The sequence below is a fragment of the Hermetia illucens genome, chromosome 2 (genome assembly GCF_905115235.1).
Source record: "Hermetia illucens chromosome 2, iHerIll2.2.curated.20191125, whole genome shotgun sequence".
In the NCBI taxonomy this organism is placed as follows: Eukaryota; Metazoa; Arthropoda; class Insecta; order Diptera; family Stratiomyidae; genus Hermetia; species Hermetia illucens.
Window position 1 is genome coordinate 96,850,277 of NC_051850.1, and position 144,179 is coordinate 96,994,455.

Sequence of the window (144,179 nt, forward strand, 5' to 3'; positions counted from 1 at the left end):
CAATGGAGAACTGCGTTATGAAATTGCTTCACACATTAACACAACCCGAATGAAATGGCGTTTCACAACTGGTGTTCTTTGTGATCGACGTTTTAACGAACGTCTCAAATCTAAAATTTACCGCCATGTCGGCCGTCCTTTTGTTCTCTACGGTTCTCAGTATTGGCCCACTTTAAAAGACAATGAACGGGTCTTGCGGTAATGGAGACGAAGATGTTGCGTTGGACTAGTCACGTGACATGTTTTGATCACATCCGAAATAAGGATATCCGCGGATCTGCGAGAGAGAAGTCTTCGATGGTATGATCACGTAATTCGCGTCAAGGAGAATTCACTTGCCAAGATTGGTCTGAACATCGAAGACCATGGTAAGCGGCCGGCAAACAACGGTGGCTTGATACACTGGCTGGAGATTTAAAAGCCTCGAGGTTGCATTCAGACCAAGCATTTGATAAAAAATCATAATGATACGTCTATACCAAATTTAACCCTTCAAATATATTGCCATATTTTACATGAAAACTACCCTTAAGTTCACTCTAGGAACACAAAATTTGGGATATAAGTGATAATAATACTCGTTAGCGCGGCAATCTAATTGGATTAGGACCTTGAAGTGTGTTAGAGTACTTCACTTAAGACCGTAACGGTACACTCCAGGTCTACAGTACACTGTAGGAGGCAATGTGATCAGCATTGAGTTCGCCCATGGTTATTACCCTTTGACTCATTTATCCAATTGCGATACTAATCTCTCTGCTACCGGTGAGATTTTAACCGGTACCATTCGCAACAACAGCCTAGCGCTCTAACCACTTAGCCATCCAGACACATGTAAGTGATAATATTAGGCATAATTCTGTAAAATTTGAAGAAAATCCAACTATTATTAACAAATGTACTGTTTTGTTTTTCTTGTTATTTAGTGACTTGTATAAAATTTCTGCGTGTTTCGACTGAAAATTTTGTGAAATCATTCTTGAGAGGCAGAATATATTCTATTGAGTTAGGAAATAAAGAAAAATGGTGACTGTGAAGAATCCCCTCAAAATGTATATAGGCATATCTTGGAGTTAGCAAATATATGAATGGATATTTTGAATTCTAAACTATGTACGAATTGAAAAACGAGCATAGAAAGTCCGTCACATAAAATTCATTGTGCCAACCTACAATTACTGATATAAATTACTATTATTTAAGTTTTGATAATTTTGTTAGCAGGACCAACCCATGGAGCAAGATCTTTCTGCTTCTGTTGTCTTTACCTAGTTCAGGAGTGAGTACAAGTATGTAAAATAATGGATGTACACCTAATATTTTTTCTGCATAATTTTTTCGTTTATATATATATATTTTTTTTTGTGCGTACACGGAGATGGAAAATCTTAGAAAGACACGTCCACCGCAGCTCCGCCGCCCGAACGCTGGCGCTACAGCGGGCGCGTGTGGGATTCACACCCACTAAAAACCACCCCCGGTCTCTCCAGCCCCAGCCCCGCGGGACCACCATTAAGGCATTACTTCGCGGGGTAGGTTTACTCTTAGGCACTCATCCTTCTCCTATTTGCGGCTTTCCTGCTTCTTTGTTCCTTCAGCAACTCCTCCTGCATTTGGATGATTGTGGAGCCAACCGCAAGCCACTTTTCCTCGGACTCCAGCATCTCAGCAACCAAGCTCTCCGGGGTCCCGCTCCTGCCCAGCTTAGGTTTAAGCTCCTTCTCTCCATTGCAAATCGTGGGCAGTGAAACATCACATGCTCTGGATCCTACGGTATGCCATCGCGTCTGAGACAGTTCGGAGAATCATCCAACCCAAAGCGGTGCAGATACTGCCTGTAGCAACTACTGTGTCCCGTGAGAAACTGGGACATGTGGTAGTTGGTCTCCCCATGTTTTCTCTCAAGCCAAACCCTAATGTTGGGAATGAGCCTGCGCGTCCACCGACCTTTCGCAGACTCGTCCCATCTGCGTTGCCAGAGATCATGCGACTCTGACCTTGTCGCATTTCTACGCTGTGCATGCCCTTCCATACGTCTTGCATGGTACAGGATACTCATGTCTTTGGCCAGAATGTCAACAGGGATCATGCCTGCCGCCACCAATACTGCCTCATCTGATGTGGTTCTAAAAGCACTGCAAACCCTCAAAGCCATCCGCCGGTAAACCGAGTTCACTTGCTTCCGTCTCTGAGAGTTTGCAAGCGCCTCTGCCCACACAGGCGACGAGTAGAGCAGGATGGAGCGCACCACTCCGGCTAGCACCAACCTCCGGCAATGTTTCGGTCCACCAATACTGGGCAACATTTTTTCAAGTACCGTGGTGGCACTGGCTGCCTTTTGGCTTGCATACTCTAGGTGTTCCCTAAAACTCAATTTGGTGTCAATTATTACCCCCAGGTATTTAATAGCCGGCTTTGATACAACCGTATGTCCACCGACCTCCACTTTCAGAGTGTTATTTTTCCTGCGGTTCGTTATTAAAACCGCTTCCGTTTTCGCGTCCGCCAAGGTCAGCCCGGCCTTTTCTAGCCAGGACTTTACCGCTCTCATTGTTTCCGTTGCATAAACCTCCACATCTTCTGGGGGTTTGCTGCAACAACCACAGCTAGGTCATCAGCAAAGCCGACAATCGTAGTCCCCGCTGGGACAGGAAGAGCAAGCACCCCATTATACATGATATTCCACAACAGGGGACCAAGTACCGATCCTTGTGGTATCCCGGCAGTGACAATGTACTCTTTGGGGCCCTCATCCGTCTCGTACCAGACAGTCCTCTCTGAGAGATAGTTTTCCACCAAATTCGCTCCGGGGACACCAATGTCAGCCAACACCCCTTTAATTCTATTCCAGTTGGCCGAGTTGAATGCGTTTTTCACATCCAACGCCACCACGGCACAGCAGCCGCCAGAAATGAGTGGACCTTTTGCCAGGTTTACCACCATGTTAATTGCGTCCACAGTAGAGTGGATGCGTCGGAAACCAAACTGGCGTTCCGACAGACCATTGCTGGCTTCGACGATGGGCAGGAGTCTGTTGTAGATGACTCTCTCCATCATCTTCCCCATTGTATCCAACAGGCAGATAGGACGATACGACGCTGGGTTTCCAGGTGGCTTGCCAGGCTTCGGAAGCAACACCAACTTTTGCTTTTTCCACTGGGCAGGGAATATTCCTTCTTTTAGGCGCGTCTCGAAGGTGTTGGCGAAAAGGTCGGGCCTAGTTTCACTGCCAGTTTCAAAGCTCGGTTGGGGATGCCATCCAAACCTGGGGCCTTGTTGTCACCGAACCTACCACATATTTCCGCAGCTCCTCCACAGTTACAGGCGGTATTATGCCGTCATTTAGCTGAACAAAAATTTGCCTTCCCCTATTTTCGTGGTGAGGGAACAGAGTGGTAACAATCTGATTTGGGAACCCGGACAGGTCACCTGGGGTAATTTCCGCAGCCTTTTCATCACCACTCCGTAAGCCTCACCCCAAGGGTTTATGTCGGCATGGTCACACAGCTGTTTGAAGCAGTTCTTTTTGCTCCTCCGAATGGCTTTCTTTAGGCGGCCACGCAATTCCTTGTGTGCCTCCTCTCGACCGTCGCCACCGGGTTCTCTCCTGAGCCTCTGGCAAAGCCTCCTTGCTCGAAAACATGCGGCTCGCAAACTTGCGATTTCGTTGTTCCACCAGTAGTTGGGTCGCCTACTGAGGAGCAATCGCCTTCTGGGCATAGTAGCATCGCGTGCTTCCGTCACCCATCGGGTGATTTGGGTGGCTGGTGGCCGTACCATTCAGGGATATGTAGGATTTGAGCACCGCGGAAAACGTGTCTCCCTCGAAAGCTTTCACTGTCCAGCCGAGCATATCACCCGGCATTCTGCGAAAACTCTTTTTCGAGCTCGATCCGCCCTTGATCTCTATGCAGATGGCCTGGTGGTCGCTGTGAGTATAGTCCTCACTGACATGCCAAGCGACTCTACTGGCTAAAGTGGCACTCACGTATGTAAGGTCCACTATAGACCCCAGGCCCCTTCCCTGGAAAGTGTACGAAGACCCAATATTCGCCAGTACCACGTCTAGCTCCGCGAATGCTTCGAGGAGAACACGTCCCCTCACATTAGTTATCCGGCTGCCCCATTCAAGATCCCACGCATTGAAATCGCCTGCTATTATGATCGGCCAACGTCCTCTTGCATCCAAAACTAGAGCGGCAAGGACTCTCTAGTGGAGCATAGCAGCTGTAGATGTGGAGCGTAGCAGCTGTAGATGTGGACGCCCTTCACCTTCGCTCTGATGAAGCCCTCCTCCGGGTGCTCCATTATTTCCTCGAAGGCTTGTTCTCCACAAGTCCATAGCGCTGCTTGGCCCTTTGGTCTTTGACCCAAACGCTACCACCGTGGTTTTGATACGGTTCACTTATTATGGCCACGTCGATGTTTTTCTCGCGGATGGTTGGCGAGAGTAGATCCCGCGCCGCCTCACAATGGTTGAGGTTGATTTGTATCAACCTCACCTGCGGTTTGTGTTAAGGGCTCTCCTGTATTCCGGGCACCTGCTGCTGCCCGCAATGTGCCGATGATCCACACCCTCCTTTCCTTTGCACAGTAGACAATTTGGGTCAGCTCCGCAGTCCTTGCTGAATGGCCTTCCACTCCGCACCTCCTGCATTGCTTTGACCTGCCATTTGGACTAATGCATGCCTTTGCAATGTGACCAAAGCCAAGGCATCTAAAGTACCGTTTTAACGCCACCTGTTCCCTAAAGCGACACATAACCCAGCCTATTCTCACTCTCCCTGCTGCTAACAGTTTGAGTGCGTTCTCTACTGGTAGGCTGATTATGGCGGTTTGTGTTCCCCCATAGGCTTTCCTTAGCGTTTTCACCGCTGACTCTTCTAGTCCGGCAAGATCGAACTGCTTCTCCAACGCTTCGCGAACCTCCTCCTTCGTCGTGATTTCATCTATATCTTTGCAGATTATAATGATTTCCGGCCAGCTAGCTCTTATGTCTGTCCTAAAATTTTTCCGATTTGGCTCAAGAATTTGCCCGCGGTTACATCCTTGGATTTCTTAAGCTCCACCATAAGATCTCCCTTCTGGGACTGTCTAATGCGGCCGACATTGTCTTCCAAATTGGTCACTTTACTGAGAATGTTGGCGTATGACCCTTCGCCTCGTTTGGAAATGATAATCACCTCCGGTCTTATCTTCCTCCGATCATTTCTTTTCCGCGGTTCTACCTTCCTCCAAGCTTCCGCATCCGCCTTTGAAGGTTCGATCCCTTTTCTCGAGGTAGCCGCTGAAATATTTTCACTGGCAGCTTCAGACGTAATTTTCATGAACTCCGCCTTTTTGGGAGTTGAGTCCTTTTTTCTTTTCGGGGTTTGCTGGCCTGTTGAGTCATTCAGCCTCTTCTCCGGTTTCTCCCTTTTGTGTTTTGAACCGGCGTTACTTGGGTTGCCTGGTTCACTTTTCCAATCGGCGACCTCCCTACTCATTCATCCTGGGCCATACCGTACGCAAAACGGATGCCTCTTATCATGGCCCTTATATTTTGGTGAATGTTCCTGCCCTCCTTTATAAACTCACACAGCTCCATGATGTTTTTACCGAGGGCATTAAAGGCAGCTCCAGACTGATCATTGCCCAAAACATCGCTCGGGTTATTCGACGTCAGCGTGCCACTGGGGGTAGCGATCGTGGGGGCTTGTGCCCATGTGGGAGGGGATCTGCAAAGAATCGAGTTCCTTCTGAACGGATTCGTCACTGGAGCTAGTTCAAGTCCCTCCCGTACGCTTGTAACATTAGATGCCACAGTAGCCAAGGTTCCCACTACTGAGGCACTGCGGTCCTTGGATATCGACGGCCGGGAGCCCGCTTGCTCACTCCCAAAAACCACCGGTACTGGGTTTCCGAAACACTGCACCGTAACTTCATTCTCCTTCTGCTCCTCCATGTTTGGTTTTATTTCTGGATATCCTTCCCATAGCCAATTTTTATCCACGGGTGGGCGTTTACTTCCTACCTACCCGGCCTGCGCATAAGCATGCCCATACACGCACATCTCCAGATGCGTGCATGTGCAAGGCCATGACACATTCGCCGAGCATTCCCTTATCAGCACGAAGGGACGCGCCTGATGCGAAATTTGGCAACTCCACACAGGTATATAGTTAAAAAAAACCCACGGACCCTCTTCCCGCCCAACCGGACCGAGGGGCGACCAACCTAAGGATGGGCTGAAGGCAACATCCAAAGGCCCGCATCACAGCGATGATGCGTTTTAACGCAAAGTGTTTGCGACCATGCGAAAATGTATTACTACACCCCGATTGTCGCAAACACTTCAGCCAATGACGCGGAGGTTCTACACTACAGAGCCATGGATCTTATATCGAAGACAGTGCGGATCAAGACTGAAGCCCATTAGGTCAGATTGTTACCGGACAGGACTCTTCGGACTATAGCACAGGTTGCAAGGATAACCGCTTTTTGCATCTCCATGTATAGTCCAGCCCTAAGATCGAGCGTTTTCAGCACTTTATGTAAGTTCTGCGGGACTAATCCCGTCGCTGAAATTACTACTGGGACTTTGTAATCTCCAAGTCTGCTTCATATCGTCTGCCAAGGAGCCGTAGTTCCGGATTTTTCGTGCTGTTTTTCAACAATGTTCCGGTCCAACGTTACGGCTACATCGATTATAAAGTACGCTCGTTCTTCCTTCAGAAGCAGAACTAGATCGGGTCTGTTATGATTAACACTGTGGTCAGTGGCAATAGTGTGATCCCACAGTAGTTTGACCCGATCATTTTCCAAGATTCTCTGCGGAGTATACTTATAGTAAGGATGGTAGGTTGCCTCTAAGTTATACTTCAACGCAAGGTGGAGAATCTTGCAGACGGAGTTACGACTATTGGTGTACTCGGTACTGCTCAACATCCTGCACGCAGATGTTATGTGCTGGATGGTCTCCTCTTCACAGTTGCACAACCTACAACTGGAGTTGGTGATTGACGAGTCGTGAAGAATGTACCGTTTATAATTTTTTTGTTGGGAGCGAAGCATCCTGAATTGAAGTTAGGAATGCTTCGGTCTCATAGAAAAGTAAACCATTTGTTGGAGGCTTCGATTTCAATGCCTGACAACAACAAATTTTTTATATGACCTCCGTGAATGGGTTTCGCTTTCCACATGTCGATCTTCTGTTGGACTGAAGTAACATTCGACATGGGATCCCATTATTATCTGCCATGACGGTAGCCTGATGTATTTGGCTAGAGGATTGTTTCTCATAGAAAAACTCACAAAGAGAATGCACTTGATTGTAGTGCAACGTTTTTAAATCAAGTACCCCCCTTCCTCCCTGATGACGTGGGATAGTGATCCTCAATTTTTCGGCAGCTCTATTGTGCATGTTGTTGTTTGCAAGAACTACCCTTACCCGTCTATTGACAGATTCTATGATAAATCAGTATTACTCCACTGTATCACACCGAAAGTGTATAGAAGGACGGGAATGGCAAAGGTGTTGATTGCCATGATTTTATTTTTCCCGTACAGCTCAGTTTTAAGTACAAGATCCAGACGCCGCTCAAATTCCCCCAGCAACTTAGATTTGATTATTGCCACAGCAGGTGTTGTTGCTTGCAATATACCGAGGTATTTGTAGACGTCGTCCGAATCCATACCCTCAATTGGGATGTTATTTTGGCTGTATCCTTCGTTGTCGGTGTGTTTTCCCCGAACTATTGTTTTTATGCGACATTTTTCCAAACCCAGCTGCATGCCGATATCCCTGCTAAACTGAATGGTGATGTCCAGCAAGGAGCGAAGTTGGTTCTCGTCTTTGGCATACAATTTGATGTCGTTAATGTACATTAAGTGGCTTAATGTACATTTCTATGCCATGCCATGTTTGACTTAGAACCCATATTTGCTTTCATGCAAAAGATGGAATAGTGGATTCAAAGCCAAACGAAACCACAATGGGCTTAGAGAGTCGCCTTGGAAAATGCCACGCCTGATTGGTATCTCTCCTGATGTTTGTGAGGATACCGATAGCTTCGTGCTTCAATTCTGTCCTTGTTCTCAGGAAAAGAACCATATTCGGGTTGATTTTGTACAAGCGTAATACTTGTAGTAACCACGAGTGCGATATGGAGTCAAAGGCTGATTTATAATCGATGTAGGATGTCGAGATATTTCGTTTTTTATGGACAGCCTGCTTTACACCGACCGTATCGATATTGAGAATTTCGCAAGAAGGAGCTTCATTTGTAATCACTACTACTGGTAGACGGTCAAAGCTTCAAAATGGTATATAGGTTGTGGGGTGTAGGTGCCAGAAAAATTTCTCATTTTGGAGGAATCTCAGCTTGCTCTGTGAATGCGACCTGGAATGCGGTCAAAGCCTCATTATAAAAATAGTTATCGTTCCGATGCTTGTAGTTCTTCTAAATAAAAATAAAACTAGGTAGCTTTCTCCTACTACAAAATATTTTAATAGTTAGTAAATACGTATTTCGAGAGCTACTTACTTTCTTCCTCAGTACTTAAGCTACTGAGTAGCTAACTATTAAAATATATTATAGTAGGAGAAAGCTACCTAGTTTTATCCTCATTATAAATTGGGTCGATATACCCAGTCACTAGGCTTCTCCTGATTACTGGGTTCATGGAGTGCCTTATAGGTGGAGTATTCGTGTTACTCCTTTGTTCAGTCTGGTAAGTTGGTGACTTCAGACCGAGCTCAAGGGAAACTTCGTGGAAAATTTGTTCCCTGGTTGGTAAGGCAACTTGATTAGTTTTCACTATCACCCTGTATTGATTGACAACGTTCTGCTCCGGAACATGACTTAGTTCCGGGAAGCGGGTTATGAACGCGTCATTGAGTCGGTGTCTGTACCCTGCTGGATTCCGTTCCAAATCCGTTGAATTGGTTCGTCCAAACAATACGACGCCTAGGTCTCCCGTCCCTGGTGGTTGACGGCATAACCGCCAAAACATCCAGGCGCGAAGAGCCGCTCTGGTATTGTTGAGCGGCCCTTAACCGTGTTGGGTACTGTCTTCGTGTCCCTGGGATCCCATTTATAGAATTTAAACAAAAGTCCCCAATATTGTTCCCTCGAGTAATGGGGAACCAGTCAGCCCTGCAACAGAGCCCCAATCTTGCAATGCCCCATGGTTACCTCCAAAGGTAGGGAAGGTATTTGCAGGGGAGCTGCTAAAAGACAGTGTAACGTCACTGCAATTCATCCGATAGGCGCGTCGATTCCTTCACTCCGGATTACGGATTTGTTAAGGAGGTTTACTCCCCCAGAAAAGGAAGAATAAGTTAGGGAAGACGAACACAAATGAAAACGTTCTGCTTCGTAGGTGACCTGGTGGGTCATGTCATTATCCGCAACCCATGACACGCATATATGTAGTTCAAAAAGCCCACGGACCCTCTTCCCGCCCAACCGGACCGAGGGGCGACCAACCTAAGGATGGGCTGAAGGCAACATCCAAAGGCCCGCATCACAGCGATGATGCATTTTAACGCAAAGTGTGTGCGACCATGCGAAAATGTATTACTACATCCCGATTGTCGCAAACACTTCAGTCAATGACGCGGAGGTTCTACACTACAGAGACATGGATCTTATATTGAAGACAGTGCGGATCAAGATATATATATATATATATATGATGGTAACGTCAGCACCAAATGTGGTATATTGCCAGGACCTAGTTGCGGTCAAGAGGAAAAACGTCATAGTTGTCTCCGCGTACTTACCCTATGATTCTTTGTGTCTTCCGTCGACGCTGGTAGCATATACAGAATCAAGTGGTCTTGAACTCTTAATAGGTTCTGATTTTCCCGATAACTGCAAAGACTCAGGAAATCAACCAGATGTCTCCGGAATGGTGCTTGTAAAAGCAATAAGAATGAAAACTGCAAGGTGAATTGGAACACGGTGTGACTGGTTGTTACCAATGAAAAGGCGAGAGCTACTATACTGTTCTTATAGTATCTATACGTCGATGCTAAAGGAGGGCATTAAGCACTTAGAGCTGCTTCAAAAAAAATATTTTTCGTCTTGTCTTGCTTTCGGTTACATGCCGTTAAGGCAGCCTTCATACCTAAGCTTGAGAAAGATTACAAATCAAATCCAAAGAATTTCAGACGAATCAACTTAACATCATTTTCGTTGAAATGTCTAGAAAGACTGGCTAAGCGTTACGTTTGTGAGAAGGCGCTAAGGTCGCACCCATTAAATGAAAACCAACACGCTCACCAGCGTGGAAAGTCCTGTAAGTCTGCTCCTCACTCTTTGATTTCAAAGATAGAGGTGTCCGTGAACATTTAAGCTCTGTGATGCCATCAGAGGGCATGGATGATGAAACTTTAATTAAATGGAGCTGTGTTGATCGCTACCCAACAAAGTAAGCAACGAAAGACTTCCCCGAAGTAGTGTGCTATTTGCGCTTCTGTGGAGTGTGTTGATTGACTTGCTACTATGCATATGCGGATGACGTGGCTGGGCTAGTTCGGAACGGAGTGTAGGAATACGTAATGCGCCGTTGATTTTATTGAAATTGGTGCCGCAAGCTTGGACTTCAATAAATCCAAATAAATCCACAATGGTATTATTTACAAAAAGTAGGAAACTGAATAGTTTTTACCTTCCAGAAATCAGGGATAAAACCCTTCAACTCTCCGAAAAAGTGCAATATCTGGGAGTTATCCTAGACAAGAAGCTTCTTTAGAACAAATATGTAGAGGTAAAGATGAAACGAGCTTTCATAACTTATGGGCTATGTAGGCGAACCTTGCCTCGATATGGGGGCTTACTCTCAGGTACTAACGTGGATGTACGTTGATATCATCAGGCCGATGTTCACTTATGCATCCATATTGTGGTGGGTTAAGGTGAAACAAGAGTTTTCTTTGTAAACTAGCCGCACTGCAAAGAACTATGTGTCTGTGTATAACCGGTACCATGAGCATGACATACGGTGCAGCTCTAAATATATTACTCAGCTCTGCAGCCCTTGGATTTATTTATTCAGAGCACTGCAATGGGAACAATTCATAGACTAATTCGATTAGATCTATACGGAAACTCCAGGCACGGGGGCACAAAGCATTGGAAAAGCCATCGGGGGAACTGAATCCAGTTTTCGCAATGCCTTCTGATTCTTGGTAGAAGATATGAAGTCTTCAAACCTAGAGAAAAGTGCGACGAATTAGAAGAAATCGTGTCAGGATATACTGAAGTCTTCTACACCTTGGGGACAATATGCAACGGTCTTTTAGGCTTAAGTGTATCCGATGCTGGCGGCGACAACCTGGGTGATTGACGAGCGGAGGTGGCCCGGAGTTGTAAGCGCTGTCACGCACCAGGGTGGCGCCAACTCTCTAGTGCTCTGGTTAATAGTGATGGCGAAATTTTACGCATATTGGTCAGGAACTGGTTAAGGGTGGTGGCCTATGTGGAGGCGACTTGGTGATATTAGTATTAGGGAAAAGCGTATCTGTAGGCCACAATATGCGCACTCGGCATAAGTCCTACCAAAATGGAACTAATGCTATTCACCACCAAGCCAGTGGAAAAAATTGGTTCTTTCCTCCACTGTAAAGTATCTGCGTGTAATTCTAGATCCGACGCTAAATTGGTGATTGGACATAAAAGAGGACCTCTACAAAGAAATGGTGTCTCCAGCGGAGGATGGGTGTCTGGACGTACTCAGCTATGGTCAATGTACTCCTACACATCCTCCCCCTAGATCTCCACATTAAAAACGTTATAGCGTGCAGTGCTGCCAAAGTACGTGAATGCGGATGCTGGACAGCAAAGCTTTACCGCTATAGTAACATCCTAGGCTAAGTCCCTCGGCAACTCTTGGCATCTCCCACAGACTACGTCACACGCACGCCGAACTTCACAAGAAATTTTGCTTTAGACTTCATAGTTTGTTTGAGAATGGAGAAGTAGCACAGGAACACGTGAATTTCAAGCCGCGCAGCTGAAGCGATCTTGAACGACACATCGCCCGCAAATTCTCCGAAATCAAGGAGAAGCTCGACCGCACGTCTGACGAGAGGAATCTTCAGCAAGAATCGACGGCGAAGTAGCCGAACCAAGAAAATCAGACGACCAACAATTCAAGTTTCCACACACCGTATGGATCCAATTCGCATTCAGAGCAAATAACTACAGCTCAATATTTTGCTCCAGTAAGTTCTTTTACTGGTGTCGCGCAAGCACCATCGATTGTTCCACAACCAACCAACAATCAAATGTCGTCATCATCCTCCCTTCAACCAAACCTTAGCGCATCGAGTACCTCCAGGAGTTCCCTCATTCAGTCATTTCGCTGTCGGCGTAAACAAGGCTGCTAATTACAAGATCGCCTGTGGTGGCAAGGTGACCAACGCTACCGACTATTCTGGAACCACAGCAACCTGCGCTACAAGCTTAGCAGCCTTAGGACTATCAATTCCGAAGCTGCCGCCATCTCCCCAATCGAGTATCACATTTCCCCCTCAACCGCAAACGTGTGAAGTCAATTATTTATCGGTTCCTGAACAAAGCAATTTCACGCAAACTGGACCTGTTTTTAACTTAAAGCATTATCTACGAATTTACAACCATCTCCACAACCTGCGCCCATTGAATGTTGAAACTTTTTTCAATAAATAAGGGTACCTTAAGATAGATTAATTAATTAGGTACTAGCACTAAAGAAGGAGGCACGTGGTCTCCGAAACGATCGTATGCGGGGAAAAAATAAAAATATTTACAGGATAAGGAAAAAAACCGAGTTCTCATTTTTCAACTTACAGTCAAAGATTCGCGAGTGGTTGTGTGGTATCCAGAAACTGACCAACCGGTTGAAACCACCAAGCAACAGCTAGTAGACGCTACTCTTTCGGCATTTCCTCAACAAGATGCCCCTCTGGCCGTATTCGTCGATGCCTCAGACATAGCAGTAGGCGCTGCTTTTCACCAAAGGGTGAATCAAAGCTCCTTCTCAAAACAGTTGAATCCCGCTCAACGGAATTACAACGCCTATGATCGTGAATTACTAGTCGCATATCTGAGTATACTTCCGATATTCCCTTGAAGGCAGGCCGTTCACCTTGTTCACAGACTATAAACCTCTGACTTTTGCCTTACGACAAAAGCCCGAAAAACCATCCCTTCGTCAACTTCACTTAACTTTCATCAGCCAGTTCGCATTGGATGTTCAACATGTGTCCCGTAAATACAACTTAGTCACTGAAGGTTTGTCCCGGATCTCCGAGATCAACATCATTTCGGCAATCGCTAAGCCACGTAAGGACGACGCAAATCTGCAGAGCCTGCAATCGGACTCCAAATACAAGTACAAAGAGTTTGCTATCTTCGACTCATATTCCTCTATCAACTACGAGATCTCTAAAAAGAGACCTAGGCCATATATTCCGGCCGTTTTTCGTAGGGAAGTGTTTTGCTCGGTGCACGATCTTACGCATCTTGGTATTCGGACAACAAATCGGCTCGTCTCTAGCAAGTATTTCCAACCGTCCATGAATAAAGACGTGAAATCTTGGATCAGAGAATGCATCGCATGCCAAAGGTGTAAAGTCACTAGACACGCTACAAAGGAAGTAGGTGTATTCCCTAGGCCCACAACCCGACAATGTAGGCCCTTTGTGAGGCTCGAACGGCTACAAGTATGACCTTACGATCATTGATCGGTTTATGCGGTAGCTTGATGCAATGCCTATGAAGGGCACAGCAGCACAGTCATGTGCTAAGACCCTCTGCGGAGAGGCGATTACGCGCTATGGTGTTCCCGCCGTCATCATGACAGACCAAGGAATGCGATTTGATTCTGCTCTTTTCTCGGAGCTCGAAAAGCTGCTGGGATTCAAACATCAGTGAACAACTGCATGCCAGCCGCAGTCCAAAGGGATGCTAGAACGATCGCATCAAACATTGAAGGCAGTCAGTATGACGCGCGACGAGCCGCCCTTTCATTTTGCTTGGCTTTCGTACAGTCGTCCGCGAAAATGAAGTCACTTCTGCCATCTTGTTATACGCAGCCGGCGGTCTACACCTTGGGGAACTTTAAGTTTGTACTCACGTTCTGGTGAGGACTAATGCTCTCCGGAAGCTACTACAACCAACATACGAGGCCCCCTATAAGATACTGGCGCGTGGGGAGCACTCGTTCAGTCTGGAAGTCAGTGGCAAACCCATAAGGATCTCCTTGGACAGGCTGAAGTCTATCTTCCAGAAAGCAGGCGGCACTCAAAGGAAGCGAGAGCGCCACGTTCGTTTTGACGTCCGCCAGTCGACGGGTTCTCTCGCTGAAACTCCTAGGTTTCAGTTGGGGCCGAAATTCTGTGGCGGAGCGATACTGGACGTACTGGAAGTGGACGCAACCTACCGCGAGACCGATTTGAAAAAGCGGAACTACTGCACACGGATTAATCGTTGCGGTTCAATTGATTTTCAAAAAGTTTTGAAAAATATAATTGAATAAGGGCGAGAAGTCAGAATTCGTGAAGAGCTCCTCTCTTACGATTCTTTAAATTTCGTTTATATATACAACTAATAGTTGAAATTAATTTAAAATAAAAAAAGTAAAATGTCTTAATTGAATTAAATGTATTCTTAATTAAAAACACAACTATATGCTCATGGCTGGGGCATGATCCGAGCCCCAAGCGTAACCTAGCCAGCAAAGCGACCATCAAGGCCCTGGACATAACAGCGACATCCTCCAGGGAGGTGGGGCAGGGTGGCTGCGGACACTAGGTAAACCATTATTTGAGGACCTCAGGGAGATCTCTAGCTGCAAGGTGGGAGAGCTGCTTTCCGTGAATACTACCGGGTGCTTCTGAAAATCTCAGCCATCTGGACTCTGCCTTGTTGCTCTCATGACAACGGTCACGGTCTTAGGAGTTTGTTGCATCAAAATTACCTATCACAGTGCTAAATGGGCTCCGCCGAACAGCAACATAGACCTACCCTACCTACCTACAAATGTCTCTGGGAAGAAATAATTCTGTTGAACTAATCACTATCTCGACTCCGTCAATTTATCGGACTTGAGATGCATATTTTATGCTCAACTGATCTTACTTTAATTGTTTTGTTTTTTCAATGAAACTCCCCAAAAATCGGTTGTTCGATGCCAGCTAATGAAAACTCTACCAATGTGACGTCACGTTGTCCGCGCCGATGAAACCGTTTTCGTGATTTTGAATTTAAACTAATTCCATATATATGTACATAGTTAAAAAAGCCCACGGACCCTCTTCCCGCCCAACCGGACCGAGGGGCGACCAACCTAAGGATGGGCTGATGGCAACATTCGACGGCCCGCATCACAACGATGATGCGTTTTAACGCAAAGTGTTTGCGACCATGCGAAAATATATTGCTACATCCCGATTGTCGCAAACACTTCAGCCAATGACGCGGAGGTTCTACACTACAGAGACATGGATCTTATATCGAAGACAGTGCGGATCAAGAGTGAAACCGTCGTAGTTCCGGATTTTTTCGTGCTGTTTTTCAACAGTGTTCCGGTCCAACGGTACGGCTACATCGATTATGAAGCACGCTCGCTCTTCCTTCAGAAGCAGAACTAGATCGGGTCTGTTATGATTAACACTGTGGTCAGTGGCGATAGTGTGATCCCACAGTAGTTTGACCCGATCACTTTCCAAGATTCTCTACGGAGTATACTTATAATAAGGATGGTAGGCTGCCACTAAGTTATACTTCAACGCAAGGTTTTGATGGAGAATCTCGGTACTGTTCAACATCCTACACGCAGATGTTATGTGCCGGATGGTCTTCTCCTACAACTGGAGCTGGTGATGGAGGGGTCGTGAAGCATGTACCGTTTATAATTTTTTGTTGGGAGCGAAGCCCTGAATTGAAGTGAGGAATGTTTCGGTCTCATAGAAAAGTACACCATTAGTCAACCATTTGCTAGAAGCTTCGAAGTCAATGCCTGACAACAACAAATTTTTGATATGACCTCCTCTCTATCCGCATGTCGATCTTCTGTTGGACTGGAGTAACATTCGCCATGGGATCCTATTCTCTGCTTCTCAAGTTCAAAGGAGATAGTTTATTATCTGCCATGACGATAGCCTGATGTATTTGGCTTGAGAATTGTTTTTCATAACAAAACTCACGAAGAGAATGCACTTGATTGTTGTGCAACGTTTTTAAATCAAGTACCCCCCTTCCTCCCTGATGACGTAGGATATTGATCCTCAATTTTTCGGCAGCTCAGTTTTAAGGACAAGATCCAGACGCCGTTCAAATTCCCCCAGCAACTAAGATTTGATTATTGCCACAGCGGGTGTTGTTGCCTGCAATATGCCGAGGTATTTGTAGACGTCGTCCGAATCCATACCCTCAATTCGGATGTTATTTTGGCTGTATCCTTCGTTGTCGGCGTGTTTTCCCCGAACTATTGTTTTTATGCGACATTTTTCCAAACCCAGCTGCATGCCGATATCCCTGCTAAACTGAATGGTGATGTCCAGCAAGGAGCGAAGTTGGTTCTCGTCTTTGCATACAATTTGATGTTATCATACATCAAATGACTTAATGTACATTTCGACAATATGCCATGCTTGACTTGGAACCCATATTTGCTTTCATGCGAAAGATGGGATAGTGGATTCAAAGCCAAACAAAACCACTGTGGGCTTAGAGAGTCGCCTTGGAAAATGCCATGCCTGATTGGTATCTCTCCTGACGTTTGTGAGGATACCGATAGCTTCGTGAACCAATTCTTCATTACTGTTCTCAGAAGAAGAATGACATTCGGGTTGATTTTATACAAGCGTAACACTTGTAGTAACCACAAATGTGATATGGAGTCAAAGGCTGATTTATAATCGATGTAGGCTGTCGAGATATTTCGTTTCTGATGGACAGCCTAATTTACAGCGACCGTATCGATTATAAGCTGTTCTTTGCAGCCTCGGAATCCTTTTGCGCATCCTTTTTGCTCCTCAGCTATCAAATTATGAACATCCAAATGTTCCCTGTTCCTTGGGGATGAGGAAAGTTATCCCCTTGGTGAAAAATTGTGGCAACTAAATCAGGATCGGCAATCATCTGATAAAATTGATTTGCCAATATCCTGTGAGTGCTCTTGAAACGCTTCAGCCAGAAGTTGTGAATCTTGTCAACTTCTGGCGCCTTCCAGTTACCTGCTTTCACTGTCAAGAGCTGTTTCTACGTCGACTTCAGTTACGTCAGGCATAGTCATTTCGGGGAAGGCCTCGCATAAACACATAAGGTGTGGGAGCCACGCTGCTTCTAAATTGCAACGGCTGGATTCGCTCCAAACACTTCTCCAGAAGTTTTCTGCCTGATACAGATCGGGAGTTACTTTCCCTACCTGAGTTGGTGAGATTTTTGTAGTATCGTCGTTTGTTCTGGAAGAACAAGGTGTTGCCTGTCCTTCGCTGAAAGCTTTTTTGATACCTACGGATGCGATTGGAGCATACCGCAAGTTTCTGCTTCAGCACCTCGAGGATTTCTTCGATTGGCATATCATTGGACAGATGGTAGTTTTCAATGATGTTCGCAACGCATCTGTGCACTCTTGGTGATGGATTTTCAAGGAGTGCTTGCGTGATACGACCAATCTCCTTTCTCAACTTTTCGACTCTGCGCATACCTCTGTTATTCGCTCTAAGATGTTGATTATGGAGACGAATAACCGTGGCAGCTGCAACGTAGATCAGGCTGTGAACCTCTGTAGCAGTAATCTCGCTAGCCAAACGATTAGCCAAAATTCTATCAGCGGCAGCAATGATTTTAGTAGTTGCTGAAGTAAACTTCAGTTTTGGGATCTTTGGTCTAGCGTCTGGGAGAATCTCAGCATATTCTGTGAATGCGACCTAAAATGCAGTCAAAGCCTCATTATAAATTGGGTCGACATCCCCAGTTACTAAGCTTCTCCTGACTACTGGATTCATGGAATGCCTTACGGGTGGAGTACTTTTGTTACTTCTTTGGCTAGTCCGGTAATTTGATGACTCCAGACCGAGCTCAAGTGAAATCTCTTGGAAGATTTGTTGCCTAGTTGGTAAGGCAACTCGGTTGTTATTCACTATCACCCGGTATTGATTGACAACGTTCTGTTCCGGAACATGACTTAGTTCCGGAAAGCAGGTTATGAACGCGTCATGGAGTCGATGTTTGTACCCTGATGGATTCCGTTTCAAATCTGTGAGACGGTAATAGGCGCGGACGATAAATTCGTTAAGTTGGTTCGTCCAAACCATACGTCCCTGGTGGTTGACGGCATAACCGTCAAAAAATCCAAGGGCGAAGAGCCGCTCTGATGTTGTTGAGCGACTCTTAACCGTGTTGGGTACTGTCTTCGTGTCTCTAGGGTCCCATCAAAAGAATTTGAAATATTTTCCCCAATTTTGTTCCCACGAGTGCTGGGGAGGCAGTCAACCCTGCAACAGAGCCCCAATGTTGTCCCATGGTTACCTCCAAAGGTAGGGAAGGTATTTGGAGGAGAACCGCTGAAATACAGTGTAACGTCACTGCAATTCATCAGATAGGCGCGTCGATTCCTTCACCCCGGATTACGGATTTGTTAAGGAGGTTTACTCCCCCTGAAAGGGAAGAATCGGTAAGGGGGAACGAACACAAAGGCAAACGTTCTGCTTGTCCGCGGCTACTTATTTACAAGATCAACTTGCGATATTCGTAGCTGAAAATGAAACAAGTCGGAATACCGGAAGCTCGCGCTTCGGGTATAAAGGTTTTGTGTTCATCTTATGTGAGAAACTTCAACGCACATTTTTCTGTCCGTATATACTTAGCTACAAATCCAACATAATCCTTCATATTTTTCCAAACTACGAGACATACGTACATATTACAGCCATAGATATCACGCTCACCCTAAACAAACAAACTGCCTATTACCTACTGTACACAGATATGCACGTATCTAAATTTATCGTACCCATATTTCCGATTTACGTCTTATATCTAACTTAATTAGGCACTACCCGCAAAGTTCATTAGCACGCATATATTATATACCTACACATGTCTGGTTGACAAATAACTAAAAAACTAAAACAAAATAATTGTCTGCGACCCAATCCGTAAGAACTCATTTCGTTGTGGTATTGACGAGTTGATATGTGATGATGACGTCATGCAGGTTGTAGAGTGCACGAAATTCACAAAAAATTGTAAAGTTTCACCCCCTATAACTTTGTTAATAATAATTGGATTTTCTTCAAACTTGACCAAACTGTGCATTATGTTCTTCATTATACGCATGCCAAATTTTGTACTCCTAGGATGAACATAAGGGGGGTGCCGGGTAAATTTCTAAAATGTGGAAATATACTATTATTAACTTTATTTGTGCAGATATCGGAACCGGATATATTTTGAGGCCTAGATTTCGTAGAGATGCACCACTGTGATTTTTTTCAGATTTTTCGGTTAGATAGGTTCTGAGAACGAGACCTGTTACACTTTTTGGGGGTCATATTTTGAACCCTCACTCCCCTACTTTTCATCTAATATCAAATATTGAACCAGATTCGAAAAGTACTAATTGAGACCTTTCATTTGATACCCTACATGGCTACATTCTGTGAAAAAAAAATTTGCACCCTCCATTCACATGTATGGGGAGCCCCCCTTAAACTTGACATAAGATGGCGCCACTTACTGCATGTAAAGGGATCACCAGATTACATACTCTCACCAATTTTCGTGACAATCGGTCCGGTCGTTTCCGAATAAATCGAGTGTGACAGACAGACAGACAGACAGACAGACGGACAGACGGACAGACAGACACCGTCTCGATTCTAATAAGGTTTTGTTTCACACAAAACCTTAAAAAGGCATGTTAGAAATTGTGCAAGCTTTGTATGCAGTGAAAAATGTTTGATGATGAGATCCACTTGGCTAATTTTTTCTTCAAACTGTTTTCCTCATAAATCGAATTTCTGTTCTAAAAGAGGAGTTGAAAAACTGCCTATAACCTCGAAGACTAAATAATTAAGAGAAATACATGATTGACTGAAGCTTAAGGATGAGATTACCTTGGACAAGTAAAAGATTTTTTACAATATCATTTTAACTTTATTGCATTAAGCTAATTCCTATATTCCACATTGCAAGTGGTTTTGGCTATGGCCACGACTGTTTAGCGACGTGACCCGGATATTTGTTTCGATATTTCAGACCAGTCACCAATGTCGAGCTCTTCGGGAACGCAGTTTTACCACCAAACATTGTATCTGTCTCGGGATGGAAGCGAACATAATCATGCTGAATGTGCAAGTTCTCCGGAAGCTGTGCTTCTCGCAATGCCTCCAACGGCGTGGTAATGGCAACAGGTGTTTCATAAAACTGGACAATGTTATCTAGAAAGAATTCATGAGATCAAGTTTAAGTGGATTTGGAAATCTTTACCAAAAGTTTTCATTTCATGGATCTGCGAGTTTGGTACGCTATGGTTGAAATTGCAAGAACATGCCTTTAAAATCGCGTATTTCTTTTCTAGCGAACTTAGCTCGACTTTCCCGTCAGCCGGAACTTGATGTTGGTTGAAAATTTCCTTTACTTGCGATGCGACATTTTCTGGTGGCTCGTAAGGGTTCTGTGATCGCAGGAATCTAAAAATACGACATTAAGAAGTTGCACTTGCTGCGCATTGTGTACTTTGCATAAACAAAATCTAAAAATAACGGCTAAATAAAGTATACTGACATGCAGAATCATCGGAACGAGTAGCGAAGTAAACACGGCCTTCCTGGTGTACCTAAAATCTGAATGGAATATCCTTATTTTCGCCAGACTGAAATGCTGTCGACGAACATTGCATGCGGAATATGAAAAAAATCGGGAAACTTAAAATCGATAAATTTCCTTTTTATCGCGCGCCGCATATTTGCAATTGGCAACAGAAACCCAATGCTCAATTGCTCACAGCAGACTGCCGTTGTGGTGGTGCTCGAAGGGGAAATTTAGTCGCAAATCAAATTGTGGACTGACAGTTCGCGCGTTTCAGTTGTGTGCGGGCGACATTTTTAGGGCTTTCTTATTTACATGGACTTGCTGTCATTCAAGTGGAGAAATTCAGTGAACACCGGAGAGAAACCCAGAGTCTCTTACTCAATATGGTTGCAGTCATTCGGTTAACATATACTGTAGCCGAGTATAAACACAGATGCTCCAGTGTGGCCATATCCGACTCAACTTTCTTCGAGAAATGATAAAGCACGATTTGCTCCCCCGCATGTAAGCAAGTTCCTGGTTTTGGATTGTTAGAAGATGAAGACGCTCGATAAGTTGAGTTTATGAGAAGTGCAAGGGACATTTCTGTTAATCGGTTGCGCAGCAATTCGAATTGCTCAACGGTGGAGCAAATACAATAACAAGGTTGGATCAAGGCCGAATCAGGTAAAATTGTCGACAGAGAAATCAAGGAGCAACCGAATTGTGGGATAGCAGGAAACCCAACTAAAAACTCCAACTGCAAGAATGGAGCTGTACAGGAACAATCCCGAAAATTTAAGGAGGACATCCCATTTTTGTGGATTTATCTCGAACCCGGTTGCATTCCATTTTGAAATTGTGGTAAAAACAGGTCGAGTTGTGTGGCAATGTGGCACCACTTTCATGATGACTTAAAGTAGGTTCAGAACTAAAAAGCGGAAAAATATACCCAGTCGCCATCCAGCTAGGGCCTCCATATGCTCTCCTCACGCGCGTTCATTAACACAAACGCACTCTCGGCAAGGTGGAAGGCGCAAAGCGAGGCGGCGAAACTATGCCCGTCGCCAGCAGGTCAGAATGTGAGTATTTGATCAGGCGAACTGTGTGCCTTCCCGATTCAACCGCAGATTAGATCAGTGTCGACGGCCGTCGCACACACCCACACAACGCCAGCGCCCGTGCCATGGTATTGGTGAAGGGTACACCAGGCGCTTATGTACAACGCCAGTTCGTTCCGACTCCTCTAGCTGTACACACCCTTTCGAGGCCAGTGAAGCTGCCACAGAGTCAATTCTCCTCCCTGCTGTCGTCGCAGCCGATGCGACCGCCGTTGCCTTCTTGAATCTGTTCGGCGGAGTCTTGTACTGATGTTTGTTGCTATTGTGCACTGGACTGGTGCTCACGGGTCTCGTCACGCCTTTCGTAACCTATTTTCAACGAGTGCGAAAGTAACGAAACGCTGTTAGTACCTTGCTTACGCTAAAAGTGAGTTAAATTCACGCGACGTGCACTAGTCCTACGTTCCCGTCGAATTCGATCGAATTGTGCGTTCGAGATGTTTTGTTGAGCGGTGGTGGTCGCCCTAGTGTGAGTGCCACATTTTTACAATCACCCACACGCATGCAGCTGCCGTCAATTTTTGACACACGGAACACGCGAAGTTCAGTGAAAATTTTCCATCTTTTGTTAGGGAACCGCGTTGTAGGTGTGCGGAATGTGAAGAGTCGTGAAAACGCGGAATTCGCGGAAATTACTAAATAAAATTTCGCTTAAACTACTTACGTTTTTCGTGGAAATTCTGTGGATGACAGAGCGAAAAGTAACTTGCGCTAAGGCCGCCATGACGAGGAAAGACAGAATGTAGTGTGGGTTTTGGAATCGCGACCGAGTGTATGTGTTGGTCGGTGGACTTTTTCGTGCGTGCGCTAGTGTAGAGAGAAAGCAATAGGAGGCACAGAGCGAAGGAAAAAGCGTAAATGGGAATGGGAAAACGTTAAGAAGTTAATATAGGAAATTAGGGGGCAGAAGAGCGAGTGCCGGAACCTTGTTGCCGCCGTATTCCATCGACGGACGGATATCAATTTCGCGTCTGTGTGGGTCTGGTAGACTCAAAGTAAAAGGTGTTCTTCGATCGGTTCGGTTTTGTGAACAGTTTCTTCGCTGGGTCGAGTATTCGTCTGCAGAATAAAATTAAGTGTTTCCTTACTAATGTGAGCGATGGGTAATTTTCCTTGGGTAGCAAAATCGTGTTAGAAATGCCCAGAAACATTGTTGAAACGTTCAAGGTAAATCACGGCTTCGAGGAAATTCTCATCTGGTAATACGTGGGTTCACGGCGGCGGGTTACGAACGCTAGGAAGAGACGGAAAATTTCCTATGTCGAAGATCCACCGGTCGCGAGAATGAGTACAAGGGCAAGTTATATGCAGCGGGCTTGTGCGTAAATCGACTAGAATCCAGATTCCGGTGACTTTTGTGGCAAATTATGAATAATCTTAGCTAACATAATTCGAGAACAACCAATTTGTCGCACAAAATATCTGTAGAATCGGGGATTTCTCGTGAGTGTTGCTGTCTAGCTCTGTTTGCCGTCGAGTGAAGGAGAGAGTCGAGTGTGATAGGAGACGGTTGAGAGTGTGGGTACGTGGACAGGCAGAAAAGTTGGCAGTAGTGGTGTATTTTAGCATTTTACTTTGGGCTTCTCCTGTGAGTGACTTCAATTCTACGCCGCCATTTTGCTCATAGTCGCCAACATAACACCGTTGAGACCTGTCGTCGCTGTAACTTTCCAATATTTGCTCGGTTTCCGCGATAGTGCTTTCTAAAAAATTTGAAAAGTGAAGGATTTGTTCCAACAAGATGTAGAGACACTTCGCAGGACCCGATCTGTGAAGAAAACGCGTTCAGACCGGACAAACTCGGAATATACGATTTCCTCTGCATTCGTTCGGGTTCTAGTTAATCGTTTTTGCAGCCACCTTCGTGGCACTTCGTCAGCTCTCGTTATTCGGCAGTCGTTCCTGCCTTGTCCGCAGGAGAGGAAAATATTGGCCCAAGTGCAAGGAAATGAGGGAATATTCCGAAAAATTGGCATCATGAAAAAAGAATGAAAGGGACATTGACTGCGACTGCGGGGCCAGATTTTCGGTTTTTGGTTCGATCCTGGTTTTGGTCGTGTCGCAAAGTTCGGATCGAGTCTGTCGCGCAGAACTCGTCGGAAGCGTTCACGGTTGCTGTTCGATTCCGTGGAAAGTAATTAGCAATCGAGAAAGGCCGGCACGTCGAACGCCGTGAGGAACGGAGGACAGTTTTCGGAATTGCGGGAGATTCGCAGAAGAAAGTATTTTCATCGCAATTCACATATCAAAGATCATTGTTGGTCAGAAGCAAAAACACAAGAAATCGAAGGAGATAGGAGTTAAGGAGGAAGAGAGAGGCGAGTGGAAGGAAGACGTGATCCGCTGGGGAGTGTGTGTAACTGGTCGGCACGCGTAAATTGACAGTGTGCGTTTTGTGATTTCTCTTCGCCCATGGCTTTTCGTGTGCAGTGAGCATGTGTTGGTGTACCTTGTCGCGCTCCATTCGGTTCGGTTTCTCTGCGTGAAAAAGAGTTTAACAAAAGTGATTCAATTTAAATAGTTTTCAGTGTTTTCGGGGGAAATTGGGTTATACGTTACACTAGCAAAATTATCTGCCGAAATAATTGCTGGCTCTCGTCTTTCCTCCGGTGGCAAGTAGAATGAAGTAACGTCATACGGTAAAAGGCTGCGAACAGCACAGCAAGGAATTAAAAAGTCGAATCGCAAATAGTAAATTGAATGGAGAAATGAAAATGTGGTGTTTATTGTTTACTAAATGTAGGAAAATTCAACTATGACGCACCAGAATCATCAAACAAACGGCGCAAGTTTGGAGGATTGCCATACAAACTTTTTCGCCTTGGTAGGTATACGTTGGCTAAGTAGATGAAAGCTATCAATAAGCTGAGCTATGTACAGTTTATTTACTAGGTACGAGCGTGCTCCGCATTCAATACTTGCCCGTTGCGGCTGTGTGTGGGTTTATTTTTACCAGATGTGTGTGCGAAGTGATTGTGCAAGAGTGTGAGGGCGACCGTGATTTCTTCAACGGGTAAATTTGCATCAGTCAAGTGAAGGGAAACGGGAACAAATAAGGCTAAGACACAGTTTGTTATCATTCGTGAGGGGGTATATACAGTTTTATCTGGCATGAGCTGTGATTCGATTTCGGAGATACTACATTCGCGTGACTACGGCACTAAGATCGGAACTTGGTTACCAATTCAAATGTTTTTTACCTGCAAATGTGATATTTTGTTTTGATAAAAGACGTGGCAAGAAGTGCTCTAGATGGGCATATTGGCTTGGCAATTTGTTGAGATTCTGTAAGATTCGCGAGCTAGTAAGATACCAGAAGTGATCGCAGTCAAACGTCAGTAATCTATTCAAGATTTAGGAATGTTCCTAGAAATAAACAGAGTTATTTGCTTCCTTTTCGAATGAACGTACGAAATATTTCACCATCTACCCTTTCATAGGAGGTTCGGTGGTGATTGTGGGCACTGATTGCACTTTACGGCTATCATAAAGGTGTACCCCTAATTAAAATCTACGTTTCAGAACTTCGGACTTTTGTGAGTTCTAAGCTATAACCTAGCCTTAGCCCAATATGGAACGTTTCTAGTATTTAAGAAACTTGGGATCAACTTTTAGCCATAAAATCCTTATTTGCTTCTTCGAAATATCCTAATTCTAGCAAGATTCAACTAAAAGACTTTATCATATTTTTTCGAACCTTAGTAAAATATCGACTAAACTTTTCAACACTGTTGTGTCGCCATCGATATTTTGTTTTCAGAATGCAATAACTTTAATTACCCAAGGCCAAGCACCTTGGGTAAATTTTTAATGAGAACATGTTTTATTTTAGGTGAGTGAATGTGCCAATTGGAGAGGAAGTGCCTCCCACATATTATCGGCGGCGTTCTTCATGTGCGTTGGTTAGAAGATCTTCCTTATTTTCCGTAAAACATGTTGACAACGAAAGCAAGTGTGACCCTTCCTATGAGTAGAACAACGAAGGCATCGATTAATTTCTATATAAGAATAGCGTTGTTATTGGGGGTGCCACATTTCTCCTTATCAATCGAATCATTTCATTTTCCAAAATTTTGAAATTTGGCCTTCCATCCTAGTGTTCTTTCTATGCTATTATATGTAGCAACACGTGGAACGTAATGGGCACCATGTGTCATAAGTACTCTGGCCCGATACCATTTCAACAGGAAAATTTCGTGGTCATCGTCAAAGACGCTTTTGCATATATCTGTTTTGATTGTTTGTCCAATCGTCGGTGGTAAAATTTTCTAATCTAGAGTCATTGCAAGGAACAACTTCAGTCAGTGCAATTCGCTCAAAAATCTGCCTATTGTGGGTTCATGGGCAAAAATATGGAGGGGAATAAGCGGTTGGTTGATCTGGGCAGGCGAGCTTCTAAACTTAGCAGATCTCGCTGGGTGCAGACCGTGCCATACTGGGCAATTATTTGTCTGACTCTGTTTTGCATTGAATCTTAGAAGATTTGGAGCGCACCTATAAGAAAACACACCATGTATGTGACACTGGTTAATAGGAAAGTATGTCCTCAGACTCATCATGCATATTATTACGTTATGTATTTTAAGGATTTTGTTTTATTGGCTTAACTTCATCCAAGAATTATATAAAAAATTATTATATTATAAATCTTAAAATGGAAATATTTTCAAGGGTCTAGGAATTCTATTTGGCTTTACAATACGTTCCGTAGAGTCAAATTATGTGTTATAGGTGCATTCGATGACGATGATTTCTTATTTTTTGTATATCGATTATGGGTAAAGAATCATAGATGCACAATGTCGGTCAAAAAGGACGAAGGGTAGGGTAGGTAGGTATCAGTGGCCGCTCCGAGGAGCCCAATTAGCGCTTTGGTGCGCCGTTTTGATGCCACAAACTCCTAAGACCGTGACTGTTGTTATAGGAACAGGGAAGCAGAGTCCAGCTGGCTCGGATCTTCAGAGCCAGCCCGTAGCATTCACGAAGGAAAGCAGCTCTCCGACCCTGTAACTAGAAATCTCACTGAGGTCCCCAAAGAATGGTTTACCCAGTGTCCGCAGCCTGACTCGAGCCAGAGCCGGGCAATCGCAGAGAAAGTGCATGAGGGTTTCCCTTCCTTCTCCGCAGCTTCGGCAATGCGAGTTGTAGGGTAAGCCGAGCCTAGCGGCATGGTCCCCTATGGGCCAGTGCCCCGTGCAGACCGCCGTAATCTTGAATGCATTTGCACGCGTCTGGCACAGGAGCTCTCGTGATCGGGCTATGTTATAAGCGGGCCAAATTCTCCTTGATTTGGCACAGCTTGTAAGCCTTTGCCATCTCAGGCCCGCGGCTGCTAGGTAGTGCGAGTAGACTCGGCCCCCGACAGCCGCCAGCGGAACACCGACTGTGTTCCCCGAGGGACTGCCAAGAGCAGAGCCTTGCCTGGCCAATCCGTCAGCCCGCTCATTCCCTTCTATGTTCCTATGCCCGGGAACCCAGAGGAGAGTGATCTTGAGCGTGCCGCCCAGATGGTTGAGCGTGTCTCTGCACTGCCCCACCAACCGGGAAGATGTCGTCGTTGAGTACAAGGCCTTGATGGCCGCTTGGCTGTCGGTCAGAATGGCTATGTTACGCTTGGGACTCGAATCACGCTCCAGCCATCGACAGACTTCCAATATCGCCAGTACTTCCGCCTGGAATACACTGGCGAAACCTGGGAGACCATACGACTTGGATACACCGTGTGTATTCGAGAAAACCCCCGCGCCGACTCCATAGGCCATCTTTGATCCGTCCGTAAAGAATACCGTGTCATAGTCTTGCAACACGCCGCCGGTCTTCCACTTTGCCCTGGTTGGAAGGTCCACAGCAAAGTTTCTTGTGAAGTTCAGCTTGCGTGTGACATAGTCCGTGGGGGATGCCCAGATTTCTCGAGGTATTTCATCTAGAATGTTGCTGTGGCCGTAGGACTTCGCTGCCCAGCATCCGGACTCACGCAGTCTTACGGCACTGCACGCTGCAACATATTTGATGTGGAGGTCAAGAGGGAGGAGATGCAGGAGTACATTGAGAGCATCTGCCGGGCAAGACTGCAGAGCCCCCGTAGCACCTGCACACGCGGTTCTTTGAATCCTATTAAGCTTCGTTCTATTGTATTTCTTCTTCAAAGCCTGCCACCATACAATAGATCCGTACGTCAGGATCGGACGCACTACAGCGGTGTACATCCAGAGAACCATCCTCGGCTGGAGACCCCATTTCTTGGCAAAGGTTCTCTTACAGGCATAGAAGGCTATACAGGCCTTCTTAACCCTCAGTTCTATGTTCAACCTCCAATTTAGCTTAGGATCCAGGATTACACCCAAATACTTCATATTAGAGGAAAGAACCAACGACGAAGGGTATTTTGAGATTTTGTATGAAAAAAAACGCTCAAGTAATTGTCACGAAATGTGGCAAGTGACGCCATTTTGTATTGAGGTTCAAAGGGGGCTCCCCATACATGCAAAGGAGGGTGAACAATGTTTTCCACCGAATATGGTCATGTTGGATATCAAATGAAGGACTCGATTAATACTTTTCGAAACTGATTATTTCTGATATTGGATGAAATGGGGGATCCCGAAAAATCTTTAAAAAAAATCTCAATGGTGCATCTATACGAAATTTAGGGCTCAAATCCCATTCCGATATCATCAACGGCACTACAAACGGTATCCGGTCTAGGCCTGCCTTAATAAGGAAATACCGACATCCTAGTTTTGCGCCGAGGTCCACCAATTCGATATCCATAAAAGCTTTCTGGCGTCCTGGCCTACGCCTTCGCTCCATCTTAGACAGGTTCTGCCTCGTCTTCTTTTTCTACCATAGATATTACCCTTATAGACTTTCCGGCCTGGATCATCCTCATCCATACGGATTAATTGACCCGCCCACCGTAACCTATTGAGCCGGATTTTATCCACAACCGGACGGTCATGGTATCGCTCATAGACTACGGAATCGTCCATCCTCATGCAGGGGCCATTCCGATATCCGCTCAAAAAATGTTAATAATAGTATTTTATTATGTTTTAGAAATTTTCCAAAAATCCCCGTTCATTTCACCCTAGTATAAGAGATAATATAAGACAATGAAATCTAACTATTATTAAAAAAGTAGTTGGCGTTGAAAATTCTGCATTTCAAGAAAATTCATTGCATTCTAAGAGGTGTATGACGTCATCATCATATAGAATGAAGTTAATTAATTTAATTAATTAATTTTTTTTATACAGGATATGATCGTGTAGTTGATACCTTCGGGCTCGAATAGTATTTTTTCGAAACTGATCTTATTTGTGATATTGCGTGAAATATATGGGGGCTAGGAATCAAAATGTGAAAAACAGGTCTCGCTCTCAGAAACCATTCAATCGAAAAATTCACAGTGGTGCCTCCATATGAAATCTAGGCCCCAAAAAACATACGGTTCTGATATTTGCACAAATAATGTAAATAATAGTATACTACTGTTTTAGAAATTTACTAGAAAACCCCCTTAAGTTGATAGCAGAAGTACAAAATTTGGTATCAGTCTAGGCGATAATATAGGACATAACCTTGCAAAGTTTGAAGGCAATCCAACTATCATTAACAAAGTTGCAGAAGGTGGAAATTTCGCATTTCAGGTAAATTTATTGCACCCTAAGGCGTGTATGACGTCATCATCATGTGAGTGAACTTATATGAACGATGGGGTCCATGGGGCCGTTTTATTTCCTTTTTTGGCTTTTTAGTTATTTGTTTACCGGTGTCAATTACTCGAGGGAGATATGTGTATGTATATGTAATAAAGCTTACGGCTAGTAACCAATATAATAGGCATATGTGTTCTGGTTACCAGCGGTTTTTGATTTACGTACATATGTGCTTTTGTGCACGGAATAAAGTGGAAATGCGTTAGATCGATTTATAAATGCGGTAATCGACAATGTTTCTTTATTTAGGATGAACACAGTATTTATGTCGTTGATAAGAATGCACGTATGTGTATCTTGGAGTTTGGAAAAATATGACAAAATGTTTTGTATTCTTAGCTATGTACGAATGGAAAATCGTGCGGAGAATTTCTCACATAAGATGAACGCAAAACCTTTATACCCAAGGCGCCCAGCTTCCGGTATCCCGACTTGTTTTTATTAGGTTGTTGCAAATGAAATGTCGGATATTTGAGTAAAATTTCAAAAAACTATAACTTTTATGAAAATTAATTTTATTAGTCAAAATAAGAACCAGCAGCTTCAATGCACTTCTCCCAACGAGATACAAGGGCATTTATTCCAGTTTCGTAAAAGTCTGGGTTTCTAGAGCTAAGAAATTCTTCAAAGGCACTTTTGACAGCTACTTCATTGCTGAATTGTTTCAACGCCAAAAGGTGATCCAAATGCTTAAAAAAGTGGTAGTCGGTTGGCGAGAGGTCGGGTGAATATGGTGGATGAGGAAGAGTCTCATATCGTAATTCATTTAATTTTTGGACCGTCATTCTGGAAACATGAGGTCGGGCGTTATCATGGAGCAGTATCACTCCATCTCTGTTGACCAATCTAGGCCGCTGAACACGTAATTTCTCGTGCATTTCATCAAATTGGGCACAATATTTCTCTGCATTAATTGTTTCACCACGCTCCAAAAACGAATAATGAATAATTCCAGATGCAGACCACCAAACAGTTACCATTACCTTCTTCGGGTGAAGGCTCGGTTTTGGCATGTGTTGTGGAGGCTGATCGGCATCTAGCCATTGCGCTGATCTGCGACGGTTGTCGTACAATATCCACTTTTCATCGCATGTCACTATTCTGCGCAAAAAGGGATTGTTCCTGTTGCGGTTGAGTAGAGAACTGGATATTTCCATTCGCAGCGCCATGTTTTGCTCGTTGAGTTCATGCGGAACCCACTTATCAAGCTTCTTCACCTTTCCAAGCTGTTGTAAGTGCCGAGATACTGTCGAATAGTGTACGCCTATTTTCTCTGCAATGTCACGAATCGGGGATCAGAGTCCACTATCAAACGCAACTCGTCGTTGTCGATCGATGGTCCTGGGTGTCCACGAGGTTCACTTTGGGGGGTCATGTCGCCTGATCGGACTTTTTCGAACCACCGCTGTGCCGTTCGTTCGTTTGCTGCGTCAGCTCCAAATGCTCTGCAAATGTTTCTGGTTGCCTCCGCTGCGTTGTGACCAAGTTTAAATTCATATAGAAAAAGTAGACGTTTTTGACTCCCTTCCATGCTTTTTTCTTTGAGTTTTACTTGGAACTTCAATGACGATTGAAACTGAAATGACTCCTTGATCGAACGAACGACTATTTATACTCAATTATCCCATACCACCAGAGTCACCTTGCGGCAGTTTTAAACATTAAAATCATAACTAACTTCACTTCATTGAAAAATCCGACATTTCATTTGCAACAACCTAATATTTGCAGGGACAATTATATGGTATCAACACATCCATTCTACTATTTTAAATTTCGAATTCCTTTTGGAACAATGTTTGGAATCTGGCAAAGAGCTAATCCCTTAAATTTTTATGCAATTGAAATAAAATTTTAAATGCGACTTCAAAATAGATTTCCCTAGTCAGCATTATAGGTTTTTTTGTTTAATTAATTTTTTTTTTGTTTGTTAAAGTTTAACGATTCTATGGCCAATTTTTTCAAAAGGGTATTTTAAAAAGAAAAGTCCTACGGTGGATCACAATTTACCTTCCATTTATTGCACTCAAGGGGACTGCCTTTCTTTCGGATCAATCTACCACTTCATATTTATTTTAAAATACATGCATTTGTGCCTGTGGTGAAATGCTTCTTCTGCATTATTTGTGTGATGCTTTTTGCCTAAGTAACGAACTCCAGACCCCGATTTTGCGCCGAACCCTGTTAAGTTTAAATGCAGTTTTTGGACGCAAGCCTAGAGGATAAAACAGAAAGAATCAAGCAGACAATAATACATTGTCAATTTCCATATAATAATGAAACATATGAACAATTTTTCCCGAAATTTCTATTATAAAAAATTTCAAACTGACTGAGTGAAAGTGAATCCCGAGGCTTTCGGTAAATAGTTGTTTACGATATCTCTCAATAGAATCATCTGAAACACAAAAATCAAAATGCATTTGTTAAAAGAGATGCTTCTCCCTAGAAGGATTTTTTTGTCGATTTTTACGAAACCAGAAACTTGACTTTCGTTAAAAAGAAATCAGTTAACTTCAACAAATTTAAAATTAATAAACATTAAAAAAGTTTCCAGGGCTATCTGGAGAAATATGTGAAGAAGTTCTGTGCCAATTTGCTAAACGATTAGAACAGTAGATTTTGAGTTATGGGATACAGGGCAGCAAGTTTCAAAAAAGGGATTTAAAATTTTGCACCCTAAAAGTTCGACCTGGTGCAACGGACGTTCAAAAACTAATAATTTCGTCAATTTTACTTCGATCAACTTGACATTTTTACGGAATATTCTTGAGAGGTTATGCATTCATTTGTTATGTTGTTTTTCGATTATAGAATTCAATTGAGTTCCCAGTTAACTGTACCCTAGGCATTCCCAGTCGGGTTAAGGTCTGGGCTTTTGGTCGGCCAGGTTAATGTTTCTGGATCCGAGTTGTATTGGAAAGTCATCACCTATGAAAAAAAAATAATGGGTTATTCCCAACCAATGAAGAAAATATTTGAAATATTGGATAATACTTATGAATTGGGCACACAAGGTGCAGGGGCTGAGTCATATTGAAAAATGAATTTCTCGACACAGATTTTCCTTATTTCGGTTTTATCCCAGTTCCGTGTCCCATTATATATCTCCAGACTGACATGGAAAATATTTGAAGGTTGATGTCATATACACCTCGCTATACCGCTCACCTTTTCTTCACCATTTGGACATTGGAAAAAATGTTTCTTTACTGTCATCCTCGCTCCAGTTTCTCTTCTTTTGCGAACAGTTGAGTCGCCTTTTCTTCATGACCTTTGCCAGAAGAGGCTTTTTGACAGCCTTTCGTGCACAAAGTCTCAGCTCGTTCAGACGACGCTGCATCATTTAAAAAAGCATCCTTCTTGATAAAGAAAATATCAGTTATGCTTTAAATAATAGCTTTGTTTCTTAGGTTCACTTGAAGTGGAAAAAGTATTGAAGGAAACTAGAAAAACCGGTTTAAAAAAGTGCGCAACATTTTTTATCAGGCATGAAATGTTAAGTGTTTTTTACGTAATTAACTGGGTGACGAACTCCATAAATAGTTGAGCCAGATTCTTTGGTAATTTTCTAGTAGTTTATGTTTAGCAAGAATGTTGAATGATCAACAAAATTAAATTAATTTATTTGATATTCACCACTATTAGATAACATATAATCTTCTTCCTGGCAATTTATCATTCCCTCCTTGTAAAATTGGCTTGGATTAAAGTTTTCGAAGGCCTGATTTATTTGCTCTTCATTTTTCCCATAGATGTATTGAATTCCGATCAGATAGAAGGGATCCTTATCAAGTCATGGTCTTTTGCCGATAATGTTTTCATATGCAATCAATGCTGTTTAAAAAAAGGCTCAATTTTTACCCGTGAGTGGAGGTTTGTGGCAACTCTGAAACTACCCTATTCATAGACGAATCGTGGATGCAACTGCGTGTGAAACACAATCGACAGCACGACGCGAGTATTTCCACAATACAGCGGAAATATAACGTAAAAGTCATAGTAACTGGCGGAGCGAGCAGTTGCGGAAAATCCGACATCACTTTTTTGCGGAAGAAGCGCCCGTTACCAGTCGACTCAGCTGTGAATGAGTACCTGAGTCAAATCAGGGTAATAATCTCGGGCGAGCGCAATGCTGACCACATTGCCTCCTACAGTATACTGTAGTGTACCGTTACGGTCTTGAATGAAGTGCTCTAACACACTTCAAGGCCTAGATCCAATATGGATTGTTGCGCCAACGATTATTATTAAGCGCCCGTTAACACGTTGACTGCCAACTACGAGATAACTCGTAGATTGCGATCTTTTTTAGGACGCCAAATACGAGTTATCTCGTCCTATGTTTACTTACCATTTTTGTGCATTTACGATTAAACTCGTAATATATCAGTGCTAATATAGATAGATGGCTTCTAGGAAAAGAACAAAAAATCAATAATTCGTATGCCCTTTTTTTTAAGCAACAAAAAAATTTTTTTTATGATACCTGTGTACTAGAATTTGAGTTTTTAATAATATAATGTGATAAAATCAAATTGCCATTTTTGGCCAGATTTCTGAAAATTGCCTTGGCAGTCAACGTGTTAATAGAGAATACTATATGAACAATATCGCATCTGCATTTGCAGTTTCAATAACGTTCATTAATATTTAGATAGTAGCGATAAAGGCTCGGTTACATATCGACTTGGCAGCTTACGAAACGATTTACACGGGGTAGATAAACGTGGCAATTCTACTGACTTGAATCCCATAGAAAATGCGTTACGTAGTGGATTGAAGTTCAATGTGTTTACGAAGCCGAAATCCGAAAATAGCCAGTAGTCGATTGGAGGAATACAGAATAAGTGGATCGCACTATCCGCGGATCATCTGTCCGGTTGACTTAGTGACTTAAATCTTACTGGTGGCAGAGAAATGTGTATCGTAAATGGATGTCGGATACCAGACGACTCAGCTGTGAATGATAGTCAGATCAGGGCGAGCGCAATGCTGATGACCACCTTTCTTCCTTGTAGTGCACCACTACTGTCTTGGATGAAGTGTTCTAACACGCTTTAAGGCCTAGATCGAACTGAAGAATTTGTGCGAAAGTTTCACATAGTAAATTTTGGACTGCATAAAATGCACCCAATAAAATTTTTAAGTCATAGACTATAAATAAAAAATAATTTCCCTCTTTTCTTTTAAATTTTACACGAAAACAAATTCTAGAAACTTGCGCTACATACTGAGGACAGAAACTGGTTGCCTGGGCAATTCATAGCGGGTATAGACACATACGAAGTTGCTTCGAAATGTTACCGATGTTGCTTATGACTCGACGTAATAGTGTTACTAAGATAGACCGTTTAATTTTATGTATGATGTAGTAGGGTACCAGAAATTCGTACAAGAAGCACATTTTTCACCTATTATAAATTCGCCAACTATATTAATATTTGCATCAAAATTCCCTGCTTTGTGCTCTATACACTGATATACATATATAATTGCAAAATTACTTGAACATATAGGGATTATGCAGTAAATTTAGAAAATGTAATAATGCACTAGTGTTAACTTCTCTCGGACAAAAACCGAGATGCGATTTATTCAGAGGCAGAGATTTTACATAGGACATGTATATATGCGAGTATATGTGATGAAGAGAAGCACAGATCGCAAGTTCACGTGTAAATTACACTATGAAATTTTTGGTGGTACGAAAATATTATTCCTGGTGCATAGAGTCGGTCTTCCACATCATCTTAGAGATTTCCTAAGTCCGACTGATCCTTCCTGGCTGAAATTCTTGCCCCTCTTTCTGCACTGCGTCGAGGGTTCAGCTACGCGCTGAAACATCTGACTTTCCCACTGCCGAAAATTTCCAAAGACTTTGGATTTCGGAAAATTACTTTGTCATTATATTCTATGCATGTTCTAGATTAGATTTATGCAAAACAAAAAAATCGATTTGTTGAAGGTGAATTACCCTCTTAGTATTTAGACTTATAGGATATCAGCGTTTGCCAATGTTGACACCCCAATCGCAAACTTCAGTATGGACTGTGTGTGACTGTGAAATTGGCCCCTCTTTTGCAAGGGCATCCAAAAGTTCATTTCCCTTTGCTGATGACGCAGTGGCTAGATATCCAGAGCAATTCCACTGCTTTGAATCTAAATTATAATTCAAAATAGAGATCAAAGGACTGGTCGCAACAAACGCATATATTTCAGCCCGAATGCCACACGTTCTTCTGTTCAGTACCAATTTTCTCTGTGCGTGAGATTAGCTTTATGTCACCTACCAAACAGATGGGCCGAGGGTAGAATGTCTTTTAAGAGCGGAATTCAGTGCTTCCAATGTTTTATGCATCGCACTTCCGGTATTTCGTCGTAGATATAAACAAATTAGTCTCCGAGCTCCACTCATTGTAGTGCCTTGAGTATATGAGTAGATATTCAATACTCACACATAGAATTGTTTGCAGTGAGGCTAAATTATACTGAAAATGCTTTTTTTTTACCTTGTTCTATGACACTGTAGCACTATATAAAGCAATATCTGCCGGAGTGTAGACGGATACAAAAGTTCACAAGTCTAGATTCAACTGTGGAAAAATGTTTCTGAACGTTTTCCTTGATTTAAAAAAGTTTCACATGTCACCATTGAAATGTTTTAGTTTGTGTGTGTGTATGTTCGATTTTGCACTCAACTAGGGGATATTCTGAATTTTGAAAAAAAAAACTAGAAATCTGTTGGATCATTTACTCTGGCAATACTACCATCCACTGTCAATAGCCATTTCCAATGCCGGCTGTTTGTTCAACTTGTGCACATATCGTCACGTGTTGGCGGCTTCCAGATACACGTGGTAGCCGAAGACGGACGAAAGGAGCACTGTATGGGTGGAAAATGTGCTTGCTACAAATGGCAACGTTGACCGCTATGTACCCCGGAGGGGAGTTCATCCTCGTTTCTAAAGGACACAACGTTTGGCTGGCGAATATCTCCCTATCTTGTTTCTTATATTAATTGAATTAAACTGGGAAGTAGTTTGCGGTGGACTTTGCGTCTTTATCTTTCCTCAGCAGGATTTCATGTACATTTACGGACGGACATGGTGCGCATGCTCAGGTCAAAGCCGTCTCGCGTTCTCTCAATCGCCGCATATTCAAAACTTGTTTCCATGATCTGGTATGCGTACGGTGGAAACGCAGCGAGTGTGAAGTCGGCACAGAATTCATATGCGATATCGCGTGGGGTACAGAGGCCGGGCAACATTTCCGCTACACCACTACATCGAACTAGCGAGAGGCTACTTGCTTCTTTTCTTATTTCGCGATGGACTTTAGTGCTCATTGCCCTATTTGCTGGCCTGGCATTGCTGTATTGTTTCAGGCAGTTTGTAGGTGCAGACGCCCTCTTTGCCATAAGGCGAAATAAATGACTGGTTTTGTCCCGATAGAGGAACGCGTCCATTCTCTACGTGTTCACGAAGGAAAATGTGACTTGCGACAGTGCTGGAAAATTGCCTTAATTTTAAAGAGCAAAGTTTACATTGTCGTATTTTCGAGTTTGGTAACACTGCGTGGCGACATGCCGCTAGACGTTAGTCGGAATAGTTGATGATAACTACGTGCGGACAACTTTTTTGTGATTTCTACCGAGATATCTTTTTCTCTGCGCTCCTATTCGTTTCGCAAAAAACATGATGTATGATATATGGAAGTTGCAGAATTCATATGCGCACATGATTTTTCAATTTAGAGAAATTGAGGATATTTTTTTAGATTTTAGCTATTGTCAAGAAGTCACGCATGAGAAAAACGTCTGGCTGAGCAAACAGACAGTTGCTCCGTATGTTTTTCAACCAGCCCAAATGTTGAAAGTTCGTTGCGTTTTAAATGGCCTATATATGTGCATATATATTCTACATACGTCTGATGGCATTGAAACTTGAGCAAAAGTCAAGAAAATGTGATTGACTATGATTTTCCGATTGAATCGCAAGGAAAGGCTAAAGTACCGAAAATGTGGTTTTTTTCTGGTCAATCATATACCAGTCAAACCTGGAAATTGTTTGCCTAGTTTGTAAAATCATCGTATGAATTGTAGAAAACAAGCTTAGTAAAAGATTATAAAGAAGATAAAGTTATGTTTATAACATTTGATCAAAATAATGTTTTCCTTGAAAAGGTGAAAATTGACTTTCTTATTGATGGTATGCATGTTTGAAAAGTTGTTATTATTTGTGGTTTTAGCCTTACAGAAAAGTGATCATGTATGAGGAGCCCCCCTTAAATTTGACACAAAATGGCGCCACTTACTGCATGTAAAGGGAACACCAGTTTACATACTCTCACCAATTTTCATGACAATCTGTCCAGCCATTTCCGAATAAATCGGGTGTGACAGACAGACAGAAACCGTCTCGATTCTAATAAGGTTTTGTTTCACACAAAACCTTAAAAACTGGCAAACATTTTGCATGTAGTCTAATAAATCGATTACAATTTTCCTCTGATAGGACAACCATGCTGTTGTCAAATTTCGAATGAATATGAACTTTAGAAGCAAAATTCGAGCCTTAAGAACAATGGTTTCAGCACCCCTTTGTGAAGATTTATGTATAACAAAAACCTTATTAAAATCGGTTTACTGTCCGTCTGTCCGTCACACGCAATTTTCTCGGAGGCAGTCATAGCGGTTGACATCAAATTTGGTGGAAAGGGGGGAAATTGAATGTTCATGCATACAGTTACATCCTGGTATCGTTCTTTGGGTTGCCGTTGGCTTCCTGTATATCTCGAATTCGTTAAAACAATCATCGAAGAAAAGCGGATAATGCCGAGGATTTGGTTCAGGTATGTCGATGATGTATTTGCCATAGTTGAAAAGGACAGGGTAGACAACACGTTAACAGAAATTAATAGGATGCACCCGAAGATCCAATTCACAATAGAAAAAGAAGAGCATGGATCGTTACCATTTTTGGACCTACGAATAATTAACGATAGCGGAAAACTCGAATTCGAGATATACAGGAAGCCAACGGCAACCCAAAGAACGATACCAGCAACCTCGGCTTATATCGCAACACAACAAATGGCTGCCTACAACTCAATGGTGCACCGTCTCTGCACATACCCCCTAAACAAAGATGGCTTCCATAAAGAAAGAATGTTCATACTTGATACAGCTATCAAGAATGGTTACATGGTCGAAAAAATCGAAAGGCTGATCAAGAGAAAGAAAGACCAGATATGGAAGAACCAACAGTCAACATTGTTCGAGCAAGAAAGCACTCTAGCTGGTACTAAATGGGTGAGCATACCATTATCCAATGACTTTTATAGAATAAAATCTCTCCTAGGGAAATACAATATAAAAGTGGTTGGATCAAGCAGAGACGCAACCCTTAAAAAACAATTAGGGAGCGAAAAGGACCCATTAACGGAAGAGGAAAAAAGTGGGATCTACAAAATCAGCTGCAATGACTGCGAGATGGTCTACATTGGCCAGACAAAACGCCTCATCACTACTAGGTTCCAAGAACACCTAAAGGAAGTAGAGAGGGGAGAAAGACGAGGAGCCAACACGGTGCGTTCTTCGGTTGCGATGCACGTCATAGAGGAGGGGCATTCTGTGACGAGGGCAAATCTTGAGCTGGTACGACAAGTGAATAAGCCACACACCTTGGACGCATGGGAAAGCTTGGAAATATTGCGAAAGGATGCGGCAAAATTGATGAACACAGATGGAGGGAATTGTGCATCAAGGCTAATCAAAAAACTCGCTGACAAACACAGGGACCGCACCACCCACTAACTATTGATAATTGACGGCCATGAACCCTAAAAGTTATTATATTATCCCTACCTGCATGTGGACCTTTTTACGTTTTTCTCTTTACCTTTTAGAATCTGTACCCACATACGGATCTTTAGCTTTTAAGCAACTTTTTATAATCTGTCCCTACAGACTTTTAATTTGTTTTATTTAGAAATTCAGGAAAAACTTCCCAATGATTTAGTAGCTTAAGTACTGAGGAAGAAAGTAAGTAGCTTTCGAAATACGTATTTACTAACTATTAAAATATATTGTAGTAGGAGCAAGCTACCTAGTTTTATTTTTATTTAGAAGAACTACAAGCATCGGAACGATAACTATTTTAAGAATTTAACTTCCTTCAGACTCAAAATTCACGGCTGTGATTTGATTCGCTACATCAATTGACAGTTAGAGGAATGACTACATACATAATTGGCCTACTCCCCACATAAAAAGTGATGTTATTACTCTGACCAGAAACTATCGCTCACTCTTAAATAAATTATCACTAACCCCTTTCAGTAAAACATTGTCTTGCTTTCCAATTCTCACAACCAAGTAGCAGAAGTTTAGTATTGACTCTTGACTGTAACAAATTTCTTGAAAAATAATTTGCAAAATTTGTCGCAGGAGTATGTTGTAAGTAATAACGTGTAACTAGTAAGAGCTCTGTACTTTTAGTAGTTTAAAGTTTTATCATCTCCCTCCTGGGAATTACTGTTCTGTATGAGTTCTCTTTTTAATTTTTGGTAAAAAAAAATATTAAAACCAATTTACTGTCAGTTAAATACACTTTATTTTGAAATCTTTTCACATGTTACTATGCAATCTGATAAATATATAAAGAGTACGAAATCTCGTATATGAAGTGAATGTCACAATCTTATCTATGCAGGATAAACTCTCTCTCTAACCTCGATTCCAACGGTAGTACTTTTCATAATGCCCTACTTGTAAATGTATTTTACTTTTCATTAAGCCGAAAAAACTCTTTAAATTTTTTTGTGTTAAGTTCTATGAGATTATTTTAGATGACATTGTCGCCTCGTTGTAGTCCGGATAGCTGAGTGGTTAGAGCACAAGGCTGTCATACGGAAGGTCGCGGTTCAAATCTCGCTGGCGGCAGTGGGATTTGTATCGTGATTTGACGTCGGATACCAGTCGACTCAGCTGTGAATGAGTACCTGAGTCAAATCAGGGTAATAATCTCGGGCGAGCGCAATGCTGACCACATTGCCTCCTACAGTCTACTGTAGTGTACCGTTACGGTCTTGAATGAAGTGCTCTAACACACTTCAAGGCCCTGATCCAATATGGATTGTTGTGCCAACGATTATTATTATTATTATTATTATTGTCGCCTCGTTGCAGCAAAGTTTTGAAACTAATGATAATAATCGTTTGCGCAGCAATCCAATTGGCTCAGGGCCTTGAAGTGTGTTAGAGCATTTCATTCAAGATCGAAACGTTACACTGCAGGACTACAGTACCCTGTAGGAGGTAATGTAGTCCGCATTGGGCGTGCCCAAGATTATTACCCTGATTCCACTCAGGTATTCATTCACAGCTAAGTCGACTGGTATTCGCCGTCAAGTCGCGATACAAATCCCACTACTACCAGTGAAATTTGAACCGCGACCTTCCGTCCCACAGCCTAGTGCTCTAACCAATGATCTATCCACACACAAAGTTTTGAAAATGCCGATTTAAAAACATTCCAGCCCAGGAGCGTCTCTAAATTCTCGCGGCCGTATTGGCAAATAATGAAGGTTGCATCTATATTTCGGTGATTTCGGCCTACACAAGAATGGAATCTCTCACTCAATGCATTATTGCTCACCTTCTTATAAAGCTTCTCCAGAGCCTAGAAGAAAGTATGGTTGGCGCACATTTCCACTAACTCTGTTTTCACCGAAGGGATTAGTACAGTTTCCATAACGGTAAGAGAGTAAATTTAAAAGTCAATAATTGTCTTTTATTTAAGCCTTTTTTCCTAACCTTTCTTAAAATGCCTACTGCTAACGCACTTCTCAATAGGGCTTGGCTTAAGAGGAATTAAATTGTCTGTCAACCAATCGTTGATGTAGTGTTCCTGGCAAATATGCGAATTTTATCTATTTGAACACATCGGGTGTTCCACCTTATAAATTATAAGATACTCTTTTTTGTGGGTTCACGTCATATCAGTCGCAATTAGATTATGCAATTTTTGGCATCTTTCCCCTGACCATTGGACCTCCGCTTCATGTCAAGTGGTCTGCAGCCCAAATTTTGCCGAAGGGATTTGCAATTATCCCATAAAGTTGGGTATTTTCGGGAACATCCTCCATCAAATTGAGTCAAACAGCTTTAAGCAGATAACAGAAGCTGTGTATATAGTTTGCATTTCACGTTTCATATCACGTACACTTTCTATGCTTATGAGTCTAAAGTGACATATTATGCATTTCTATTTTCGTAAAAGCAAATCAAAGATTAGTAGTCGTTGTAATTATCGGTAAATTCGCGGACACAGTATGTGGTCGCATGAGTACAATTCTGAAAATGATTCACAGCTGTTCCATTCGAAATGAATTCAGGGTGGGGGGTAGAAAAAATAAAATAGTTATTTTTTTGTTTGGGGTATGAGTGATCCTAAGTCCACATCCGCTTGATGTTGGAATGGACCAATTGGAGAGCAACTTACTGGTATGTTTTTTGGTCCCAGGGAACCCTCGTTTGCTATGTCCCATCCAAGGATACAAAAAGAAAAAAGGCTGACGATTTCATCCAGGGTAGAGCCAACTCATCAGACGCTGCCTCACCTCTGCTCTGGGAGCAACTCCTTTATATAATGGCAAAACAAGACAAGGGTGCGAATTCTATCCAACAAAAATCTAGCTTAGGCTCAAACTAATGGCGGTTTAAATTTGGATATACATAATTCGCCCCTTGTCATGTTTTTGTGATTATATAGAAAAGCGTTTTCCACTTGTTGCCACTTTAGGTTATTCTGGTCCGAAGGCAGCGTCTGATGAGTTGCCTCGGCCCTGGACGAGATTGTCAGTATTTTTTCTTTTTGAAATTGTTGTTTTGACTAATAATTTCAAACCGAGCTACACATTTCCTTTTTTTATCGGCATATCTGATGGCAGCTGATCTTCTCCCTTAGCTGCATAATGGAAGAAAAACTTTTATTTTTAAAACTGGACAAACAAAAAGTCTAAATAGCTACAAATAGGAAGTTATGAGTAACTGGGTTCGAAGTTAACGTAAATATCATTTATAACAATAATATCAGTAATCTTGCAAATTGCGCTGAATGAGCAACTAAGGGTGCATATAGACTAGACACCATTGACCACTTAGAATTCTTTTGGTAAACACCAAGTAGCTATGCCCACGGATTTCGGCTTTGACCGTGGATATTGGCATCATGTTATCTATGATCAAGGCTAGTTTGAGCTTGTGTGGGCCAGCGAAAATCCTTGTGAATGGCGCGGATGCAGTTCTAGGAGTTCTTTTCTCCTTAAATCGTTTGAAGAAAATCGAGTTGGTGGATCCGCCTGCATTTCATATTTAGATATTCCGCAAACCTAAGATGAAGATTCCTCTTTCGCGAAGATTGATGACTGTTGCACTTTTTCGAGTGTGATTTTCACCTTTTTAGGAAATTCATTACCTTAAGTTGTGAAACTACTACTATTGGAGGATTTAGGTTGATATGGTTTTATTTGCCTTAATAATTGTTTATAGAATCGGAAAAAAGTGTTTGTTGCATTCAACAGTTTGAATCGCATTCCAATTAATAATTCTCCAAATTCCAAGTGCCCAAAAGTGAAATTGCATCAAATTGATTATTTACGTTCTGAAATGAAATGCAATTATGGTCAAGTACTTGAAAGAAAAAGATAAAATCCTTCTAATTTTACCGGGCGATAATTGCTTGTGAAAATCCATGAAGGTCATTGTCACACATTTGTGAAAGTTTCTTTTTGCTCTCGAAAGCACTCTAACGCGGTGTTTATTTGCACAAGCAATGGTGTTATCTCTCTCTGCGGCAAGAACAAGCATTGTGGCTTCCATTGAGATTATCGTTGCTCTGGGTTGAACATAATCCACGAACAGAAGCCGTAATACATTTTTATCTATGAAAAGTATCTGATAGCAACTCGTACTGGAAGCAGCGCTCTTTCTGCATATAACTGCGCAAAGCTTTGGAAAGAAAGTGAATAGAACAGTTTTCAATGCCCGTAAACAAAACAGAACGCGGCTTTGGATGCCGCACGTTCGTAGCTTCGATTAGCCAACTTTCTGGAAGAAGTTGCATCGTAACTTCGAGAGATCGATCCGCTTCATAAACAATACACGCCGAGCTTCCCACCGCCGTGAAATGCACAGAAACACTACGAGTTAGTGTGGCTGTGTGTCGAACACGTTAACAAATTGAATTATGAAACTAACTGCGGTGCTGGCCCTCCGGCGTGTCTCCGCCACTCACTACTTTCCCCTTCCATTCTAATTCCTGCGGCTGCTCATAGCCATAATCCAAATCAAACTATTTAATTTCAATTTAGTTTTGGTTACACGTTTCCACCAAATTCGTCGTCCATGCACATAAACAATTCGCTGGATGAGTTGCTCTTTCGGGGACGTCCCCAACGATGATGTATCCACTCCGCTTCCCCAACGCGGCTCAACGTGTTTCCAAATACAATGCGAACGCATAAACGAGTGGCTCTCTCGCTTCAAAGTTACGTTATCGTTCCCCACACACGAACTGGAAGTCAGTTTCGAGTGCAGGAACGTAGAAATTTTAAGTAAATAAACATATGACCACATGGTCATTCGTCTCGAGTGCCCGCTATCTGACGACGACCTGCTCGCTTTCGGCTGGGCAGAGAGCGGTTGGGAACAAAGTTATTGGTCACTTTTCAGACGTTTATCTGAGCAATGCTGGTGGGTTACCAGATTTGCTTTTCTTCAGTGCAGTTGCCAGGTTTTGTTGCGAAAAGTGGTTCTTTGTGTTGTTCCCATCCATTCTCTACTAGTCATACCTAAGTTTTGAAAGTAATTGATGTAGCTCCTCTAGATAACGAGAAAACCAGAACAAATGATGTCAGATTGGTGGATTAAGGGCTTTTTGGTAAAAAAAATAATTTTGAATGTAGACCAGAATTTAGATTTGATTTCTCATAATATTTAGAAATCATCTGTCTTAAGAATGTTGACAACTTGGATTCAGGAAAAAATTGCACCATAATGTGAAAGCTTAACATCGTAAATAATTCAATGATAAACTAAAACCTTGCTTTGCATCACATGGCAGTGTTTCATTTTTCAGTCTTGCGGGAAAAAGTTTCAGTTGTTCTGTTGCAGCTTTATTATAGCAATACCACACAACTTGGCCGAATTTTCTTCCTTTTAAAAAGGAGGGTTGAATTCTTTTTTATCAGGTACAAGTCGTCAGAGCTTATCAATGAACACTGCAACTGGTTTTGCTTAGACGCAACTAACTGCGTCCCAATCGGGGTATTCCAGAAAAACTCAGTTATCGGACTTATCGGTGAGTATGACTCGGCAAAAAAACACGTATTGTATGGAGGTAAAATCCAGGGCAAAAAGTTAATTGAACCATCTATGACTAAGTGGAATAACTTCTAATTTGCCTGAATTGCTTTTGCAATCAAGGTACTTAGAATTCATACTCTCTTGCATAAATTCGATAAGAATTGTTTTCCTCGAAAATGTTCACTTGCTGGACATCTAAGTTCACATGGTCTCTCGACTATAATCATGAAATAGAAATTGAATATTTACGATAGTAAAATAAAAATCAAACAAGTCGGGAAACCGGAAGCTTTTGTTATATAACGTCATTCTCCATTGGCTGATAGCATCGACCCGAGATATTTAAATCGCTGGGAAGGTTACTGCCATTGCCAGAACTCAGCGATTTAAATATCTCGAGTCAATGCTATCAGCCAATAGAGAACTGCGTAATGAAGTTGCTTCACGCATTAACGCAACCTGGATGAAGTGGTATTCCACAACTGGTGCTCTTTGTGATCGACGTATCAGCGCACGTCCCAAATCTAAAATTTACTGCAACGTCGTCCGTCTGCCGTTCTCTATAGTTCTGAGTGTTGGCCGTCTATAAAAGACAATGAACGGCGTCTTGCGGCAATGGGGACGAAGATGTTGCATGTTGCACTGGTGGCGTGACACATTTTAATCACGTCTGAAATGAGAATATCCGCGAACGATATGGGTTTGCACTGATCATGGAAAAACTGCGAGAGAGGCGTTTTCGATGGTGTGGTCACGTAATTCACGCTAACAAGAATTCACTTACCAATATTTGTCTGAACATCGAAGTCAATGGTAAGCAACTAAAAAGTCAGCCGAAACAACGGTGGCTTGATACGCTGGATAGGGATTTAAAGGCCTCGCGATTACCTCCTGATCAGGCATTTGATAAAAGAAAATGATGAAATCGATCACGACGAGCCGACTCTGGTTGTGAACGGGGCAAAGGCTGAAGAAAAAGGAAAAAGATGTGAGGAGCGACGAGTGCACGACAGCGACAGTGTTAGAAAGCGATTTAAATAAATCGTTTGATGGAAATCCCTGTATTGATAATAGTCAACCTCATAAGCTTCACACTCTTAGTTTAATATTATTAGCAAATGCCAAGAATGTAACCTACATCAAATACAAACAAGTCGGGAAACCGGAAATTGGTCGCTTCAGGTATGAAAGGTTTTGTTTTCTTCTCCTGTGAGTATATTTGAGTGTAGAACTATCCCATTTGTACGTAGCCCGTTAAGAATATGCATTTAGCATATCAGATTTAGTATTTCGGATTGCAAATTTACACGGTAAAGACAACTTTGAGCTACTGTAACTTTGTTACTAATAGTATGATTTTGATTAAACTTGGAGATAATATGCTTCATATTATATTTTATACTACTACCAATTTTTATAACTCTGAGATAAACTTAAGAGGGGTTTTACTCAATTTTCCCGAAAATATGGTAATATACTATTATTAACTTAATTTGAACAGGTATCGATATGGAGAGTATTTTGAGGCCTGGGCACCGTATAGAAGCAGCTTCATGATTTTTTCCAGATTTTTCGGTTGGGTAGTTTCTGGGAATGGGTCCGTTAAAAAAATCATCACTTTGCACTCCTCCCACTCTCCGCCTTTTTAACAAATCTCAAAACTAAGATTGGCTTACTAATCGAGAGCTTTCATTTGATACCCCACATGACTATATTTGGTGAAAAAAATTTTACACCCCCCTTTTACATGTATGGGGACCCCCCTAAATCACAACGTAGGAGGATATCACTCACTGCATGTCTGGGGGGTCCACAGTTCCCACCTTCTCACCAAATTTCGTGTCAATCGGTATAGCCGTTTCTGAGAAAAGTGCCTGCGACAGGCAGACAGACAGACATTGAACCGATTTTTTGTAAAACAAAACCTTAAAAACGCTGGAGAAAATTAGATTCTTCTTGAATGGAATTTTAATATTTCACTCGAATGTCAATTATTCTCGTTAATTATGACGTCAGCATTTTATTTGTATGGCTTAGGATGCTGTTAATTCGCATGAAATTGATATGTTTGAACTGCTATAACTTTGGCACTAATACTTGGATTTTCATGAAACTTGGCATGTGTATGCAAGAGGCTGTCCTCTATGTCGGTACACCTAGGATGAACCTAAGGGGGGTTTTTTAGTCAATATCTAAAAGTTGATACTATACTATTACTAAATTTATTTGAGCAGATAACGGAATGGGACATATTTTGAGGCCTAGATTTCATCTAAGCGCACCACCCTGATTTTTTTTGGTATTTTTAGGTTGGGTAGTTTTCGAAAATGTGTGCTGTCCCACTTTAAGTGCGTACATTTTAACTCCTTACTCACACAATTTGCAATTCAGTTTCGGAAAGTACAAATCGAGACCTTTCATTTGATTCCGTACACGATGATATCCGGTGAAAAAATTTTTTAATCCCCCCTTTACATATATGGGGAGCCCCCCCTCTACCTAAATTTATGCCACTCGCTTTATGCGTGGGATTTCATAGTTCTCATCTGTCCACCAAATTTCGTTCGGATCGGTCTAGCCGTTTTGGAGAAAAGTGCGTATGACAGACAGACAGACATTGAATCGATTTTAATAAGGTTTTGTTTTACACAAAACCTTAAAAACAAGATCAACCGCATTTTTGGCTAGTACATGTTCAAAACTTGCCCTATCAAGTTTACAAACTTGTAATCCTCTATTTGGTCTCGGGCTCGTTTTGATGGTTGAATATTGATGAAATTTATATAATCCGCAAAATAGATATAAATATAGCGAGGAATTTTACTAGCTGTAGGTGGCTTGACACTCACTCTGGAAATTCGTTTAAGTAAATTTGATTTATTGAACTGCCAGAATGTCCATTTATATACCCACACTACAAACAATTATGTATATTTTTTATATGCTCTCGAATTTTGAAAACAAAACCTTATTAAAGTTGTTCAGGGTGTGTCAGGGTTGATTGATTTAAATCAATGATTTATATCATGTATGATTTTTTAACAAAAATCACAAATCAAATTTGTTTTTTTTTCATGCTTCTAAATTACTTAAAATTATAATAATTGAATCAGTTACATAAAATAAAAATACTTATTAGAGAAAATAGCCGTTAGTTGTCATGTTCAACTATATTGCTTAACTGCGATTCGCGACTACGGATTCGTCCAGCACAGAGACAACTCACCGGATGCAGCCTAACCCTAGACGAAACCATAGTCGTCTGTATTACTATTTTATTTTTACAAATTATTTATGTTGTCAAACAATATTGAGTATATGTTTAAAATATACTCAGAATAGTCCCATAAAATAAAACTTTAATATTTAGTCACGTCGTTTGTTACTGGAATCATAATTCGTAATCTTCTCCGCATATTTTCAATGCATTTAATGAAGTTTATTTTTATTTCATTACTTCTGTGCTTAACCACAATAAGGGCTTCTATCAACTGTGTCTATTCATTATTTTTTTCTCTAAAATATTATGTTTTTGATTTCAGTGGGCGAATTATCAGACCAATCAAACGCTCTTGTTTGTCGTCTCTCTAAAAATTTCTTTTCTTTTTTGGCTTTATGGTATAGACCAAATATAAAGTTGCCATTGGATAACCATTCGTGTACTTTGAGTAACATTCTGGTTTCCAAGACCTTTATATATTGAGCCTGTGTCATGGTCTTTTGTCTAAATAACAGGCGCTCTTTGCTTTTGCTGGTAATCATTGACCAGACTATCACTATGGTCTGGGTGCTTAACTATTTTTACAATGCAATCTTCTTTACACTTTTCACCAGATCTTCTTTTCACTAAATTTGATTTGTCAGACGATGCGTATACCGATGATTCGTAAAACTAAGACTATATAAGGGGCTAGCGATTTTTATTAAAAAGAAGTCTATTTGTATTAGGCGCAGGCGGCTTTACGGTTTCTTACTAGGGTAGAGGCAAATCGTCAGACCCTGCCTCACCTCTAGCGGGAAACACAATTACTTTGCGTGCGGAATACGGTCGAGAGAAGCTGCAGATTGCACGCAGCTTCAATGTAAATAAAGATTTCAGGTCGACAAAATTTGTTCAACGCTAATGTCACTTGCATTAGTCCCGTCGCTTCTATGCACTCTTAGTGGCATTTAATTGTATCCTTAAAAAAATATGTTCAGTTCTGGCCAGTCCAAAGTATGGGCGGATTTCAGCTCAATATAATTCGTAGTCATGTTGTATTCCGCGAATTGTATAAAGGAGTGCTTAACATTTGCGTGCCGCTTCGCTCACGCTGCTCTCAGGTCAGAGGTGAGGCAGCGTCTGACGATTTGCCTCTACTCTGGCAAGAAACCGTAAAGCCGTCATCGATTAATATTTTTAAAGCTATCCTCACGGATCACTCCAAAAAAAGAGTCAGCCAGTTGCTCCCAATTTGGTCCGGTCCGACATCAAGTGGATGCAGACTTAGGACCCCGCAATCCTTAAAAAATAAATCTAGTTGCCTTTTCCATCATCGCAAGGATGGAAGGTGGTTCTTCGATAGACATCGACATGAACAATTTTTTTATGCTACATCGAGTTGACCTTATTGGAAGTGAAATGCTGGCATTCAGGATCTATCTCGTTGTGGTCATTATAGAAGCCTTTCTATTTTGAACACAAATATCTCTTATTTTTCGCTCATCCCTGATTTTATTAACGGCTCACTGAGAACTTACTATTTGCTACATTAGCAACACTCAAATTGACATCCTATCTAAAGCGTTGGCAGCGTAGTGGAAAAGTTGTCACGCGAAATTTTGAATAAAACCACCAATATAGAGTATACCATTTCTGACGTCAATGAGCACTTCTCGTGCCTACAATAACTTTTCTATTCCTTCAGCTAAAAAAATACTGGAATTCCCTCAAAATCATGATTATAAACATGATTAAAACGAGGCCATCCTAAGATTTGTTAAAAATCTACAACCCAATTAGGATAACTCGGACTGCTACCTTCGATAATTACTGCCTACTGTCTTTAATAACTAAATTTAAGCTAATCCATTTAAACAAGTAATGTTTGCAGAGGAAATAATAAAAAATTAAAAATCATTACAATGTCGAGAATCACAGATAAGTGACGTAGGTGAGCATGGTCAACTAATGTCTATCTTGTGCTTGTAGCTTACAATCGTCGATTCCTAGGTGCCTGTGGAAAGGATTTGTCTACTTTCAGTCTGGTTGGCTGGCTGGCTGGCTAGTGAAAAATGTCAAAATTGGTATTCCTTTTTGAATATTATATAGTTCTTGTCTATTAATTTTCTTAATCATTTATAGTTTCCTATTATAATATGTCTATATGGTAAATAAAAATTATGGATTTCAACAACTATTTTCATTTTATGTAACCGATTTTTATTATTATGATTTGAATAATATATTAATATATGACGGCTTCTATAAAAAACAGGTTTGATTTAAATCATGATTTTTATAAAAAAATCGCTTGCCTGCCTGCCTTCATATATCATATCTTTAAAATTTTTGCTATTCTGTCAAACATATTTCGAGAGAATGTAGTAGGATATTCCACTCGAATTGACATTTATATTTTACGACAGCAAAGATATTTTTTTGAAAGTGTTTTACAAGTGCACGACATGCTTTCGCATCTTTTTAATATCCAAATTCTTGTCATACCTTTTCCATTGTCATTATCAGTTTTTAAGTCCAGTTGCATTCTTGCCATGGCTGAAACACTATACGTAACTAAACTATGTACATTTTTACTCATTCTTTTTCTATTAGATAATCAACCTTATGATGCTTATCAGATATGTCAATGCTTTCCAATTCACTTCGCGTGATCCAATAGTAACACAACTGAAAATGATAGGATCAATGTGACCATTTGACCACACAGCTAAAGACAAATAATTGTCTGATCTTTCACAGTAGGAACAAGTCTAGAAACCGGAAGCTGGACGCTTCAGGTATGAAAGGTTTTGTGTATTTCTTATGTAAAGTCATTTGAGTGTGCATTTGCTCCATTAGTACGAAGCACGTAATATATGCATATATTATGTGATAATATGCATATATTCGGGTGATAATGACATTCGTAGTCTCGAATTTGTAAAGAAACGACAAGTTTGACCTATTATAACTTTGCTAGTAATATTACGATTCCCACCAAATTTGGTACAATCATGTTCTATGTTATAGTCTACATTACTGCAACATTTCGTGGTACTAGGATGAATATAAGGGGAGTTTAGCAACCAATTAATAAAAAGTATTGTAATATACCATTATTAAATTTCTTTGAAGGGATATTGGTATGGAAGTTATTTCGGAGCCTAGGCCTAGGGAAGGCATAGTGGCAGCCTCTTGATTTTTTCCAGATTTTTTGGTTTGGAAAGTACTAACCGAGACCTTTCATTGGATACCCCATATGGATATATGTGGTGAAAAAAAAATTAGCCACTCCTTTTTCATGTATGGGAACCCGTCCTTAAATTAGACATATGTATGCATGAGCGTTCACAGTTCTCACCTTTCCACCAAATTTGGTGTGAATCGCTACACCATCTCCGAGAAAAATGTGTGTGACGCACAAACAGACAAAGAGTAAACTGACTTTAATAAGGTTTTGTTTTACACAAAACTTTAAAACCCTTCTCTTCATTATAAGCTACAAGCGATCTCTTTCTCAAATCAATTCATGGCTGTGGCTGATATCCGGTCTCAACAAAGCTGCTGTTTATAGCATATATAACTTTCCCACTTTGCCTATTCGTTACTTGAGTTCACCTGAAATCTTTAAAAACAAATGTTAACAATGGTTGAGGTTTACATTTTTTAGAGGTGGTAAAGATGTTAAAACATTTTCTACTAAGCTTCAATTTTATAGTGTTTGTTGCAGTTGAAAGTACATCGATCTCTTCAATCTTTTTAAAATGAAAATACGACCTGACAAATAAAACAAGTCGGGAAATCGGAAGCTGGACGCTTCAGGTATGAAAGGTTTTGTGTATTATATAAAGACATTTGAGTGTATATTTGCCCCATTAGCACGTAATATATGCATATATTATCTGAGAGTATCCACTTTCGGGTGATATTGGCATTCACAGTCTTGGTTTTGCATAGAAGCGACAACTTGAACCTGTTAGTAGTAGTGCGATTCGCACCAAACTTGGTAGAATTATGCTCTATTCGATAGTCTATATTATTTCAAAATTTTGTGGTACTGAGATGAACTTAAGAGGGGTTTTGCCAGCAAATTGCTAAAAATTATAGTATAATACTATTATTAACTTTATTTCAAAGGATATCGATATGGAAGGTATTTCGGAGCCTAGGCACCATATAGTGGCAGCCTCTTGATTTTTTCAGATTTTTCGGTTAGATAGTTTCTGAGAATGGGCCCGTTAAAGAAATGATCACTTTCGACCCACCGCACTCAGCACCTTTCCAATGAATGAGAAAACGAAGATCGGCTTCAGAAAGTACTAACCGATACCTTTCATTTGATACCCCACATGACTATATTTGGTGAAAAAAAATTACATGCCTCTTTTGAATGTATGGGGACCCCATCCCCTACCTCCTTAAATTCGACGTAGAAGGATATAACTCACTGTATGCGTGAGCGTTTACAGTTCCTCCCTTCCCACCAAATTTGATTTCAATCACAGTCTCCGAGAAAAATGCGTGTGGCAGACAGATAGTAAACTTCCTTTTACACAAAAGGAGATTTTGGGGTAATTATCTTATTAGAGAACGAAGCACTGAGTCCACATTTCTTTGAAATTTCCGTTGATCCAGCTTTACAGTTCTGTATAATTTGATTTAGTTTTTTTAATTTTTACCAAACTATTACATTTGAATATGAGACAATATTACATTTGAATATTGTCTTGTTTGTCTGCAGAAAAGTAAAATTACAATAAAAACGTAAAATTTTCCATGTCTGATGAAAAGGGTTTGATTTCAAACTTTGTTGCGCGTGAGTGTATTGAAGGCATGTCTTTCACACACATTTTTGCCAGCAAAAATATAGTTGAAATTACTGCACACCCTGCCACTTGTATTTTCAGTGAAAGGTTTTACATCACATTAAGAATTATGCAGGGTTGAGATTAGGGCCTCACATTCGTGTGATGTGCACACGTAAGGACAGCCGATAAACGTTCAGGTAATTTAGAAGCTTCAAAAGAGGTCAGAATAGAGAGAAAGAGGAAAGATTAAAGCGAGAGGACTTTTGTGGAAAAGAATTTTCTATGGTGCAGGCGTTGTCATTCTTTGAATAAAAAAATAATAGTCCAGATTTTTGTCAAAACTCAACATTTAAAAAGAAACCTAATTACTCTGAGTTTTTGATATGTTGTTGTTTAAATGTTTGGCTATAGCAGGAGGAGGATCTTTCAGGTAGATTGTAATTTTGAGATTTTCTAACCTCAAATATTGAATTTTCCCAAAAACATCCGCTGAAAATGAAACTCGACAACTTTTTTTTGTTGTGATGATCCGTGAAGCTCTCCACGTTCTCCAGCAATGTCTTGATCGATAACGAGGAATAGTATCGCCAATAGAATGCAGCATTGTCGGCCTTCGCTCTAGGCTCAGTGTTCCAACGCTGTCAACAGATTTCTTATGCCAGGCTCAGTGTTCTAAGAATACCTCGTGAATGACGAATTAGTGCAAGCTGCAGAAAATCACAAACCCATGTAGGCTTTCAAATCATCGCTCAAAAGATCACTTTTAGGCAGATCGTAGTGAGTTATACATAGGAAGCTTCCTCTTCTATTATGTTATGAAATTCATACAAATAAATGCAAGAGTGCACATACCTCCGGCTTAAATTCAATTTCCATGAATGGAAGCGACGGGACATAAATAATTAGTACTTGCAACGCAACTAGTGCCTTCCGCAGTTCTCAAAACGAGTTCATTGAAATACATTACATTCAAAAGTAACAGCCGAAAATGGAAAACGGCGCCAAATTGCACACGACGTGAATTGTCGGCAAACTATTATCTGTCACGCATCGCAAAAGTTCAATTTTCCGAACTTTTTTGCGTATCAGACCTGTTGTATATTGCTTCAGTCCGTGTAATGAACTTCGTTTGACAGCTGTTGTGTTTCCCGCTTTACTAAGATGTTCCCATGAAGCCTCGGTTAATATGAGCTCACTTTATTGTGGCATTGATATATTGGTACTGATGATGATGTCATACATATTTGTGTAATTTGTGGTCTAGATTTCGTATAGATGCACCACTGTGATCTTTTTCAGATTGTTCCGTTGAATAGGTTCTGAGAACGAGATCTGTTTTTCGGGTACATATTTTGAGCCTTTACTCCCCTATGTTCCACCCAACATCGAAAAGTATTAATTTAGCCCTTTCATGTGACACCCCACACGGCCATATTTTGTAAAAAAAAATCACTCTTTCGGGTGTATTGGGAGCCCCCATAAACCGGTGCCACTTGCTACTATGCTGAGGGATGCAAAGTCAACACGTTCTCAACAAATGTGATAATAGGTTCAACCGTTTCCGAGTAAACAAAAATATAATAGGAAAACAGTAGTCAAAACATGACTCGATTTGTTGCGCATTGCAAGACGTTTTCCAATATGCGTTGCATTAGACGTGGAAAAAGGCGCGTACAAATTCGATAAAGTTTAATTGGCTGCAATTACGAATTATTGTGAATGTTCAAGAACGGTTATTTGCTGCCTATAAACAGTTCCATATTTTATTTGGAATCTGGAAATCCTGGAATGAGGCTAAACTGAACAATTCATTTCGGAAGAGGTTTCGCGACGCGAAAAAATCGGCTCTTGGCTAATAACTGGATTGGTTTCCAACGTACATGTGCACGCCTGCTTCCAGTTCACAGAGCTGAGAAGTGAATGTAAAAACGGGGAAAAATGTGGAGTGGAATGCACAGCACTGCGCAACTTTTCACTATGAAAACATGTGTTGATGAGCCTATGACGGGATTACATAAACTATGTTAGGTGTTCGTTGTCCCACTTCCTACGCAAATATAAGAAGTTCGATTCGGGGAAGCAAGTCCTCTTATTTGCCGCGAATATCTATTCTAAACTTTCAAAGTTAACTTGATAAGTGTTCGGATGAGTGGAATATGCTCAGGTTAATGGCGCATAACGGAAGTTGTATGTGGCCTTTTCAAAAACAGTCCCATATTATGAAGAAAAAATGTAAACTAAAGTCAGAAAAACAGGAGGGAAAACAGATGAAATGTAGGCAAAAATAAAGTATATACAACATATAAGTGTGGGTATTGCTGTGTATACCGCCATCCCAAATAAATACATCACAATATTCGAATATTTACATAAGTGTGCATCTGGCAGCAGTCGTTTGCCGAACTTGTGTTGAGATTGGACACAGTGTTCTGCGACCGGTACACAAGCAAATGTTTCCGAAGAAGGTACAGGGTTACCAGATTGATACTATTCAACGTACTCAGAATCCAATTATAGAAGGATGAATCACAAACCTGAAAGAGTAGATATGCCACTGTTTTTGTTTAATTGCTTACAAATTTACACGATCAGTTGGAATGAAAATATTGAAGGACGCTGAAGATGGCGGAGAAGGGCCAAGGAAATTATCTTTTCAGCTACTTAAGTTGCGGAATATGCTGTATTGGTTATATATTTTTCGAGTGATAGCATTTGATTTGTCTTTTTTATCAGAAGTTTGTAATCATTTCGCAACGCAGTCCATTGCTCTATAAAAGTAGACTAGGATACGCATTTTGTTGTGATTGAAAGTGAATATTTGATATCTTATTTTGTACTTCTATTATAAGTTTTCCCGACAGAATTTTTCAGGGAATTAGTTTCTAAAATATAATAATTACTGATGATCTTCTGAGTTTTTTGCTCGGATAGTCGTAACGGAAACAATGGTGAATGGAGTTAATGAATTTAAATTAATAGCATATCCTTAACACCTGTCCTTACTTTAATTTGCAATGATAAAATATTGTGGGTTAACTTCAATCCATCTCTTTTGTATTGTGCATAATCCGGAAAGGTTTTTTTTACTGGAAAGTTACTAAAGCAAATTAATGTGCTGAGTTAACAATTTTGATTAATTAAAAATTAGTAAAACTTACAATACAACATGCACATACAGTCTGTCAAGTAAGAGCGTGGTCGACTTCACTGACAGGTAATGGAAGATTTCGCTCTAATTCCTTCGCGAGCCGATAGAGGGAAGCTTTGTCCTTGATGCATTGTCAACAAAGGTTGAGTTGTCGTTGATCTTTTGAAAGAGAATCACGTTAAACGCCATGAGTGCTAAGTACGCGTCGCGCTACGAGGCTGTGTTCCTTTACATCCACCCGAAAGGTCCCAAAATATCGCAATCAGCGGCTGCTAAATATATGAGAAAGCGGCTTGCTTGGGCGCATGAGAATATTGATAGAGATTTTGAAAATGTAATTTTTACTGATGAATGTTCTATATGGGCACGTTCTGTCCTCACGCGAGCCTGGTCAACTTCCGTTCAGCGGAATAAAACATGGAATAAAGGTGCATCTTTGGGGCTGCTTCTCAAAGCAGGGATTCGGCACTTTGCACCTCTTTACTGGCAACCTAAATGCCAACGATGGTTCATCACAAGAAATGAAGATTGGATTCTGCAGGAGGACAACGATCCTAAAGACCGCAGCAAGGTCCGTACTCAGTGGAAGACTCAATTTGGCATCGTTACATTGGATTGGCCGTCGCAGTCGCCCGATGCAAACTCTATTGAAAATGTGTGGGCATATATTAAACGGAAGCTTCGTGGAAGACGCACATACACTTTCAATCAGTTGTCTTACGAAATTCGTCGGATCTGGAGATCCTTGCCACTAGAATACGCCGTCAAATTAGTAGAAAGCAAAATAATTCGTACCTTTTTCGTTAACTTCTTGAAATTTTTGAAATTCACACCTTAAGTTTTGTTTTTGTAAGAGTCAACACACATTAACAATATTTTTTTCTTTTCAGACTGATTTGTGCGGCATCAAATGGCGTAAATTTTTATTTGGAGAACGGCCAAACGCTAGTGGTGAACCACTGGACGATCCGATTCTCCAATCGTATACACAGTGTCTGTCAAAAGACATTTTGTGTGTCTGGCGACGTGTTGCAGCACCAAAACAAGATCCTGATCCCAATGCAACAATACCATTTGATATTGTATCAACTCATACCCATCCTCCACTAGCCCTAACAGCGGCGAAAGAGCTATGGATTTTTTGGTATGGAGACGAACCAAATTTTCAGGATTTGGTTGATCCTCGATTAATTGAATCATCAGGTAAGTAACTTAAAATTTATAAAAAAAATCGACTTTTCGAGCTATAATAGCTTTTGCTACTATTATATTTAAAAACGGAGACTATGAGTACCGATTGTTCGCTTTACTATCATCTTTTTCTTCAGGCTTTGCCCCGTTGAGACGCGGTGTTGATCGGTTGCGTCATTTTGCTGTATCAAAGGCTCCTTGCAATCGCGAGGCTTTCAGAGCGCCATCTAGCGTATCAAGTCACCGTTGTTTCGGCCGGCTTTTTAGTCTTGGCGAGCGAATTACACGACCTACCATTAACAATGCCCCGCATTTTTTTCACGATCGGTGCAACCCGGTATCGATCGCAGATATCCTCATTTAGGATGTGATTAAGGCGTGTTGCGCCACTAGTCCAACGAAACATCTTCGTCTCCATTATCGCGAGGCGCCGTTCATTGTTTTTGATGGTAAGCCGACAATCAGAACCATAGAGGGAGATAGGAAGGAGTAAATTTTTAATTTAAGAAGCTCGTTGACAAGTTGACCAAAAAGAACACCAAGCGTAAAATGCTATTTTATCCAGATTGCGCTGTGGAGCAAGTTCATAACACAATTCACTATTGGTTGATAGCATTGATCCGAGATGTTTAAATCGTTTTGTTCTGATAGGTCATTGCCAGTGACAGTGATATGCCCTGTTTTATTCAGATTGGCCTTTAAAAATTCAGTTTTATTCAGATTCGATCGTATTGCATGAGGTGATCATTGCTTTTTTGAGCGAGTTGCTCAACATTAGCTTTCCCATGAGACGCTAGAAAAACATCATCTTCATAAAGCACTGCATAGCGCCCTGAACGTTGGATATCTCGTGCGACAGAGTCCATAACAAGAACAACGAGGAGTGATGAACAGCGTCATTATCGCAACAGAAATGTTCGATGTTCTGTGTGCGTTGATGTCGAATTTTGACAAATCGATACCGATCTCTCTCACCGTCTCGAATGTACAGTTTATCGTAAATTTTTTTATAATGGATCGCTCGGGGTAACGTTGATTGCCTTCTTTGCTTCCCAATTGGTATTCATGCTAATTTGCCAATTGACTAGCGTTGTGACAGATGCGTTTCACAGAGCTTCATTTGAATATCGTTATTCCATAGCCAAGTGTCCCTGTTGATATACCGCTTACTTGGTTTGGGGACCCCGAGGATTGTATGGATCGTGTCTTTGATTTTTTACCACGATTCTTCGATATTTGTAATGGTTGGCAATTGCGTTAGATAATTTCTTATTTTTTTCTCGAGATCGTCACCATTTAATACGCGGTGGGGTAGTGCGTCCCTCACGCTTTTTTATCGGTTTCTTAATTCGCAAGACAGCAATCATCGACCGATGGTGAGGTGCGATGGTTTCATAGGGAAGATATTGCAGTCAATGACAGTGATAAGATGTCGAGGTCTTATGAGAATATAGTAGATTTGCGTTTTATTTTTCCCACTATAAAATGTAGGAAGATGAGGCAATCGTTTGATGAACCATCTATTGACAAGTACAAACTCGTAAGTGTCCTCAAAATGGACTATACGCTCGTTACCCTGATTGCGCGCTCCAAAGTCTTTTTCTCCATGGCACTTGTTGCCGCCTACCTTTTCAGTCATGACTTTTTCGTCATTGCGGGCGATTTGAACCACAATGACACCTGGTTTAAGACACTTCATGATTGAAGATTGTTGAGAAATTATTGAAACTACTCAGCTAGTTTCGCTCACGTGAATTTTTAAGGTTTTGTTTGCAAAACAAAACCGTGATATTGTGCTAATCCTAAATAAACAAACGTTGCCCATCTAACGTATCTTCACGCATTTCCACTGTACTCCGTGTACAAAAGCATACATATATGTAGTTAAAGTACACGAATATCTATCCTAGTGTCCGGATAGCTCAAGTGGTTAGAGCGCTGGGTTGTCGTACGAAAGGTCGCGGTTCAAATCTCACTGGTGGCAGAGGGATTTGTTATCATGACTGGATGCCGGATACCAGTCGACTCAGCTGTGAACGAGTACCTGAGTTAAATCAGGGAAATAATCCCATGCGAGCGCAATGCTGACCACATTTTCTCCTACAGTATACTGTAGTGTACCGTTACCGTTGAATGAAGGGGTCCAAATAACTATAAAAAAAAACTAAAATGTCCCCGTGGACCGTGCCGTTCAAATATTAACTTGATATGCTGATGACGTCATATAGTGCGCACAATCCCTATAGACGCACTATAACATTTTATTTTAAAACGTTCTAATTTACCATCTTTCATGAACAAACTTCTCGTTAGAGTGACTAACGACTATAGCGCAGTCCATATGGTACAGTTGTAAGTTGCAATAACAGCGTTTTAAAATAAAATTTTATAATGTGCCTATTGGAATTGCGTGCATTGTACACGTCTCACAGTGTAATAAATTTACGTGAAATGCAAAACTTTGACCTTAACTTCGTTAATATAGTTGGATGCCGTTCAAATTTCCAGAAGTTGTGCCTTATATTATCCCTTATACTAATGCTTGATATTATAGGGCGAAATTAAGGAGGTTTTCGGGAAAAATTTCTAAAATATAGTAATATGCTATTGTTAGCTTTATTTGAGAACGGGATGCACTTTGAGGCCAAGATAGAAGTGAATTTCCGGCTGGGTAGGTTCCTGATTCACTTTTGCGGCCACATCTTGTGAGTCTACACTCCCTTATGTTTCACTTAATATCAGAAATAAGATTAATTTCGAAAAGTACTATTGGAGCCTTCATTTCATAACCCCATGTGACTCTATTCTGTGAAAAAAAAATGTACACTCCCTTTCGTACAGTGGGGAGTGCGGGGGTTCGAACATAATCATTTCTTTAACGGAAACATTCTCAGAAACTACCCAATCGAAAAACGTGTAAAAAATCAAGAGGCTGCCACCATATGCTGCCTAGGCTCCGAAATACCCTCCATAGCGATATCTATTCAAATAAAGTTGATAATAGTGTATTACTATAATTTTTGGTAATTGGCTGCAAAACCCCCCTTAAGTTCATTCTAGCACCACGAAATTTTGTAACAATGTGGGGTATAACATGGAGCATGATCATGGTTTGGTTGAAATCGCACTATTACTAACAAAATTATAATAAGTCAAAGTTGTCGCTTCTTTGCAATTCAATGGATATTCTCACATAATATTTGCATATATTACGTGCTACGTACTAATGGGAGAAATGCACACTTAAATATTTCTATGAAAGAAATACGCAAAACCTTTCATACTTGAAGCGTTCAACTTCCGGTTTCCCGACTTGTTTTGCTCTTATCTATGGCGAATGCTGCCTTCTTTAGTCTGTTTTTAGCTGCGCTCGACTTATCGCGACGAAACTGCTGGTCCACTGAGTCTCATGTCTTACATGAGAGTTAGCACACCAAAGAACTGTCATTGAAAAGATAGGCTAACACATAAGATGCAATCTCAACGATAACAGATCCACTCAAGTGCTTTGGTGAGATTTTTCAAATAATTTGGTTCGAACTCTCATTGTTGCTCTGCGTAAAGCCTTGACACATCGCTCCAGGAGGGCACCCTTGCTCAGATCTCCATAGATATCTTGATGGTGTCCAAAGCATCCTTGGGAAGAGCGCTATACGTGTTTTTGAATCCAATGCATTAACAGCTGCTGCCTTTTTGCCATTCACACTAAGAGTCAGTGGTGAGTCGTGCATCAGACATGGTTGCTTAAATCGCAGTATCTTCCTTAGTTTTGCTCCGATTCATCTCAAATTTTCAAACAGTATGCTTGAAAGGTTCTCCATTTACAAAAATGCAAAAAAGTTTAAAAACGTTAAAGTGATGGTTATACTGATCTTCATGCTTTGAATAGACGGATATATAAGGCTGTAATAGCTAATCCCATATTGATGGTTGTCAGAAATATAAAAGGTTAAGAGTGGTCTAATATCTTCTCATATTTGCTATCTCATGTTCAACATTGAATATTCCTTTTTTTTCACAAACTGCCGGCTTATAGTACGTCATTTAGGTTGATAACAACCCACCTCCTCCCTGTCTGCTGTTAATCTGCTTTCTCTACTTTACACTTTTTCGTGTACATTCAGCCTTCAGTTAAATCCATGCAGATAGATTTTAGTCACCTGGTTACACATATGACATATTTTTCCCGTTAAGATGCACATTCTCTGTTAACAATTGCTCCGGTCGCCTTTCGACCCAAACCCACTTGGAGCAATGACCTCCTAATGCTTCTGTTTTGTGGAAGGGCAGTTAAAAAGTCGCTCGTACTTTCGTCAATGAAGAGTTGAAGAAGCGTGGAATGTATTTTTCACGAAGTACATCGGAATGACCACCACAAAAGCTGGTAAAAATTAAGCTGGCGAAGGAAATTGGCCGTACAGTAGCTGTAATTTTCCATTTGGCTCGGCGATGTAAACAAAAGCAATGCACAAGCTGTATCAGACACGCTGATTCGACTTTAACTCACACAGTTGCACATCAGAAGTGGCCTAAACACTTCATGAGTCAGGTTGAAAATGGGAGTTTGCTGTTGGCTCGAGAACGTTTTGAATGACACTCCGCTCCTCGACACACACTGTCTCGCGCACGCTACTCTCATCCGGCGGAGCGCACTATTCATGCCGGCCTAATTTTTATTCAATTGAAAAACGTCGAGACGGTTAGTAGCTTTCTGTGTATATACAATTTCGTTAAGTTGGCTGAAGTTGTCCCGAGTTTTGGACTTTCATAGCGTATGTAGGGGGCACCTAGTGGGGCCCCTCCCGTGTGTTTGAGAACTACTTCCCCTTGGTAAGTTACCGTTTGCAACTCATCGCGACGAATCCTCACATTCTCCTTCATAGAGAGAAGTTGGCTGCAGAGCGATTTGTATTTTGAAATTTGTTTGTGTTGAGGGTAAAGTATTGAGGTTTCATTCCCCCGAGAAAATGCCAATGTACAGTTGGGAGCAAGCTTAGAGTGAGATTTATCATACTTCATTGTAAAGCTTCTCGTGCGTCGCAGCCCGCTCAGCTGTAACGTCAGTCGTCCGCCTCTGCTTCTGTGTTAAGTGTGGTGGCTGACTTGACTGCCGATGATTATGATCGTTTGGCATTTAAAATCTGCCCAACAGCAGTAAGGCTCGCCCGAAATGTGAAGACTACAATTATCTATTTCTTTTAGTATGGCCAAGGGTGGTTTAGTGGACAATTTTAAACTTGGGACTATGTTCCGTAGCTACATGCACTGGAGGTTTTTGATTTCTTTACTAAGAGCTGAACCAAAACGATGCAGATATGAGTTAATTTTTGCACGTTCGTTGATCGGTATGTGTCTTCTCGTATGATTCGATTTTTTCATGATATATTCTGCGGGAAAAAGTATTTTTTGTTTATAAATTCGGGAGAATATAGTCTCAAGAATCATCCTTCAAAATTTCAAGTGGAAACCCCAATATTTGTGAAGTGAAGTCATGAAATTTTATACAAATCACTTCCCAAAAAAACAAAGCAGCAGATTTTTCATATGAATTGTATTAATTCTTCTTTTCTCAAAAACGGCTCTACCGATTGACACGAAATTTGTTGGAAAAATGGGAACTGTGAACTCTTACAAATGCAGTGAATTAGATCCTTCTACGTAGAGTATAAAGGTCCCCCCATATATACGAAAGAGGGGTGCACAATTTTTTTTCCTAAAGTGGTATGTGGTATCAAATAAAAGGTTTCGATTGGTACTTGCTGAAATCGGTTCTAGTTTCGACATTTATTGAAAAGAGGGCGAGTGGTGAGCTATGAAGTGATAATTTCGTTCAGGGACCCATTTTGAAAAACTATCAAACGCATGAATCTGAAAACTACCCTCCATAGCGATATCTATTCAAATTAAGTTGTTAATAGTAGATTATTGTTTTTGGAAAGTTGACTAGGAATCTCTCTTACGTTCGTCCTAGAGCCATCAAAATTGTAGTAATATTAACGATAGTACGAAACATGATATCCCGAAGTTTGATCAAAACTGCACTATTACTGGCAAAGTTACAGAAGCTCAAAATAGTCTCTCATGGGAAAATTTACTGCAACCCAAAACACTAAATATCAATGTCACGCTGAAGAACATTACCGACTGCATGCAAATGGAATAGCTCTGCATCGAATTACCTAAGGAATACACGAAACCTTTCATATCTGAAGTGTCGAGTTTCAGGTTTACGACTTATTTAACTTCCCTTTAAAAAATTGCATTTAAACTTAACAGAGTTTTATATTCGAATGGTCGCAAACATCTTCTGAGACATTAGGCGGGTTTATTTCGAAACCACGTTTTTCAAAACTTCTCAATTTTCTCAACATCAAAAAAATGATAATACTCGTCATTACTGACGTTGGCATCATCCAACTGTACTTTTTCAAGAAGACTGATCACACGGCTATTATAAACGATAACCGCTAACACGATAAGTTGCCAAGAGTTTGCCTTTGCAAAAATTGATGAATATCGTTCAGGGAGACGGATGCGGCATGCTACACATGCATTACGATGGATTTATTGTGCGGAAGATTCAATGACACTAAGCCCGTGAGCATTCCAGATGAGGACGATTCCTTAGCGGCGAAATCTATGAGCGATACCATGACCGTCAGGTTGTGGATAAATTCCGGCTCAATAGGTTGCGGTGGGCGGTTCACTTAATTTGTATGGATGAGGATAATTCAGCCAGGAAAGTTTATAAGAGCAATATATATGGTAGAAAAAGAAGACGAGGCAGACTCTGCTTGAGATGGAACGATGGCGTGAGCCAGGACGCCGAACAGCTTTTAGGAAAACCAGGATGTCTGGAGCTCTTTATTGAGGTAGGCCTAGACCGTATACCGATTGCGCCGTTGATGATGATGATAAATATTTTAAATTTCAATTCGAGCAAATACAGCTGAACGGTTAATCTGTGTGAAAAAAAATTATACAAAATATTCTTTAAATTAGGAGTAACAAAAAGGGTGCTATTTAAGGGGTTATATCGGCTTTTTCGGCGAAAAAATTGACTGTAACTCTTTATAAAATAAAATCCTCTTCATCAATTGTTAAAATAGTGTGTATTTCACTAGATAAATAAATGGAGAAGTTACAATTAAATTTTCACGTTCATTGGATGAAAACTCTTCTACTTCTACTGCTCGCAAATTCCGATAGATGGTTTTGAAAAAAACGCGTTTGACGTTTAAAAATGCTATAACTTTTCGAAATCATAATAATATTGCTCATAGAAAATTTCTAAAGTTAATTCCGCCATCCTAGCATCATAAAATTACCCCTCCACAACTATATTTTGCTCTTACAGTTTTTTCTGAGTGCTGTAATGTTGCGCCCACTCTCTTTGGGCCATATTGAAAAGTGAGAGTTTTCTGGCTTAGATACGGTTTTTATCTTAGGAGTTTCTGCAAAGAAACTAATTTTAAAAATATTTCTATGTTGTTTTTATACAAGATCGCTATTGATTATGGATCTAGAAACATTTTAGCAAATTCTAAGCCTTTAAAAAAAGTTGAAAAAAAATTCAAACATGTATACGAGGGGGGACCCAAAAAACGAGAATTTCAGCATAATTTCTCTATTTCTCAATATTTTTACACCAAATTTTGATCACCTTCAAAGTATTCGCCTTTGACTACAACGCACTTCTCCAAACGATTCTTCTATTCCTTCCATGTCATTTAAGCCTTCCAGCGATTTTTTCCTTTCATATTCCTTTTGATCCATAGCACCACGATACCTTGGAAAAAAATTCAGGGTCCTCTTCGAGCTGATTTTAAAGCTTAAAACATGCCTGAAGTCGACGCTCCCTTTGCTTATCTGTGAGAAAGGGCGGGACGAATCTGGCTGCAACCCTTCTAATGTGCAAATCTACGGATAAAATTCTCTGAATTGAACTCCATGACAATCCCGACATTTCACAGAGTTGATCAATGGTTCGGCGACGGTCTTCACGAACGAGGGCATTGATTTTGTCGACGTTTTCATCAATTCTTGACGTTGAGTGGCGTCCTGAACGAAGTTGGTCTTCAATAGACATTTCTCCAATTTTAAAACGTAAAAACCAATCGTAAACTCTGGTTTTACTTAAGGCAGCATCCCCATAAGCAGTCTTAAGCATTACAATAGTTTCCGCGGCCAATTTCCCCAACAGGAAACAAAATTTCACAGCCGCGCGTTGTTCTCGACAATCTGCCATTACGTTTTCACCGAAATGTAAAAAGTTACTTTACTAAAAAAAATTTCACAGGCGAACCGATGCACTCACAGCAACACAACTTCGCACACTGACGCAGGTGGTGTAACACTAACGGACATGTGGTCAAACAATAGGTTCCCTCACTCTCCCTGCTCACCACAGCGTAATTTCTAGAACTTATGGGTCCCCCCTCGTACATAACCTCTTAATAAAAGCAATCAGCATTAATTCGTCCAAAATTACTGTTTTATTTCAATTGGTTTCAAATCTTGTCACGGAAAAATGACGCAAAATTGAGTCCTTAACTATGTACAGTAGATTTATCATGCACTCAAAGTTCCTCCCATAAGGCAACCAACACAGAAACTTTCATATTTGAAGCGTCCAGCTTCTAATTTCCTCAAATTAAGTTCAAAGATATTCAATGAATCTAATCAGAGTACATGATAAATATTAAAGTCGGATAGAATAGAATATTTAACCTGTTATACATTGAATCATTTCGTCATTAATTTTCTATGAAAAAAATTTTAATTAGTTTTGCCCAGAACTATTGTCAGCCAATATCAAATAAGAAAAGTTTTTTTTTTATCGGCAACAAATTGGATTTGAAATAGAGGAAAAGCTGATTTTGACATGTGAGACAGTATCAACTCAAATATTTGTTGTTTTTGTTTGTACCGTCATTTTGAATAATTTGAAGTAATCTTTTTGGAAAATTTGAAGTATGTTATTCCATGTTTCTAGAATTTTGTCCTTCAGATCGGGGCTGAAGGTTGAATCCAAAAGATTAAAGCGAAATCTTCGAAACGATAAGTCGACCTCCTCCTAAAGGTCTTCGTGACATGAGTTTTATTTATTTATCAAACCAACCCAGTAGTATCTGAATTCTTGCGAGCCCTCCAGATTGAATTTGTCTTCATCACTGAAAGTTAAGTGGGATCAGATTGACTATGTTGTTTTAAATGTTAATTAACTTGAATAAAAACAATTTGGAAAAAAAAAATGTTTTATCAGAAAAGTTAAAATATATCCTTTTTGTGAATAATTTTGCGGATTTTCCGCCCTAGCCACCGCAAACCTCATTCTCATGCTTAACTTGACATGGAAGAAGCTAAATATTTTAAATTGCGTATTCAATTCATTGTAAGTTAGTTGAACTTTTCGGAATTTGCCACCCTGTCAAAGTGGTATCTATTACGAGAAAATATCTTTTTAGTAGTTTAAATCAACTGTACTGTACTTCAAAATGCAGAACGGTCAAAACGGTTAGTGATTTATCTTCTATATATACGGCAGATGTTAGCAGCAGTAGTTTTGAAGAATTCAATCTTACAGTCGTTCGGCAACAGCCAGATATTCCATTTTGCTTTCAATGTACTTTAGGATGTCACGCGGAATTAGCTGTGACTAATATTCCACGTGATGCCCGCTTTTCGGATAGGCAATCGAAGTCTAAGCAAGGTATGCACAGGAAAAAGATGAGATGGGAGTCTTCAGCTTAACTGTACAGGTAAGAACTCCTGGTGTATTAGAAAATGTATTATGAACTGATTTAATGGAACCGGCGATGGTGGGACCGAAAATTGGCAACAACTTTGTAATAACATGTGAGCAATAGTGAGCATGCAAGATAAAAGCCAATGCAAACGCTGCAACAGGAAAATGACTGCCAGCTTACTGTGCCTCTCATCACCATTGTCCATTCGGGAGCCAGCAGCTATTATCATGGCTCGTCCAGATCCATTTCTGCATAAATTTCTTTAGCTTTTCTTCTCAAATAACGAGAGAATTATTAAATTTACAGATGCTGCTCCGCGCTTAAATTAACGCTCCCCATAACAGGATGACTTTTCCACAAATGTGCATATTTTTCCTGACGTTTTTAACTTTTTCACAGAAACGGCGAATTTCATTAGTATACTGAAAAAACTTAAGACATACCTAAATCGCGACAATGTGAAGTTACCCATCAAAAAAGGGAGTACTAATTTCCGTAAATCCCATATAAGTAAGGGAAAAAGTCAAAAAGTCAACCCCCCGTGTATGCTCTTCACATTTTACACTGTTCGCACTGATATTCAGATAACTGAATCGACAAAGGCACAACATTCTATTTCACAAATGTGGGTGATACAAATCAATCGAGGTCTAAATAAGCTCAAAGTGATGACTCGAGTTTTGAGGATCAACTTCTCCTTCAAATTGCGATCAGTGCAACTGTTGGATTTTCAGTTTTCGGTTATTTCACCGAAGCTGCTTCAGCTATTTTCCAGAAAGTGTGAACATTTTAATGCTTCCATTAGTACTTATTGCGTTTTGCTGTGAGAAGGCGAACCGATCCCTCTTGCAAGTCCAAAATGCCAAAGAGAAAACAATTTCAGCAACTATTCCACAAAGAGATATCTCTACAAAGCTCATCAACCTTCCACTTTTTGAAGATGGTAGCGTTCCACATCGACTGCAGCGGGATTCTTCGATAATAACGTGTTTGAAATTTTTGCTAGCTCGCAAGGCAGCAGACCCGAATATGTATACTGTTAGCATTGTACAAGTGATCGTCGATCGCTACACGATCATGTTGCTGCCATTGACCTGATTCGCTGTTAAGGTCCATTCGATGGGCAAGTTGGGCTTTATTTTTAATGCCTTATTTGTGATTTAGTCTAGACCACTGTTGTGCCCATTTGCCTCGCTGGAGCTGGTTTCCGATGGACGTAGTTCTGCTAACGATTGGAACAACGAACGAAGCAACTGGTGTCTGGGATCGTTCAGCGAAGCAAAGTAGAGTGTGTGTTCGGCTGAGTTGTAGACTTCTCTCAATGGACGAGTGTTGCTTGAGGTAGTTTGTGGTGATGATGAAAATATTCAAGAAGTTGGTGTACTGTTCGTGAGCTGGAGGAGTGTGAGGAGAAATGATGATGACGGTTGAAAAAGCAACGCAAGTAGTTGCGGTAAAACGGAAAAGTTATATACAACGATCAACGGTTCCATGGCGGTCAACTACCTTCTTCAGCTTATCTTGTCTACTCTTATGCCTTTACATTTAATTTCGTCAGTTTTTTCTCAGGTATTTACATTACCCAAGAAGCTTTTCAATAAAGGACAATTTATGTGAAGAAGTGCATTTTTTGTCGCATATTCCTTCCATAGAATAAGCGTCAAAAGTGCGATTTTTGTGTGCGTACTTTGGAAAAATTTTGTTTTTTTAGTTATCATAAATTTGTTTCCTTTGTGTTTGAGACAACCATTGCCGAAATAGAAACCAAAACAACGCGGTGGTTATACACTAGTTGCACTTTTATATTCCATACTTCAACGCAGTGTGTTTATATTCGCATATATAAATTCAATGAGTCCAGTCCCAATTATCTTTTTCTACGAAAATCCCAAATACAAAAGGGTGTACATCTTTGCTCCCGTCGTTTTCCTTTAAATAGCTTTAGCATTAGGTGTTGGTTGAAATGATTAGATCATAAGTGGGCAATGTAGGCGGGTTATAATTATGATAATTATCAAATTCATATATGATGTGATAACAATTTATTTTGGCCTCAAAACTAGCTCAGATTACGTATCGCTTCGATTAAAAGGAAAGAGAATTGTCATGGAAACAACCTTTAATTTATACTAGCCGATCCTCATAATGTAGCATACCGGTTGTGCAGATCCATGTGTTTTAATTCCATGGTGGAAATGTCGCTATACATTACCCCCTCCTGAATAAATTGGTCGGCTGACAAGGCATGTTGACAAACTGGATTGTTTGTCCAGATTTAGACTTCATACCAGCATATCTTCTCAGCTTTTGACGACCTTGTCGGTTTGGAGTATATGATTATGTAGCTACGTTTACATAATAGGCAGGTTTGATGCGGCCGATTTTGATGGTAACATACTTGTCACCTATTGACTTAAAAACATTTCCAATTTCCAATTCTCTCGACGATTTGAAAAGGACCTTCGTACGGATACTCCAAAGGTTTTCTCTTGCGGTCGACACGTACGAAACCATGAGAGCAAATTAGGAAATCTCTATGTACGAAAGCTTTGCATATGTCATGACGTGACGAATACTTCTTTTTTTCTTTCTCGGAATTTATGAGCGAACATTTAGGATCAGGAGGCATGCCATAATTATGGAAAAAATCTTCTGATATACGAAGTATAATTCCATATACTAGCTCCGTAGATGTTAATTCCTTTGGGAATTAAGGTCGAGTTTCATTTGGTGAAAATCACAGTATATCAATGCGTCGCTGTTGTCGTATCGTAGCTTAGGAAACAATGTTTGCTTCATGTCAAAGTGAAGCTATCAACTCTTCATCCTGATGAGCTTTTGGTCAATGTTAATAAAAAGCGGGTGTCCTTCAATCATATACCAGAAAAATTTCACTGCACTGTAGCTCCCGAATGTGAGTGCTATATTTGCACTACTCTGCGGCGAACTTCTTCGAAAAGAACCCGAGAGGTGCTTCCATCGCTGTACTGACGCTTTAATCCGGTTCCGAATTCCATACAATTGGACGTGCACCCTTTCTTGTTGTACCGACATGAAGAGGTGCTTGAATGGTTGCTGCATTCCTCAGCGATTTGTGGAAGAGCTATATTTTGCTATATTTATAGACAATCTTTATTCACGTAGTCTATCCAAAAGCACTTTTAAATGTTTGTGGGTTGCATGCCAACTTTCCAAAAAACCTTTATTTTTAAACTAGCGGCACTCTGGTAAACGTTCTATATAATATTCCTTCAGCATTACTCCATGTCTGCTTTAATCGTGGTAATAGTAGCATTGATCTTAACTAAAAGCTTAACTTTGGCTGCTAATTTCATGTCACCATTTACCAACTTTCTGGGACATAAATCAATTATCCGATCAAAATGTTATAAAAAGTCCGATTGTTGGTTGTCCAAACTTTTAGCAATTTCGAATTTCCAAGAGAATGGTCTTCACATTTCCAAGTCAAGTGTCATCATTTTCTGGTTGTATGGTTTTATTACAGTGTTAGTAGCGGAGTATAGTTTTAATCTCTTTGTACTGTTTTGATTTTTATCCTGTGGCGAGATTGGAAGGTTGGTTCGGCTGTCAATGAGAAAACGAGTTTTGTTTCTTCGATCGTAGACAATTAGTCAGCAATTAGTAGTCCTCGGTCTCTAAATCCGGATAACGAATTTAGTTTACCGAGTCACCTTTTTGTTATTCACTTTCGTGGCGGTCGGGAAATTCACGCACGTTTTCCAAATCCTTAAGGAAATAGCGAAAATCATTGTTGAACCGTGAGCCTGATTGATCCCTCGTAACCTGCCATTTGGCACGTGTCCAATCTCGCATTTGCAACTCCAAGCAAGCGACTCATCAAGTGGCTGTTGTAGTTTCGCTGTCGTAGCATTGCATCCGTTATCCGCTCTGCTCCAATGGTTCAAATATCCTGCAGATTCTACGATGTTTTCCTCCCGTCTGAAATTTGCGTTGAAATATGCCCTTTATTTTCCTGCGGAGGATTTCGCGTAGTAGAAATTGCATGTGACTGGATATCTGACTCTGCATAACATATAACATATATTAACTTTGTTTTGTCCAGTGTTATGTGGTGTGTAGAGAACGCATCCCCTGTTAGTCAAGCTCCTTCTGACTGTTATATCTTTCGAGTAACTGGCTAGTTGACCAGCATTGATTATTATGAAGGAGTAAAAGAATTGATTGATTCGTGTTCATGATGTTTTGCGATGCTGAATCGTTAAGGGGAGAAATCCCTGTAAATGATGTGTTTTTCAACAATTTTTTTTATTGCAATTCTTTTATCCAAAAGGTGAACTAGCAAACTTGTTGGGCCCAAAAATGAAACGAAAGCGCGCGCTTGTCTACTCTCGGTAGATTTGGAGGGCATCACTTTGGGAACTATACAGGGACATCTTAGGTTTCCTATAAGGCTCCAAACACTGAAAATACAGTCTACAGATGATAAATGAATTTTTATAGGAAAATACAAAATAAAAATAATTTTTGCGGGGATTTCCCTACTTAAACTATCAAGCAGATAGGAGAAAAAGTAGCTAATCGTAGTCGTAGACAATACTTCGATTTATAATTGTAAAACCAGTTTTTTTTACGATAAAGCACGAAGTATGGATAAAAACAGCGGAAATAAAGTTATACACCCAATATGTGTATCCATTCTTTATTATTCGAAAATTAAAGGATTATAGTTGCGCTTTGTGCTGGATAGCATATTGTTATGAAATAATATAAGTGTACTTTATTATGAAAATAGAAGGAAGAAGACCCAGCATACCTGATATTTTTTACATTGAATATACCGGCTAAAAGTATTTTTTTTCTCTCTTCTGAGATATACTAAGCTTGTTTTTTTCTTTGAGATGAATGTAAGGACGGTAATAGTGAGTGCGAGATGCAAGATTTTCGACTACAAGCGAAAGATCGGCAAATTTTCCTTGCCTTATCAATTGCTGTGAAACACGAAAAACGTCTAGAAACAGTTGAATTAAGGGACACGATCACATAAGTGGCCTACAAAGTATTCAGTAAAATTCAAGAAAACACTGTGATGCTTTACGGGGGAAAATTAATTAGAGAGTACCAGGGCGTTGAGGGGTAGGTAGATCAGCTCTTCACCGAGAAATAAATGCTTGAAGAGAGCTGGGAGTTCAACGCCAACATTTACATACTAAAGATTCGTCGACTCAAATGCTCTTCAAGTTGGTCCTTGTGGACACAATCAGAAAAATTTCTGTTGATGTCAAATGTACGCTGCATCCTAAGTTAACGCAACTGCAAGCGTACTCTGCAAAATCAATTTTTTTACTTTTCTAAAGATAATTTGCTTAGAAATTTTTTGCGAATATTCGTAAGCTGTACCCTAAGTTCGTTCCAGTCTTCTCCGTATATAGGCCAAGGAAAGTGACTGCCTCGATGGGAGATGCTGAGCAATTGAAGATATTTTAACGGTGATAAGATTACCTATTACAGTGAGTGGGTATTTTGAATGTTGTGGTCGACTCTGAACAGGTGCGAATTGATGCGAAATTGGACAAAATTAGCTCTTGTTAAACTAAGAAACGGTAGGCTGTGTCAACAAGGAATTCGCTCCTATATCTTCAGTCATATTTTTCGAGTTCCCCTATTTGCGACAGATATTACGACGGGTGAGATTTTGGCCATTATGTGGTGGATGGAATGATAACTTTGATAATATCCCAATAAATTTGGCTTAATAAAGAGGTTATTGTGATTTTATATGGACAAAATTTCAGTCTCCTTAGTGAGGGTGATCATGGAATGACATTAAAAGATGAACTGTCACCGTGGGAAGAGTGACATAAATGGTCGTCATTGAGCGTCTCTGAAGGTACGGGACTAGATGAGGACTACATGATTTGCTACAAAATTACTGATTGCTTTGTAGGTACCTGTGGGTCTCCGGTATTTGGGAAAGGTCGACTGATATATACAGCTACATCTTAATTTATGCGTTGAAAAGGTTCACTGAGGAATTAAGATAATCTCGGAATCCTTTGGCGAAGGATATGTTATTAAGAGTGCAGATGTTGGAGATGCCTTTTCCGGTAGCTAAGCTGGAAACCTTAAAGCAGTGGGGATATCCTGTTTGACCCTATTGGCCAACCAGATATTTGATTTTTTGAATCAGGAGCGATGTACAGCTAATGTCATTCTGAAGCTGGATTTAAATCCTTTAATAGGCCAAAGAAAGATTGCCGAATTTGTCGGGAAACGAAGACAGATTTCGTGAGCGATTGTGAATTTGGAATGGTATGGCATCGATGTAGTGCTGGACATTCGCTAGAAGCGTGTTGATGGTTGGCGAATGAAATAAGTACCAGCGTCAATGTGAGCTAGCGGTTCCAATTGTTGGTAATAAAGTCATTGGACGATAGATTGTGCCTAGTGCTGCGCTTAACTAGCTATTGGATCGGGATTTCTTTCCTTTTTTTCAGATTTTGAAAGTTATCCTAGACGACGATTAAAACAGTCATTAAGTGTTCAATGTGTACCGCATGGCTTGAACATTCCCATGGAGAATTGACCTAGTCGTAAACTCTTTCGATGGCTGTGGCGATTTCAACAAGGTGTTGAAGCATCTGGTCACCTGTTCGACTTTGATTCTTTCTTCATATTTTTCGCTTATATTTCCCTGGCAGTTCAATAAACTGTTATAGTAACAGACGCATATTTTGGGTTTTTTTTGCTATATAGTTGCCGCATTTTATAGTATTCTTTATGCTAACCACGGTTGATAGCAGACTAAAAAAAACCTTGGTTTACCATGGAAAAACATTGATTATGTTATTGGTATTCAAAGCAGAAAGACTTCCTGCGTTTTTGAAGAAGGGTATTGCCATCATCTCCCGATGATAAACACTTACTTATGTGAATAAGAATCTGGACCTATGTAGTATGTCTGTGACCCTGAAATAACTGAATAATTAATAATATTAGGGGAAAATTGAGATAAAGTCAAAAATGTCACGTCAAAGTTGTTCAAAAGTCAAGTTCATGCTGCTGAAACATAGATGCACTAGTGCATTGAATCATCACGAATCATGACTCCGAAATCGGCCAAAAAATCGTCATGAAAATTAGTATATTTTTTAACGGAGAGTGTTTACGCTATACAAGTTGTCATAGATCGCCGCTAGATTGCGCTGCAATGGACCTGCTTCTTTATTGTTAATCCGATCACTGTGAAAATTATGGTATAGGTTTAATTTTCTTTATTTTCCTTCTAGAGGGTGGGGAGTTTATACAAGAGAGAGATTTGATCCTTTCTTTAATCGTGATGTAAGGTCGTGGCGGTCGTCCTTTAAACAATGATGATTTTTGTTATGTCGTCATCTTAATGTTTTCATTTTCAATGCTACCGCGTTAAGGAGAAAGGATGAAGGGGGAATGCAAGAGAAAGAAGAAGGTTCCCCTCTATAACCCCATTAAAAAATTGCAACGGCCATCCCGGCATAAAAGTTATGGCCCCCAAATTGGGGCTATTTTCATGTAAAAACGATAGAGTCTAATTTTGAATCCCATCCTTCAGATAAAAAAGAAGGGCATGAATGGGGAACCGGGAGATCTTCTCTCCCAAAAAAGTAATGTCACTTCAAATGGGTGATATTTTGATATCATCACGGTAAAGTTTGATTTGTCAGCGTCATCACTGGAGAAGGAGAGGATAAGGAGGGTACGCAAAAGAAAGGGTATGGTCCCTTATTTCTGACATCGTCGAAGAATTGTGGCAGTCGTCCTCGTTGAAAGGTTATGGTGACCCAAAAAGGGGTTATTTTCGCAGCATTAATGAGCTTATTGGTAGGACAATAATCGTCGCGACTTGCATTACCCTTCGATCCTTTCATCTGTGTGGGTGCGGAAGTGGGTGGAGGAGCACGGGGCAGTCACCTCTGCGAGGGTTCGGAGTGGGTGGAGGGGCAAGGGGCAACCCGCTCTGCGATCCCCCTTGCACATCGCGGCGGTAATTTTCCTAGCTTATTAATGTTATGAAAAGATGTCGTAGGGTTACAAATTTTCGAGCATAAGTGCCTACTTTCATAGCGACTATAATTCCCGAGGAGCAAGATATACAACGTGGTGAAGCTGAACGCTCATGACAGATTCGTTCAAGATTGAGAACTGATTCCCATAAAGCAGCACTCAACTACAATGAAGATTACGATTACAAAATAGCGCGTCTTAATTTTGACATTTGTTGAAAGGCCGAGGACGAGGGGCTGAAAGTGATGATTTTTTTAACGAACCAATTCTGAAGAGCCTACCCAACTCAAAAATCTGGAAAAAATCACGAAGCCGCTTGTATACGTGCCTAGGCCTGAAAATACTCGATATGGAGAGTCTATTTAAGTTAATAATAGTGCATTAATATGTTTTTGGAAAATTGACTAGACACCTTGCTGAAGTTTATCCTGGAGCTATAAAAATTTGCAGCAATATAGACCATAGTATGATGCATGTATCCCCCAGGTTTGATCAATATCTTGCTATTACTGAAAAAGTTACAGTAACTCGAAGGTGTAGGTTTCACATTGAGAACAACAAAAATAAAGCACCATAGTTGACAAAGGGGCAGATATTTAATTGAGGTACTAGAATTTCCATATGTCGTCAGCCAAGAACTTCATGTTAGAAAACTTTCGCACTTTCGACAGCGATAATTTTAACCAATCAATAATGAAAAAACAATTTCGCATCAGGAAAGCAATAAGGTTTGGTGGAGGCTGGCTAGAATAGGATTTGCATCCAACACTTTAATCCAGGGACCAACGGCAAGTCGATATTTTGGAAGAGGGACGATCATTGTCATCCCCGTTGAGAAAATTTCGGTTTGAAGTTCCTCGAGGAGAATATTGTACCCGTTTTTCAAAATGCACAGGGAATCATGATGATTGATTATTGAAAAGGGAACAATTAAAGCCGGACGTCCATCCTCACGCATTGATTTGAATGGGGACTCTGGTCTGTCAGTTTGGATTTTTCACGCGGCCGATGATCCAACCGCCCAGACATGTTTGTTTAGGATGTGAACTTTTATGATTTTATGGGCATTAAGGCAAAAAAGCGAAGCAAATCTTGAGCTTGAATTCGCTTTCACAAAACAACGCATTGCACACAAAGCAGGAATTACAGTAGTTACCGTTTGGTAATTAGTCTTTGAGTTGCTCGACCACAGCGGTGACCTCCAGTTTCCTCTCCTCAAGGATCCAATTCGAAGACAGAAATCTGGAGTTGAAAACACTGGAAATGATCGAGCGATATCTTAATAATTATTTTTATCTTTTTTCTTATCACTATAAACAATTCAAATATTTTGACAACAAAGACAGTGTTTTCTAGAAATTTCACAACAAATCTTTTCTGAGGGAATTTTTTATTGTTATCTTTATTCCTTGACTCTAGGGTACTTGACCTACGCACTATGAAGCAAATTATTACTATTACCTTAAATATTTGCACTGTATACGGGCACCACTTCAAGTTAATCAACAATTTTCCATCCAATCCATCGGATTTACGGGACCAAGTTAATATTTTTGATTAAAAGCCTTAAAGACAAAGAAATGACGAATTCTGATCCTAGTGATAAAAAGATCCACAGAAGTGGGTAAATCGGCGTAAATAATATTAAACGCGGCGATTCTGTTTTCTCGAAGACAACTCTCTTTGTGGTGTAAATTGTGAAATAGTCGGCATTTATAAAATCCGTGTTTCGGCTCAGACATTTTTTTTCTAGAAAAACTATTCACGTGAAAAGGAAAAACAGTTTGGAAGGCTACGTCCGACACGACGCAATCACAACTACTACAATCTTACATTGTCATTTAATGAAGGTCGATTACACTGACTTTGTGCAAACGACGTCATCCGACACGGGTATTCCACCAATTTCAATCAAGTTAATAATCTTCCATACGTCATACTTTCCATACGAAAATATATAACAATACAAACACGTATGTGATGTCACTGGACTGAGAGACGATTCAAAATAGTGATATTTACACGAATTTTCACTCTCTTTGTGTTACCACTACAAAGAAGGTCATTTGAAACGTTTGAATGAAACTTCAACTTGGAACAGTGTCATTACACACTTCATGTTCTCTCATGACTCTCTGAAATCGAGCAGAATACTAGCAAAAGAAAGTACATAAGGGAGAGTTGGAGGAACGAAGGAATTCCTCAGCGGCGGGATGTGTGCGTGTGGTCAACTGTGTGGAAAGGTTGCATATACATTAAACGCGAAAAATGATGCACATGTTGCTTGCCATATATTTTGAAAACGTGCTTCTCTGATTATGGAAGCTGTCAGCAAGGGAGGTAATCTGATGGGGATGAGTAAGTGCGACGTGAAGCAGGAGAAAATTCGACCATTCTGAGTCGGCATGTACGTCGCTGTGCACACATGTGTGCGTGTGTAGGGAGTATGAACTAAATGTGTAGCAAAATCCAACAATCTCACACTGTTACCCGACGAATATAAGTGGAAAATTTACATCATCGGCTGTTTGACATTTCTTGGGCCTTTTTAGTTGTCCATCGCCCAGTAAAATTGAATTTGATTGTTGCCAGATTGCGGCTGGGGCATAAATTGACAGACTGTCAAATGTCAACCTTTGCAGTAATGAATGCGGAGAAAACTGCAAAGGATGGGATATGATGCAAGGCGATTAACAGCGCAACCCAGTGTTCTTTTGGCAGTGTAAGTCAAATTGTCCGCTGTGGTGCCTCGAGATGGAGGAGATTTTATTTGTAATACAAATCACCGTTTTAGGTGAATTGTTCAAATGTGCCGAGGTAGAAATCTGTATTTTATGTCATTAAAAATGAATAGCGTCAGGTATACGGTGGTTGAATTTGGAATAATAGCTGCGTGGATTTCATCAGAACAAGTTGACCTATCAATGCGATGTACTGTTTCTGTCCACAAGAACTGTGAGGTCGCCAGTTGGTTTAAGGGTGTCATCCTGTGAATCGGATCCGTGGAATTGAATATTTTTGCCATCAATTGTATCTAGATATAGTGTAGAATATATAGGCAAAGTGATTCTTCGATATTCGAAGTCGTTCGGAAATTAGAGTGTTAAACACGTGCCAGATTTATGACGATCGGCGTAATAAAGCGCGCATTTATCGGTTCGAATGACTTCGCTAAAAGGACAAGAATTGAAGCCAAGGCTGTACATGTGTTTCTTGAAGAAACCTAAGGTTTATGGACTAAGTATAGCAGATTAATGATCAGTTAAGATTTTATGGCTAAAAATCAATGCGTTTTTCTCGAAACCGCATATTGAAAATCGGCTGCCACCATAACCCAAAATCTATCCAACGAAAGACTTTGAAATTTTCACGACTTATTCAGAACATATTTCTACGGTCCACAAACTAGGATAATTGCAATTCATTCGGTAGTTTTTTTTCTATTCATTAAAGAAGCCTTAAAAAACACCAAAATTCACAAAAGAAAGTTTAACACGGCATTAAAAATTTAATTTTAATATTTTTTAATAATTCTAATTTGCGGACTGTAGTTAAGTCTCTACATTAAAATGCTGTTTACTTTTTTTCTTTAAGATGAGCACAGCGCCCTCTAGCGTGGCAACAGAAAAACACCTTTTTTTGGAGATGGGTGCATAAATTTCTCTGTATTTCAATAATGAGCAATGCTATCAGGCTGGACAAATTATGACGCATGCTCAAGATATGAATAAATATGTGGTAAAAAAATCGTATTTGTTTCTTTATTCAGTTCTTCACAAAAAATTTCTAAAAAAAAGTGAAAAAAATGGCATTCACACGGTATGACCCCTTAACTGAGAAAATAGTAAAATTTTCTAATACCGCTATTGTGTGCGGAACAGAGAGGTGTCCGCCAATATGACTGAGTACGAACATGGTTAAAAGACAATCCGGTGTTCAAAAAGTTTCAAGCGGCGTTATAACTGAAACGCAGCGAATGAGACGGGAGGATTCCCGGTAGCTGCAAACTACTAGGAAATCATTCCAGAACCTCGCTCCAGTGAAATTCATTTATTCAGCATATCAAAAATTTTACATGTAAAATTTGTGTAAAAAATAAACAAAAAAATAAAGTTAAATGTGTCCTAAGATAACAGAAATCTTCGAGTCATCCTTCTGTGCAGTTCTAATAGTTATGCAGCTGGATATTTAACGAAGTTTACATTTATTGTTCCCGAGTTTCATTGCCTTGAGGTTCTATTCTGCAATCATCCATAAAAGACGTGTCTTTGCCATAAAAAGGGAGAGATATTCGCAGAAAAAATAGGGTACCAGTTAGGAATGCTTCGAAGTACGGTGAAAACTAAAAAAAAAAAATTGAACTGAAAAATCTGTAGAAAATAAGTCATGTTCGGGACGATTGAAAATATTGAATGTGATAATTTTACGGAAAATTATAAGAGGTGGTAAAGGAAACTTTAGTATTAGTGCGAGAGAGATTTGGGATTACAGGGAATACGGAAAAACATAAGCGTGGAAACTTTGCGACGAACAATAAGAAGTAGTGCTTTTCGGGGAAAAAACCGTAGGTGAATATGGGGAAACGACGCAGAGGAGCATGTACACAAACCGATCGTCAACCGGGAAAATATTTTATTGGGCAACGCATAATTGGAAATGATTCAGACATCTAGAGGCAAAGGTCTTTGTAGCGGAGTTGGACAACAGTTTGTCAAAGATAAATTAAATTTGACGGCGGTTCTCAGATGGTGTGGGGCTGTATGGCAGTAGCTGGGGTGGGGAAACTTGAGTTTATAGACGAATCATGGACAAAACTATTTCCTTTTAAAATGAATTTAAAAACGGCGAAGAGAAAGTGGATATTACCGAGATGTTTATGTGCCAACAAGAACTATTATCCGAGAGTTTGTAACTTTATTTGTAAATGAGCATCTGCGTAAAATTAGGGTAATAACCATGGGCGAGTGCAATGCTGAACACATTGTCTCCTACAGCATACCGTTATCGTCTTGAATGAAGGCCTCTATTACGCTCCAAGGCCCTAATCCAATTGGATTGTTGCTTGAACGATCATTATTTTCCGATTTGCCATATACTCGGCAAAAGCCGATGTCATCTAAGTACATCAAGTGTGTCAGTTCGCGCATAGCACATAGGCCATATTTTATTGCAAATACGTGCCCTCTAGCGTCATTCAGTAGTCGTGAAAGGGGGTTTAGTGTCATTCAAAACCAAAGGGAACTCAACTAGTCCCCCTGGAAGATGCCTCTCCGTATATGGATAGGCTCTGAGGTTTTGGTACTCTTGGATGAGCGAACTGATAAGATAGTACGCCATGACTGTCGCCAAAAACTTTATTAGTTTTGGGGTCAATGCGATACAGACTTAGGACATCGATTAGCCAGGTGTGGTGCCTTGGCGTAATCGATATAGCAACCTCATTTTTTTGGCTTCTACTTTCTTGTCCTGCAACTACCGAGTCAATAATGGGTTGTTCTTTGCAACCCCTTGACTCAACTCGGTAGCCCTTCCGCTTCTAGTAGTACGAAACACCATTATAAGTAATAATATAATACACAATTTTGGAAAGTTTGAAAGAAATCCAACTATTATTAAAAAAATTATAGAAGGTCAATTTTTTGTATTTCATTCGAATTTTCCGCAATCAAAGACGCGTATGACATTATCATATAAAGTGAACGGCGGAGTTAAATATATCAAGGAAGATTTTGAATTTGCAGCTAAGTACGAATGGAAAAATATGAATAGGAAATTTCTCACACGGAACCCTTATATCCGAAACATTCAGCTCCCGACTTGTGAAATTGAAGAATGGAATTTTTCCTGAATGTAAAAAATTCAATTTATAAATTCCCACTCCATCGAAGTTAACGAATCGTAAAGTTGGTGATTGCTTATTAGGGGAGTAAACTGAAGAGACATATTTGATTTATGGGGAAAACTAGACAAATATGTCCAAATTTTCCTCGAATTTTTATAGTGGTGACACTGAATTGAATCGGTCCTTAGCAAATTATTTATGTGAACATTTTGTGACTAGAAAATCTTTTGCAATTTCTCAAATGCGAAAATTTCTCGGCATACATAATCGGTTCAAATTTTGTTTCCTTTAAAAATAAAAGGGTTTATTTGTTTTTTCTAATTACTTTCTTTTATGTTTTTAGATGCGAATGCACAAGGAGCTTGGGAATCGGGTCTGTCCTATGAATGTCGATCATTACTATTCAAAGCGTTACATAATCTTATTGAAAGGTAAGTCAATTTTATAAAGGTACATTGCAACTTGTTTTTAAACATTAAATTTTGCAGATGCCTTTTATCGAGAGATATTGTCCGCCTTGGAAAATGGTTTGTACAACCATGTTCGTCAAAAGATCAACTGTTTGGAAAAAGGTAAGGACTTGATTTTTAAGTAGAAATTTATGGAAGTTTGTGAGGCGGATCAAAAACGAGAGAATGTAGATTTTGCAAACAGTATACTTCCTATAAAAGATTTCGGCAAGATCTCTGTGATTGATCAGTTAAGAAAAAAGGACAGTCATCGTTCCCCTTGCCACATTTTAACATACATGAGAATTGTAATATTAAAGTATTGTAAGTAGGTTTTTTTAAGTTTATCTGGATAGCTCAGGGTTTAGAGCATTAGAACTGTCATACGGAAGTTTACGGTTCAAACCTCACTGTTGGTAGTGCGATTTGCATCGTGAATTGACGTCGGATAGCTGTTGTCTCAGCAGCGAATGAGTATCACAAAGCTGACCACATTGGATCATGCAGGGTATCGTAATCCTATAGTTTCTTTTTATTGTAGTCGAAACGGATCATTTCTTTAACCCACCCGTTCTCAGAAACTACCCCACCCAAAAATCTGAAAAAAATCAAGAGGCAACGATATCTGTTCAAATAAAGTTAATATGCTATTATTATATTTTTCGTAATAATAGCTATAATAAGTCAAAGTTTCCGTTTCTGTGTAAATTCAAGACTTTGCCAATATCACGCGAAAGTGGATATTCTCACATAATATATGCGTATATTACGTGCTAATGGGGCAAATGCACACTCAAATGGCTTTATACACAAAACCTTTCATACCTAAAGCGTCCAGCTTCCGGTCTCCCGACTTGTTTACCATTTTTTTCTAAATATTTCCAACGAATTCCAAAGCTAAACAAGATCAATGCGCAAACCCTAAATATGTGCTAAATTGATTAATTGTTCAAATAAGGTACAATTCCCAACACAACGGATTTAAGCGCGAAGCTTAAATCTAACTTTGTACGAAAAATATTAATCGAGGGTGAATTTGTGGAAGATTGGGTTGAATTTTTGTGCGGTTTGTCATTGTTATGCTGAAAAATATATTTTATATTTATATACACAAAAACGAATAAAGGTTCATTATATTCTTCTAGGCTTCATTATATTTTTTCTACTTAATTTGGAAAATATATATGGTTGGTGTCGATCTTTACGTTATCTGGCCTCAAATCATTGCTTTTCCTCCCCCATTTGATTGTATTTCGGCGACCAAATTTCTTGTTATTTTGTTCTTGTTTTAAAGCGGACTTTTCACAGTTAATTTGCGCAAAATTTTTTTTTTTTGTGAAGGCAGGCCAGCGGATTTTATACAAGTCATTACTAACAAGAAGACACAAAAAAGCATATTTTTCAAATGAACTGTGTTTATGACATCACGTTTTTCCAGGGACTTTTCGAGATTTAGCCGAGCAATCTTATTCGATTGTCCAGATTCTTTACAAAGAACAAAACCTTATTAGAATCGAGTCAATGTCTATCTGTCCGTCTGTCTGTCTGTCACACCGGATTTATTCGGAAGCGGCTAGACCGATTATCACGAAAATTTTGTAAAACAAAGTAATGCATCTATACGAAATCTAGGCCTCAAGATACATCCGGTTCCAGTTCCGGTTTTAGAAATTCATCCGATAACCCCCCTTATGTCCATCCCAGAAGTATAAAAATTGTCATTGTTGTAAGGGATAACATAATACACAACTTGGCAAAAAAAATCCAACTATCAGTAACAAAGTTATAGGGGGTGAAACTTTGCAATTTTTGTGCATTTCGTGCATTCTAAAACGTGTATGACGTCATCATCAAATATCAGTTCGTCAATACCACAAGGGAGTGAGTTCATATGAATGGGGCGCAAAAAATTATTTTGTTTTAGTTTTCTGGTCATGTGCATATGAACATTAATTACTCCAAACAGACGTGTATGTATGTAGGTATATAGTATATGCATGCTAATGAAGTTTGCGGGTAGTGTCAGGTAGATATATTTGTACATTAAATCAGTCGTATTTAATGTATGCACTATATATGATCCCTGCATGCATCCTTTTGTGCACGAAGTAACTCGGAAATATGGGTACGATCAATTTATATATGTTTTGTTTATTGTTTAGGGTGAGGATAATATCTATGGCTGTAATATGTACATATCTCCTGTGGTTTGGAAAAATATGAAGGAATATGTTGGATTTGTAGCTATATACGGATAGAAAAATGTGCGTAGAAGTTTCAGACATAAGATGCACATACAACAGGAACTTCGCGCTTTAGGTATTCCGACCTGTTTTGTTTTATTCTCTGGACATGAAAACCTTTGAAAAAAACTGCATTTAAGTTAACATCTAATTGGAATTGGAATTCCACGATCAGATTTTCCCTAAAAACGCTTTCTCACAATGAGGTTTATTATTACGAATGTGAAGTTCGGTATTTGTCCGTTCGGAAACGATCGTAAGGGCTCGCCAAATAGAAAGCGGACTGCCCGCGAGGATCTGCGACGGCGGTGATGTCAAACGGATTAGTTTTATGCAAAGAGTGATTAAATGTACACCGCTGCGAATTTTGTTTCCAAGATGATATCCGATGAAGAAGTACTTCTATCTGCCCGTCGCGAACTCTGTCATTTTTCATGAGTCCACAGTACGCCGCGGACAAGACTGGTCCGCCGAGGTAAACCGCTTGCTGTTTGATTAGGATGATACAATATTTCATAATGCAGAATTCGCGACGAACAGTCCGTCCGGATAATCCGCTTTCTATTTGGCGAGCCCTTTAATCTAACTGCAATAAACTAGCGAAAGTTACCTTTAATATCTTGGTAAATTAGTTGCGCTAGAACAGTGCGTCGACCAAACTTCCTAAAGTGCGCATATTTATTGTGCGCATCTACGTTTACAGGTATTGATTTGAGGTAGTGTACGGGATGGTGTGCGGCCACGTGGCTGTGAGCACGAGTGAGCTAAGTGTGAAATTTGTCAAAGTCAATCGAAGAATAAATACAATAGAGGAATACTTATTTTTACAGCTATTCCTAAATCCATCTTGGGCACAACAGTTCCTTAAGGACGCGGTGCGATTTTCTTTTAACAGAATAATAAATCCATCTTAAAAATGTTGCGTTACTTTCACAAATTATATAGTAGTTTATGACTTGCCATATGGATAAACATGGTGTCCGGATAGCTGAGTGGTTAGAGCACAAGGCTGTCGTACGGAAAGTCGCGGTTCAAATCTCACTTGTGGCAGTGGAATTTGTATCGTGATTTGACGTTGGATACCAGTCGACTCAGCTGTGAATGAGTGCCTGAGTCAAATCAGCGTAATAATCTCGGGCGAGCGCAATGCAGACCACATTGCCTCCTACAGTGTACTGTAGTGTACCCTTACGGTCTTGAATAAAGTGCTCAACACACTTCAAGGCCCTGATCCAATATGGATTATTGTGCCAACGATTATTATTATTATATGGATACACGTACATAAGCCATTCATATAGGCGCCATGCACATACCGACACCTTAATCCGTGCAAAATTTGCGCAAAGCGTATCGTGTAATGCCCAAGGTACAATAACAGCGAGCGAGCCGACAATGTACAAAAGGGTGCGATTCAGGTCGAAAGTAAGCTATGGAAAATGAATTTTGGCCCAGACGAGGTGCGATAGACTTTGGTGGTCTTTCGTTAAAACTGAGTGAGATTTTCGTCGAAATTACGGCTCATGTAGGTTTGCTTTCAGCGGCATGTCTTAATTGCAGAAAATCAAAATCGCTATAGAATTTCGGATAACGTGAACTGTCATCACAACGAGCCTCGGCGATGTGATATTTTAATTGTACATTGAAATCGCAAGCGGCAATTCGCACGAGTCGTCCGTCGGCTCACTGACGCCAAAAGTACCTTGGGCTTAAATTGGATACTACCTTGCAACCACACGAAGTCGTCGTTGTAAGGTTTTTGCGTTCCCCTTAAGTCTTGGATTGGCCTTCCTATGTGTTGTCTCCTTGACTCAATCGTAAAAATCCTGATTGCGCGGTACCAGGAAAATCCCCTAATTTCGCAAATTTTATATAATTTACATTTCACTTATGGGTGACCTTAGGACAGTTCCTAGTAGAATAACATTCTACTGTTACAAACATCTGACTACCAAAATTGTTGATTATAAGGAAAGCATAACCTCCTGTTTTCTTTTTCACCGTTTCTTACTATATTTCCAGCATTGTATATTAAAACTTTAGGTTCATGCAATGACAGTATTTCAGTAAGTTGATAAAAGCTTGGCTCTTAGTAAATGAAGTCGGTTTCATAAATTGGCAAACTATGTTTCACAACATGAGTTCTATTGAGAATCGCCGTGGCATTTATAAAGCAAGTCGGGATGTCGGAAGCTGGGCGCTTCGGGTAAAAGGTTTTGTGTTCATATTATGTGGTTTGTTATCCGTACATAGCTAAACATGCTAAACTACGGATATTCATATGTACATGCATCAATAATGTGCTAATCCTAAATAAGCAAAAGTGGCACATCCAAATTGCTCTAACGCATCTTTACGCATTTTCACTTTACCCCGTGCACAAAACATAAAAATATATACTCAAAGTAAATACCACTGGTACTAACGCACACATGTCTATCCTATTGGACACAACCCGCAAACTAAATTAGTACATACATATACATACACATGTCTGTTTCGAGTAATTGATACTGAAATACAGATAACTAAAAAAAACTAAAAAAGAAAAACTAAAATATGTCCATGGACGGCGCCATTCAAATAACTTCACTTTACATGATGATAACGTCATACACCTAAATTTTCGTAAAATGTGGAAGTTTCAACGGCATTAACTTTGTTAATAATAGTTGGATTTAATTCAAAAATTCCAAAGTTGTGCCTTATATAATTCCTTATACCAGTGTATCTTGTACTTCTAGGATGAAATTAAGGGGGGTTTTCAGGTAAATTTATAAAATATAGTAATATGCTATTAACTTTATTTGAGCAGCTTTTGAAATGGGGTGTATTTTGGGGTCTAGATTTCGTATAGATGCACTATTGTGATTTTTTTCAGATTTTTCGGCTGGGTAGATTCTGAGAACGAGACCTGTTTCACTTTTTGGGACACACATTTTGAGCACTTCCTCCCCTATATTTCACCCAATATAAGGAATAAGATCAGGTTCGAAAATTACTAATCGAATCCTTTCATTGGAATACACCACACGACCATATTCTGTGAAAAAAATTTTTGCCCTTCCAAACTCAACACAATATGTAAAGGGGTTCACAGATCGCACTTTCTCACCAAATTTCGTGACAATTGGTTCAACTGTTTCCGAATAAATCGTGTGTGGCAGACAGACAGAGAGACATACAGACAGACGGACAGACAGAAATTGAATCCATTTTAATTAGGTTTTGTTTCACGTACAACCTTAAAAAAGAGGAGAGGCTGAAGAGTGTGGAAAACCCTACCTGGGAAGATATTGGTTATGGCATAAGATTATTTGATATTGATTTCATTTAGATATAAAGAAGGCAAGTGTTTGAATGGCTCAAGTGGTTAGAGTGCTCTGCTGTCGTTGCGGAAGGTCGCAGTTCAAATTTCACTGGTGGCAGAGGGATTTGTAATCGTGATTGGATGTCGGATACAAGTTGACTCAGCTGTGAATGAGTACCTGAGTCAAATCAGGGTAATAATCTCGGGCGAACGCAATGCTGACCACATTGCCTCCTACAGTGTACTGTAGTGTACCGTTACGATCTTGAATCAAGGCCCTAATCCAGTCTGGATTGTTGCGCCATCATTATTATATAAAGAAGGGAAGATTTGTAACGGTTGTCGTGTTTAAGGTGTACAAAAACAATAAATATAAAAGTGATTGCTCTTTTGGACTAATTTTTGTTTCTAAATATTCCTTCCAGTTCACATCATCTATCATTTTCCTTTGCATTTTTCGTCCATGGCGAAAGCACGGTGTGCGCATCGATGGACTTGCGGGAACATCCTGCCGTACGACCTCTTTCTCCAGAATATTTGGCGGAAGCAGCTGCGGCAGCTCAGGGTAGCGGCGATGTACGCTTAAAACCTGTAATACTTGCACCCTTTGGTTTGGCAGCAACTCTGACGGGCAATAGCTTCAAGTCTTCAGATCCGGCTACTGATAAACTTCTAAGGGATTGGTGTTGCTTTTATCCCTTGTGCAATAAAGAAAATGCGGACCTGCCTCAAATGGTTGAAATCATTACAGGTATGTACCTTACGTGATAAATGTAATTAGCTAATTATATATAAATGAGTATTTGTGTTTACAATCCTAGTTTGATAGAAAGGTTAATTTGTGTTATACTAAGAGGATTGAATTTCATTTTCAGGTGGAGTGAAGATGAGGTACCCCTCGAAATACGTACTGACAACAGAATTGGATAATGTTGATTGTTCACCAAAAGAAGAGTCAAAAGCTTCGCCGCCACCGCAACAACAAATTCTTAAACCACCATCGTCAGAAAATTATTTAATACAGCAGCAGCAGCAACAACGTCAGCAACTCCCATTACCTTATATACATTCTCCACCTCCCGCTGCAACTTTACTGCCAGAAAGTGTTTGGCAGGATTGTATAACAAATCCTGCTACAGCTTCTGCCAACTGTAACTTGGGACAATCCGGATCACTGGTAAATAATGGCGGCAGTATTAGCAATAGTTCCAACAACAACAATATTTGGAATTTTTTCGATCCTACACAGAAGACAACATGTTCCTGTACGAAGTGAGTACTTATTTGTGATATTTATTAGGTCAAACAATATCTCCTTGTTCTTATACGTTGCCAATCATTGTCCACCAATCAATCGAGAAAATTTAGCGCAATCGCGCAGTTTCCTTTTCGTATTGAGTTTATAAATGTTTCGTTTGCTATTCAATTCTTGCAATGAAGATTCGTAGGCATTACTGTTTTACCAGAGGTTAATTTCGGCGGTAATGAAAATCGATGCAGGTTTTCAAATGAAATGGCAAGAGGCCCCATTGATCTGGCGATTGCTGGAAGATAAACAGATACATTTCTTGAGGACAGGGTTTCATTCCATTCAATGTCCTACAGACGATGCTTTGATATTTAACCTCTTATAACCGTAAGCTATACAGATAAGGGTTAGTTAAAATCGTGTTTTTTTCATATTGCGGTTATTAATTAAGAGCTGCTTATAAATTAGCTTAAAATTCCGTTTCATTCATTCATTAAATTGGATGTAATTTCTAATGCGGATGACGCAATTCTTTTGTTTCCTATGTCAGCGGCCGTACCATTACATTGTGTTAGGAGAAAATTAAATAAACATAACTGATAGGTTGGTTCTTCTATGGCTTGCCGATTCGCTGTCCGGTGATAGCACCCTTCAAAGATATACTATGCGTTGATTCCAAGGTAGTATTTTATGGGAGAAGTGTCAGATAATGGGAAAAATTTTCCGTTATTAACAATATTTCAAACCTTATGAAGGGTGTTGACAAATGTATGCCTAAGCCAAGATTACTAGGTGGAATCTAGTAATCCTGGTTTGTATTCTCTCTGGGTTTGGTATTTCTGTGCATACGACAATTGTGGCTATAAGCAAATCGGAAAGAATCGTGTGATCACGAATAAAACTTTCGATAGGGACCAGATCGATGTAGACCGACCATTCCAATTGAAATGAGCTGTGGAACTTCGATGTTCTGACTGTTTTATTTTTTTGGATAAAAGTTTCAAAATTTAGTAAAGCATGAACTAGATTATTGACGAATGTGTTGTTGTTTGAGATTTCTAAATAGGCGTTTCATGCATATTATATTTCTTTGTTTCTGGATAATTTTAATTAATCTTCCGTTTGATACCAAATAAAAGCTGCTTATGAGCGGAAATGTTTGGTTGAAAAAAAATATCCGCTCTTTTCTCAAATTACTACACCGTTCTATATATTGAAATGGGTTTCAGTCTGTTTAAGAGCATTAGTGCTCTATAGGATTGTTGTTGATTATTCAAAGTGAAAAGGTATATTAATAATTGGGTCTGGTTGGGACGAAAACAAACTCTTGCGAATTCCATTGCGTTCATGAAAAGCGACTATTATGCCTTCCGAAAGCATTTTCCATTGAGGTCGATGTTCCGTTATTCCGTGCGGAGTAATAAAGGCTACACAAGGTATTTTATTGTGTGCGTGTTAAATTAAGTGCTGATATCGGGTTATTTAAGTGTAACATATCGCTTAAGTCTGATAATTTTTAACGAAATATGCACTTCACTACCATATTGGGCCGTGATTGGCTTTCAGGTGTAGAAAATCGAATGGAGGAAACCGTGCGAGTTCCAGCTGTGGAATTACGTCATCATCGGCAAGCAGTGGCAGTAGCAAATCTGGTGGCGCCAGCAGCAGCCGCGCTGAGAAGACTTCTTCTCGAGCTAATCGAGTGCCGTTTCATAGGCGACAGCTACCAAGCTTGGCCAGTCAACCGCCACAGAATCACTCCCAAAGCAGATCTACTGCTATTTCATCGTTCTCGTCTTCATCTTCGAAAATTTCTGAAAAAGATAGTGTTGACACTAAAGGACAACTACAATCTGACGTTGGTATCTCCCAAGATATGGGTGGCAATCCATCAACTGGCGATAGTATTGGCGCTTCTTTTGACACCTTTTCCCATCAAAGGTTTGTGTCCTAATATCAAATCAAATGTTACCTTTCGTTTAAGGCCACTTATTAACTAAGAACTAAAGTATTTACTTTTTAAGTTTTACTTGAACCGGTTATTTTTATTTGATTTCATTTTGTTTGGATTTCACACACAATGTTTTCACGCATTTCGTTAACAAGCTTAACATTTTTAAGTCTCCTCATTATTTTCATATTAATTATTAGAATTTTTGGGTCTAGAAGAGGAATACATTCATCAGTTTCTTGTCTGATCATGCAGTGCATTTTGTGACATTTTGGTGCTTAGGTAAATTCCATGCAGACTTCACTTTTCTTTCTGTTTGAACGGCGTTAATGTGCATCTTCCACAATCAATTTAATATGCAAGTTTCTTCGAATTGTTCAGTTTACGAAGAAATTGACTTCTCCTATACCCCTTCGCTTGCAAAATATATATGGGTTTGGCTGCAACCATCAATTATCGGCAGTACTTTATCCGACTACTCTTCATTTTGCTAATATACTGGTGTTTCCAAGTCTAACATACTCAATTTATTGGAACAATCGGAATCGAAAAGGAAATTAATAGCGTAGTTCGAAAATGATGATTCTTTTGAAAGATAACGGGGTCAGCTTATTTATTTCTAATCTTTTTCACAAGAAACGCACTTTTGTATATCTTTAAAGTAATTTGAATCCTTTGTACATATAATCTTACGTAATCGCGCGAGTCACTAACCATGTGAATTTCCATGACCTGCAAATAAATGTTTTTTGGATAGCTTCCAAAAAACTAGTGATGAGAAATGCTTTTAATTTGGTATTTTACTTGTGAACTACCTAAAGACGGTCTTAAATAATATAATAAGAAGAAGTTACATATTTACTGTTGTTAGCTGTATTACTAGGAAAGTAGGCGAAGACGTCAGCGGCGGGAATGTAGCTTTCAAAGTTCAGTTCATTACTAATTGGGTAGTGCGCTGAAAGACTTGATTACCTTGTAAAATATGCTGCATGGGATTGAATTACGGCTTGTGGTGATCATGTAGGAAAGTTTGTATTTCAACTTATATTTGTGTACACACATACATTGCCTGTGGTATATTGGTATCATTGAAGATAAGGACGTTTCATCATACGTACTGTAAAGATTGAAAGACTAATATTAACTGTGGAAAGATAATTTTCGTACGGAATTGAACGCGCATATTTTTATCTTATAGCGTTTCTATATAGCTGTTTGTTCACTTCATTACAGACCAAGTAATCTCGGGACGCCACAAGGTGGCGGGGCTTCTACATATTCTCGAAACCCACACTCTATAGGAGACTCAATGGCTGTACCTTCTGTTGGTTCGCCTAGCAGTGCTGGGCCGTCGCCGCATCCAAACTCTACATTATCACAACCGACATCTGTACCACCCACCGACCAGGTATTCTCGAAAATCTAATGTCAAAATAAATAAGTAATAACACAGTGTTTCATTCACAGCTTTTAGCTGCGTCGCCTCGGCCCCCAACGTCGGTTCCAACAATCCAACCTTTGACACCAATTGATCATTTAGACAAAAATACTCCTGCTCCAACTCCGACTGATCAGCATGACAACAAAAGTGTAACGGCATCCCCGTACATACAGCAGAATCCGAGTGTGGAGCCCCCTCAGTCGGCAGAAGGAATCTCTTGTCCGGATAGTGTGGGGCCTGTGAAGAAAGTTGAGCCCACCTCGGTAGCAAGCAGTGGAAATGACCATCGACCTAACAACGGGATGGGCACTATGGCGAATAACACGGCGGCTATGAACAATTTTATGGCATTATTAAAAAGACCAAGGCTACAAATTAATGAATACGAAAATTGTGCCGATGAAGAGACCACCTCACACCCTTTACTATACAACTTCTCAAAAATGGAAGCCTGGTAAATACTAGCCGCTATTCATATTGATTTAAATTGTATTAATCGTTTACTTACCTTCACCCGAGTGATGTCTTAACACGTTCCGTGCAATCTTACCTTGGCAAACTGTACAAAAGTACTGTTCATTTCTATAAAAAAAGGGTTTCTCGCATGTACAATTGAAATTACTACCAGCTTTTCTGCGTAGTTTTCAAAATAACCTCCATTTTAGTTTGACACACTGATTCGTGAAAAATAAGCAGATCAAAGTTTCATGCACACTGAACGGTTGAGCATTCTAATGTCTACTCTGTTAACATTGGATAGATGTGATATGTGTTCTATACCTACAATTCAAACTTATCTTAATGGATTTAAAATTATAATCGTCATAAACTGTTCCAGTTAACTTATGTATTTAATCTTGTAGGATGAATCTCCTGGTTAAAAATTTAAAGCCGAATGACAAAACACAAGAATTGCCACATTGGAATCGGAAGCGGCGGTTAAAAGAGATGTATGAGCAACAGCCTCATGCAAGTTCGCCTATGTTTTCTCCGTCCTCCTTGCTATTTGGCGGAACTTCAGCTGCTGGAAATGAAGCAGCCTTAAAGGATCACATCGCAGATGCATTTGGTTCGGTGAAATCAGAGGACACTTGCATGTTACAAGCTCATGAAATCAAAAAGGAAGTTGAAGAAATTAAAGACAAAGATGGTCATGACAACTTATTCACAAGTGCAGGCCTGCAAGTTACCTGCGAGATACCAGATCAGATTTTTGACAATTCTGACGATAACTCAACCGATGACGCTGTGAGATGTTTAATTTTTATACCTTTGCACTGTCCCTACTTGAATTATTCTTTCAGTTGCAAGTCCAGACGCCACCAGGATCCAACAAATCAAGCGGCTGTGGTATGGAGGAACTTAAAAAACCCCTTTGTACGAATAATTCTAGTATGGGTATCTTACGACCAGAAGAATTATCTCACATGTTTCCAACGCCACCAAGTCATGAACATCATCCGAACTCTAGCCCATGCAGTGGAGGGATGACTGATATTCCAATGAACGATATGCTAGAAACGAGAGTAAAGCAAGAAATTTACGTGGATTTTGGAAGTCCTCCGGGAGAGCCTATAAAGGTAACTTGCGAAAGTGAAGCAGCCTTTATATATAATTGTTACTAATCGATTTTCATTCTGCCTTAGGATTGGTCTTATGTGTTTATACCTCCGGTGACCTACACCTTGGCCAGTTCTTCAAAATACGCCCCTCTAACAAATCTACCAAGTCAGTCGATGCCTCCGATTACGATCCCGCCGAATACAATATATAAACCAACAGCCAGGCAACAACCGCCCCCGAGGCAACAGCAGCAAGATCAACCTATCCAGCAAATGCAAATGCAGCAGCAACATCACCAGCATCTCAATATTCCTCCTAACAACGTAGGGGCTATGATTTCTAGTGGAAACAATCCAAATAATTTGGGGCTTGGAATGATTGAACGCGAGAAGCAACTGCCACCTATGTTCAGTGGAAATCCGTTGCCACGGCCCCCCTCGGCATCTCTGCTCAACTATGGAGGACCGCAAGCAATGCTCCAGCAGCAGATGGCCACGCGCACTACCATATCACCGATTTCTCCGGCAACAGGACAACAAATGTCTGCGTTTCCTGGTGGTAGCCCACTAAGTCATTCATACAGACGTACGCCTGTCCAGCCGCCACCGCCGCCTTACGAATTGGCAGTGTCAAGTCCTGACACATCCACTTCTTCATACTTGAATAAGCAATTTAATTCACAAGAGCCGCCAACGCCTTCTTCAACCACAACACGGGCGCCAGAGGCGAACTCATTGCTAGTCAATGTTTTACTATATGATACTGAGCTGAACATTTTCCGAGACCACAATTTCGATAGTTGTACATTATGCGTTTGTAATGCAGATGCCCAGAAATGCGTTGGTAATATTAGAGGCGCCGACTCTGGTCTGTACGTCTCATTGCCAGGCACGAGCTTCAATCCTGCCGTAAGTAATGGTGTTGTACCTCCGGGCTTGCATCAACAAAATGCTATGAGCGCAGGCGGAAACAGCAGCATGCGGAGTTTAAGTGCCTTTGGAGGGATTGATTCACCATCTGCCGTTGGAAGTGGAGCAATAGGAAACCAACATCAAACCGGCTATGTTGATGAAGATCCTATAACCTGCCGGTGTGGTTTCAGTGCGGTTGTTAATCGGAGGCTAGCGCATCGTTCAGGTTTGTTCTATGAGGATGAAATGGAAATCACAGGAATGGCTGAAGATCCTGGCTTCTATAAGAAGAAATCGATTCTTTCTGTTCTACTGCATACGGGCTGTATAAACAGCGATGAGAATTCTAATTCAAATGATAGCGCAATTGCTCAACGAGTGATGGATTTGTTGCGGGATCAATGTACAATTATACAATCCTCTAGTAGTTCAATTCAACGTACAATCACACGATATAAGCGGCGAACAGCAACATCGGAATTAATTCGCAAGTTGAACATACTCGAATTTGCTGATGCGAATGATGTTACCTGTCTAGCTATCGAGCAAGGGCGAATAGCGTATGAGTCTTCTATGGGCTTGAATAATCGAATGGATGTAGAAGCATATCGAGTACAAAAAAATAATATAAGTGTACATAAGTGGCCGTATATGATGGCTGACGGAACGCGCAATAATCAGGACATCATCCGAATGATGAATTCTATGCAACCACTGCTGCAGAATGCTTTCCACAGTAAAAACCGGAAACGTTGGGAAGCAACATATGTTGTGAAAGGGCCTCTCACTTGGCGTCAGTTTCATATGCTGGCAGGTCGTGGTGTGGGTCAGTGTGAACCGCAGCCAATTCCGTCTTTGATTGTTGGACATGAGAAGGATTGGTTGTCAGTTGCACCCTATGCTATTCAGTACTGGGATAAACTGATGTTGGAACCATTTGCATATCCTAGAGATGTAGTTTATCTGGTAGTGAGTCCAGAGGATGATTATGTTGTCTCCAGGGTTCGTGGTTTCTTCAAAGAATTGAGCACAACCTACGAAATGTGCAAATTAGGACGACATACCCCAATTAAAGGATGGGACGGAATATTGCAAGTGGGATGTCGAAATAATCGCGATTCATCAGCTGGTAATGAACATTCTGTTTCATCGGACGAAAACTCTCAAAATTCCGGATCTGAAAGCAAATTTATAGAACAATTAAAGTTATATGTGAATGCATTTCAAAATATGTTGGTGCCTTACTTGTCACGAATACCAGGTGATCGAAGTCTTCTTGATCCACCGAAGGATTTAAATTCGAATTTGTCGAAAGATCGTCCATTACCCAGTCCTATGCCACCACCAAACACTCCCGACTCGCAATCACAATGCAGTGATAAGGCACCCAGTACTCCGAAATGTGATAATGAAACAGAAACGCAGCGTGACAATCTCAGCACATCTACACCTGCGAACGCGACTGTGCTGGACCCTCTGAGCGGTCACGACGATGATGTGAATCCACCAGTTATTGTTATATATGTCATCGACCCCTTCACGATAGGTTCGGATTCGCACGATCTACAAAGGGCTTCTTGTTTGTCCTTGCTAAAGAGCTACTCTGAATTACTAGCAACAGTTCCAGAGGCGATCCGAAGCAATATTAATTTCCAGATTATATCATTAGAATCGGTTTTGGAGTTGGGACGCAATCGTAGCAGATTAAGATCTAGCGATGAGATGAAAGCCCTTTCATTGAGTGTGTTTTCGCAAAGCCGTCGTTATCTTGCGCATTCAGCCAAAGTGAAAAGTCTGACGGGATTTGGTACAGCTGCAAATATGGAACTATTTCTCAAAAGCAAGGATGAGAAGAATCGAGCGGCGTACAAGATGTACACACCACCGTATATCTTGGCCCCCATCCATGAAAAATCGGATAAAACTGACACTTTCCGCCTGAAAAATATTGACCAACAATACTCAGTTATGTATTGTAATTATTGCTTGTCGGAAGACCAGAGTTGGTTACTCGCATCAGCAACAGACGAGCGTGGCGAGTTAATGGAAACCATTACGATCAATATAGACATTCCTAATATACGTAGACGCCGCCATGCGCCTGCTCGACGATTAGGGCTGAGAAAGTTAATGGATTTCATTTTGGGGATAATATCTCGAACTATGCAACCTTGGCGTCTGGTAATTGGGCGCATCGGAAGAATAGGTCACGGTGAATTAAAGTCATGGAGTTGGCTCTTGAGTAAGCAGAACCTTCAGAAAGTTTCAAAAGAACTGAAGGACATTTGCAAGCAATGTTCGATTTTATCGCCTCATCAGGTGCCAAGTATTTTGAGCGCTTGCCTGGTTACCCTAGAACCAGATTCAAACTTCCGAGTTATGCCAGATCAGTTTACACCAGATGAACGCTTCAGTCAAATTTCCATGCAAAACCCGCTATCGACTCCGCAGGATGTAACATGCACACACATATTGGTGTTTCCGACCAGTGCTGTGAGTCAGGTATGTTGCCTTTCTGAAATTCATATCAAACTTGATTTCCACAAATCGTATATTTGGTGCCTTTGGTACATATGTATTAGCCAAAGTTTGCAGAAATATATGCTTTCTGGATGCAAGAAAATGAAATTTTGGAATTTGAAATTTTATATGCAAGAGAGGAATCACGTGATTTTTGATTGACTCTGATTGCACACAAGTTATATGAGTAATAAGGAGTAAATGAACTCTTCTTACAGTCTTATCAACGAGCTTTCAATGAAACACATATAAATGGTCTGGAAAATGATGATATGATATTCGATTTTGGCGAGGAAGATGAACAAATTGGCGATGTAAATTCAATGGGTGACATTTTCGATTGGGAAGGTGATTTAAGTCTTGCTCTTATATTCTACAAACAATAACGCTTGTCTTTTCTGTCATCAGAACCAATGCAACAAAGTCCGGAACGAAATTCAAATCATGGCAGCCCTGGGTGCATGGAAGATAATCGCAGTCGGCAAAGTCCCGGAACTGGAGGAAATGCTTTCAATTCGTTGAGAAATATGCATGATGCACAAGACATTGAAGAGGTATGTATTCATGATAGTTATGTGCTTCGTGCGTGAAATACTATTTTTGATGTTTTTAATTTACTTAAAACCTACTTTTCTCGTATTTTTAAATATTCCCTGAAGATGAAGTAAACCCTATTTTAGAAATAATACGGTTTTCAAGGGAAAATTGTTAAAGCCATGAAGCACACATATATTGCATCGTACTGAATTAAGAACCAATGACCTTTTTTCATTATCTATCTATCTAAGCTTAAAGACGAATTTAGATAATCTGCAAAACAAATGTTAAGGTACAACGATAATAAACCATTGAATTTTTTTAAGTTGAATGACCAAGAAACATGCAGTGCAGTTATTGTCAGTGCAGAGATGCGGCAATTTGTGATTCTTCAAACTTCTATCTTATTTGAAATTTGAATATTGTTACACAATCGGCGATGTTGTTTGGGATAGTTATCCTTTTGCCAAAGCTATTCGCTCAGATCCTCTCCATACAATGATCTAGCAGATTTCAACAATGCGTTCTGGTATAATTTCACCATATACTCTGCGTCGAGATTCCTCAGTAAGCGAAGTATCCGTAAATGCGGTCCTTTGCCGAATGTTTTTATATATTACATTGCTCCAATTTCGTTTGGTTCGAATTAGTACACTAAAAAAAATACAAAGAAAATTGCTGACTGTGAAAAGTCTCCCCAAAATAATCTTCTCTTCGCGTTATCTTCATAACTTTTAACTTTGTCTGTATGAAGAAAAAGCTAAGTAGAAAATAGAAAAATTATAAACTACGTTGAACTTAGGCAATTGTTACACAGTGTTTATAAATACATACATACATTTGCTTCTTGTTTGACAATTTCTTGGGTGGAAATTCGATCAGGAGTGTTTTTTTTATTTGGAATTATTTGAGAGGTTCTATAGGAAATTCACTGTTCGATGATCAATATATTTAAATTTTGCGTCACATAAAAACATTTTATAAACCATATCCCGTCTAATTTATAAAAAATCTTATGCTTAAAAGTCGCAGGTATTTGCTAGCTCAAATTGAAAATAACGAAAGCGTCTAATTTAATACGAAATATATTAGATACAACCCATATTTGGAAGCTTTCTGGAAATATATCAGAAAGCTATGAACATGTTCAAATCTGTTTTCGCTCTCTTGCCGGAAACTATGAAAGTATTTCAAAGTATGGAGACCAATATTTGCAAATTAACTTTCCTGCTTAGGTTTTGAAAATTAACGTTACAGAAAATACGAATTAGGTTTTGTTACTATAGTAGCCTGATACTAACGTAGAAAATATGCGCAAATTTATATTATTATATCCAGTATGAGTATATGAAAATTTATGGTAAATCCATTCACAGGTCGGAACAGTGCTCCAACAGCCTTTGGCGTTAGGCTACTTAGTGTCAACAGCACCAACTGGTCCCATGCCTCCTTGGTTTTGGTCATCGTGCCCTCACATGGAAAATGTTTGTCCAGTATTTCTGAAAACAGCATTACATCTGCACGTATCTGCAATACAACAGTCAAGTGATGACCCGCTAATTCAAAATCACTCATCAGCTACCGATCATCCGCTCGACTCGAGTTTCACTGCCGATGTCCTTAGGTACGTTTTGGAAGGTTATAATGTTCTTTCGTGGTTAGCCATGGACTCAAACACACACGACCGCCTTTCATGTTTGCCTATAAATGTACAAGTACTGATGCAATTGTATCATATGGCGGCGTCAATGGCGTAAGGGTTATGTTGAGATGGTTGCGTTGAGAGGGGTATAACGTGTTCTGGTATTTAGAAGGAATACTAAAATCAAGGTGGATTCAATTTTAATACCTAGTTACTGAATACAACAAACGAGGGCTCTGTTAAGACCTCTTTTCATAATGTCTGTGATATTAGATGCTATTTTAATAGGTATAATATTTAAGTCGCCCCGTAGACAGGAAGTAAGCAAAATTTGTATTTTATACACACCAAGCAAGCATGGAAAAGAAACAAATTTTTACGCAGACAGCAATTTACTTTGAATTCAGATATAAGTGTATATTTTTAGATGATAACATAGGAAAATATGATTATCACAATGACCAACTAGAGGATTGAAGGTAATAGAAGATTGAATCATAGTTTCTCAATAGTGATAAGTAGGAAATCCCTCGAGCAATATAGGGGTCGATTATTATGTCTTTCACACATGCGTACAAAGTCAGTGTACGCATATAGCCGAGAAATCTTTAATTTGGGTAGTAGTTGGTCTATTTGAAAACACTTCACATCTCGCTTTCCGGATTTTGTACAAGTGAGCACATTTTCCGTTACGTCTATTCGTTCCAGTCTTCATTAATATGCGTCTTCTGGTACTTGCAGGTTATCAATTGAACAAAGTACTATAATAAAGATTATCTTCCAAAATTTCAAATATAAAATTCAGTTCAGCTAAATATCTCGTCAGTCTTCCCAATAAGTCTCCCTCCGATATCACAGTTCTTATTTTGCGTTTTGGTAGCCAGTGCCTTTCTAGTGACTCACTCTATGCTTCAAATATCGTCGATCGTCTATACTGGATTATATTCCAGGGTGTTTTGAATGACGAGAATTAGCTCCGAAAGCTCACAACCATGATGATGATTTCTGGGTCAAGAATATTGAATCCTTGTTTTACAGGAAGGCTATAGTAGTTTTTCTAGTAAAACGTACAATTTATCCCGTCTTTGTTACGTCACATGATAACCAAATACTATCCCTTAAGAATATTGATATATTTTTTCGGATTCTACTTCTGTTACTGCAATCCTGCTTTATGTTTAATTGATTAATATCTAACGATACCGTGCGTATTGATCGATTAAGGAAAAGGCAATTTTTGATCAGCGGCCACGGGCTTTGCTCCACAGTTGGTTAAATCCGAAAATGAATCTACCGCACGTAAAATGCATTATAATTCTGCGAAAGAAGCAAACCTTTAGTGAAAAAAAGCCAAAGGAGACCAATAATTGAGTCATGATTTTCCAGGGATTTATTACTTTCAGCAAATCGGCTACAAAAACAGTTCAATCGTAAAATTTGTTTTTAGGGGTTTTCTAATCATTTAATGCTAGGTTACCACATAAAGAGACAGTAATCAAAAATGAGATTCTCGTTGTATTTTGTTTAGTTTCTTTCGATAATTATTTTCGTTTAGCTCAATGTATAAATACAAAATTTTACAAAAAAAGCAAATAAAAAGTAGACGTTATAGACAGACGGGAGAAGACGAGTCTTGTAATACAATTTTTACAAATATATTTTAAAGCTAGATAATTGATATATATATGTTTAAGTGTGTATATATATACCATAGGCCGTAATAGCTTAACATCCAAAAACCCACAACTAATCTAAGATATGACAAAATAGACATAAGTCAACGCTAATTCGTTTAATATGAATTAAATTATTCAAATGCAAAAGAAACAATGTACGCAAAAGGAACTTAATTTATATTTGCAAGTTTACATTTAGTGAAAGTTTGAATAGAGGAAATAGTGATAAGATTTAAAGCAAAAGTATATTTTATATAAATAGTGAAATAGATTTATTATATACTACAGGCATTGTAAATGATTCTATTGACAATTACTGCAATACAAATAAGTCTTAAAGTACAGAAATAATTTATAAGTAAAGTATAAACCATTAAAAATCAATAATTGCATATAGTTCAATTATGATAAACAAATTACTACATTTTACATATGATTTTCGAAGTGTTTGTGCATTAGATTTTTATGTGAAGATGTTATGTTCGTACGTATACAACTTGATAACGCTACATTCAGAATTAACTTATGTAATTGAGTATTTCAGTTAGGGAAACTACAGAAGCAGATTGAATATTTATCAGTACTCCACTGACCATCAATAAAGAAACAAATTAATGTTAAGTTTATTTAAAATTTCGTAAGTGTCGAGTTAATGAAATGTCTAAAAACATTTTTTAATCTATCGTATAAAATATAGCGCTTTTAGGTGTGTACATATGATGATGTAGCGTACATTTATAAAGCAGTATAATAGGGCAAAGTAGAGAAATTGAAATGGAAATGTCATGGAAGTGAAGGAATGACATGACACGCAAATATACACTACACACACAGAAACAAGTCGAACACTAAGGAAACAATGAAATGATTGGTTTTGCGTGCGTAGAATAGCAATTACTTCAATTGTTGTACACAATTCTTCTGGGAATGATTCAATCTGTTTTGCTAAGTGCAAACAAATCATTTCAAACAATTAAAGTCAAGTTTGGCTTGTTGCACCAGACGACGCAGTTATATTTCTAATGCATATTTATTTTATTATTTTCGATTAATTTATATTAGATGAAATAGAAAGTAAAAAAATTGAAAATTTTTCGATGTACAAAATGTATACATAGTTTAATTTTAATATGCCGTTTTAAGTGGAACATTGCCGATGTTCTTTTTCTTATGAGTATCAAAATAAAAAGTATGGTTTTTGATCAATGATATGTTCTATACTAACAAGGGACAACTATGTATTTAATGGTCGCAGGATGTTGCCTAGCTATGCAAACACCATAGAGGATCATGGGCACAGTTGTTAAAAATTATTAAAGTAATAAAAAAGAAAAATATTTTTTAAATAGAAAATTAACCATAGTGTGTTTATTTTTAGTTTTTCATCTGTACCTCTCATTTTTCGTTAGACAAAACTCTCGGAAACAATGTCCTCTTGATTATAGTTTTTTTTAAAGATAATTTCGAATCGTAGTGAAGAACTCTGGGGAGACATATCTTACAAAATCATGAAACGACGGCCAAGCTTGACTATGTGTTTTATTGGGTGTTTGTTATGCAAAGTGGATACAGCGTATTCTAGCAAATTAGTTTCACCAATAGTTTGCCAAGACGGGAATTTAAAGACTTAAGTGGAAATGATTTTTGTGAACTAGGGGCCTTTGAGCAAATGGGTACTTTCAAATTGTTCCATTGAAATAGTTATTCTCTAAAAATTAAAAAAATAAATAATTATTCGTTTTTTTTCATCACAATCTTGCCAGATGTCGGATTTTACCTATTGTGAACACCAAGTGCCAAGCAATTAGACTTCAACGATTCTATCTATTCTAAAAACAGAACTTTTGTCGTGTAGCCGCCGGTATGCTATTGAAAAGGCTCCCTGATAATCCTTGTAACTTTGAGCGCGTATGCAGAATGCTGTACTTTTGCTTGGTTTGAATCAAGAAAATATTATGAGAACTACAGCTTCAAATTTCTTTGATTTTGCAGGCCAGTGGCTCTCCCCAATTCCGACTCAAACTTTCTATTATAAAGAATAGTAAATTCAACAATATATTTAAGGTGGTATATAGCGAACAGTTGAGACTTGCTGGGTATAACATGCCGTGAACGAAACTAGGAATATTGTCTAAAATTATATAAATGTTTTGATTTTCGAAAAAAAATCTATTTTATAAACTGAGACAATTTCAAAGGAGAAGGCATTTATTCATGTAACGGCCTTCAGTAAGCCTAAGAGTGAAAAATTGAAATTAAAGTTCACTAATTACCACGTTATTAAATTCATTCTAAGCTTAAATTCAATGAGTACAGTAATTCTTAGATGATACTATATCACTGGAACATATACATATCCTGCATACTGACAAGTCTACTTTGAGAACCCTGGGTAGTACCTGTATCTTGAAGATCTAAATTTGTTTTTCGCTCGTCTTTAGATTTTCATTTTTGCCTTGAATACTTATGAGTTTTGTTAGCGTCTCTCTCAACTTGAAAATCCATGTAAAATTAATAAACCTACATAAATATACGCGTGATATAGCACCTGGCATTTACTATCTTATTTCAACGTACGCTATTTTTCGTCAACTGGATTCTATATTTTCCTCTTTGGCTTTACTGTTAGTGTTTTTGTGAAATAAATTTTTATTTCTGTGGTTGTATAGAGAGTACTGAAGACATTTGAGGGACCAGAACAAAAAAATAATGTATCTCAGAATTGGCCATAAATACCAATTATTAACAATTTATGTAAAAGGCAAAAAAAAAAACAGATTACTAAGCGAAATGTTTTATTAATAGTGCTGTGAATAACCGCTTTTCTCACCCCCTAACTTCCCTCACATCTCTTTTAGCGTCAACACCATATAATAATAATCGTTGGCGCAACAATCCATATTGGATCAGGGCCTTGAAGTATGTTAGATCACTTCATTCAAGACGGTAACGGTACACTGTAGGAGGCAATGTGGTCAGCATAGCGCTCGTCAACACCATGGTTACACTTTATATACGTCCAAGCATACTCAAATGATCTTTAGGTTCGGGCTCAGTGGAGGTTAATCTAGTACTTGACTTCCAACTTCATATTCAAAATTTCCCGTAACTCTCCCTTTGGTGCAAGGTGCATTTTCCTATGGAAAGGCCCATGTATCTGTGTTACGTTGTCGTTAGTTAGAGAAACTAAATCTACCGTTCCATGAAATGACCTATGCCCATAATATCACTGAATCGTCATCATGTTTTCGTGTTTTTCCGCAATTCAAGATGCAGTAGTATGTATTGTTTTCCATGTGTATGAGCAACCTTACACAATGAGTTCATTGTCTGATAGTGCAAATGCAATGGCTGATGGGCTGATGAGCCAGTCTGACGAAAATTATTCAAAACTTCAAATAGAATCTGTCAGTCTGCTGTGGTGCGGTTGACTGATTGCAGATTGAATTGATGCTAGACTGATAGTAAACCGATAGTATAGAGTTGCTCTATAGAAGACGTAACCACAAAATTGCTTTTCAAAACGTCGAAAGCTTTGAGGTCTTACAGTTTAGGAACGAGAACGATATTTTTTATTTACGGCCGGATAACTTACGTTTTCAATAAGATTTATACTATTGTCCACACTTGCAGGTAATGTAATAGCATCGGCTTCCGTGGAGATACTTGAATTTTGCCCTGACTTAATTCCCAATGATTCAATACTACCCCAATGATGTGAGTTGTCGCTTGCCTGATCTTGTTCCATTTAGTTCCTTTTTTCCAATACTATAAACATTGTATAGTAAACTCCGTGTTTTTTGCTAGCTACAAAATGGAAATCCAACAGAAGAACGGTTTTCGATACGTAGTTTTTTTGTTTCTACCATTTTAAATTGATAGTATAACAAAATTACTTATAAAGGGTTGATGGAAACGCATAACGAATTTTAAGTTAAGTTTAAGTTTTTTACTCTGTTGAAATAATTATGGCCTACGTTTCAACATTGTCGCCAGTCAATTAAGTGGCAATTAGGGACAACCACGGGGAGCACGAAAACTAATAGTAAAGCCAAATGACCGTCTGACTGTTCAAAAATAGCGTATGCTGACCAAGGCATTTGGCATATCTTATGATTTGTAAACAAAATTATGAAAGCCAGATTTGAGTTTCATCCATTGTTTTGAAAATTTTTGCTTTTTTAGCTTTAGAGCATGATCGAAAATGTTGATTTCTTTCTTTTATGGTTGGTCGTCTGGCTGGTGCAGTGTTTTCTGTTATTTAAAGGGAAAAAGGCCTTTCTAACATAAATAGTGGGAAAGGTCAAATTAATGAACTATATTATAATGGCGAAATCTATACATTAACTTCAACCAACGTGGCGCTGGTGTCTAAATTTGATTCACTGTTTCAAGTAACGGCTTGTTATTAAAGTATCGGAGATTACCGCAGTCTTTTTTTCGAGATGAAAAAAACAAAATTATTTAGCACGTGAAGCTAAAGAAGAATTAGTGTTATAGCCAATAAGACACAAATTGTTTGAACTTCGATATTGCTATTTATTGTTACTGCGAATAGGAAGTCATTCTGAATGTATTACTTGTTTGTGAAGAATGGGAAAAGAGATGTTTGATATTCGGTTTATTACAAGAATAGGATGCATTGTCACGATACTGAATTTAGACCTTTATTGCAATATTTATTACATGACTAATTTATTAAAAGTGTGAACTGTAAAAAACGAGAGAAATCTGAAAAAAAAAAACAAATTCTATATTAAAAGCGTGATTAGGATTAAAGTGAGACGAAAACTTTATACAATTACTGTAGGGGCGAATTGAATATAGTGTAAACATTTTTTCGGAGTAAGTACATTTATCTATTAATATTAGTGAATGAAGACAAGTAATAGCATTTTGCAGATAAGTTATCAACCATGATCAAATCTAATCTAAGTTCCAACAAAGGTTAAATTATTATTTAGATGAAGACTATTTCCAAATCAATTCGAATTGAATTGAATGTGTAGAATAAAGAGATGAGAAAATAATACATTTCAGTGACCAGGAGAAAACAGGAGGGATAAATAAACGAAAATACAAAGTAGAATCATGGGAATCTATTAAATTGATCACTTTAATATAATGAAAAATTATACAAAAATAGGCCAAATTGTAATATAAACTAATATCATGTAATGAGGAAAATAAGAACAAAAGATGTATGAAATTAAAGCGAAGCAGAAAATACATTTTTGAAAATAGTGAAGTTTTCTTTTTTTGTACGATAACGATCCTTTATAGGCGACTGAAATTTGAATCAAATAACGAAAGAAATTCGAATTTTAGAGTACGCTTCTAACTGGTCTCGACATACTTTATTGTAGCGTTATTGCCTTTTTGTTTTATAGGAGTTGAAGTTAACATCGCATGATAGGTTGATGTTATGGGGAGTAGCAATATTCTAAACAAGGCGGGAACCATAATGCTAGTAGACCCCCCCCTTATTTTCGTTAATGACGGAATCGCTTCTACAGTGCAATCTAATAAATCTCTAAACGACCGATTTTGAAAAAACCTGTTAGTTTGAAATTATCATTGAAAAGCCCGCGCCATGTTTATGACGTCACAATTCTGGCCGAGAAACTTTAGTAGACCGGCAACTTGCAAGTTACTCATAAAAATATAAAGGTGCGAAATGATGTCGGGCGAGCTATGTTTTCACCAATGTCAAACGTGAAAAAATATAATTAAGGGGGTCATCTCCGTGTGAAGGCCGTTTTTTCGCTTTTTTTAGAAATTTTTTGTGAAGAACTGGATAAAGGTGCAGATACGAATTTTTCACCATAGATTTACTAATATCTTGAGCGTGTATAGTAATTTTCCAGCCCGATAACATAGTCCGTTATTGAAATACAGAGCAATTTATGCACCCACCCCCAAAAAAGGTGTTGCTGCCACGCTAGAGGGCGCTATGATCATCTTAAAGAAAAAAGTGAACGGCGTGTTAATGGACAGACTTAACTACAGTCCGCGTTGCGGTGTTAAACTTTTTTGGTGAATTTTGGTGTTTTTTCGAATGAATAAAAAAACTACCGAATGAATCGCAATTATCTTAGTTTGCGGACCGTGGAAATATGTTCTGAATAAGTCCTGAAAATTTTAAAGAATTTCGTTGGATAGATTTTCGGCTATGGTGGCAGCCGATTTTCAATATGCGGTTTCGAGAAAAACGTATTTAAAAAGTAAGATGTGGTTTTTAGCCATAAAATCACTACTAACCATTAATCTGCTATACCTAATCCATAAACCTTAGGTTTCTTGAAGAAACACATGTGCAGCCTTGGCTTCAATTCTTGTACTCTTAGCGTAGACATTCGGACGTCATTCGGACCGATAAATAAGAGCTTTATTACGGCGATCGACATAAATTTGGCATGTGACTTATTACGTGTTTAACACTATAATTTCCGAACGATTTCGAATATCAAAAAAACACTTTGCCCATATACGCCCTACACTATATCTAGATACAATCGATGCCACAAAAAAAATTCAATTCCGCGGATCCGACACACGGGATGACCCCCTTAAGGCGGTTCCAACCGCGGAAACAATTTGAAACCTAAGTTTTTACTTTCTAAAAACGTTTCATTGTCTTTAATTGACACGAGTTGATTTCCAAAACTAAACTAAACTAACTCTAGTCTCTCTTACTTCTACCGTTTTTAAAGATGCATACTAAGCATCTTCTTAACTTCTACGTATTGTGGCACGATCGAATCTGCAGAGCTTCTTTGACTGAACTTTGTCCTCAAAGTTTTGTAAGGGTATTTCTAAAGGATTTTTGGTAAATACATTATTAATTTTAATTAATGTTTCTTTATTTTTTTTATAAACGTATATGAAAGTACTGGTAATTATGCAAAGTATAATAATTATAATTATACTGAAAGTTATTGTATTTTATTTGTGGTAATACTTTACTTCTTGGATTGCTTCAAAGTTTCTTATGTCTTTAAGTTTTTAATTGAGGAATGTTAACATCGGGCTGTAAATTAGTTATATTTATAAAAGTATCAAGGATTAAAAGAGACTGAGTGTATGTTCGTTTAGCTACGTTTATTTGACAATTTTGAAATTTTATGATATATGTATCTTCTAACTTGTACAATTTCTCGTTACAATTTTGATTAATTTTTTCATTTACATTAATTACTAGGAGAAGTCTTTTCTCTATTTCTTCTACTTGAGTAACATTATTTGCTGGAACAAAGCAGTATTTTGTTGGATATTCTACTTTGTTTTTTTAAATTTCTAACGTGTTTCTTTGGCTGATAATATTCGCCATGATATTGAATTATAGGTTTTATGCTTATATTTAAAGTTTGATTTTCCTTGTTTGGTATTTGTCTAACATGGTATGTAAGTCAAAGTTGGGTTAAGATTGGTACATTTATTATTAATACGAATATTTCCTTAATTCCTTAATTAGTACACTTATTGCTATTTGTGTTAATTGGGAGAATGTAATGTAATGTATTTCGTTGTGGGAAAGTAATGAGCGAGTCATAATACCTGTGTGTGCTGAATTTATGTTATCCATTATTTTCTCTAATTCTGCTTTAATGAAATCTAAATTTTGATTTATCTGAATATCAGTGAGTATGTGATTTGTTTGATGGGTAATGTTGCTAAATTTGGGCATAGTTAGATTGTATTGTCTGTTAAGTTTTTGTATATTTGTTCTCCTTGATTGGTACTCACGATGGAGCATAAAACCTGGGAAACGCCTACTGAACCAACACCAACAGCTCTACTACCAAACCCTATTTCCACCTCCACGTGGTGACCGCTGGCCTCCAGGTTTACCCAACCGGAACCGGCGGTAGGCACAGACTGGATGGATTTTACAACGCCGACCCGGCAACGAAAGAGGAATAACGATTTGCGCATTTTCTCATGGAATGTGCGCTCCCTGTTCAGAGATGGAGCTGCCAAGCAGCTAGCCAATACCCTGTCCCAATATAGGGCTGATGTAACAGCATTGCAAGAGATGCATTGGACAGGGATCGGTTTCCTGGAGAAGAGTTTCTACACCAGATATTATAGCGGCCGTAAAGTAAACCATTTGTTCGGTGTAGGTTTCTTAGTCAGCCAAAAAATGAAACCTGTTGCTATTGGCTTTGAAAACATAAGCGAAAGGCTATGCACTCTGCGCTTGGCAGGCAAATTTAGAAACGTAAGCCTCATTAACGTGCATGCCCCTACAGAACAGACTGCAGAGTCGGAGAAGGATACCGTCTACGAGGCAGTAGAACGAACCCTCCAACTTGGGGATTTTAACAGCCAAGTAGGGACGGAGCCCGTATTCAGGCGATACGTTCGCTCCCATAGTTTACATCAAAATACAAATGATAACGGTGTCACACGAAATGGTTGTTGGAAGTACCTGGTTTGCGCGGAAAGTGGTCCACAAACATACGTGAGTTTCCCCAGATGGGAACACTTTCAACCAAATTGACCACGTGTTGATCGAATGCCGCCACCTCTGAGTCTTGATGAATGTCAGAACATATAGGGGGGCCAATATAGACTCGAATCACTATCTCATTGGTATGGTGCTCCGAGCTCGAATAACAACACCACCTAGAATCCCCTCTGACAATCAGGTGAGTGGTAACACTGAAGCTATCCACAACACATCACTTCGCAACACCTATAAGAAGGAAATGGATGCCGCAATAACCACAGTCAACAGAGATTCTGGAGATGAAGCATCAACAAATGATCTTACAAATTACTTGAAGAACGTTATCATAAATACGGCTACAAACATACTAGGCCTAAGTCGCAAAAAGAGTCGGAACGGCTGGTTCGACGAAGAATGTAAACTAGCAACGGAACGGAAGAATGCTGCATACCGAGCAATGTTGCATTATCAAAGGACGCGAGCAGGCGCGGGGACTTATCACGAACTCCGGCGAGCGGAGAAGCAACTTCACAGACGGAAAAAAGAAGCCTGGGTGAACCAACAGGTCTGTGAACTCGAAAAGTGCAAGGAACAACCGCACCAGTCACCTAAGTTTTAAGTCAGCAGGATGAAGCCTTATACACTTCGATGTTCATCCTGCTGAGACAAAGAGGGAAATCTGATTTTCGACAAAATGGGCATATTGGAGCGACGCGTTGAGTCCTTTGATGAACTAGTGAACAACCAGAACATCGGCGAGTTGGAGGTCCCGCCAACTGAAGACGACTGACAAATACAGAAATACTGCCACCATTAAGTGTAGAAGAAACAGTCCGTGCAATTCGTCATAATCATAAGTCGTCAGGAGCCGATGGAATTACAGCCGAATTGATTAAATATGGAGGCGACCAATTACACCAAGTGGTTCATCAACTTGTGCTCAAGGTGTGGGACAGCGACTCGATGCCTGGCGAATGGCGAAGAGGTATTATCTGTCTCATACATAAAAAGGGAGATATCACACAGTGCAGCAATTATAAAGGTATCATGTTGCTGAGTACCATCTATAAGATATTCTTCACTATCTTGCTAGGCCGGATAGCCCCATAAGCCCAGAACATTATTGGTCCATACCAAAGAGTCTTTACTCCAGGCACATCAGCAACAGATCAGATTTTCTCTCTGCGGCAAGCGACAAAAAAAAACTGTTGGAATATGGACATCAGTTGCACCATCTTTTCATCAAATTTAAAGGCGCCTATGATAGCATAGCCAGGGTAAAATTGTACACGGCTTTGAGAGAATTCGGTATCCCAACGAAATTGATAAGGTTGAGTAGGTTGACCCTGACCAATTTGCGAGGCCAGATAAAAGTAGCAGGATCACTCTCAAGACCATTCGACATCAACAACGGTTTACGACAAGGGGATGCCCTATCATGTGTCCTATTTAGCCTGGCCCTGGAGAAAGTGATCCGTGATGCTGAGGTAAATGCGACGAGTGCGATCCTTTTTAAATCTACCCAACTACTGGCTTATATTGACGATATCGACATCATGGGAAGAACGACCCGAGACATACAAACTGCCTTCATCCAGATCGAGTAGACGGCGCGAGATCTTGGGCTGCACATTAATGAAGGCAAGACAAAATATATGGTGGCAACGTCAGCACCGAAAACCAACCAACCAACAACATCAAACTGCACTGGTAAAACGGGAAGAATACCGTTGAAAATTTTTCCTATCTAGTGTCGAAAATCACAACCCATAACAGCTATAACGATGACGCCCACGGTTGTTGGCTGCCAACAGAGCCTATTTCAGTTTACAAAAACTGTTCCGCTCGAAACGTCTCACGCATTCGAGAGAAGAATCCTCCAAAGAATTTTTGGCCCCCTACATGAGGATGGACGATTCCGTAGCCTACATAACGACAAAATCTATGAGTGGTACCACGACCGTCAGGTTGTGGATAAAATCCAGTTCAATAGGTTGCAGTGGGCGGGTCACTTAATCCGTATGGATGAGGATGGTCCAGCAATATCTATGGTAGAAAAAGAAGACGAGGCAGACCTTGCCTGAGATGGAGCGATGGCGTAGGCCAGGACGCCAGAACCTCGGCACAAAACCGGGATATATGGAGTTCCTTATTAAGGCAGGCCTAGACCGGATACCGGTTGATCATGGTATTTGCAATAATTCGTTCAATGTTATTAGTAAAGTCGTTATTAATTTTACTTTGCCTATCGATTCTGTCTATTGTGTTATAATTATTGATGTCCATGATTTGTAAGTGTTCTGTAATTTCGTTGTAATTCTCGTTGTCCATTAGACCAAATAACCACCAACCGCGTTTATATTGCTAGTGTATAAGATAATTGAAAAAGATTCGGATTTTCTCCGGAATTCTGAATTGGATATTTTGATTTGTGTTACTTCCGTTGAATTCTAGAAACTTCTTATTTACTGTATGGTATCTAGCTTGTCTACTGTAAGGCGAATAACTGCAGTAATATCGTTTAATATTGTTTTAAATTTAATTGGTGATAGATGTGATATTGGTCCTTAATAAGGTAAGTAGATTCTGTTTTCATGAGCAAAATGCCTGATTGTGATTATCATTAATCAAAAAATAAGGGTGATTATGGTTCATTTAGGGACCTGTAATGGTATAAAAATCACTCGTTAATTTCCCTTGAATGATTTCCAAGATTATATTGTTACGAAGGAAAGGCATATCTGCCTGAGTAAATAGGAGAGATTTATCAAGGGCTAGGTACACAGCCATACAGGTAAAAACTCCACAGTCATAAGAATTTGATTGTTGGGGCATATCTATTGATGTGATTTTAACGAATGGCGATCTATATGTAATTGTTTCGGGTTGGAGCCTTTCGGCTTCCCTATGGATCATGTTTTCCAAAATATTAAGGATTTGGTAATTGAATTGACCTAGAGAATCATAGTAGTTGATACTTCTGTTTCTTAGGTCCACTCTGGCTAAACTCCAGTGGTTGTTATTAACGTGCAAGGGAAATAAGAGTAAATCGTATTGGAAGATATTAACACGTAAAAGATTGTGATGGAATTCGGTCATAGCGTTACGTAAGTTTATGGTGAAGAATATGTCGAAAGGGTGTTCTTTAGGAAGTTTAGAATTTGTTATACTTCGTTGTTTAATCAATTGGAATTAGAAATTAATGACTTGGTCGTTAAGTCAATTGTTGTCCGTTAGTGTTTGTATGTCTCTATTTGTTATTTGAATTCTGAATTTGTTTATTATTACTTCATCAGGAGATTTTTCTATCATGGAATTTTGGGTATTTTTACGTTGATCTTTTGTAAGTATTTTCTGGTTTGGTTTAGGGTCATAGAACTTTTTGTTCCTTCGAATTCTCGGCTGAATTATGTTAACTGGGTTACCTTTAAAATGTTTTGATTTCAATATTTGGTCGTTGGTTGATTGGTTGGTTGGTTTGACAGAGACAATGGTTGCAAATTCTTTAATGTATTTAGGTTCAATTTTAGTTCGTTCATTGTCGGCGTTTTTAATATATATCTGAGGGATATTGATAAGTTGTTGAAGTTCCCTCTGTTTTGTTATGGTATGTTAACCACCGTTGTTTTTTACGTACGAGTTTTTCATAAACTTGCTGTTTGTCCACTAGTCCTTTGGTTATTAGTTGCTTAAGTTTCTCAAACGCATAAATGTACTTGGGATTCTTCGGGTTGATCTTGGAATCTTTCTTTAAAGCGTTTATTAGGAGTAATGCTATTTTTGCATAATCCTTTATGAATTTCCTGTAATACCTGGTTATACCTAAAAAGGATTTTATACGTTTTGAAATTATTGAAATTTCTAGATTTTCAATTACACTAATTTTATTGATATTTGGTTTGATGCCTTCGGTTGAAAGAGTGTGCTCTAAATATTCTGTTTGTTTTAGCAAAAAACTTGGCATTTGTCCATTTGCAACTTAAGTTTGTGTTTTCGAAGGGTATTCAAGATTTTTTCTATATTATCCTTCATGTTTTGGTGTGATTAAAATGTCCAGATAAAAGACGCAAATTTTGTTGATATATTCGCAACTTATCATTCTTTGGACAGTGGCGTGCGCATTCTTCAATTCGAAAGGCCTATCTCCCTCCAGAATTTCTATCTGATGTAATCCTTTTGTAAAATCTAGGGTAGTAAAATACTGAGCTTTCTCCAAGTTTTAAAATTAGCTATCGATATTCGGAATAGGGAACTTGTCGTCGATTGTTTCTTTGTTGAAATACCGATAGTCTATTACTATACGCCATTTTCAAGGCCAGAGTTTCTTTGGAACCACCCACACAGGTGCGTTGTAAGATGAGTTTGAAGGACTGATAATTCCTTGCTGTAGCATTTCCTTCACTTATTTTTCTACTTCTTGTTCATGTGTAAATGGGAAATGGGTAATTTTTAAATAAACCAATCTATTTGTTTTTGTTACTATACTATGTTTGGTTTTAGTAGTGCAGGTCAAATTTTCACCTTCACGATAGAGTATATCATGATTGTGTTTTAATATCGCTTTGAGGACTTTGATTCCCTCTTGATTTAGTTGCTCGAACAATTTCTGTTCGGTAGTTGTTTCGAAGTAAAAATTAAATAATTCATTTGGTATAACATAATCAAAATTAGGTGTTTTACTATTTATTTCAAGTTTTCCTTTTCCCATTGTCAGTCTTACGTTCAGAGGGGAATAGGATATTCTGTCCTATTATGGCTTTGATTTTCGCCGTGAGTAGTTCATCTGATTCCAAAACATTCTATATTCGGCGGGGGGAATTTCTAATGGAGGTTTAGTGCATATATTCTGTGTTATATCCAGGGGAAATGGGACCCTGGACCCTGTGTTAGTTGGTTCAAGATTTCTTATTCTGGGGATATGTCTTAAACAATTTAGGTCTAGACTTGATGTCGTGGATCCTGTGTCAGTAAGTACAGGCATGATTTCATTTTCGATAGTAAGTTTTAGAATTGGAAGTGGTTTATTTCTTGCGATTGTTTGCTCATCGAGGCTGTTAACTGTCTCGGGGGGTGTTTCTTGTTCTATAAAATTGGGATCTGTTTCCGAGGCTGATAGCTGAAAATTTGTGTCCATTGGGACGGGATGAATCTGGTTATGCTGTTGGGGTTGTTACCAGGTGGGCTCTCGTTGTTGAGCCGGGCAGGAATGACTACGATAGTTCCCTTGACGATATTGATTACTGGGAGTATTTTGTGCAGGATAGGAGTGATTGTGATAATTTTCGCGACGTACTTGATTACTGGGACTATTTTGATTATTGTTTCGCGGTTGATTACGTGCGTTTTGATTTTTGGATTGTCGAGTTTGGTTCCGTTCCTTCCTTTGTCTCTGTTCTGAGATTCTCACTAAGTTTATAATTTGATTTAGTTTCGCGCATCAAAATAGTTTCGTGATATCAAATCCTTTTGCTTCTAACAAAACCATATAATATTCTGGTAACAATGCCTTATATTTATTAAAAATGAATGGTTCGTTTTTATTTGGAGAAAATTCTGGGTATAATATTTTGTTTGTTTCTTGAGCACATTTGTCGTTTCTTAAGTTCAAAAGTTTAAAAGTTTTTCATAATTTTCTTGATAATCCTTAGATATTAAAGTTAATGTATCGTTAATTATACTATGATAAGATTGATTCACTCCAAAGGTTAGCCGCAATTTGTTCTTAAGTTCCTCCCATGTGGGCCGTGTTGTGAATTTTTGAAAGACTTGTCTTGCAGGTCCTGGGAGTTGAAAAAATCATATCCTCGTTCGTCTTCTCAAAATATTTCCTCTTTCTGAGACTCGAGACTGCGCCAATTACGTTTGCTTGAAAGTCCAACATGAAGAAATATATAATTAACGTGGTTCCAACTGCGGAACCAATTTGAAAATAAGTTTTTACTTTCTAGAAACGTTTTATTATCTTTAATTGATACGAGTTCATTTCAAAAACTAAACTAAATTAACTCTAGCCTCCCTTACTTCTATCGTTTTCAAAGATGCATACTAAGCATCTTTTAGCTTCTACGTATTGTGGGACGATCGAATCTGCAGAATAAGCTATTTCTAAGTGGAAGGGAATTCAGAATGTACATTAAAGTTACAGAATGTTCATTCGGTTAGTGACGAATGTAAATATGGAGTTAGGGTATTGGATTACAGATTAATCGTGAATATTCAAACAAACAAACACTCCGCAGAAAGTTTATTTAGCAGTTCCGAAAGGGGATATTCGAAAGAAGTGGATCACCATCATTCGACGGGTTCGAGTTTCTTTGGAGTCAGGTTTAAATCGTGAGGATCATTTCAATGTGAGCTAACATTTTTTAAACTTCAACTTCAATCTTAATTGGTAATATGCGACTGCGTTAGAATTTTGTATCACTATTATTGAAATTCAAATTAAGTCACAAGAGAAGAAATTCCACTAAATATTCAGCGGGCCCAAGGTTCGAATCCCGCTCAGTGCAAATCTATTTTTGTGCGGCCTGAGAATCGTTCAGAAGCGTATGTTTTATCGCCGCCCAGGTAAACATACGGGTGAAGTTTTTTGTGCATTAATTGCACATAACAAGTAACATGCATTAAACCGGATGTTTTAACCTAAATAAGATTCAAATTGCTTGCCCCGTGACGTCACATGAAGTGTCAGCCCATCATCGCGTTTTCTTTTCCGCCTTGTGAGAAATCAGTTTTTAAACCATAATTAATAAATGACCGTTCAGAATTGATTTTTTAAAGGATATATTAATTGGGCATGTCAAACTACTATTTCGTCGTAAAAAAACATATAGCCATTTTCGAATGCAAGGAGTCTGTTTTGAGTGTGCGACGAGTCCATTTGTGTGTAATAAAAGTCTTCTTTTCTACACCTATTTCCATAATATGATAAATTCGTTCTGGAGATTAGTGTGTTAGGAGTTGTCAATCTGCATTATTATCTGGTTTTGTGACAAAAGTTGAGCTTCCTTCAACAAGCATAGGGTTTGTAGGTAGTTGCCAATGATTATTATGTCCTGACTGTATGTAATATTATGTCCTGACTGTATGTAATTTCGGTGTTGATTAATAAATTAATTTTAGTGGAGCTTGACTGTAGAACAATCGTCCGGTACTTGCAGCCAGTAAGAATACTTTCATCTGGATCACCGCATTTTTGGCGCGGAAAGCATATATTTTAATTCTAATGATAATGGTGAATGGGTTGTGGACTTCCACTGTGGTTCTGTACCTTCCGCTGTGGTTCTGTACCTTCCACTGTCTTTCATTGATGTGGAACATTGTTCGAGCACGGAGCTTCTAATAAGGTCAGTGGGGTTGGGAGGGATCACCGTATGCTGGTCTTTTGCCTTCGCTTGACTTAGCGTGCGTGGCACGTCCGCCCTTCTCGCAGGGCTAGAGAGCTTCGAATCTTCAGGTTAGACTATTTTGGTGAACGGACGGCAGATACCCTGAGCAATTCGAATGAGAATATTGATGGACATTATATAGCTATTAAAAATGCTCCTTTTTCGGGTTCAACACAGGTCGTCGGTCACCTTCCGAAGTGGCTTTACAAGATTTAGTCGAATGCAGAATCATTGAAGCGGATCGATGAAGGTAAGGGATTGGAGGCTCTTTTGATCGCTGTGAGTGACGACGTGACCTGGCTTGATGCGCTAGAGCTCCGATATCGTGCACGATCTCGACAAATTCAACGTAGGGTGACATCGCCATGACAAACGGAAATTTGTTATTGCGCTGGTCAGGGGAGTAGAAATTACAGCAGATCGCAATGATTTCAAAACCGTATATCGCATCACGAAAGAACTTATATGTGGTCGCAAGCTTTTCGATAGCCCCCTTGAGGGGCGTTAAAGGTTGACTAATCATCCACGATGGAGAGCGGCTGAGGGGAGAAACACGTCTCCATAGTTCTTAATCATATGTCATCCCTAAATGGAGTTTCGCCTCTTGTGGATGAAATGGCTAGTCACCATAACATGTGGATACGGACTGTGAGAAATTATCTTGGCCATCAATGCAAGCAAACGGAGTAAATCCGCTGGGTTTGATGGTCCCCTCGCAGAATTATTCATAGCTGCACTTGTAGATTCTACAGATCTGTTATTTCGGATCGTACGAAAATGCTGTGGAATTCAACACCTTTCCCAGAGAGTGGAAGAAAGGGATGATCGTTAATATTACCGTATTAAGTGCGACAATTGGAGAGGTAATTGCGTGCTCCCTGTCGCCGCAAAAATAAAAACTAAAACAATCATGGAACTCATCAAGGAACACTTCGGTAGTTTGAATGATCTTTCTACAATTACCACATCCTACCCACGGTTTTCGCATCCAGAAGGCTTTCGATGGCGCCAATAGGAAATGTATCTGCCGTGCTCAGCGCAGCAGGGATACCCCGGAGAAACTATTAGCTGTTATCAGAGCAATGGCGCAAAATGTCACATGAGTTAAATGATAGTTGGTTATCTATCATAAAAAAAAATGTAATAGAATTTTCCGAGAATTAAAAAAAAATTTTTTAGAAACTTTATTTAGAAACGACTTTATTGCTCGAGAGTGAGACTAACTTAAACCTAATTACAAATTTCGATTGCACCGCTGTGAAAAAGTGCAAGGTTGTTTCTCGATATTCCAGAATTACGAATTCAGAATTTATTCCCATCAAATATTAACATAATATGCTGGTCCCAAGACCAGGTAAAGGAGGAGGGTTTGCGGCAATGGACTTTGTGCTATTCTCAATAAAACAGAAACAAAATGCTGAAACCAAGGAAAGAGATAAATAAAGTATCATTGGAGTTATTCTACTATGCTAAATATTACCTGATCTCTTTTGGTGACAGGCCCGGCCAAGAAAATGCATCCATTATCGTTAGACACAAAATGATCGGATCGAGTAACAAGCCTCGGAAAAATGCTGGGGCATCCAGCTCAGTCGACGCGGCAGGACGGGCCCCGGTTCTGTCGAGAAATAGGCAAGGGTTCTTGACGCATGGACGGCGTCAGGACGTAAGTAAGTTAGTCCGTATAAAACAAATACGTGCCTGCATGCTAAATATTGGCACCCTAGTTGGAAAGGCGAAGGAACTCGCAGTACCGCTTCGGAAAATGCACATTGATATCTGCGCTCTGCAAGAAACCCGATGGTTTGGCCCCAAAAGTTGCGACATTGAACGCGAACGCGGTAAGATTGGTTATAAACTTTTCTATTTTAGTAGCGCACACACTCAATACGGTGTTGGCATTGCCATCTCAGAGGGTTTCCGTGATGCCATTAAAGAAGTCAAACGATTTGATAATCGGCTGATGCTCTCCATTATACCAGCTGATCGGATTATTCACTTCTTTACCGCGTACGCACCACAGACAAGTCGACCTGATACCGAGAAAGATGCCTTCTGGCAACTTCTTGATGAAAAGATTTGTCATGTGCCTGCTGACGACTATATCATCATTACCTACTACCTTAATTGCCATGTCGGTGAAGGGGCAGACGGTAACAGGTGTCATGGATGAAAGGGATTTGGAGCGCGCAATGAGGGTGGCGAGCGTATAATCGATTTTGCTGACACCTATGACCTTGTACTTGTGAATACATGGTTCATCAAACGATTGTCTCATCTTCCTACATTTTATAGTGGGAACAGTAAAACGTAAATCGACTATATTCTCATAAGACGTCGACATTTTACCACCGTCACTGATTGCAAAGTGTGAGACCATCGCACCTCAACATCGGCCATTGATTGCTATTGTGCGAATTAAGCGACCGATAGAACAGCGTGAGGACCGCACTGGCTCGCGGCGCATTAACATAAATGGTGGCGATTTGATGAGAAGAAAGAAGAAACGATCTCAGTTACGCAGTTAGCAACCATTACAAATGTGGAAGAATCGTGGAACCAAATGGAAGACATGGTGCACAAAGCGGCCTTTGCTACACTCGGAGTCACCAAGCCAGGTAAGCGGTACATCAACCGAGGTACTTGGTTTTGGAATGACGATGTTGAAATTAAGGTCTGTGAAGGTGAACGCCTGTACCACATCTTTCTTGAAGATAAAACGCTAGCTAATTGGCAAATTTATAAGAATGCCAACCGGGAAGCAAAGAAAGTAATCGCTGTCACCCGAGTGGACCATTTCAAAAATTTTTACGATAAACTGGGCACTCGGGATGGCGAGAGAGATCTGTGTCGACTTGGCAAAAGCCAAAACGAAGGCACACAGGATATCGAACACTTCTGTTGCATTAATGACAAGAACGGTACTTTGCTTACCAACCGTCGAGCTGCGACGAATAGATGGCGAGAATTCTTTGAGCAGAGTTCAACTGAAGAATTTGCTCATCCTCCACTTCCACAATCACTGGCGACATTCGGAGCAGTTCCACCTGTCAGCGCAAATGGTGCTCAGAGGTGGCGGTGACGAAGACGGGGCGGCTACCCTGTCGACTGAACCAAAACCAAGTGGCCGAGGAGAACCTCCATAGTGGTGGCACCGGGAGATGCTGTATTGGATTGGCTGGCCGGCCGTGATGCAGTAGGCGAATGCTCCAAAGGGGTACTCAGGGTGATCAGACTCGAGTCTGCACGGGGACTCATCTGAAGTGGCAATTGGTCACGAAACCTTATCAGGAGTATACTGGTACCATGGGAACCGGGATAGTGCCTGGACTCACCTACTTCAGCAGAATGTTGTATGTGAGTACAGCTCGGTTGTTTGCGGTTGGCCCTCTAGTGGAAGCTTCATGGGGGTTGTGGTTGCGTTCAAGCGAACAGAGACCTTCGGACCTCGGCATGGTGTTACGTTTCAACACGGGTGCCGCACTGCTTAGTTCGGTAGAGATTTAGGTAGGTCTTGCATCCACCAGTATGAATGCTAAGCCATGCACTTGGTATAGACTGGTATCGTCGTAGCTTGCTTCCGCAGGGCTCTGATCGTGGTGACAAAATCAATCCGTGCCTTAAGAAGACCGTGTGATTAAATCTACACGACAGGATCTCACGTTAAGCCCCCAGAACTGAGTGTCAGTGCAACTGAAGTCGAGGAAACAATAAAAGGAATGAAATCATGGAAAGCCACAGGACCTGACGACATCGCATCTGAGCTCTGGAAAGAGAAGAACTGGGACCCAACACTGTGACTCAGTGAATTCTTTAATCGGATTATTCAGGAAGGTAAAACACCATCTGATTGGCAAGAAAGTACCAGAGTTCCAATATCGAAAAAAAGGTAGTCCAGCAGAATGTTTAAATTACCATCTGATTCGATTATTACCCCATACTATGAAGATTTTTGAAAGCATTCTTGACAACCGTATTCGCGAAATCGTTGAAATAACTGTGAGTCAATCCGGATTTGGCAAGAACTGTGGAACTACTGACCAATATACGCTACGCGGTTACTCATGGAGAAACATCGTGAGAAGCATCGCCCTCTTTACATTGCATTTCTAGATCTAGAGGAAGTGTTTGACCGTGTGCCACACGAACTCATCTCGTGCGCTGGGTTCAATTGTTCTACCACGATCCGAAAAGTAAAGTTCGAAGTATGGCGGGTGTATCAATACCGCTTCGTGTCTCTGTTGGTGTTCATCAAGGTAGCGCTCTCTTACCACTTCTCTTTGTTCTCTTGACATCGTCACCCGGGACATCCAAAGTCCAGCGCCCGATACGCTACTTTATGCAGATGATGTTTTCTAGCATCTAAAAGCAAACATGATGTCGAGCAACTTGGAATGATCGCCTCATGTAAGCTGTCCAGAACTGAGCGATTTAAATATCTCGGCCAATGGAGAACCGCGTTATGAAATTGCTTCACGCATTAACGCAACCTGGATGAGGTGGCGTGCCACAACTGGTGTTTTTTGTGATTGATGTATCAACGAACAAACTAAAATTTCCCGCAATGTCGTCTGCCTTGTCCTATGGTTCTGAGTGTTGGCCGACTATAAGAGACAATGAACGGCGTCTTGCGGTAATGGTGACGAAAATGTTCAAATTGGCGAGTGCTACGTGAAGTCTCACTCTCAGATCACTGTTACTTAGAATTTAGTCTATTGCAGGCGAACTACCTGTAATACAAAGACGGAATCCTAGAAAAACCGATTGGACAAAGTTCAATGATTTTCTTGGCGACAAAGTTGAGCTCCCTAGGCGACTAGGGACTCCTCTAGCAATAGAAGATCAATTGAAACTGATGATTCTGAATGACACACTTTTAGGGTGCTTTGAAGAGGCTTATCCTATTTCACCGGGGCAACGTGGTAAAACGGTTCCATGGTGGGAAGCACCCTAAAAGTGTGTCATTGAGAATCATCAGTTTCAATTCAATTCACTGTGAGAGCGGTTGTTACCCATGAAAAGGCGAGAGCTGCTATACTATCATTTGAATACTTTAAAGCACCTGGTATGTATGGCATCTACCCAGGGATGCTAAAGAAGGGTAAATATTTTTCGAGGATGTCTTCTTTGGGCTACGTGCCTTCCTCTTGGCAGAAGGTCAAGGTAGTCTTCATACCAAAGCCTGGGAAAGATGACTATTCAAGTCCAAAGAACTTCAGGCAAATCAGCTTAACATCATTTTCGCTGAAATGTCTGAAGAGACTGGTTGAGCGTCACATTCGCAGGAAGGCGCTAAGTCGCACTCACTAAATGAAAACCAACATGCATACCAACGTGGAAAGTCCTGCGAATCTGCTCTTCGTTCTTTCGTTTCATAGATAGAGGATGCAACTCTGAAGGGTGAGTACGCGATGGGTGTTTTTGTGGACATTGAAGGGGCTTTTGACTGTGCGCCCTTCGAAAAGCTTTGTGATGCCGCCAGAGAGCATGGTGTTGACGACAATAATAAAGTGGATCTATGCTATGCTAACGCAGAGATTGCTGTGTGCTGAAGTGGGTATTGATCGCTATCTAACAACGGAAGCGACGAAAGGTTGCCCTCATCGCCACTTCTGTGGAGTATGATTAACTCACTATGCGAACTGCAAAATCTGTCAATACACGTTCAAGCTTATGCGGATGACGTGGCTGTGCTGGCTGTTGGTCGAGATCTCGGAATGGTATTTAGAAATATAAATACGCCGTTGATTTGATTGGCAGTTGGTGTCTCAGGCATGGACTTTCAGTTAATCCAAATAAAACCACAATGGTATTATTTACAAAAAGGAGGAAACTGAATGGTCCTTGCCTTCCAGAGATGAGCGGTACAACCTTTCAACTCTCCGAAGAAGTGAAATATCTGGGAGTTATTCTAGACAAGAAGCTTCTTTGGAAGAAACATGTGGAGATAAAGATGAAACAAGCTCTCACAATTTATGAATAATATAAATAAAAACGAAAAGTGGGCTTTTCCTTTGGGACAATACACAACGGTGAAGTGTATGTGATGCTAAGGGCAGCAATCTGGATGATTGACGAGCGATTGAAGAGCAGGCGTTGAATAGTACTTTGATTACTTCAAAAATCGTTCAGGGATGTAGAAACCGATTGAACTCTGTTTTTAGTTCAATACGATGGAATTACTCTGGGAACCTGGTCATTGTGGTGTAGAGGGAAATGAAATCTGGAATGCCTTAGCAAAAGAGGCTTCAACTTTCCTCATGCCTGGACCGGAGCCAGCAATTGGGGTGTCAGTAGCATTAGCTGATGTTGCTATCAAAACCTTGGAACAAGCTCCCCATTATGACAGGTGGCGAAACCTTAATGCTGCTAAACACACAAAATATTTCCTGTCAAAACCAAACAAACATACAAACATATAAGTTTATCCTGTCGAAAAGCAAGAAGACTTGCAGAAGTATTGGGGCATTCACATTGGCCATAATTCACTAGCTGGGCATATGTTCAGAATGGGAATTATCCAAGATGATACATGTCCATCCTGTAATGAGGAAGCGGAATTCACGGAACATTTTCTATATGAGTGCCCCGCCTATGGACGCATCAGACATTAGATTTTTGGTGCTGATATGCTTCAACTGCAGCACATCCACTAAAGGAAATCCTGCGATACATAAACGAATCCGGGATATTCCGTTAGACGGGGGAATCGAGTACAATTGACCCCTAAGGTCTGAATGCTAGAGGCTTTCCCTCTCCCCCTCCTCAAACACACACACGCACATAAGGGGGGGATGATTCTCCATACACGCGAAAGGTAGGTGCAAATTTTTTTTTCACAAAATATGACCATGTGGAATATCAAATAAAAGGGCTCAATGAGTACTTTTGGAAACTGGACCATATTCAATATCTGGTGAAATATAGGAGAGTGAAGGATCAAAATATGAACCTCAAAAGAGAAGAAGAAGAAGTTTTTTAAGCATTTATATGAATGTCAATATCAATTACTCGAGACAGAAGTATGTATGTATTTATATGCATATGTAAATGAAGCATTGGATTAGATAGATATATTTGTAGATTAAACCAGCGATATTCAATATGCGGACGGACACCCGTATTCAGGTGATACATTGGCTCCCATAGCTTACATCAAAACACAAATGACTACGGATTATTCAATTAGCAGTGTCATACAAAATGGTTGTTGGAAGTACCTGGTTTGCGCGGAAAGCGGTCCACAAACAAACATGGGCCTCTCCAGACGGGACCGCTTTCAACCAAATTGACTACGCCACCACCTCTCAGCATTGATGAACGTCAGAACATATAGGGGACGAGGCATGGTGCTCCGAACTCGAATAACAACACCACTCAGAATCCCCCCTGACAATCAGGTGAGAGTTAACACTGAAGCCATCCACAACATAGCTTTCCGCAACACCTATAAGAGGGAGGTGGATGCCGCAATAACCACAGTCAACAGAAATTCTGGAGATGAAGCATCAAAAAATGATCTTCACAATCACCTGAAGAACGTTATCATAAATACGGCTACAAATATACTTGGTCCCAGCAGCAAAAAAGTCGGAACGGCTGGTTCAACGATGAATGTAAACTAGCTACGGAACGAATGAATGCTGCATACCGAGTAATGTTGCATTCTCAAAGGACGCGGGCACACGCGAAGACTTATTACAAACTCCGGCGAGCGGAGAAGCGACTTCACACACGGAAAAAGGGAGCCTGGGAGAACCAACAGGTCTGTAAACTCGAAAAGTACAGGGAGCACCGTACCAGGCGCGGAAGTTTTACCAATAAGTCAGCAGGATGAAGCCTTACACACCTCGATGCTCATCCTGCCGAGACAAAGAGGGAAATTTGATTTCCGACAGAATGAGCATATTGGAGCGATGGGTTGAGTACTTTGATGAACTTCTGAACAACCAGAACATCAGTGAGTTGGAGGTCCCGCCAACTGAAGACGACAGATAAATACTGCTACCACCAAGTATAGAAGAAACAGCCCAGGCAATTCATCGGCTTAATAATCATAAGTCGCCAGGAGCCGATGGAATTACAGCCGAATTGGTTAAATATGGAGGCGACCAATAACATTAAGTGGTCCATCAAATTGTGCTGAAAGTGTGGGACAGCGAATCAATGCCTGATGACTGGCGAAGAGGCATTATCTGTCTCATACATAAAAAGGGAGATATAACACAGTGCAGCAATTATAGAGGTATCACGTTGCTGAGTTTCATCTATAAAAACTGTTGGAATATGCCGTCTATGATAGCATAGTCAGGGTAAAACTGTACACGGCTATGCGAGAATTCGGGGTCCCAACGAAATTGATAAGATTGAGTAGGTTGATCCTGACCAATTTACGAGGCCAGATAAAAGCAGCAGAATCACTCTCAAGACCATTCGACATCAAGAACGGTCTACGACAAGGGGATGTCCTATCATGCGTCCTCTTTAGCCTGGCCCTGGAGAAAGTGATCCGTGATACTGAGGTAAATGCGACGAGTGTGATCCTTTTTAAATCCACCCAACTTACTGGCTTATATTGACGATATCGACATCATGGGAAGAACGATCCGAGACATACAAACTGCCTCCATCCATATCGAGTAGGCGGCACGAGATCAGACAAAATATATGATGGCAACGTCAGCACCAAAAATCAATCAACCAACAACATCAAACCGCACTGGTCAAACTGAAAAAATAAAGATAGAATACTACAACTTTGAGACCGTTGATAATTTCTCCTATCTAGGGTCGAAAATCACAACCGATAAAAGCTACGATGATGAAATCCGCGCACGGTTGTTGGCAGCCAAACAGAGCCTATTTCAGCTTACAAAAACTGTTCCGTTCGAAACGTCTCACCATAGGGTTAAAGCTCTTATTGTACAAGACAATGATCTTGCCAGTATTCATGTTTTGGGTTCTTAGCAAGAAAAATTGTGAATTCTTCACCGAGTTCGAGAGAAGAATCCTCCGAGGAATTATTGGCCCCCTACATGAGGATGGACGATTCCGTAGACTACATAATGACGAAATCTATGAGCGATACCATGACCGCCAGGTTGTCGATAAAGTCAGGCTTAATAGGTTACGGTGGACGGGTCACTTAATCCGTATGGATGAGGATGATCCAGTTCGGAAAGTCTATAAGGGCAATATCTATGGTAGAAATAGAAGACGAGGCAGACCCTGTTTGAGATGGAACGGTGGCGTAGGTGAGGACGCCACATAGCTTTCAGGGATATCGAATTGGTGGATCTCGGCGCAAAACGGGGATGTCTGGAGTTCCTTATTAAGGCACGCCTAGACCGGATACCGATTGTGGCGCCGTTGATGATGATTCAATATGCGTACTTTATAGAAACATATGCATGCTTTTGTGCACGAAGTAAATCAGAGATATACATGTGTAGGATCAATTTACGTACATATAAAATACAATACGACCCCGCTTGTGAACGGGACAGAGGCTGAAGAAAAAGAGGAATATTCGGTAGTAGGTAATGTTTGTTTGTTTAGGGTGAGCATAATATCTACGTCTGTTATATGTATATACACCTTGTAGTTTGAAAAAAATATAAAGGAATATTTTGGGTTTTTAGCGAAATGGGAATAGAAAAATGCATGAAGAAAGTTTCTCACATAGAACACAAAACTTTTATACCCGAAGGGCCAGTGGTTTCAAGTTGGATATAATTTGCATCCTTGTCGTGTTTGCGATTATATAAAAAGGAGCGATTTGCATCTGTTGCAGCTTTATTAGGTAAACGCTTTTTCTAGGGCAGAGGTGAGGCAGCGGCTGATGAGTTGCCTCTCCTCTGCTCTGGTTAGCTATCTTTCTTACTATTTTACACTTATTACATTAAGGTCTACATTTATCTGTCCAACAAAGATGAATACTTTATTATTTGAACCAAAAACAAATGAGGTGTACCGCATCATAGTATGTTATATTACTCTATTTTAGAAATGTATCAAAACCTCCCTCTTCATCCTAGGAAAACTAAATTTTGCATGAGCAAAAAAGATAACATAAAGCAAATAACAAAATATTACTAAACAATTGGGAATACCGGAAGCTGGCGTTTCGGGTATAAAGGTTTTGTGTTCATCTTATGTGAGAAACCTTCTACGCACAGGTTTTGTGTTCATCTTATGTGAGAAACTTTCTACGCACATTTTTCCATTCATATATCGGGAAAAAGCCTAAATATTCTTTCATATTTTTTTAAACTACAAGAAAATTGTACACATTACATGTCTGAGATAATTGATATAGAAACGAATTGAAACGAAATGTTTCCCTGTGACCTACCATTCACGTGAGCTCATTGTGTTGTGGTATTGACGAATTGATATGTTATGATGATGTCATACACGTTTTAGATGTACGAAATTCACACAAAATGTAAAAGTTTCACCTTCTATAGCTTTATTAATAATAGTTGCATTTCCTTCAAACTTCTCAAAGTTATGCCTTATCCCTTATGCAAATGCCAGCGTAGTTCTAGCATGAACTTTACGGGGGGTTTCCGACTAAATTTATAAAATATGCTAATATACTATAATTAACTTTATTTATGTCGATATCGGAACGGGATGTATTTTGAGGTCTAGATTTCGTTTAGATACACCGCTGTGATATTTTTAAAATTTTTCGATTGGATAGGTTCTGAGAACGTGACCTGTTACATTTTCTGAGGGCCATATTTCGGGCTTTCACTCCCATACGTTTCACCCGATATCATACTAACTGAGCCTTTTCATTTGATACCCCACATGATCACATTTTGTGAAAAATAAAATTACACTCTCCATTTACATGTATGGGGAGCCCCACTTTAGACTTAACACAAAATAGCGCCACTAGCTGTAAGTAAAGGGTACAACAGAGCTCACGCTTTCACCAATTTTTGTGGTCCGTCCAGCCGTTTCCGACAGACAGACATACAAGCAGAAAAGAAGGATCACGATAACCTACAAAGGAATATAGAGTCCCTCGACGATTAGTTTCCTTGTGGGAGTGAGGGAGCTCAGTAAGGAAGATCCTCCAGGAAATGGGAGGTGACACCTGAAGCCAAGCGATAATCAAAACCCCAAGCCAAGGTGTGATTACTGTGCCGAGGGCTGAATGGTCACAGGGGTTAAGATATGGCCGTAAACGGTGAACTCTGTGTACTAGGCGACCCGCAGTTTCCACTACTCTTGCCCCGATGAAACTGAGGCCATAGTAGCTAATTATGAGAAAAAAAAAACAAAAACAAAAATCTTTTTCAACAAATACAATTAAACCTCCATCGTGACGTTCCAACGTCGAGTGAAGGGGCAACCCTAAGCTCATCGATTCTAGATTCAGATTCTTCATTTGCTTAGGTAGGAACCAATCTAATTGGGGCCCAGTTCTTAATGAACGAGCCGAAGCAGGCCCCTTCTGTGAGTACTCCTGACCCCAGGCTTCAATCGGCGCCACCTCCTGAGGTTGAGGTCTTGCCCATGGGTAAACATCTGTCCACGGACAGCAAAAAGCCTTCGGGCAAACCGCCTCCGGGCAAGTCACTCCCAGAAGGCGAAATCAACGCGGAAGAAACACGCCAGAGTATGAGCAAAGGTACCTTGAATATAATCATTCACGCAATAAGTTACAGTGGGCCATCACGAAAAGTCAAAAATTATTGCTTCAGGCGAATCTTTGATCAGGCGGACTGAGATCTATGGGGAGGAGCGTACAAGTCACTTATGTCAGCAATCAAAGGCAAAAGATCCCCTTCTTTTATGGGCCCTAGATTATTGTGGGTGATAGTTTCGACATTGTTCCCCCCACATCGGGATCCGATAGGTGAATCAACATCTTATAGACTTGCCTGTCTCCTGAATACAATAGGCAAGGTCCTCGAGCGCGTAATCTATAACCGGCTATATTCATTAATTGATAGTGCCGGTTATTTACCAAATAGGGAGTTTGGCTTCCGTGAGGCTTGGTCAGCGGTTGATGCTACCAAACTGGTTTTTGAGCTAGCCAGGAAAGCCTACGATGAAGGGAAATACTGCGCACTTGTGACTCTTGGCATCAAGAACGCGTTCAATTCCGCCAGATGGAACCACATCATCGAAGCGCTCATCGCGGCACAAACGCCAAAATATATAATAAATATAATCTGTAATAACGGCAGGAGTTCCGCAGGGATCTGTTCTGGGCCCTCTGCTATGGAACTTTATGTATAAAAGCGTTTTACGGCTTCCAGTAGCTAAACAAGCCATTGTCGTCGGATTGGTAGATGACGTTGGAGTGGTCTTAACATCCAATCACCCCAATGAAGTACAGATATATATGTATAAACGAGACTATATGGGCGATCAAGTTTTGGCTTAAAGATCACGGGCTGGAGTTTGCCGAACACGAGATGGAGCTGGTGCCTTTTACAAAGCGGCGGAAAGAGAAAACTTTTGAAATACTTGGGAGTAACATTCGACTCCAACCTGAGCTTTAAACCCCACTTAAAGCTTACTGAGCAGAAAGCGGCGACGCTCAACACTGGCAAGGATGCTTGCAAATGTAGACGGTCCGAAATACAGTCGACGATTACTCTTATTGCGAGTCGTCAGCTCTGTACTTTCATACGCGGCACCAGTGTGGGCGTCGGCGATAAAAATCGGAGAAAATCGCAGACAGCTTCAAGCTGCATATCGGTTAAGCGCTTTTCGTACATGTTGCGCCTATCGATTAACACCTTATTCTAACCGATGAGGCAAGTCGTCTGTGCGAGAATCAGGAAGCAAGCCTAAAAAAGCAAAGTGAGCGTATGCGGTTATTAACTGTATGGCAAACAACCAGGCGAAAAATGGCCGGTGGACACACGGGCTTATCCCAGCCATAAGTATGTGGACTACGCGGAACCACTGTGAGACGAGTTATGATCTGACTTAGTTCTTAATCCGACACGATGGATATAGGAATTACCTCTATAGGTTTGGTCTAGATGAATCGCCCGATTGTCCTACGTGTGAAGGTGCAGCCGAAAATGTAGAACACGTCTTCTTCGCTTGCCCAAAATTTAAAAGCTCAAGGAGAAAGCTTGAAACAGAGCTAAATACCGGTTTAACGGTGGAAAATCTGATAAGGTACTTGTGTACCATCAAATACAGCATGGGATCCTGTAATTGCAATGGTGAAACGGATAGCAGCTAAAAGCAGCAGAAACGCAGCGGAGACATAGAAGGGAAGCTATTGCAATTAATGGTTTTGTTTCACACAAAACCTTAAAAAGCTACAGTAGGTCCATGTTTTCTATTTCGTGTAAATTTACTGCCCATACGCTTAAGCATCATGTCTAAATATATTTTATATGTATGGTGATATAGCTATATCAACGCCACAATAAAGTCAACCGTTTGCGATTATAATAGCCCCTTGTTATGTTAACTTTTTTTGGGTTTTTGGTTATTCGTATGTCAATCTCAATTTCTCTGACAAATATTGAGCGTGGTTAGATGAAATTTGTCTAGGCGTCACGACGGCTAGGAACATTGCTCCGTCTACTGCAGCTGTTTCGCCGGAGCAATTTCTACCCTTTCTCACTGCGGGAATTATCTACCTTGTCCTTGAAAAGGACACGATGTAGGACCCCGCGAACACAAGACGTCACATGACGTCCATTATTAGTAGAAGGGTCAATGCGATTCCCGAGCCCAACAACATTCTGTCCAAGGAGTAGAAGAGCTGCAGAGTTGGGTCAAGGGATTGCAAAGGGCAACTCATTATTAACTTGGTAGTTGTAGGACAAGCAACTAGAAGCCAGAGAAATTGCTTTAGTTGTTACATGGGTTATGCCAAGGCTTTCGAGACTAATAAAGTTTTTGGCGCGACACAACGTCACCGCGAAATCGACTCGCAGCGCGCTTATTTTTACAGCAAAGACCAGGCGAGTCCCATGCATGCGGCTGTCTGTAAGGCAGACTGAGGACTGACTCCACTTAACTTGAAGGATCAATCTATTAATGCTCTGAGCATGATGAATGGAAGTCGAAGGCAATGCATGGTAAACAAGTGAACTATCTTTGGCAGCGATTTGTCGGTTTACATTTTTCGAAAAGCTTATAATGAAAGAACGGATGGAAAACATTAGAAACGCTGCACCATTTCATTTCTGGCTGCACTGTTATGGCACCGGTGCAATACACAAACAGGCATAATGCTGTATGTACGGTAATCCATCAAGCATGGACTGATCACGGGAACATGTCCGGTTTATCGATATGAGCCGCAAGCTGTACTTGATAATTCTGATTACAGCATGTATATAGACCGGCAAATTCTAATTGATCGCCATATTGCCTGCGGCAAGCCTGATATGCTATTAGTTGACAAGACGGGTCGCTCCGCGTATATTACTGATGTTGCAATCCCCCATAATAGCAACATTGAATGAAAATACGTGGAGAATTATGAGCCATTGCCTCGGGAAGTCAAAGAAATTTGGCATTTCGAGCATGCAGAGTTGCATTCAAGCGGTCACATACTGTGTCCGCAAACTTGCCGGTAATTATTACGGCTAGGTCGTCCGCAAATGCTTGCGCGAAGACTTTTTTGTCCTCCAGCAGCCACAGCAGGGTATCCATCACCAAGAGCCATAACAGTGGAGAGAGAACCTCTCCCTGTGGGCAGCCCCTGAGACATCCTGCTTCAATAGACTTCTGGCCGACCGATATGTGGATTTTCTTCCACACTAGCATGTGAAGGATCCAACTGATTAGCAGCGGTTCGATTCCATGCTGTCTTGCCGCATCACAAATTGCCGCAAATGAGGCATAATTGAAGGCACCTTCGATGTCCATGAATGCGCCTAAGGCGTATTCTTTTTCGGACATCGCCTTTTCAATTTTTGCCGTAAGTTCATGGAGTGCTGTCTCCGTGGATTTGCCTTTCTGGTAGGCGTGTTGCCTATGGTGAAGTGGCCACTTAGGAACGTGTGTATCCCTTATGAACCGATCTACTAGTCTTTCTAGTCCTTTTAGCAGAAAGGACGTTAGGCTGATCGATCGAAAGCTTTTTGCGTCTGTGTAGGTGGGTTTTCCTGGTTTGGGAATGAACAACACCTTCACATCACGCCATTTAATTGGAATATAAGCGTGTGCTAGGCATGCGCGATATATATTCCGAATATGTAGACCCATGGCATCTATTCCTTCTATTACTAGCGCAGGGATGATGCCATCCGGACCTGCAGACTTGTATCTATGGAACGAGATAAATGCCCATTTCACTCGCTCCAGTGAAATGGGCTTTGCATGCCAGATTCCAGTCTCTCGGTTGAGGGCTGTATGCTCCTGTTGCCCCCGAAATTAGATTTTGGATGCTGCCTGGGAAGTGTACTTCAAGCAAATGATTTGCCGTTTCTTCATCGCTTTCTGTGTACTTCCCATTCTGTAAACGTAAATATCCCAGTTTCTGGCTACGTTCTTTAACCAGAATCCGCTTTAGCTTTGAGGTTGCCTCAAGAGAGTTAGTCTCTTCGCAAAAGCGTCTCCAAGATGATCGTTTGGCCGATCTTATGCTCTTCTTTAGAGCCTTCTGTGCCTCTTTATAGCGATTCCAGCTAGTGCTTGATTCACCCTTCAGAGCACGATTGAGGAGCATCCTTGTCGTTCTCCTCTATTTTGCCAAATCCGAGTTCCACCATGGTGTTTTACCCTTCTTTGGCATCTTGAGTGGACAGCTTTCTTCGAAAGCTTCTCTCATGCTAGTTGTGATCATCTGGGTTGTCTTCTCAATTCCAGTAATGGATTTGATGCGCTTCCCAGGGATCGTGATTCGGGCGCTCAATTCTGTTTGTGTCCGGATAGCTGAGTGGTTAGAGGGCAAGGCTGTCATACGGAAGGTCGCGGTTCAAATCTCACTGGTGGCAGTGGAATTTGTATCGTGATTTGACGTCGGATACCAGTCGACTCAGCTGTGAATGAGTACCTGAGTCAAATCAGGGTAATAATCTCGGGCGAGCGCAATGCTGACCACATTGCCTCCTAGTGTACCGTTACGGTCTTGAATGAAGTGCTCTAACATACTTCAAGGCCTTCTGTTTGATACATTACCCAATCTGTCTTCCTCGGATTCCGAAATGGAGTGGGTGGAGGTGGATCCATGCCCATAACGAAATCAATACGTCTGTGATCCGAGAGTGTGATATCGTTTGATACTCTCCACTCTCCGATCAGAACCGCGATGTCAGGAGATGCCACCGTGATGTCGATGACCTCTTGCCTGACCACGTTGAAGAAAGTGGTTTCATTACCCACATTTAGGATCTGCAGATCGGTTCCTACTAGATACTCCAGTAGTCTCGATCCTCTTGCATTGATGTTCGAACTTCCCCAGCATATGTGGTGAGCGTTGACATCACATCCTGCTATTACCCCCATGCCTCTACTTTTGGCATATTGGATAGCTCTGATGAATGTTCCACTGGAAACGTCTTCTGCGTCGTAGGGGAAATATGCAGAGCACCATAGTATCTCTTTATCTCCCTGTTGACTTTTTACGGTTAGCTTAGCCGATGTGGTGTCGCCATCACATAGGTCGTTAACCAGGTTAGCCTGGAAGTCTTTGGAGACTACCATGCAGGTGCGGGGCCGATCGCTTCCATTGGCATACAATAGGTCAGCATGTTGGAAGTTTAGGCCCCTGACTGCCCCACCAACAACCCACGGTTCTTGTATGAGGTATATAAATGTCTTGCAGCTATTGATCCGACGACTGATAAGTGCAGTCGCCGCTTTACAATGCTGCAAATTTACTTGAGAAATGTGGCACCTCATCTACGTTTCAGGTGTAGATTCCGGAGGCTGCATGTCCCCTTCAATGGTTTTAGGAGCCGACACTTGTAACGTGACGGCCATAGTAGAGCCGGCAACCCGATTTTTCCCGAACCTTCTTAAGATCAGGTTCGGGAACGCCGATAGTGAGAAAAGTTCCCGGCCTATCGGTTCTCTCTCCTGTTTTGCTGCCTAGCAGCAACCAGGTGGAAGTGTTAAGCTTGTTCTGTACACCAAGTTGTTCCAGAACCCCAATGCCATTTCGCTCTTCTTCTGGAAGTCAGAGAAAGCACTTTTTGATCGATGGAAGCTCAGAGACCCTTTTCAAGGTTAGTCGCGCACCCTCCCACACATCGTTAAGGGAGGAGCAGTACTGCCTGAGCCACTCGTTCGTGTCTTCGTCGGCAAAGTTCAGCCGTAACACTTTACGGTATACACCTACCGACTCAAAGCAAAGCTTAATTCCTTGCGCGGACGCAGTCCTTACAGCTAGGAGGAGTTTCCTCCTAAGCTGTTCGCACTGCTCAGTATCGTAGCCGGATGGATTAGAGTCGTCATACAGGACCCATCCATCGGCTTCGATAGTCTTGACTGCAAATGAAGGTCTAGCCGTTGCCGGCCGAGCCCGCTTTGCTGCCTTTTGTGTCGAAGAGTTAGGATCATCCGAGGTTCGCTGCCGTTTCGGTTTCCTCTTAGCCGCAGGTGCCCCGAACGCTCCTTTCCCCTCAACCTTGGCACAGCTCTTTGGTTGTGCGTTGCCCGGAGGCGGTTTGCCCGAAGGTGGTTTGCCCGAAGGCGGTTTGCCCGAAGGCGGTTTGCCCGGAGGCTGTTTGCCCGAAGGCGGTTTGCCCGAAGGCAGTTTGCTGTCCGTGGACAAGTGCTTAACCATGGGCAAGACTTTAGCCTCAGCAGGTGGCGCCGATTGGAGCCTGGGGTCAGGAGTACTGACAGAAGGGGCCTGCTTCGGCTCCTCCGTTAAGGACTGGGTCCCAATTGAATTGGTTCCCACTTGAATAAGTGGGGAATCTGAGTCTAGACTCAGGTTCTCCATCGATGAGCTCAGGGTTGCCCCTTCACTCGGGGTTGGATCGTCGCGATCGAAGTTTAATAGCGTTTGCTTTTTAGGTTTATGTTTTTGTTTTTTTGTTTTTTCATAGTTGGCTGCCATGGCCTCAATTTTTCCGGGGAAAGTAAGTCGATCTCGGCAGAGCCCCTTTTTGCCGAGACAAGGCTAGTTGAAACTGGGGGTCGCCTGGTACCCAGAGTTCACTGTTTACGGCCACATCTTAACCCCTGTGACCATTCAGCCCTCGGCACGGTAGTCGCACCTTGGCTTGGGGTTTTGATTACCGCTTGGCTTCAGGTGTCACCTCCGGTTTCCTGGAGGATCTTCCTTACTGAGCTCCCTCACCACGACAAGGTAGGTAATCGTCGAGGGAGCTGATGTACTTAGATGACATCAAGCTGTATGCTGGGACTGACGACCATCTTAGAAGTCTGTTGTTCAGCCGTGATATTCGGATGGAGTTTAGATTAGACAAGTGTAGAATCCAAGCCATCCGCAAAGGTCATCACGAGCCGCATGCCAGACATAGCATTGGTGACCTCCACATCGAAGCTATGACCGAGACAGACTTCTACAAGTACCTAGGAATTCTGCAAGGAACCCATGCTCGAGTTGGTGATCTGAAGGATGCTCTGCTGTCCGAATTTCTGCGACGTGTAAAGCTGGTGCTGAAATCGTATCTCTCGGAGAAGAATAAAATAAGCGCTTTGAATGTATTTGCTATTCCTTTAATGGCTTATGCATTCGGAATATTGCCATGGACGAAGACCGACCTGGAAAACGTTCAGCGGCGGATACGGACAATTATGTCCAAATTCCAAATGCATCATCCAAAGTCTGCCGTGGAGCGGATGAACATGCCTCGAGACATCGGAGGTAGGGGCGTGGTTGACGTGGCGGCGCAACATCATCGCCAAGTCGACTCGCTGCGCGCTTATTTTTACAGCAAAGTGCAGGTGAGTCCCTTGCATGCGGCTGTCTGTAAAGCAGACTGTGGGCTGACTCCACTTAATTTTTCCACTTAATGGAAGTCGAAGGCAATGCACGGTAAACACGTGAATTGTCTTTGGCAGCCATTTGTTGATTAGCATTTGTCGAACAGATGGCTGTGTACTGGGGAGCTCTTTGCTGAGACGGAGTGATTCTTATGTGCCATTCAGGACGATGTGGTCGCCACTCGAGCTTATAAAAAGTTCATCATGAAAGAACGGGCGGAGAACGACCAGTGCAGAATGTGTTAGAGACGTTTGACCATCTCATTTCTGGCTGTACTGTTATGGCACCGTTGCAATACATCATCAGGCATAATGCTATATGTAAGGTTAGTCTTCAAACTCTTGCCTGCTCGTTGTGGCGGGGAGTTCTCGACGGATTCTCCCATTAACCTACCACCAGTCATCACCACCAGCGCTCTTTTAGTTTTTAAGTAGGTAGGATCGTCCGAGCCCTAAATACTTGGCACTTAGTGCTAGTATTAGGTAAAATCCGGCATCTACCGAGATTGTGATAACACGGAAATAAATATTAAATAAAAATAAAACAACAAAAATAAAATTATTAAAAAAATAGAAAGTCTTACGATTGCACACTCAGAGCTCTGCGTGACTATCGGGTACATTCCTATAAATCCTTCCTGTAATAAAATTTAGTTAACATCAGAAACGTTCAATAATGTGCAAACTGCGGCCCGTTGCCCGGTCTCCTTGATTGAAAATGAAAATCGCGGAAAACAAAAGCAAGGTCGACCTGTCACGGGGCCTGTCACCAAGAGAGATCAGGTAGGATTTAGCATAATAGAATAACTCCAACTATACTCTATTTATCTCTTTCCCTGATCTCAGCATTTTATTTTTCTTTTACTGAGGATAGTACAGAGTACATTGCCTCAAACCCTCCTCCTTTACCTGGGCTTGGGACCAGCATACTATGTTAATGGCATGGCGGAGTTCACTGAAGCGACAACTTTGACCTATAATAATTTTGTTACTAACAAAGTTATTATAATGTAAAAAACTTGTTGGGATCATGCTCTATCTTATAGTCTATTGCTGCAAAATTTCTTGATTCTAGGATGCAATCAAGGGGGGTTTTCCAGTCAATTACTAAATATAATGGAAATATACTATTATCAACTTTACTAGAACAGATGTCAGTATGGAGGGTATTTGGGAGCCTAGGCGCCATATAGCGGCAGCCTTTTGATTTCTTTCAGATTTTTCGGTTGAGTAGTTTCTGAGAATGAGCCCGTGAAAGAAATGATCACTTTCGACCCCCTGCATTCCCCACCTTTCCAACAAATGACAAAATTAAGATCGGCTTCGAAAAGTACCCTTGCCCTTAAATTAGACGTAGAATGATGTAGCTCACTGTGTGCGTGAGCGTTCCTATCTTTCCACCACATTTTGTGGCAATCGATATAACCGTTTTCGAAACAAATGCGTGTGGCAGACAGACAGGTCAACAGGTCATACAATGTACTGCAAGTGCCAGTGGCTTTGTGTGGGCGAAAATAAGTAGTGTATATATATACAGCTGCTATGCTCCACAAGTTTGAAATTGTATAAATTCGAAGAAATGCGAATGAAATCATGTTCTCGATGGAAGGGGACAAAGTTCAAAGGTGATTTCCTTAAGTGGCCCTTCAGTGGGGTAGCAGAGAATTAAATGCAAAGGGGCGCAGTCTATAGAAGCTTTTGCGCAAGTGGTCATAGTTTAGGCTAATGAAGGTGTTGTAAACACTTTTCAGAAAGAGGGTCAGGCTCGGTTGTAAATCTGACCTTCGTCAGCTCTGTGCTTGTGTGTGGTATGTTCTGGTGCGTCAGCGAACATTACACCCACAGCGATCACTAGGCAGTCTTCTTTGAGGTGTGTGTGGAGCCATAGGGCAAAGAACCATAATGCCCGAAACCGAGGAAGAGTTCAGGCTGGTCTGCAAAAGCTTTGGATGTGCAGACATTCATAGAGGTGTGGTTAGGCCAACCTGATAAAGCAGGCCCAATGCATCGTCAAAGCATGTGACGCGTCCATGCAGAGGAGGTGCTCATTCCCGAGGAGATCAGCCTGCCACCGAGCCAGAAGAGCGGTTCAGAGTGCGGTACATAGGGCCAATCAGGAACAAAAAGAGTGAGGCAGCCTGCAAAACCCTCAAGCTCGCCATCCAGGGAAGCAAGAAGAAATGCTTTAAGGGGCTTTGCTGAGAAGCGGCCGTAACCCGTGAGGGAGTGCTTATAGAATCGTAATGAGACGATTCAGAGGCCGTTCATCAACGTAGATCATGTGTCCTACGCTAATGCTGAAAATCGGGGGTTTAGTAGGTAAAAATTCCACACACTGCTATATCCAGACCAGTGTCTTCTGAAGATTTCGACTTCCTCCCTAAAAAAAAATCATAAGTATGACTGAAAAGGTCCTCTAATACACTATAATTACAGATTCAGTTACCTACTGTAAAACAATAGGGAGAGATATTTCCGGGAAAAACGTTTATCCATTTGTGATTTTCATTTCTTTTATGGCAAGAGCATATGTATTTTCATTTTCAAACTCAATCGTTAACACCTCTTGGACAGACACACTTTCAAAGTTTTGGATAAATTCTCCGCTGTTTACATAAGTCACCACTTGTTTGATTTAAAAATCGCCCCCTAAGTGTCAGATATAACCATATCTTAACTGCCCACCTCACATGAATTCTATAAACATAACTGAATGAGTGAGAAAACAAGATGGGAATTATCTGCCCGCCATACTTGAACACGAGCAGAGAACAGCCATTGTTGGACATGTTTAAATATAGTCATTATATAGGTGTTGCTAAGGTGATCTAGGGGTGGTTAAGTCGTCTTTATGCAGGCGTGGCTAAGACTCCATGAAACAGGTGTAGTTAAGATGCCATGTATGCCATGCCTTCTTCATTCGGTTTTAGATACTCTGCTTAGTTAGGTCAAAATTATTTCTTGGCATTAAACCGCTCGCTCGCAAGGCGGGAAAAAAATGCATTGATTGATTGACACTTCATGTGACGTCACTAGACGGGTAGTTTCAATATTAGCTTCGTGAAAGCAAAGCAACAAACACTAAATGTTGCTTTCGTGCTTTTATTCAGTTTTTAAGAGAAAGGAGTGAAAATGTTACGTGATAAAGTGAAAGGAATTCGATAATTTACCTAACGTTTCGGCAGAAATGGTAACGAGCTATATAGCAAGTTTCGACAAGTACGCCTCCGAAACGAAAGCTTCGAAAACGAAAAGATCAGTCTGTTGTTTAATGTATATTAATTATATAAATTAGAATAATAGTGTTGTAATGGTGGCACAAATATCTGTCTGTACCGATGGCTTCAAACATATTTTTTATTTTACAAATGTGACTTTGACATATTGCTACATATGTAGGTCCAAGCGTAAATGTTATGGAGACAATGTAATGGGACAGTGGAGTTAATGCCCAAGGACAATGATTGCACGGTTTTGGCGGAAATTACACCCGAACACGAGAGGTGCACAAGAAACTTTAATGCCTCTATCATCTGAACCATGACTATAATTGTTCAAATACTTAGGTTTGACGCTTAGTGGAAGTTGACCATTGCTACCGTGCAAACCACAACTTTGAACGGCGTCTGCGTAGAGGCATTTTTAAGTTGGTTCTCTAGAATGTTAAGTGAAGTTTTTGAGAAGAAACTCATGGATTCCGAGAATGCAGGTAAATGTGTTGAATATTTATGTTTTTGAAATTTTCATTTGCCCGCAGTGTTTTTTTTTTGTTCGATTTTTAAAGAGTGACGTTTTTGGACAAATTTTTTTCCTAAATATTTTTTTTTCAAAGGTGTTTTTGTTATAGTGCAGGGCTTTGCCCGGTATCGATTCTACTTTTTTTGAATAGCACTTGTTCTGCTTTTATAGATACCAAAAAGATTGATCCCGTTTTTTCAAAATAGTGCGATTTTAACTCATGAAGAAAATAACTGCTTAAAAATCGATATCTTGTACTTGGTTATATTATGACCTTTTTCTGTTTGTAGGCCCGTATAATCGTCGAGTAATGACTCGGAAACAATTATTCAATTATATTTAGAAATCACAAGATTCAAATATTAATGACAAATTGATTTTTTTAGAGGATTACCTCTTAAACCTCGGACCGTTTTCAAACAAAGATATAGTTAAAATAAAGAGAGATATACGTCGATCAAATTCACAAAATAAAGAAAAAATATTTGTGAAAAAGTACAAACTATGGTTAGACGGAACGTTTAGTATACCAAAAACTACAACTCTGTCTGAAGGACGACCACAGATAAAGTTTCCCCATTCAAGCGGCAGAAGCAAGAGAAGAAAAACGAATGAATATGAGAAAAGATTGAATTGGAAGTACTGATATTCGCTGCTCAGTCTAAACTTTATAAGCTCATAAGAGATGCTTCATTAGTACTGAAGGATATATTTTCGTCACCAAATCAAGCGAGGAAGTACAAAAAGGCCTTTAGTGGCAGCCAATCAAAACCAAAGGCGCAGTTGAGACCACAACAAGCTTTTGTCTGTGTTTATAGAAGCTGACCTATAATGAAGACAATACGAAATTATAAGAAGCTATAACCCGGACATGTATCCTTGTTACACTCAAATATAACAAGCTAAAAAGATTGTTACCCTGACAAGGAGTCGTCTCATATTACAGAAGTTGTAACCGAACTTCGCTTCCAGAGTGTAATGGAACACACAGCTTTCAGACTGCTGACTGATCTTAAAGAAATAATGGAAACACAGGAAGAGGAAAGGAGTTCCTTGATGCTCATGTGCAAGTGGGGATCTGATTGCGCACAATAAGTGCAATACAAGCAAAAATTCCAGTGTGATTTTTATTCAGATGCCAACTTGTTTCAAAGTTCTTTTGTGCCCCTCCATCTGGTTTGTTCCAACAATAATAGAATTTTTCGGCAGAACTCGTTTCCCTCATCCCCGTGTTATTACCGTCCAATGAGACTCAAATTTATCAAGGAGACTTCGGATGTGATTAAATAACAAATTACTGGTATACAAAATGCCATAAGGGAATTTGCAATTCCACACACTGAAGTGGAAATCGGAGATAAATCTTATATGGCATCTTACTTTGTGATGCAAACAATGATTGATGGAAAAATGTGCAATCCTGATACTAATACAACATCTACAATGAGATGCTATATCTGTGGGCTAACTTCAAAAGATTTTAATTGCTTGGAAAAAAGGGAACAGTTAACCCGGAGGCTTTAGATTTCGGTCTGTCAATCTTACATGCCGGGATTCGTCTTTTTGAATCTGTATTGCATTTAGCCTATAAGTTGCCTGTAAAAAAGTGGCGATTAACATCCGAAAGAGAAAAACAAACTGTCAAAAAAGGGAATCTTGCTATACAAGGTGAATTCAAGAGGAAGATTGGCCTCGTAGTAGATGTTTCGAAGGCAAATTTTATCAACACGAACAATAGCAACACTTTTAGATGATTTTTTGCCGATTATGATAATAAAGAGTGAGTTTCATTTGAAAACCAGTGCGCTATAGTCAGGAAAAAGGAATACCACAATAGCAGTGATCACGAATTTCGCCCCTTTTCTCGAAATAGTCAAGATTAACGGAGATATTAGCGTTTAAAGTTTTTCTCAAGATTCCTCCAAATTTTGTGACCACGAGTTTCGTTCCTTCTCTCGAAATTCTCAATATTAACGGATATTTAAGCGTTTTAAGTTATTCGCAAGATCCCTCCAAATTTCCTAAACTTTTCCTGGCATCCAGGCCCCCAAAACTATGTACCATTTTAAAGCTCAGACCCTCCTCTGATAATAGTAATCACGATTTCGCTCCTTTTCTCGAAACTCTCAATATTAACGAAGATATAAGCATTTCAAGTTTTCCCCAAGATTCCTCTAAATTCCGGGAATTTCCCTGGCAACCAGACCCCCCAACCTATATACCATTTTGAAGCTCAGACCCTCCGTGTATAATAGTAATCACAAATTTCGCATCTTTTCCAGAAATTCTCAATATTAACGCAGTTATAACCATTTAAAACTTTTCCCAAGATTCCTCTAAATTTCGGCAATTTTCCTGGCGCTCAGACCCTCCAAATGATTTACCGTTTTGTAGCTCAAACATATACCTATACTTACAAAGTTTTGGAGAAAAGATGCAATGACTATGTCCCCTTGGACATTACATAATAAATGATGATAAATGAACTGTAAATTACAAAATTTTGCATATGTCCAAAAGTAATAACTGTAGGTAACGACAGTTAAGCAAACAAGAGAGTGCGGAAGGAAACATTATGCCTTATGTATTGTGCACGGGGTCGAAAAAATCATGGCACGCAGGTCAGAAATCTAATACAGCCATAATTTAGAGTAGACTATATAATGTCTGGTAGAGGTAACTATTTTGTTAAATATACAAAAAGGTAGCACAGTCATAATACAATAAAAACAAGTCGGAATATCGGAAGCTCGCGCTTCGGGTATAAAGGTTTTGTGTTCATCTTATGTAAGAAATTTCAACGTACATTTCTCTATCCGTATATAGCTACAAATCCAACATAATCCTTTACATTTTTCCAAATTACGAGACATACGTACACATTACGCTCACCCTAAACAAACTGCCTATTTCCGAATACTGTACACATATATGCACGTATATCAATTGATCGTACCCGTACCCGTACCCGTACCGTATTTCCGATTTACTTCTTACATCTATCTGAATTAGGTACTACCCGCAAAGTTCATTAGCACGCATATACTATATACCTACATACACACATGTCTGGTTGGAGTAATTGATATTCTCATACAAATAACTAAAAAACTAAAACAAAATAATTCTTTGCGACCCCATCCATAACAACTCATTTCGTTGTGGTATTGACGAAATGATATGTGATGATGACGTCATGCGGGTTGTAGAGTGCACGAAATTCACAAAAAATGGTAAAGTTTTACCCCCTATAACTTTGTTAATAATAATTGGATTTTCTTCAAACTTGACCAAACTGTGCACTATGTTCTTCATTATATGCATGCATGTACTTCTGGGATGAACATAAGGGGGCGGGGGTGCCGGGTAAATTTCTAAAATGTGGAAATATACTATTATTAACTTTATTTGTGCAGATATCGGAACCGGATATATTTTGAGGCCTAGATTTCGTAGAGATGCACCACTGTGATTTTTTTCAGATTTTTCGGTTGGATAGGTTCTGAGAACGAGACCTGTTACACTTTTTGGGGGTCACATTTTGAGCCCTCACTCCCCTATGTTTCATCCAATATCAAATATTGAACCAGTTTCGAAAATTACTAATTGAGACCTTTGATTTGATACCCCACATGGCTACATTCTGTGAAAAAAAAATTTGCACCCTCCATTCACATGTATGGGAAGTTTCACACAAAACCTTAAAAATTACGGAATAATTGACTTAAGAGAGATGCACAATTTTTAAATGTCAAATGTGAAGTTAAAGGCACCATATTTACGTGGGGTCTTGAAGTGATTTTTCTTTAGTCGTGGTGTAATCCTAACAAAATTGAAATTTACAAAGTAAGCAGTAAAAATTTACTGAAATATCAAAAGGTTGAAAAGGGCTTAAGTAATAGACAATGTGGAATGAATTTCGAGTAAATACTTTCTGATTAGAGGTAAAATTTTTTATAGTTGTTATTATGTTGGTAGAAAATAGGAAAAATTAACAGTTGAGAATTATAAGGGCATAGTTAAAAGTCTTAAAAGGTATAATTTTTTTTCTATTATTTTATGTTTTTTCATTCTTTGGGAAAGTTTTGGCATAGTTTCACCAATATGTACAGCAAGGCAATTCTTGTATGGGCATTTCTAAACCGCCTTTGTATTGTTAGATTTTTCGATATTGTCTTTAGATAAAATTTTTTGATAAAGAACCAGAACCAAATTACGGGTTCTCGTAGTGGAAGTACTTTTTCTGCGCCAATTAGTTACGATATTATTATCTTCCCGGATAACGGAAACATTCAAAAATGGAATGGAATTATTGTTTTTTTATTTCAAAAGTGAGATGTTCGTTATAATTGTAAAATACGTTAACAACGGGTTTGACAAAATCTGTACGTATACATCAGATAGTATCATCGACATATCTAAAGTAAAACAGAGATTCACAGTTCTATTACTATATCAGCAAATAATGGGGAAATTGGTGAACCGAAAATTTGTTTATACATGCTACCACCAAAAGAAAAAAAAAATGTTATCAACGAGGAATTTGATGCAATTTCTAAATTTTTAAAAATGATATTAAAAACTCAAAAAAAACTATAATAGTTAATACTTCATTGAAGTTTTTAGCGTCATATAGTGTTTCACACAACAACTTACATAAAAATCGTTGGCGCAACAATCTACATATATTGAGTCAGGCCTTGAAGTGCGTTAGAGCACTTCATTCAAGACAATACCTGTATACTACAGTACACTGTTGTTGGTTTCATTTACAACATGATTAACATTCATATTATTGATTTTGTAGTATGATTGCTGAATTAATTTGCTTTTCTTTCCTGTAGAATTTTTTTTTATTTATTGGAGATTGTCGCTTATGGTATTAAATGAATGAATCGATGACCGATCGCTGGAGATTATGTGTCAAGTTTCATCCAAAAGTTGATTGATAACACAGGATATTTTTTATGTAAAGGCGACGTTTCGTTAACGTTGTCTGTTGACCTTTCCAAGCCATTTTTAAGTTTAAATAAAGATATCAAAGAATTTTGCTAAGAAAACTTACAAAGTTTTGGAGAAAAAGCAGGATGACTATTTTCTCCTGGACAGTACAAAGGCAAATGGAAGGTAAATAATACAATTTTGTCAGTGTTTCGAAAATAATAATAGACAACAACGACGAAAATATCATGAAGACGGGGAGAAAATGCTCGGAGAACCACTAGTGCAGATAAGTAAAAAAGATTAAAGACTGCGAAAAC

The 144,179-nt window shown here is 40.2% G+C and overlaps 2 protein-coding genes across 3 annotated transcripts; one reads left to right on the forward strand and one right to left on the reverse strand.

Moving 5' to 3' along the window:
- Positions 1-20,112: 20,112 nt before the first annotated feature.
- LOC119648096 (39S ribosomal protein L50, mitochondrial) lies at positions 20,113-22,714 on the reverse strand. The gene is made up of 4 exons (XM_038049595.1): positions 22,557-22,714; positions 22,032-22,201; positions 20,469-20,671; positions 20,113-20,419 (listed from the first exon to the last, which is right to left on the reverse strand). The coding sequence occupies exons 1-4, from the start codon at positions 22,614-22,616 to the stop codon at positions 20,184-20,186; spliced, it is 669 nt and encodes a 222-aa protein (XP_037905523.1). The 5' UTR covers positions 22,617-22,714; the 3' UTR covers positions 20,113-20,183.
- Positions 22,715-22,840: 126 nt separating this feature from the next.
- LOC119648095 (mediator of RNA polymerase II transcription subunit 13) lies at positions 22,841-105,678 on the forward strand. Of its 2 annotated transcripts, XM_038049593.1 has the most exons (15): positions 22,841-24,716; positions 57,029-57,341; positions 81,286-81,373; positions 81,431-81,514; positions 87,370-87,695; positions 87,820-88,216; positions 89,760-90,134; positions 91,378-91,552; positions 91,612-92,039; positions 92,449-92,833; positions 92,890-93,165; positions 93,232-96,561; positions 96,798-96,927; positions 96,988-97,133; positions 98,493-105,678. In XM_038049593.1, the coding sequence occupies exons 1-15, from the start codon at positions 24,648-24,650 to the stop codon at positions 98,871-98,873; spliced, it is 6,903 nt and encodes a 2,300-aa protein (XP_037905521.1). In that variant the 5' UTR covers positions 22,841-24,647; the 3' UTR covers positions 98,874-105,678. The 2 variants fall into 2 exon arrangements, with proteins under 2 accessions (XP_037905521.1, XP_037905522.1); XM_038049594.1 differs by lacking the exon at positions 89,760-90,134.
- Positions 105,679-144,179: the final 38,501 nt, after the last annotated feature.

What these genes read in the sequence shown, in the direction of transcription:
- LOC119648096 (XM_038049595.1), bottom strand. Translation starts at nt 22,616, where the DNA reads ATGGCGGCCTTAGCGCAAGTTACTTTTCGCTCTGTCATCCACAGAATT. An exon ending in ACAGAATTTCCACGAAAAAC is followed by an intron (nt 22,202 to 22,556) that starts GTAAGTAGTTTA and finishes CGTTGAAAATAG; the next exon opens with GTTACGAAAGGCGTGACGAG. An exon ending in CCATGAAATGAAAACTTTTG is followed by an intron (nt 20,420 to 20,468) that starts GTAAAGATTTCC and finishes AATTCTTTCTAG; the next exon opens with ATAACATTGTCCAGTTTTAT.
- LOC119648095 (XM_038049593.1), top strand. Translation starts at nt 24,648, where the DNA reads ATGACGCACCAGAATCATCAAACAAACGGCGCAAGTTTGGAGGATTGC. An exon ending in AATGGTTGAAATCATTACAG is followed by an intron (nt 87,696 to 87,819) that starts GTATGTACCTTA and finishes TTTCATTTTCAG; the next exon opens with GTGGAGTGAAGATGAGGTAC. An exon ending in ATAACTCAACCGATGACGCT is followed by an intron (nt 92,834 to 92,889) that starts GTGAGATGTTTA and finishes TTATTCTTTCAG; the next exon opens with TTGCAAGTCCAGACGCCACC.